This window comes from Myotis nattereri (assembly GCF_964212035.1).
Source record: "Myotis nattereri genome assembly, chromosome: 5".
NCBI lineage: Eukaryota > Metazoa > Chordata > Mammalia > Chiroptera > Vespertilionidae > Myotis > Myotis nattereri.
The window spans coordinates 96,015,103-96,159,281 of NC_138080.1; the positions used below are offsets into that span (position 1 = coordinate 96,015,103).

Below are 144,179 nucleotides of genomic sequence, written 5' to 3' on the forward strand. Positions count from 1 at the left end.
TGATTCAATGGTTCTGAAGTGGTGTTAAAAATGTGTACTTTTTTAAAAAAGTTCTCCAGATGCTCTGGTGCAGAGCTGAGTCTGCTATCACTGGTGTAGATTTCAAAGAACTGGCCCTTTTTCAAGCAAAAAACTTTGTCATCTACAGGTCATTTTAAACAGAGATCAAGATATAAACCCAGCTGGAGAGGGGGGGAAAAAAGTCTCCTAAAAACAAAACACTTTATAATAATAATCATCACAGGGGGAAAAAACATAGTTATCTTCAAATTTAAATTTATTAAGACATTCAGCTATGTCTGTCAGTCTACATCCAAATTTGCTACTAAAAATAAAATAAAGTCACAACCCACATTAGGAATACCAAGTCTGAAAAACATTCTGAACCAAGCCTATTGTATAAATAAATGACTAGTTTCTTTTCATATCAAAATTCCCATAAAAAATTGTATCCCCCCCCCCAGGTCTACCTGTAGCCATGATGAATGTAAAAATTTAAATATGACACATCCTTATCAAAGAAAAGGTGCAAAGTCTATTAACAGCTTTAAAAGTGGCATTTGCAGTGTGATCATACAGCTATGTACTCATTCCCAAGTGCAAATATTGCCATAACTTAACACTGTTGATTCAGTTGCAAGAACTAAACATTACACAGGATTGAAAAGTACACAAGGCCTCTATCAGTGCCCTAAAGCCCTTCCCACTTCGGTCTCCCACACTAACGTGGACTCCAAAGTGTTCATTAGAGTTTTAGATTACTTCACACAGCCAACAGTGTACGATATATTAACAAAAGTTTCATATACACAAAATATTGAGGACTCCATCAGAAAGTTCATGAGTCTCAGGTTACGTGAATGTACCTGAGGCCAAATGCCCACCCGCCCCTCCCCGAAAGCACATACAAAGTATGAGCATGTTTCAATCTCTGGATACAATTAATGCTTTTATATCTTTGATTTCAATCAGTGCTGTACAAAACTCAATAATTACCAGACTGAGTTCCAATGAGCTGAGGGAAAAGGGGGTGGAGAAAGGGGCTGGTCACTACTCATATTCTGTAACAAAAAGGATCCTGTCCCATAGAAAGTGAAACGTCGGTTCCATTCTGCCTGCCTCTTCCCAGACTGTCCTTATGTTGTCTTCCTTTCTTTAGCCCCTTTCAAACACTCAAATCTGATTTTATTTATCCCTTACAAATCAGGACAGTTTCTGAAGTTGCTGAGGTTAAATTTCCTTGGCAAACCTCTACAAACATCAGCATAGGATCTATAAGTACATTTTGATTAGCATACATTGCAAAATTTCTCCCACAATGTCAAGGGCATTGAAAGCAGGTGGTCTCCACTGAGAGTAAGTACTTCCTGGATTAGATCCTTGGAATGTCAAATTTCCCACCTAATCATCCCATATATTTGTTTCTCAAATCTGGGCACAAATTCCATCGGAGTTCGCCTCCCCGCCAGCACACACAGCGTTACTCCTGCTGCTTTTCTTCTGGGTTGACCTCAGCAGCACGTGCTTCATCTTTTGCACCAAGAAGCTATTCCATGGGCTCATAAGTCCCTTCCTGGCTACCTGATCTGCTGGCAATGCACTCATTATTGTCTCTGGAACCTTCTTCCATTCCGGTCCCTCGAGGATGCTCTTGGTCTGGGGGTGCAGTCCCTTCCTGACGCACAGCGTTATCCTCGGCTCCAGCACGCGGTTGTGGAGCCGGCTGGGTCCCTTCCTGACGCACAGCGTTTTCCTCGGCGCCAGCACGCGGTTGTGGAGCCGGCTGGGTCCCTTCCTGACACACAGCGTTTTCCTCGGCTCCAGCACGAGGTTGTGGAGCCGGCTGGGTCCCTTCCTGACGTACAGCGTTTTGCTCGGCTCCAGCACGAGGTTGTGGAGCCGGCTCAGTCCCTGACCCTGGGAACTGGGAAGAGTTTTTGAGGTGGCAGTGGCACAGGGGGCAGGTCTCCTGGACATACAGCCACTTCTTCAGACAGCCTGCGTGGAAGAAATGACTGCAAGGTGTGATCACAGCAGACTTCATGTCCTAATGGGGGATAAAGATACTTCATAAGTGTTTATTATCTACAATCTTTGATGATATCCCCAAAAGTTATAGTTGCCATTTTCCCCTACAATTCCCCAAAGAAAATTTGTAACACAGATCTTAGGTTAAAACTCATTTTATATTTTAGTAATAATCCTCTTGCCATCAGAGAACCCCCCCCCCCCCGCCCCCACATTACAAATAATTCAAGAACCACTGGCTAAATGATTTTTTAAAATAAGTAAAAGCCAAAAACGAGGAAGAAATGGCCTCTTTACTGGTTTCTGCCTTGTATGAAATGCGAGGATTACAGAACTGTAGAAAGCAGTAGAATTACTGGGTCTCCATCAGGTATGGCACAAGTATAATCAGAACCTCAGAAAATGTGATGAAGACAGGGCTTTTCCACAGTTGAACAGATTATTCCATGATGAGATTATTGGCAAGGAGACAAAATCAGCCACAAAATACCAGGGTACTGGCAAGGATATAACAATTTCCATTTCAACGTGTATATCCAATTTTTAAGATACGGTCGTATAAGCCGAGCCAGTGTTTCTCACCTTGCATCAGAACTGCCCAGAGCGCTGGTTAACCATGCATATGCGTGGGACAGAAGCTGACAACTGAAGATGGCGTTCACAAACCTAGTTACAACAAGCCACCTGCGTGACTTTTATGCACATTCAAGTTCAATAACCACTGGCATACGAAGTGGTAGACTTTGCATTAATATTCCTCGCTTAAGCTGTATTTGGGGAGGGAAGACTGAGGACATGAAGTTTAAATTTAAGATTGTAATTTGGTGAACTGACCATTAGGGTTATTTATAGTCCCAAAACGAGGAATTTCTAGAAATCCCTTGTCAAGAGCTGGTAACACCTGGGAGTCAACTATTAAGCAGAAAGCCATCCAAGGAAATGCAGCCAGCTTGGAAGTTAAGCAATTTGACTTCCATTTTCTGTGTGGCACCAGCAGGTAGTTCAAGCACCTCAAAAAAAGTGATGTGACATCAGGAAATAGAAAGAGGACTCAAATCCCAGCACTGGCATATTTATACACAGCCTGGCCACTGGAGCTGCTGTGCCCTGAATCTGTCACTGCTGGGCTCTGTCCTGCACATGACAAGGTGCTGAGCACCAAGGAGCCAGAACTAAAACAGAGACCACTTAACTCGGGGAACCTACACTATACGCCAAGTCCTCTCAAATGCAAAAACAACCCAAAAAACAGTATTTTGCTAGTACCCAAAAGTGTGTTCTAATAACAATAAAGCGTGGTACATAAATGCCTTTTACTCTTAAGAAAAAAATTCTATGTAGATGGTCTAGCAGCCGTGGAGGGAGGATGTTTTCTGTGTCCTCACTGACACTCTGCGGCTTTATCACGGGCCACACTCACCACACTCCAAGAGTGACTTTAGAGCAGGGTGGGGAGTCTTTTTCCTGCCAAGGGTCATTTGAATATTTATAGCATTACCTGGGGGCCATACAAAATTATCAACTTAAAAATTAGCCTGCTATATTTGGTCAAACATTTAATTAACTCACCCCTAAGGCCTTGGCAGGGCCAGACCAAATGATTTCACAGGCCTTATACGGCCCTCGGGCTGGATGTTCCCCACCCCTGCTTTACACGTACAGCTTCTGCTGCTGCCCATCATTGCTGTCCACACACCCAACAGTACCGCTGAGCTGTAAAAGCTGCTACTCAATCACCCCTTTGCACAGGTGACTGGTGACTAAACTCTAGGCCTGTTTTTTTGTTGTTATATTTTCAAGCTGATTTAAATAGCATCTTTAGATCTTTAATAGAAGGTAATCATCAGCAATACATGGCACATGTGCCAAAGGTAGGCCAATGCAATGGGACACCAACGGGTTGCCTCTACCATATGTGCCCACCCCACCCACACACACAGACTTGTAACCATCGCAAATATCCACCACAGGTAGCACATACTCTCTCCACCCATGGAAAGTAAAGGAACACTTCTTCCCCACCCTGGGAATACCAGAAGAGAAAGAGTTGATTCTTGGCACACCACTTTTCAGAAGTTGCTGACTCCTGAGTTACCGTATATATTTGATAGTGCATATATGTGTGTGTAAATGAACTGAGTAAAATACACCTGACCTGTTTTTCCTTTATTTATGGGTGAGCAATAATGTTGAAAATAACAATATATTAGAATTTGAGGAACTAAATTAAAAACTTAAATTTAAAAATAAAATGGAAATATTTTATCATGTCTAATCATTTCTGAGGCCCAGGTTCTTTGTACCCAGGAGATAATTCTGCCTGGGAATTGAACTTGAATCTGGATAATGTAGTTAATGTCCCAAGGGAAACACCAAAGGATACAGTATGACCCACCCATATGGATTCTTACTGTGTGACTTACCTGATAACAGATGGCACAAATATCATTGTGTTTCTCAAGCTGCTCTTTCGTTGCGAGAGGTAATGATTTAATCTTATTCACAGCATCCCTGCGGAGAAGAAAGCTCTTCCACCCCAGCTGGGCCCGAAGCCACACATTGTAGTAGGAATGGATGAAGATGATCATTGAGCCCATTACTGTCCACTCTCCAAAGATGGTCTCCGAGACGCCATAGGCCACCACACAAAGCGCCACAAGAAACTCCAGCAGGCGGTAAGTGCCATTCACATAGTAGATGACATCATCCATATTTTCTACTGGCTCTTTTCTGAATTCCTCAACCATAAATAAGACATAAATAAAAAGTGTTCCCAGAACCTGAAAGAAAAAGCATGTACATTAAAACAAAATCTGATCACTGTGAAAGGTTTTCCATAGACGTTAAACATTAACAAATTCCCAATACTTCTGGATGCCATATTAATATCTAGAGACAGTGGCATAATTAAAATGTGGGTGAGTGATCTCAGTAATCCAGGTATTAGATACCAAAAAGCCATACCCTGAGACACAACTTTCCTAAAACAGTTCTAATTAGTAATTAGTTTTCTCTGGCTCTTTCCTTCCTCCCTAGGTCACCAAAATCCATAAAAATTCTATCTAAATTTTCCTCAGTCTGTAGTCATACATGTTCCTCCACTTTGAAAGAACTGTTACTTCTACAAGGAACAGTGAATAAATCTTTATTGCCAGTGCTACCTTTCCTTTTACTTCCTATGGATCAGGCAGCAAAGATCCACCTTCGAGTTACAATAAGCTTACCATTTTCAGGGCAATACTGTGTGTGTGTGTGTGTGTGTGTGTGTGTGTGTGTGTGTGTGTAATACACACGTCATGTATTTATAAACATCATGAAACTGGGTATTTATTTCTGAATGGTATTTACCAAAAAAAAAAAAAAAGTGCTTCAAACAAGTGTTAAAATCTTTTAATATTTTGTAATTACTTCAATATATGATTTACATAACAGCTCTGTATCATATCATTTTGAAAAAGAGAAAGTACAAAGTTTAATTACCTTGATAAAACAGAATAGTGACAAGACAGCCTAGTATTTTAATAAGCTTACTTACCTTCAACTCCTATGCTCAAATAAATGTCACATATCTTAGTAAAGAAGGTGGGAAGTAATCACCTACATAGGCCACATATTATCATGAATTCTTAAAAAGTTTTAGTTATTATACAAAGTTAATAACTTTGGCTTACCTGAAGAGAGGTAAGAATGCTGCTAGAAATAATGATAAGAAGCCAAAAATCCATGTGGAAAAACTGGCAAATCATGTAGGCCATATAAGCGGGAAATATCAGTAAAAATAAACAAAGGCTCACAGCACGGAAGTGTTTCCATAAACTCCTAGAGAAAGAAAGGTATTCTTTTAAAGTGCCTGTTACCTAGTAACACAACCATTACATTCCCAGCTAACAGGTATTTGTCATGCTTCTCTTTACAAATACCGCCCTGAGCACCCTTCACCAGCCGGTCACTGCACTAAAGGTCAGGGCAGGACATGGCTTGGGCCCGGTGTCCACCTGACTCGTTTCTTTTCTCTTACTCTCCACACTCAGCCACTGCCAGGCATCATCAATTCTTTTTTTTCTCAACAGTTTGCTTTCATTTTCAGTCCCAGTCCTAGTTATCTGAAAGCAATTTCAGGCTTTCGTAGCATTAAACCTTAACAATTTTAACAGTAACTTGCATGAAGTTATATGCCATCACCATCCCCTCTCCCGGCCCACTCCACTGTGATGAAAATCTCGGCTCCCGTGAGTGCAGGGTTAGTGAGAGGAATGCTCTCTGATGACAGGTAGATTAATCCTCACATGTGCTGAGGTTGGAGGAAAAACTGATGCAAGACTACTAGCTGCTCTTCCTCCCCAGTGACCTATCTTGGACACCGCCAGCCAGACTAAGCTTCTTAAGGCTCTACTAGAATAATATGCAAAGAGCTTTAAATTTATATCTAATTTTTGTGTTTATACATATATACACAAACATATTATCTCCTTATTTAAGCAGTTAAAATTCAATAAAAATTTTATGGCAGTAGAATTATGTTTTTCTTTCTCTTGCCCAAACTTTCTATAGGATTATCTTAATCTTATTGACATAATGCTTCATTAATACTAAAGAATATTGCCAGACAAAATAGTACTTAAATCAAAAACAATCCAATTAAAGTGGCTATTAACTGAGTTCACTATTGAGTTAAACATCTTAAATGTTTCTAAGACACCTTAGAAGGGTTTCTTATCTGGGGATAAAAAGATAAACCTGATGAACAATAATTAAAATGCTAACTTGGAATGTTTTCAAAATCTGCTGTTGAAATTCTATCTCCCAAAACACTGCCTGCTCCCTTACTCATTAAACACTATCAAATAAGCAATAAAAGCAGGTATTTCAATAATCAATAATCAGTGTAGACTGATGCTGAAAAAAAAAGTGGCACTGAATTTTAAGCAATTCCTTATAGAATGTCCTTGTATAAACTACAGTAAGTCAAAATAGTATCTTACAGAGCTAAATTAATGACTTTTATTCCTTAAACTTTCTGTTATATGAGATGAACATGAATCCAGCCATCAATTTTATCTGGTACCATAAGATGCCGAGATTCCCCAATGCAACCTTAGTAAGTTGCAACTGTCTAAAAGGCCATCAGATGAGGTTGTTACTCCATAAATGCCTTTCTCTGATTGCCTCCAGTCTTTTTCTTTCGTTTACATTTCTCTCAATGCTTTCTCTCCTTCAGCATTACACGGAATAAAATAATGTATTAATTGCTGTATTTACTAAAATAAATTTTATGCTCTATGTTCATTTTAAAACTGGACAATTATAAAAGTATTAAATTTCTCTGAAGAAAAGTTTATTTGTAATAAATGGCCTTTGATATGACTTTTAATTTTAACTGTAGGAATCTTGAGAGAGAAAATAAACAACAGAAAAGTCAGCCATATTAAAACAATTAAAATGTAAGTTTCTTCACTTAAATTAATACCAATTATTCATCCATTTTCTGCCTGTAAACATTACCCAAATCTTCAGACAACAAACTCATGTAAAGCACACTACAAAAACTTCTCTTGGGAAGTTTCTTACTTGTCTCTAGATGCTCCCAGCGCCAAAACAATTGGATCTGCAATCTCCAGCATAGACTGTAGGATAGAAGCTACAACAATGAAAAGGATAATACTGAGCAGGAATGCCCGGTGCACCACCTGCAGCTCGATGAGACCCGTCTGCACCGCCAGGATTAACAGCGTAACTCCTTCTGTCATACCCCTAAAAAGCATACAATTTCAGAAAAATAATCAGAATCTCATTTAATTCCAACAGAAAATAATCTAAAGGCTCAGTCTGTTGTTACGTATCTGTGATCGTAAGACAAAAAAAACAACAAACATAATCAGAATATTTACTTATCATATAAAATCAATGTAATAATAGACAGTCATAATGAATCAGTATGAAACATAATAGCTATTTCTTGAACATACACTCAAGAGAAAACAAGCAACTTCTGGGATAAATAAATGTTCTAACTAGAGTTTGGTAATGATCAAAATACATCTACCATTCTTAGATATCCACAGAATTACACATATTTACAGCATGAGACATAAACAAATAAAACCTATCTGGAGAAAAATTTGCTAATAAATTTAAAATGAACATACCCTTCAACTCAATAAACTTAACGCAAATAATTTTTCCTACGAATGTATTATAAAAGTTATGTATCAAAGAAAATATAGTGAATGATGGAATATGTTATATGACATTATGGGAATACAATCAGCAAAATTGAGACTCTGAAAAATGAAGTAGGACTGCTGGTATCTTCAATAAATAAAATGAAAGAAAATAATACAGAGATAGTAGGGACCTAAATATTTAAAGACTTAAGAGACATATCAAACAATTGCAATATGGTCTTATTTGGATCTTGAGTTGACCAAACAAAATGTTTAAAACATTTTAGATTATTAGGAAAATCTGAACACCAACTGGGTATTTGATGTCAAGGAACTCTTTTGTTAGGAATAAACATTCTATTATAGTTATGTTTTTTTCAAAAGCTTAATAGACAAAAATATTTATGGGTGAAAGTATATTATATCTGGGATTTACTCCATACAAATGCAGCCAGGGTTTTATGGAGGAGGGGACGGGATGGGTGAAGTTGATAAGGACATGCGTGACACAAGACTGTACTTGAGAGTTTATTTCAACTCCTCTCTCAGCTTTGTTGGTTTGAAATTTGCCTAATTAAGGGTTTAAAAACAAGAGAGACATATATAAAGATACTCATAACAGCATTACTTTTTAACAGCAAAAAAAATAAGATAGGGGAGAAACCAAGATGGCGGCATAGGTAAACACCTGCAATTGCTGCCTCGCACAACCAGTTCAAAAATACTCCTAAAAGACAAAACGGACATCACCCAGAATCACAGGAAGGCTGGCTGAGTGGAAATTCTACAACTAGAAGGAAAGAGAAAAGCACACTGAGACTCAGAGGAAGTGCGGAAGTAAAGTGCAGAGGTATGGAGGCGCACGCGGAAAGGGCTGGCAACTGAGGACGTGGTTGTCTTTTTCAATCGGGAGGGAGACACACGCTCCAGACTGAACTAAAATCCAGTTCCGGGTGAGTCTCTGGGGACCCAGACTCATACGGGGAGAAACTGGACTGTCTGGCAGCAGGCAGACCTCGAGGGCGGCATTCTCTCAAGAGGTGCTTTCAGCGATTACCGGGACACTGAGACGGGGCCTCTTAAGGCAGGGCTGAGGATCAGCCATAGCTGTTTGCTCTGCCCTGTTGATTCCCTGAGACCCTGCCCTACCCAAGCTGTGTGCAGAGGCTTTTGCATATGAATGGCCTGGCCCTTTGCAATCTAAAATTACCTAACAAACTGCAGCTGGGTCAGAACATCCAAAAGAAGGCCCAAGGCCCCACAAGCAGCTTGCATTGGTTCACAGCTGGGCCTCATCTGGGCACCCACAAACCCCAAACAAGGAAAAGGAATCTGTAGATCTCTCCATAGCACCTGCTGGGTAGCTTCAGGCAGAGGCTAAATTAGCACCTCCTTAGATCCAAGAGCCAGTGTACCCAGTGGTCAGAGTGGGACCATCCAGATTACAACTCCTCAGATCCATAAGGGACACACTCAGGGGGCAGTCTCAGTGAGCACCAAAGCCCCACTGAAGCAAGTCTTGCCCCAGAAGGGTGTTTCCAGCACAGAAGTTCTCCCACCATAGACACAGCTGATTCTCACAGCCAATTGGCCTGGAGGTCAATTATTCCCAGTGATAACTACATCAAGGCTTAACTACAAGACTGTGCACACAGCCCACAAAGGGGTGCACCAAAAGTGTCCACCTCAGGTAATTGGGGAGGCTGAGCCACTGGGCCCAATAGGACACCTAGCACAGAAAGCCACTCTATCAACACAGGGAAGCAGCCAAAATGCGGAGACAGAGAAACAGGTCACAAGTGACAAAAATGGAGGAAGGCAAACTACTTGGATACAGAGTTCAAAACCACAGTTATAAGGTTTTCCAAGAATTTTCTAGAAACTGCCGATAAATTTAGTGAGACCCTCAAAAAATCTAGTGAGACCCTCAAGGTTTTGAAAAAGGATCAACTAGAAATTAAGCATACACTGACTGAAATAAAGAATATTATACAGAGATTCAACAGCAGACTACAGGATCGCAAGAATCAAGTCAAAGATTTGAAATACGAAGAAGCAAAAAACAACCAACTGAAAAAGCAAAAAGAAAAAAGAATCCAAAAATATGAAGATAGCATAAGGAGCCTCTGGGACAACTTCAAGCGTACCACCATCCGAATTATAGGGGTGCCAGAAGAAGAGAGAGAGCAAGATACTGAAAACCTATTTGAAGAAATAATGACAGAAAACTTCCCCTACCTGGTGAAAGAAATAGACGTACAAGTCCAGGAAGCACAGAGAACCCCAATCAAAAGGAATCCAAAGAGGACCACACCAAGACACATGACTGAGGGTGGCGCCGCAACCTCCCCATCGACCCTGCCTTGAGTGTGACAGGGGACGGTGTCCCAACTCCCCAATCGGCCCTGCTCTGAGCCCGACCAGGGGCTGCACCTAGGGATTGGGCCTGCCCTCTGCCACCCGGGAGCAGGCCTAAGCCAGCAGGTCGTTATCTCCTGAGGGGTCCCAGACTGCGGGAGGGCACAGGCCGGGCTGAGGGACCCCCCCTCCCCCCCAAGTGCACAAATTTTTGTGCACCGGGCCTCTAGTATTATAATAACTATGTATGGTATCAGATGGGTACTAGATTTATTGGGGTGCTTCATTCATAACACAGATAAATGTCTAATCACTATGTTGTACTCCTGAAACGAATATAATATTGTATGTCAACTGTAATTGAAAAATATATTTTTTTAAAAAGGGTAGAAGGGGAAAATATTTTTAAAAAAATTTTAAAGTAACCATCTATAGCTGTTATGCTTGGGGAGAGGAAATGGAAAGTAGGAGGAGGAAGGTATCACTTTCCATTTTGTACTTTTTGAATACTATAAATTGTCAATTTACACATGAGTTATTTTTCTTTCTTGTCCTCCCCCCTTTTTTCCCATCACAAAGGTGTTGGCTGGACCTGGCAGGAAGATTATGGAACACAGGTTTTTAAATTTTCTGTAATAAAAACATAATATATACTCCCCCCAAAATTTCCCCAAATTTACAAGGTATTCACTATCTACTAATTCTAAAATAATCCATAAAAATTTAGTTTAAGAAGAGATTATATAAACTTATATAAGTGAAACCACGAAACTCCTATATTTAAATATACATCATGACACGTTCTAGAAACAGGGTTTCCCAATACCTGATCTTAGTAATTTAATAACCACTAGATTAACTATTATGCATTCTCATTAATGTAAACTTTGATTAGTATCAAAATTATGTTCAAACATTAAAAAAACTTTATCAAATACAGGAATCCGATTTTAAAATAAGCAGGCAAAAATCTCTAAAACAAATTTAGAAAAGGAAGGCATCCAATATACATTATGTACACAGAATGAAAATCACCCTTTACACATAGAAATTTATTTTTTCATAGTATTTTAACCCAAATGGTGCAACCATTAAAAAAAAAACCTCAAAATTCCATTTCCTCTATAATGCATCAACAAATATTTATCATTACTTCTTCAAGTTATAGATAAGATTTAAATGACTAGAGATATTCAGAGTAGAGAACTTACCGATTCATGGCAGGATCATTCATGAAAGCTCGATAGCCCTGCAAGTAAAACTTGCAGAGTGTCAAGACACCCAAGGCAACAAAAGAAACCGTGAAGACCAAACCCAAAAGAGAATAAGGAGTGCTGCAGCATTCAGCAATACTAGAAGAAAAGGGGAAATAGTGGCAGATAAAAATTTTCTATTTGGAATAAAAACATCTTCAACTTTTAAATAACCACCAAACTTGACCTAATCCTCATTAATTAAAACACTCCAAACTAAAATTTCAGATGTCATCTCCTAAACACCTTATTAATCATTTAAATCTGTTCTTATTATCCTAATCTACATTTTCTTACCCATTTGGCAAATGCACATTTAGTACACAGCACCATATCTGAAACAGAGTCTTAATTTTTATTTACCTAAGATCTCCTTCAAATGCATCATCTCCTTAATACTCCCAGGACTTACAGCTTGTTCAAACTTTAAGAAACACATCATTAACATATTGGTGATATTCAAAAGAAACATGTATGGTTGTCCACTGTTCCTTCTGAAAAATGTTGGCTGTTCAAATTATTCTGACTGTACCGTGACTGTGGTTACTAGTCAAAACTCCTTATTTGGCCAAACTGCTACGGGGCAGGGTCTACGTTGGCTTTGACGTCCCTCGCCTCACTTCAACGTCTTCCATACTGTCGGTGCTTTAAAATAAACTTATTTAGGCTTAGTTTAATTTAATTTAGGTTTAGATCAATTCATTTTATTTTGGGTTATTTTTAAAGCAAGTCCAAGAATATAGCTCAAGACCATTTAACATACTTTTAATATTGATATTTAACATTAAAGTTTGCTATGAATATCACAAGGAAAACTGAAAAACCTTACAGTAAAGCTTGGAAACACTTTCATATTTTATGGAAATACACTCACTGCTTTCATTGAACATATTAGGTATTAACTTATAAGTATTTTGAAATATATGTATTATGTACCAATAATTTGGATTTAGCATTTACACAGCATCTGAGAAATGTTTAAAGCCCTGTATCTTCAGGTTTGCATTTCATTTGGATACATGAGGAGTTTATCCAGGAGAATCACATCTGTCCTTTATTAGGTAGCTCCATGCTTCTGCTACATAGGTATCCTTCCTACACTACTGCTTACTAGCTAATTTTTATAGGAAAATAGATCTAATTTTATGCAGACCAATGTACCTTCTAGTGAGAAAAAAATGTCTGGTTTTATGTTAGGAATAAAAATACCTATCAATTCTAGTGGCTGATAGCTAAAAGAATAAATGTTATATGGCATTCTTACAAATCTAATTTCTGAAATGTTTGACATTTTTCTTAGAGAAATTATTATATAACACATTTAAACAAATTGTCCAGTAATTTAAAACATAGGAAAATCATGGCTGAAAATAACACTAAAAGTTTTATCTTATTCTCACTAGAAAATCTGAAAATTTTAATGAAGGTCCATATTATTCCTATATCTACATTTAGAGTAATCTTTTACACCCAAAGAAGGGTGATTTAATTACATTTTCAGGAGGAGCACATTCGTCTTCCCTTACTTAAGAAAAGAATGTGGTACTATCTTTCAAAAGATACCAAAGAAAACAAGAGGTTTCAACCTTGCTTTGGGGAAGTGAAAGAGTTTGGGAAATTTATAAAATTTTTTCTTCCCCTCTCTCTTCAATGAGACATTTTATTAATTTTAGTTTCTATTTTTCTAGCTGCAAAAGAAGCCTCTGTTTGTTTTTCAGTTTGTGTATGCTTTTTGGTTGGTTTGTTTAGTCCGGGTGTTCTGATAAAGTTGCAACCCTCCTTTTTGTAAGTAAGTTTTGTGGTGTTTTTTGGCAAGGCAACACACAAATATAACTTGGCACACACTAGCATCAAGAAGGCCAAAAAATAATGCTTGCAGAGATATAAGTTGAGCAAATAACCATATGGGAACTTGTCTATTAAAAACCAAATAAAAGCATTCTTATTTTGAGGATCAATCTATCCTATGTATAAAAAAAAGAACAGAGAGAAAAATTAGTTTGGCAATATATCTAAAGCTCATCTAAAATCTCAGTGTTATTTTCTGACTTTGTAATTAAGTCCAAACTCATTCACAGCTTACTGATTGTTGAGCCTATTACACTATGCTATACTACATTTGATTGTGCTTTACAATGAACAGCAATCTAGTTTAAAACACAGTCATATTTAGGTTATTATTCTAACCACAGGATTTTAATCTCTCTCATTAAATCCAGTTACTTTTTACATTATTTTAAAATTCTGCATAAAATCTCCATTATTTTACACTGAAGATAACAGCAGTAAAACTTAGTTAATAATGGGCTATTAAAATGTGTTTGATACCAATTTATTGCATGTTTATAGAAGCCACTTATCAATTAAAAGTGTTATTTTCAGAAAGTACAAAATCTGACTTAGTACCAATAAGTTTACTTTACTTTTTTGTTAACATAGGTACTGCCCTATGACATTTTTATTAATACTTAACTTTGTGTAACATGTTCGATCTTAACAAGTAACATGCTCCTTAAGGACCGTAAATTTGTCTTAAACTTCTCATTCCTTGTACCACTTAGTACACAGTGTTCCATCATTTTGGATGGCTAGGAAACAATGGTTCTATCAACTAAAACTCAAGACTTTTATCCACCTGTATTTACTTTCCAGAAGGACAGTTTCATTCTTGCCTTTTAAGGCGACAGTGAGCCAGGGAACAAAGATGTGTACCCACGTGCTAGATTCTGAGCGCTCGAGATTCCAACTCCAAGTGGGAAAATGGCAAATGTGGATCTAGCATAAGCGCACAGCAAAGACTATGAAGTGAGAAAAGACCCTAAGGACTTTTTTTCATACTAAACCTTAAAAACCAAGTCTCGGTATTCTTTGGGGTTTAGTAGTAAAGTACTGTAATATACCCATTTCACTAATTATTTGACTCTATCTCAATAATGAAGCAAAACATTAAAAATAATGAGGCATAGGGCCCTAGCTGGTTTGGATCAGTGGATAGAGCATCAGCCTGTGGACTGAAGGGTCCCACGTTCGATTCCCAGTCAGGACACATGCCTGGGTTCCGGGCTCGATCGCCAGTAGGGGGCGTGCAGGAGGCAGCGGATCAATGATTCTCTCTCATCATTGATGTTTCTATTTCTCTCTCCCTCTCCCTACCTCTCTAAAATCAATACAAATATATTTAAAATGATAACAGTAAAAATAATGATGATAATGGGACATAGTGAAAGCGCATAGGTAAGCCACAGGGTTTGAAGTCAGATGGGGTTTCAGCGTCAGCACTGCTTCTTTCCACAGTACCACCTGGGTGACTTGGTACAGTGTCCTCAGCTATAAAATGATAATAAGAACAAAGGCACCAGCATCACCAGACCTGGACAGCCACTGAATGAAAATCCTATCTTAGTTAAATATGAAGTACTATAATATGAATGATAAAAGTTAATTTGCAAAACTTACTGCTCCTAGCTCAGTGTTCTCTCCCTAGGTATAGGCAGTATCAGACGCTCATATTAGTTACCTTGTCAAGAAAAGGAAAAGCAGCCTTTCCCGCGACGCAGGCTGATCTCGAGTACTAAAGTAGGAGTAAATCTGAAGAGCAAACAAGACGAGCCAGAAAACCATGAAAAGTACAGGGACCACCAGTTGATTCCACAGGGACATTCCCAAGGCTAGAAGGCCATATACCTCCACAACCTGAAAAAGAAAATAAATAGGAAAACATCTCACCTTGTATCACACATCAATAAACAATCCTATATAATAAAAACCTAATATGCTGAGTGTCCATTTGACCAGTCGCTGTGATGCACACTGACCACCATGGGGCAGACGCTCCGACCGGTAGGTTAGCTTGCTGCTGGGGTCCAGCTGACCCGACCTGGGCGAGACAGGCCAGACATGTCCTGGAGCCTTCCCACGACCCCTCCCCGGCCCTAACTGTGTCAGGCCAAGGGACCCCACTGGTGTATTTATCCATGCACCGGGCCTCTAGTTTTAAATGTAAGAGTTTATTCTAAAGTACTACAGATAAAAATTGAATCACTTTTATTGCAAGATGGTTTCAAATAAATTCCTTTAAAGTCACTCTACACATACAGTTAGCCAATAGCATGTTTTTAAAAATTTGTTGATTTCTGCATTATTAACACTTCACACACACTTATCAAATAGAAAAGTAAATTGCCCTGATAGTTCAGGGATAAAGTTATGTGCAGAGTAAAACTACATCAAGGGCAATACCAGGAGACTTGCTAAACGTACTCTTATCTAATCAAAATGATCAGGACTAGCACGATTAATGCAATATTGCTTGAAGGACTAGGGAAAAATGAAATATACAAGGAAGCATTTTTCAGGTTTTATTCAGGAATGTCAACAATGAGAAATAGTTCGATGGAAGACAGAATAATCACTGGAGAGATTTACTTTATCGTGAAGCAAAGGTAATTAGTGAGTTTGTCCCCCCAGGAAATCAGCAAGTTTTTTCCTTTGCTCCTACTGTGTATTTATCAAGCAACATTTCTCAATTTGGCTTGTTAAGTACATTAACATCAAGAAACAAGGTATACCTAAAAAAAAAACACAAAAAAAACCCCCAGGCAGGCAGGCTACATGCTCTAACCTAAGCAGTCAACTGTTCTTGCTGGAACTCTCAATGTGATTCTTCAATAAATTATAAAGATCTTAAAATACATGTGGTTGCAAGTTGTTCTGGTTTCTAATTAGTATCTCTTCAGGTAGGTAAAGATTTTTAAGTATTAAGTTAAAATACACTCACTTGCAGGGTATTCTAAATTTAACTTTTTTTCATCTGTACCAGTAAATCCAATGCTTTTTCTAAAAACTAGTAAAAAATTAACCTCTCTTTCCCCAATTTGAAAATATTGGAGGGAGGGAGCGGGAGGAGGAAATTGCTCAACTAGCTGTAAAATTATTATTAGCAGCAAACTGATCACTGAGAGAGGTAGAGTAATCTTTCTCCTTTCCATTCAAGGAACAGATCACTAAAAAACCTGCCAATTTTCACTTCTTGCCCATCAAATTCTTTCTAGGTCAGCCCAGCTGGTGTAGTTCAGTGGTTGAGCTTTGACCCACAAACCAAGAGGTCCAGGCTCAATCCCCAGTAGGGGGGTGTACAGGAGGCAGTCGATCAATGATGTTTCTCTATCACTGATGTTTCTCACTCTATCCCTCTCCCTTCCTCTCTCTCTAAAAATCAATAAAAACATATTTTTTTAAAAACCTTTAAAAAATTCCTTCCAGGTCATGAACTCCATACTTATAATGTGTTTTCAACTGCCACACTAAGTGATGCATGAATCTTATGGCAATCAACTCCTTGACACTGAAAATGTCATTGAAACATGACACTGAAAATGAAGACTTTGTCCTTATGGAGATTAATTAAAGTGTCCATTAATACTTACTCAATGTCTACTGTTTCTTACAAAATAAGACAGCTCCACGCGACTGAATTCAAAGAAGAAAATATAAAATTAAATTGGTCATTCTCTCTCTGAAGACAACAGCAACCCTTCCCCTTGAAGCAACTTTTCATGGAGAGACCGAAAATAACCTCATCTCTGGAAGATCTACTTTCAGGAATCACTCAACATTGTGTAAGATGAAGAAAGAAGGAAGTTCGGGCTAAAGTCAAGAGCATGGAAAATTTTTCTCTGGGAAATCTGCCCCTGGGCCACAACACAAAAGCCTGCTTCACTTAGTATGTTTGGATAATCTGAGAGCTTCCTGTACCTTAAGGTCATATACACACAGTCAAGAGAAGAGAATGCCCATTTCAACACTCTCTTTTTATACCAAGGTCAGTTTTAAGCTCTCTCTCTCTCTCTCTCTCTCTCTCTCTCTCTCTCTCTCTCTCTATATATATATATATATATATATACATATATATATATATATATATATATATATATATATATAGACTAGAGGCCCAGTGCACAGGTTCGTGCACCGGTGGGGTTCCTCGGCCTGGCTTGCGGGGATGGGGCTGAAACCAGCTCTCTGACATCTCCCGAGGGGGTCCCGGATTGTAAGAGGGTGGTTCTCAGGTGATGCACCCCGGAATCAGGTTCCCTCCTCTCTGGTTCCGGGTGTGTCACCAGAGAACCGGAGCTGCCAAGTCACCACAGCTAGGTAGCTCCTGCATTGAGCATCTGCCCCCTCGTGGTCAGTGTGCATCATAGCTACTAGTCAGAGTGTCTGCCCCCTGGTGGTCATTGCACATCATAGGTACTGGTTGAATGGTCAGACAGTCACTTAGGCTTTTATATATATAGATACTGCAATTTCTCAATGATATCAAATAGAAATATTTATCTCCTGCATATCTACTGTTTGTATCTAGGAATAATGTTTTAGAGCAAAGTCAGAAAAAAGTAGGAGACAGAAGCATGTTATATTAGCAAGTCAGTTCAAGTACTAAACGAAATCCATCATCATGTTACAGTCCAAAACTATTTAACTTCTCAATTTAAGCAAATTAGGCAAACATACAGGGAAAACTGCAGTTACAGTAGGACTATAATCAGGGGGAAAAACAGGATCTGACCTCCAGTATGTATTAACTGTCTTCATTACAACAATTAATACATACTAAACATTCTCTGCCTGGCACTGAACTCATTTGAATCTCATGGCAATCCTCTGAATTAAGTACAACTGCTATTATCAGCTCCATTTTACAGATAAGCAAAGTTAAGTGGCTATCCCCAGATTACACAGCTAGTCAACAGCAGCACCAGAGTAAAAACCCAGAGAAATCACTCTCCTTTAGTGCCTTTCAATGGCACATCCCAACAAAGAATCTCAGATGTTCCTAATTGGGTTGAAAATAGTTGCTATCTTGAAACCATCAAACAGGTTACCATGATCAGGACTGTGAAAAAAAAGTGAACTAAATCTTTAATATATATAATACTTATGTAGAGTTTTATCTACCTGTGTGGTTGTCAGTCTTACCTGAACCAATTCTCTGTATGCAGACTTAGCAAGGTTATAAGGTACCAAAAGATTAGACCCAAGAAAATAGAGAACTTCTAATCCAGTAAAAATCATAGCGAATTTGTTGATGATAACAATGGTCTCCAGAGGAACCAGGCAGAGTCGTGCTAGCAGAGGAAGCATGTGGGCGGAAAAGAGCCAAATCTGCTTCGTTTTCATGACACAGGAGCATAAAGTACACACCACCAACTGACCTAAAGGGGGAGAAGGCATTTAATTTTGAGATTTGGTGTCCACAAAGTAAAAACAAAATCCCCTGTCCATAAGGACGATGACACAGCTTTTGAAGAAGCCTAATTAAGATCACTTAGACCAAGCATGTCAAACTCAAACTCAAAGGCTAACATGGGCCAAATAAACAAGGTATGTGGCCTGCAGGTGCGAGTTTGACATGCTTGACTTAGACCAATTTTAACTTCATCTGACCGTAAATACATATTCACATGGTCCATGGATTTTGAGCAGCAATTCCCTAGGATTTGAAAAAAGCAGCACAAATATTCACTGGTCTTCATCCCATTCCAGATGGCATGTGTAATATGGAGAAAGTTTCTAAAATGTCTAATTCAATAGTATAATTCAGTTACTGCTATTATACATATAGCTCCTTTTACAAAGGTGCTCAATATTTAACTCTCCTGGTCTGCAGGGGGAAATATAAATCCAAGAGGAACAGTTACCTGTCCAAGATCATGCTGTGACAACATTTATTCTGAAGTTTTTGATCTTTAATTGCTTTTACAGGACCATAACAAAAGCCTTCTCAAATGACTCAATAATTAAAGTTAAAACTGAAAAGCTGAGGCAAGGAATTCTCAAAGAGGATTATGCATAATCATTATAGAAAATTTAGGAAATATAGAGAAGTGAAAAGGAAAAAAAATCCCAGTCTCTTATAATTTTATCACCCAAAAGTAGCACAGCTAATGTCTTGGTTCCATTAAATGAAGTACTATATATAAAGCCTTAGCATTGTATTTGAAAGCTAGTAAGTGCTCAACAAAAGTTAGTTATCTATATTGTTACCTTTTCAGATTTATGCCATGCATATGAATATACATGGATGTTTTATGTAAAGGAAATGTTTAGTGTACATAATCCTATGTAATAAAGAGGTGATATGCAAATTAGCCCTCACACCATCACAAGATGGCTGCACCCACAGTGGAGGCAGGGTTCCCATAACGAGCTGTAATGAGCAAGTGATCAGCAGGGACCTGAGGCTGCGCCCCCGCCCGGTGGGGCTTGATGGGGGTGGGGCCGACCGGGTCTGGATCTCGCCCAATGGGGGTGGGGCCAGCCAGGTCTGGGCCTCGCATGATTTAGAGGCACGTGTGGGTGGGTGGGGACTTGACTCTGAGTCCCGTGGCACACCCCAGACTGATAGAAGGAAGATTTTCATATACATTTTACTAATTTTCTTTCATCTCTGACATTTCTATTATTAAGGGCAAATAGCAATATTAAAAAATTTCCTCTAATTAATTCCCTGTTAATGTGCATGAATTTCATGCACCGGGCCACTAGTATTTTATAATCAGCTCCTGTTATTTAATACATATTCATATATCTCTCCACACTAATAAAAATATATACCTTTTGTTGTTGTTGCAGTATGGTATATTACATTGAATGTATATGACATAATATTAGCATTTGGCTGTTTTTAAATATTTCATAATTATAAAAAGTTTTGCATATTTATGAGATACTTGGTGCACATTTCCTAATATTTTCTTAGACTCAATTCCTAAAAGTGGGATTACAGAGCTACAAGAAACATTTTTAAGACTTTTGACATACACTACCCAATTGCCCTGCAAAAACAAAACACCCAGTATACAGAGTGCGCATTTTCCCACTGACTTGCCAAAGTGAAAGTAATTTAAGGAAGAGAAGAGCAAAGAATATTTTCTAAGTTTTTTAAAAATTCTATTTTGTTGATAACCAGTAGCACTGATATTACCAATAAGTATATAAAAATTTGCAATTATTTGTTGAAATTCTTATTCATGCTTTCTGCCCATTCATCTACTTGAATATGTAGTCTTCTATTGTTTGATTAAGATATTAATCTAGTTTGCCATATGAATGTATTTCCAAATGTGTCCCCTGTCTGACTATTTTAACACACTTCGTACCGCTCAGAATTTTCTCGTGTTTCGCGCACCATCTGTTAAGGCCCGCTCACGAGTGTTCTCGTTTTTCACGCCCATGGAAAAAGGAGCGAATCTAGATACTTATGTAAATTTTGTTTGGTCCCTCTTCATAGAGGAAAATGTTTTACGCAGTACCATACGTTAAAAAAGTACTAGGAACTTTAATTGTTTAATTGTTTTTGTAAATAAAAATGTTATAATTGTTGAAAAACAACACCTAAAGTGCATTATGATGATTTAAATAACATGCAGTTTGCCCAAAAACATGCGGTCCCTGGCGTATGTCTTAGAGATTTCTATGCGGTACACAATGTGTAAATAACATTTTGCTCCTATTAGTGTATGTTTTTATTGTAAAGAGTCAAACCTATCAGTCTTTTCTTTAATGGTTTCCATCTTTGCTGCCATGGTTAATTACATGGTTCCTCCCACTCAAGAGCATACAGAGCCCTGGACAATGTGGCTCAGTAGGTTGGAGCATTATCCCATATACCAAAAGGTTCAATTCCTGGTCAGGGCACATACCCAGGTTGTGCCCCGCCCCCCCTTCCAAAGCAATAAAAACATATCCTCAGGTAAGAATTTTTTTAAAAAGGTATCTAAAAGTCCCAGAGCACCCCCCCTCCAAAAAAATTATCATTTAATCAAATTATCTTCCTTCTTGCCAATGAAAAGCAAAACAATGCTCTGGGATTTTTGTTTGTGTTCCATTCATATTACTATTAGAAGAATACAAAAATGGCAAATTTTTACACAAAACCAAATGTTTATTATGAACCTACTTGCTATAAAACATGTGGTATTTTCTCCCACAGAGTATTAATTTTAGCCTTTAAAGAAGTGATATTCATATAATGTGAAAAACATTCATAAAGGCATAAAAAAAAAAGAGGAAAACCCGTAACAATAAAAAACCCAGAAGAGAGGCCACCAAGTGAGACAGGCCAACACTGTATTAGAGAGGAAACAGAGCTATGAGGCCGCATGGTTTCAGCCAGGCCACGACGCGTCCCCGCCCAGGAGGAAGGCTGAAGTTTGCTCTGGAGAGGCTGAACAGACTCCTAAACAGCCCAGGGCATGTGAGGTGCCCAAAAGAAAAGAGGGGATTAAAATAAAAATCTGCACCTCAAAAGGTGATCTCTCTCGATCTCCAAACACTGCCACCATGTTTGCTGCCACCCAGTTCTAGTCACAGAAGGGACAGAAAGACTCCCCTTTAGGGAAAATGACCAGACTTATGCCATGCACATGGATATACACAGATGTTTTACGTAAAGGAAATGTGTGAAGCTTACATATTTTACAATCAGCTCTAAGTAAGAAGACCTACAAATACACTTAAAGCAGCCAGTCCCACTTGAACACCTACTGTGTTCACACCAACTGCTAAGCCCTAAAGCAAGCATGTCAAGCTCTCAGCCGGCGGAGAGTTTAAGTCACCAACTTAATAACTCACTGTAAAACAAATGATCTGCCAAGAACTACAGGTATTTAAGTAAAAACGTATAACTTAATTAGCCTCAGCTGGGACCTAGCATCAGTATTCATAATTAAAAAAAAAATAACCAGGTGTTTCCAGTCCAGGTTTGAGAAACATTGATGTCTCGTGAAAGACAAAGACCAAAACAAACAGAAAAAAAGATTTCAGAGGAAATGGAACAAAAGAAAGCTTCAAAGAGATAACACATCCTATATAATAAAAGGGTGATATGCAAATTGACCCTAACAGCAGAACGACTGGGAATAAATGGTCACTATGACACACACTGACCACCAGGGGGCAGATGCTCAATGCAGGAGCTGTCCCCTGGTGGTCAGTGCGCCCCCACAGGGGAAGCTCTACTCAGCCACAAGCCAGGCTGATGGCTGCCAGTACAGCAGTGGTGGTGGGAGCCTCTCCCGCCTTCTCAGCAGCACTAAGGATGTCTGACTGCAGCTTAGGTGTGCTCCCCGCTGGCAAGTGGACATCCCCCGAGGGCTACCGGGCTGCCAGAGGGATGTCTGACTGCCAGCTTGGGCCCGATCCCCCAGAGAGTGGGCCTAAGCCAGCAGGTGGACATCCTCTGAGGGGTCCCAGACTGCAAGAGGGCAAAGGCCAGGCTGAGGGACCACCCCCCCGAGTGCACAAATTTTTGTGCAATGGGCCTCTAGTTTAAGAAATAAAAAAAACTGTCCTGCCTTAGCCCGGTGGTCAGCAAACTGCGGCTTGCCAGCCACATGCGGCTCTTTGGCCCCTTGAGTGTGGCCACAAAGTTTCAATCGCACTGTACGTGTGCGCCCGCACGTGGTATTTTGTGGAAGAGCCACACTCAAGGGGCCACAGTTTGCCAACCACTGCCCTAGCTGGTTTGGCTCAGTGCATAGAGCATTGTCCTGGGAGACTGAAGGGTCCCAGGTTTGATTCCAGTCAAGGGTTTGATCCCCAGTACCTCAATGATCCTCTCCTATCACTGATGTTCCCATCTCTCTCTCTCTCTCTCCTTTCCTCTCTGAAGTCAATAAAAATATATTTAAAAAGAAAAAAAGACTGTCATAGTACAAAGAAGTATTCATTAAAAACAAGCTCCTAGATATCAAAAATATGTAACAAGAAAATGCAATAAAAGTGTTGGAAGGTAAATTGAGAAATTTCAGAAAGACAAAAAGAAAGGAAAAAAAGAAAAACAGAACGATAAGAAAGTTATGGGCTCAATGTAGGATAAATCTTAGCCAATTAACAGAATTTCCAGAAAAGGATAAAAGAGAAAACAGCAGGAACAACACCTGATTGGAGAGAAGTACAGGACAGAGCTGATTTTCATCATAAAATTGTAGTATTTCCTCACTTTTAAGGAAATGCTTTAATACTAGGAAAGATTAGGAATTCTCTTTCTGGCAAAGCTTACTTCCACTGTGCTCATAGCTATGACCCTTAATTTCCTTGTTCAGAATGGTAACTTCCTTTAAGCTCTGAACATTCCCACAAGCCTACACGAGCACTCAGCGCTCAGCTCTGGACAACAGGCTTCACTTATCTTCTTTCATAGAAGAATATGACTCATGTGCTATGATTCTAAGAGCAGATTCCTCCCCCTACTTAGATGGAAGAAGGAGTCAATTCTTGGAAATCTCTTCAGTAGCTCCAAAAGAACAGGAAGTTGTTTATTAACACTGATAAGATTGAATAAATAAAAATCTCAACATACTTTTTAGATTTCTGAATTCCACTATTAGAAATATCTCCAAGAAATCTGCAACCCTAATAAATGATAGCACATTCAAATTACTTAGTTTTTCATTAAAAGCTCATTAATGAAATGGAAGGAAAGAAGTAGAGAGTTACTTTAAAATCAAAGTCAGAAGAAAACATGCTACTTATTAATAGTGTATGGATTTTGCTTTATTTCTAATTAATTGAATCTTATTTGAGTATACTGACTATTATAACCACTGAAAGGAACAATTTAAGAAAATGTTTCAGATTTATACTAAATTGTAGCTATCACAGAATAAGAGAGAATAATTTATAAGCTTTCTAACCTACCAAATATCCTCACACTTGAATGTTACCTTTACTGAATACACCAACTCAGGATATACTCATAAAGCAACATTATCTTTGTCTCCTACTGTCTTTTAAAACCCATTCTGAAGATTAGTGTACTCCTATCCCTAAAGTAAGTCCCATAACTTTTTATCTTAATTTTTGCAGTCTCAATCTGATAATAACTACAATGGAAACTGATTTAAAGTTGAGGCTTTCCCTTTACTCTGGCCCAGGCCTATGAGACTATAGGTAGAAAACCAGCTTTGTAAGAAGGTCCACAATGGAGCAGGTATGGCAAGATTCTACCCCTTTCTTTGCCAGCGCCATCTCCCTCTCTTCTGATTTACCCAGGATAGAAAAAAGGTAGGGAAAGAGAGGGAGGGAAGTAGGAAATTCTTACTCAAGTGTACTGGTGCTCCCTGGAATTGGGGGAATTTAAAACTGATTTTTCTCCTGGGCAATTACTTGGGTTCTTTTGAGATTGTCCCCATCACTATGGATCTCATCTGCAGTACCCCTGAGGGTTGCTATGTACCTTCTTCTGGCTGTTTTTTGGTTTTTTCCTCAACTCCTGGGAATCTTGGAAGTTCAATCCCTATTGGGGGTCTTATCATTCTTCTAGAGAGCCCTCCTGGAAGGACTAAGAAAACCCCTCCACCCAGGCCATAGGAAGCGAACATCCTTTGCCTAAACAGATTAGGAGATGCAGGGAACCCCACAGTCATTCTAACTCCACAGTCAGAAAACTCAACAGCCAGCCACTCCATTGTTGGCCTTTATATCAGATTAGAATTATAATATGAGGCATATATGTAATTTTTAATTTACATATGTGCCAACTCTATGGGAATTTAAGCCTCATTTTAGAAAGTTAAAAATAACAGGCAAAATTAACAATATATTTTATTTAACACTAGTGGCCCAGTGCACGAAATTTGTGCATGGGGGGAGGGTGTCCCTCAGCCCAGCCTGCAACCTCTCCAATCTGGAACCCCTTGGGGGGGGAAGGGGGAGGGGATAAACCAGCAGCCGGACATCCCCCTCGCAATCTGGGACCGCTGGCTCCTAACCGCTCACCTGCCTGCCTGCCTGATCGCCCCTAACCACTCTGCCAACCAGCCTGCTCTCCCCCAACTGACCCCCCACCGGCCTTCTCACCCTCAACTGCCCACCCTTGTTGGACTGATTGCCCCCAACTGCCCCCCCCCGCCAGCCTGCTTGCCCCAAACTGCACCCCCCTGCTGGCCTGCTCACCCCCAACTGCCCCCACTGCCAGCCTGCTTGCTGCCTACCGCCCCTCCTGCCGGCCTGCTCACCCTCTACTGCCCCCCTTGTCGGCCTGCTTGTCCCCAACTGGCTCCCCCCTGCTGGCCTGCTCACCCCCTACTGCCCCCCCCCCGCCAGCCTGCTTGGCCCAAACTGACACCCCCCCTGCTGGCCTGCTCACCTCCAACTGCCCCCCCTTGCTGGCTGATTGCCCCCAACTGTCCCCCTGCAGGCCTGGTCCCCCCCCAACTGGTCCCCCCCCGCCGGCCTACTCACCCCCAACTGGCCACCCCTGCTGACCTGCTCAGCCCCGCAACTTCCCCCACCGCTGGCCTGCTCACCCCCAACTTCCCCCACCGCTGGCCTGATCACCTCCAACTGCCCTCCCCTCCTGGCCTGATCACTCCTAGCCCCGCTCTCCAGCCAGGCTTGGCTTCCAGCCAGCTCTCTGGCTGGCTCCGTGGCTCCAGCCAGCGCTGCCATCTTTGTCACATCAATTTGCATATTCCCTCCTTACTGGCTGTGGGTGCCACCATATTTATCATGGTGTGATGGTTAATTTGCATATTACTCTTTTATTAGATAGGATAACATATCCCAAATATACAGATATTCAAATCTACATTAAAAAATTAAGGACACATTTTACATCCTTTCTGTACAAGGTCTTCGAAACTGGATGTGTGTTTTATACTTGTATATCTGAATGTGCACTAGCCACATTTCAAGTGCTCAGTGGCCACATGCAGCTAGTTTTGGATGACGCAGCTTTAGATTTTGCAGACTTGGGTCAGACACTAGTCCATAGTATCACATCCCCCTTCCCCCCAAGCCACTGAAGACATGTGACACTCTAAATCAGGGGTGGGGAACCTTTTTACTGCCAAGGGCCATTTGAATATTTATAACATCACTCTGGGGCCATACAAAATTATCAACTTAAAAATTAGCCTGCTTGCCCTAGCCGGTTTGGCTCAGGGGATAGAGCATTGACCTGCGGACTGAAGGGTCCTGAGTTCAGTTCTAGTCAAGGGCACATGCCAGGGTTGCAGGCTCGATCCCCTGTAGGGGGTGTGCAGGAGACAGCCAATCAATGATTCTCTCTGATCCTTGATGTTTCTCTCTCTCTCTCCCTCTCCCTTCCTCTCACAATTCAATACAAATATATTAATAATAATAGTTAAAAAAAGAAACCCTCCTTCAATCTCCAACAGTGGACTTTTAACACTTGCATGGGTGAGGTTAAGAGCCACAAACAGGTTTTCTCTCACTTCTTTTTATGCAACTCTGGTTCCTCACTTTACACAGTATCTATATTGTTTTGGGGCCTTAGCCAACACTTCTACTTTTACATTTTGTTACCTGAATTATTTCAATCATGTCTCAAGTTCTTAAAGTTTCTGGCAATTTATTTTTGGCTATAAGGTGATGGCTTTCAACAGTAATAAATAACTTTTAACACATTATACATTTCATTTTAATCTTACAAAGTCATAATTAGCTTTATTAATCTTCCCAAATACTCAAAATACCACTAAAAAGCACAAACAACTATAGGCAATGTATGATTATAAACACATAAAATAAAAAGCACTGATGCAAGGGGAGAAGGGACTAAGAAAAGAGAACATTTACCAATGGCTGTAGTTTGAAAGAGTCCCTGAGTTTTGTTTGTTTGTTTCTGGTAGTAATTTTTTTGTAGTAATTATAAGATAGCAAAACTGGTTGGTTCCTACCTACACTTTTAATTCTTTTATAGCACTTACCTATTAAGGCTGTGGTAAATCGATTCATGGAGAGAGGTTCTAAATACATTGGTCCTTCATAGGCAGACTCCAGTTCACTTCGAACATAGTCCCTATAAAAGTAAAATGGTAAGAATGGATTAGATATATCCAAAGTGCAGATGGTAGACAGAAGCAGCTAAAGCACAGAATTCTTATAAAAAGCATATTCTCCTCTTAATAACTCCTCTTTCCACTTCTAAGGAAAAAATTAGGTATAATGACTTATATAGGAATGGCCTTCATCTCCTTCTTCCAAGCGTTGAAACAGAATTTACAGAAACGGGAGTTTACTATGCAGAGGCGACAAGTGAAACTCCATCGTGTTTTATTAAATAATTTACACCCAGTAAAAAGCCAGTTGAGGCATCATTTCTTTACCCTACTACTTAATATCCAGCAATATTACATTAACTATTTCCTCTTTTGGTTCTCTTCCTCCATCCACCCTGTCTTATTTTCCCCAAAGTTTTGTCCCCAGTTATACTTAATTAATCACAGGTAAATCCTCAAACTAGTTAGGAAACTGTCTCATAAGAGGATAACCCTTTAAAAATGCCACTTTCAACTCTCTAGGGAATTTAAGTAGTCTATACATTTATTTTGAAACAAATCTTAAATCAAATCTAATATCCCTTTTTAAATTTAATTCATTTAACATGTGATTACTAAGAAACAACACGATTTAAGTAGTAGCCAAGAAGCCTTTATACTCTGAGAAAACAACTCTTAGGGCATAGGTGGGAAGCACAGAAGGGGATAATTTAATTTATTAATCAGTAAGTTAAATGGTAACACTAGAAAGTGGTTAAGTTTTATGACATCAAAGTGGGGAAATTTGTTTAAATATCCTTCCTCTTTTCTTCAATTGATGAATGCTTTATTCACTGTGTTTCAAAACAATCTGAATGTGGCAGGTATTTCTGAACAAACTCATATGGCTGTATTTACTTTTTCCATGAAATTACTTCCTATTAGGCAATCATGTTGAATTCCTTTAGCATACCACAGCCCAACAAGAAATGATCCTTACATAATCAGCAAGGAGAGTATTGCCCAAAATCAAATTTAAAAACTCAAATGACTTTGTTAAGAATAGGAGCAGTTTGGGGAACAAACCTAAGCTTCAATTCTCCTCTATCACTCTATGAAAACCACAGAACTGCCACCCACAGCAAAGAATGGCCCAGCTCAAAATGTTAATGGCCCCCAAATAGAGAAACCCTCATCTACAGCTTAGAATTATGTAAGCTTTCATAAGATGGAGAGCTAGCTGGTTACCTGTATTTTACACAGGTAACTCTTGGGAATTTTTTACATTTGAAACCATACTTATATACCCAAGACAGACCAGTATGATAAAAGTATACTTTCATCTTTTAAAAGCACAGCCTCTTAATTCAGGCCATACATGAAAACTGGTATGTTTTTTTCCCAAAAATCTAGCAATTAAGCAAGAAATTTTAAGAAAACTAGAATTTAAAAATTTTAGGAAAAAACAAAGAACTGTGGATCTGAACCATGAGCACACTGAATGGTGATGTCAACTGAAGTTTTCTTTTTCCCTTTTATCTCTGGATAGTCTCAATATTACAGTAGGATTGTTACTTGAAAATACATTCCATACATCACTCAAAATTAAGAGTATAGTTTAGTGATTCTAAGAATTTTATCAAATTCTAATGAGTTAAATTAGAATATTAATATTAAATGTTCATACTATACCACCTGAGCCCCTGGATCTTCTAGTTTAAATTTTCAGAACTATAAGCCATATCCATTCCACAGACATATTCTAAACAGATTTTTTTATTCACTTAAGGATAATCAGCTTCATTATGTGAATACATGTATTTAGGGAAAACAGAGATCCAGTTTTTCAAGAGTTTATGAAATTTTCAATTTAAGAAATTAATATTTGCAAATGTCTTTATGTATAACCAGTTTTTGAAGTACCAAATTAATTATTTAAATTATCCAAGTAGTGTGACTCTTCTTCTCAGGACTATATTATACTCTACCTTGATATAAGTAGACTGGAGTAATGGTCGAAATAAATCATATAATGAATAAGGAACTTGTACCTAGGACAAGGGAAAATATCCTAAAACTCAATTTTTAAAAAGATAATCCCATTCAATAATGGACAAAAGGATATCAATAAACATTTTTCCAAAGCAGATTCACATAAAAAGAGCTAAACCTCATTGGACATCAAGAAAATGCAAATCAAAACCCCAATGAAATATCACTTCATATTAACTACGATGTCTATACTAAAAAAAACAGCCACCAACAAGTGTTGGCAATGATATGGAGAAATTGGAATCCTCATACTAACTATGATGTCTATACTAAAAAAGACAGACATATCAACAAGTGTTGGCAACGATATGAGAAACTGAAACCCTCGTACACTGCTGGTGGAAACATAAAATAGTGCAGTCACTTCAGAAATAGTCTGACAGTGCCTCAAAAAGTTAAATTATCATATGATCTACAAATTCCACTCCAAGGAAAAAAAGTATGTCCACACAAACACCACAAATGTTTACAGCATTAGTCATAATAGCCAAATATCCATCAATGAATGAGTGGACAAACAAATTGTGGTCTATTCATAAAATAGAATATGATTTGGACAGAAAAATAAAGTGATACATGCTACACTATGGATGAACCTTGAAAATATGCTAAGTGCAAAAACCCAGGCACAGAGAACCACATACTGTACAATTCAATGCATATGAAACATCTAGAATTGGCCAATCCAAAGAGATAGAAAACAGACTTCACACAGTTGCCCTAGTGCTGGCAGGACGAGGGGGTTATGGGGAAGAGAATGGGAAGTGACTGCTGGGTACAGGGTTTCTTTCTGTAGTGATGAAAATGTTCTAAAATCAATTATGGTAATGGTTTGCAATTCTGTGAATGTTCTAAAATCCATGAAACCGTCTACTTTAAATAGGTATGTGAATTACATTTCAATAAAGCTGTTATTTTTTTTTAAAGACACTTGGTTATAAAACTGCCACATGAAATCTGAACCCGTTTTTTAAACAAACTAAAAACTTCAGCCTTAATGATTTATACATATGATACATTATGAATAGGAATAACACATCTTTGCAAATCTTTTGTGAGATAGCATCATGCAGGGTAAATTATACTGAGGATAAATACTAAAATATGTCATATCTTGAAATATGTTAATATCCAAACTAACTTTGTAAGATGGATGAGTCTTACTTTAGTTTCAAAGAAGCAACTTGCCAAGGTAACATAGTTTTCATTCAGTAGTAAGACTATTTCATACCCAGTCTGATTCTAAAACTAATTTCTTTGTACCAACCATCCTGTCTCCCTAAGAGAACTAAGAATCTGAAAACCTGAAGTCAAGTTAAAGTCTGAATCGTCCCTTCAGTTTTTTTTATGTGTAAATCTCAACGAATTATAATAAGGATCAAAATGAAATCAAGAGCAGGAAATATTTTTGTATACTGTAAAATTCTATTACAATTCTTTTATTGTTTAAAGTAAGTTTAAATTTTCTAATAATGAAACCAAACTTTAAAGATCAGAAAAAAGCATTACTTCAGAAACTAAAACTAAAAAGTTGAAATTGCCACAAAAATAATTAGAAAAAGGCTTTTCTTACAGCTGACCCTTTTATCTTTACATAACAGAATTGTGACCTCTCTAAAAGGCCAGGATGGCAATGCCGTAGATAAAAATAGAGCTACATGATTTCAGCACCACTATACCACAAACCACATGAAAACTGAAAAACCATGAGAGAAAGGGCAGGTTCATTGTTTTCTTTTTTTACCCAGAATTATAACTAGCAAAGCAGTAATTTTTTTAATATGTATTTTTATTGATTCAGAGAGAAAGGGAGAAATAGAAACATCAATGATGAGAGAGAATCATTGATTAGCTGCCTCCTGCACACCCGACATATGCCCTGACTGGGATCAAACCGTGACCTCCTGGTTCATAGGTCAATGCTCAATCACTGAGCCATGCCAGCCAGGGCAAAGCAATAATTTTAATAGCTCTACCTTCAACTTTGAGATTCCTCTGATTAATCATCAAAATCCTATTAACTTTCTTGTTCAATCCCTCCACCCCCACCAATATTCCCCCAACCAGTGCTATCTGCCTGTTTTTCTATGAGTCTATCTCTATTTTGTTTCATAGCTCAGTTTGTTCGTTAAATTCCATTAGTGAAATCATATGGTACTCTATAAATGGTCCTGGAATAAATAAAATAGAAAAGAAAAAGTCCTATTAACTTTTGAAAGCTATCATACCCTGCCTGGTGTGCTCAGTGGTTAGAGCATCGTCCTGTGCACCAAAGGGCCATAGGCTCGATTCCCAGTCAGGGCACATACTTAGATTACAGGTTAGGTCCCTGGTCCGGTTGGGGCACGTGGGTGACGCAACCCATTGATGTTTCTTTCTATCTCCCTCTCCCTTCTTCCTTTCTCTCTCTAGAATCAATGAAAAACATATCCTTGGGTGAAGATTTTTTTTAAAAGATAAAAAGCTATCATTAGGTATAGTATGAAATATTCTGCCATTTCGAAATCATTTCTTAAGAACTAACAACATAGAAAAATGCTCATAAAACAATGCTGTCTAATAAAAATACTTAAGAATTTCAGGTAAAATTCACTAAGCACTTATTATATGTCAGAAACTGGGCTAAGAGTTTTATGTGCTTTATCTTACATAAACTTTACAATAGTTCTTAAGATATTATCACCATTTTACAAGTGTGGAAAACTGAGACCTATCTTTCTGTTAAGTGACACTAAAGTTACAGATTAGTAAATAAGGACCGTGAAATCTGAACCTATGAAATCACCTATCCATTTATCCAAAAGATGTGGTGCTCTTAAGTGCCCGACACTCATTTATACCCTAAAAGGGTGACGTACTGCATTATACTCTACAGACACAACTACTGTTTACTTTCTGAGTGTGAGCTGAGATTCCGGTGTCTGGGTAAGGCCATAGGAAGAAACCGTGTCCAGGTTTGGGGGCAGGTATTGGAATGGGAAGGCCAGCATGTTGTGTGTGTCAGCACTGGCCCTTGGACCTATGGAGAAAACAACACTACAAGAGAAGGCCAAGTTATTCCCACGATGGAGCCTCAGACAGGGACATACTTGTGTGACACCAAATTAGAAAAGTCATCGTCTCTACTTGCGAGTAACACACAGCTTGACTTGAAACACTGTGAGGATGCAGCACTACTCTGGCAGCTCCAGATTTTGCAACGTTGACATGTGCGGACATACCCTGGGCAAGACAAGAGTAACTCCCCACCCTCCAGGTACCTTCTGGAGCAGAGGAAATCAATCAGACAGAAACAGAGGAGAGGAATGTGAGAAGACTGGTTTCTGAGAAACACTCTGGAGCCTCTGAGAATTAACTAGATGAAATATTAAGGAGGATGAAGCAGGAAAGGCCAAGAGTCAGTGACTTTTAATTATTTTCACTTTTTCGTATCCAATGCAGTGGTGAAAACCGAAAGGTATTAAAAAAAACGGAAGGACATACCAGAATTTTAACAGGTCTATCTCTGGGTGGCATAATTTCAGGTGTTTATTACTGTCTTTAAATGTTCTGTTTCTCAAAACTTGTCCAAAGTGAGCAGTACTATGTTATTTTATAATCGGGGGGATTATAAAATAACATAGTACCATTAAGTCAACCATTCGATTCTAGTCATATAAAAATGCTATTTCCAACATTAAATTTCAAGCATACATCAAAATGTTTCAGACCTCTAGACAATTATATCTTGTTATATATGCAAAGTAGCTGTCACTCTTCTTAGACTAGGAAGTATATTTTATACATTTCATTCAAAACAGAAAAAATAACACTCCAAAATATATTCTACCCTATTACATTTACTGTGTGGATTTTGGTTCACCTGTATTTCAACATTCTGTTCCAAAGTAGGACACTCATATTTATTGGTCTTAAGTTTTAGAGCTAGTAGACCTAGGCAAACAGACACTCTTGCTAAAGAGGTAGAGTTCTGAGCTATACAATTAACCCCATCAAATAATTTATATCAATCATCCACTATGTACATGGTTGCATCTTATACTGATTCTCATGCAACATAAACTGACTTCCTAAAATAATAAAAGTAATGAAGTCTGTAACTGTTAAAGTGGTCCTATAGCCTGTCTTTGGAAATTCTTTCCTCAGATAAGACAGAAAAGCTCATGGGTATCACTGTAAACATAAGCTTAAGGCCCATTTTATATAAGACTAGAGGCCCGGTGCACGATATTCGTGAAGCGGGGGTGGGGGTGGGGGGGGGGGGAATATCCCTCAGCCCAGCCTCTGTGGAGTGGGCCTAAGCTGGCAGTTGGACATCCACGGAGGGGTCCCTAGCGCTGCTGCGGAGGCAGGAGAGGCTCCCACCACCCCTGCTGCACTCGCCAGCCGTGAGCCCAGCTTTTCTGGCTGAGCAGCGCTCCCCCATGGGAGCGCACTGACCACCAGGGGGCAGCTCCTGCATTGAGCGTCTGGCCCCCGGTGGTCAGTGTGCGTCATGGCGACCAGTCATTCTGCCATTTGGTCAATTTGCATATTAGCCTTTTATTATATAGGATTGTTTTTAAAAGCAAAAATAAAATTTGAGACATAACCCCAGCTATTAATCCTGTATGCTAATATTTATTTAGAAAATAAATATTAAAAAAAAATGGTTTTGGATACCTACCAAAGCCTCAGCTTCTTAACTATGTTCATGAAAATAATTTTTTGGTAAAGAAAAACTTGAAATTCAGTCATTCATTTCAAAAATGGGGTCACATTCTTACCTGGAGATTTGATGTCCAGCATAGAGGAGAAGGGCAGTCAAAAAATATAGGTAAAGCTGAACCAGGTATTGCCTGGGCAAGGTTAGTAGCACAACACTTAAGATATAACCTGTAGTAAAAATTAGGAGAAATATAAATAAAATACAGTTCTAATTTAGTCTCCCAATTAATTACACCAATAAAGACAGATTGAATTTCTTTCCAATTAGGTTTCAACAACTTAAGGTTTTTTTTACTTCACTACCAAAGTAAGTTCAGCACAGTAAAATCACTACAGATTTTTTTGTTGAAGATGTAAAGCATTTTTCACTTCTTTTGTAGATGTTTGTACTTTATAACTGGACACATCACACACAGGCACAGCAGACTCCTCTCATCATCGACCCTTCCCGACGTCCACTCACTGATTCTGCAGAGGAAGAACTGGGCACCTCCCTGTCCCTCGAAGGCTTCCCCTTCCATTCCACTTACGGTCTTATTTTTCCAACTCCTGAAGACCTCTACCTTCTTCATCGCCAATCATCCCCCGATACCAGTCCTTACCTCTCTTTTCAAACAATGTGCAGGGCTCTTTCCCAAGTCCTGAGGAAAATTTCTCTTCACACTAATTTCTCCTTTTTCTATTGCCTATTTTTCTCATTCCACTGACAAATGTTATAAACTATGTGTATCAGTGTCTCTATTTTCTCTTTTTTTTAATGTTTTTTTATTAATTTTAGAGAAAGCAGAAGGGAGAGAGATAGAAACATTGATGAGAGAGAAACATGGTCAGCTGCCTCCTACATGCCCCCTACTGGGGATCGAGCCCACAAACTGGGCATATGCCCTGACCTGGATTCCAACTGGGGACCTGTAGATTCATGGGTTGATGCTAAACCACTGAGCCACACCAGCCAAGCAACTGTCTCTATTTTCTAACCATCTATTATTTCCTCTTTATATTCAACAATCTACACATCCTCTACCAAACCCCGCTTCCACTCTAAAGAAGAAAACCTGTGTATCTTTGTCCCAGCATCTAAGGTAACTACTCTCAAAATTGTTATTGACTCTGTGACATGAATTTCCTTTTACCCTCCCTCTAAATCCTCCCCTCCACTTTCTTTTCACCCTCTCAAATGAACATAGAAAATTTAGTCTCTGAACAACTGCTTTTCTCTGTATAAAACATGTAGCTCCAATAATCAATTTTGTTGCTTCAAATATACTATTCTAGATGTATGGTATCAATAGTTACTCGGAACCTATTATATAAGCAAGAAAACCTTAATCCTTTCTTTTCTAAGTAAAAAACTTAATCATTTCTTTTTTAAATGTATTTTTTATTGTTGATAGTATTACAGATATCTTCCATTTTCTCCCTCTTTACCCCCCTCCTCCAAAGCTTAATCATTTCTTATTCTAAGTAGACATCTCATAGCACATGATGGCTGGTCATATTCCAGTAAGATGTTCTCATATACAACAAGTACAAACTGAGCTCCTGCCTCCTTCCTCAACAAGCTAGCTCACCCTCTTTCCCTCTCCTAAATCCCATTCACGCTGACTCAAATCTGAGTCATCTTTTCTCCTGTTACCAAGTCCTGCTGAGTCTTTCTCAATAAGTCTGTCACATGTTATCCTTCCTTTCCAGTCCCTATGCATCCATCCTAATTCTCTCTGTAATATATAAGTATACGAATTACTATTCTTCTTTCAGTCTCCTTTCATCTTCATATATCCTATATTTCATTATCAGGGTAATATTCTCAAAACCATCACTTTCATCTAAGCAACTCTCTTGTTCTAAAACTTTAAAGTTCTAAACTTCTCAGTCTGATATTCTAGGTCTTGCAAAACCTGGTTAATTTACTCTCCTGTCACTATTTTCCACTTATTAATGAGTCTTTATTAGGGCACAAATATCCCTTCTTAACACCTAATGCTTCTCTCAGGCTGACTCAACCACCGTGCTTAAAGCAAGGAAAACAGGTGAGGTGTGCTAAGGGACTAAAGAGGCAGAATTCAGATTTCACATGCACCCTAGAATAATCCAGCAGAAGCCAGAGACAAGTATTTCCATTCGCTTTTCATTTCTGAAAATAATAGCCCAAATTTATCTTGTTAATCATTATCTCAAAGGACTTTAGAGTTATTTTAAAGGATATTTATGATATTTAACTAGCATTTTTAGTGTTTGTGGCTGAAGAATTTTTCTTATCAGTCTATGGCATAAAACTTCTCCTTAAATTCTTTTAATGAACTATCCTTTTCCTTTCCATATATTATCTTTCTCTTCCCCTGCGCATCTCATAAAATCAGCTGCCAAATCCTCTAGATTGAATATATTCATTTAATTCATTCTTTCAATTATCCAGTCACTCCACCAACATTATTACATGTAAAGTATGACCCATATGTATCCCTAGACATGGAAGATCCAAAGGAGAATAAAATAATAAGTCTAGTGAAATATAAACCTGGACAAAGGTATGATACAATATTGTTGCTGTAATAAGCAAACATTAGAAGGGCTATGGTTGATTAACTGATTAAGTTTGATCTGGACCTCAAAGGGTGAATAAATCTTTCTACCAGGCGAAAGAAAGGAAAAATATTCTAGGAAAAGAGAATAGCCGGAATGAAAACGATAAAATCACAAAGAGTGTTTTCAGGAAACAGTCAATTCTGTAAGCTAGATTAAAGTTCGGTGTTAATAGAAAGAACATTGGGAGAGTATTGGGGGATAGTGCTGACAGAACTGGTGGCAAAAGCCTCAATATAAAGCCTTGTATATGACAATAAGGAGTTTACACTGAACTAATGGTTCTCAAATCCTTTAGAGACCCATTAGGTTAGGCAAGAAAACAAACAAAACAAAAAAACAAACCAAAAAAAGAACAAACACCCCCATTTTCAAATTCCAGTGGAAAAATAGCTCTGTGATAACAACATACTGCACAAGATTTTTGAGAGATTATGAATACTTTTGCAAAAATGAGAGTAGTATGAATAAAACTTTTGAACTAAGACTAGATAATTTTAAAGTTCATATAGAAAACTAACAACAGAAAAACTCAGAGGGAGAAATAAAAAGCAATGAAGGGGCTAACTCTATCAGACAATGAAATATAGTCTAAACCCTCAATAATGAGATAGACAAACTAAAAGGAGAGGCTCAGTCGGTTGGAGCTTCGTCCCATACACCAAAAGGTTTCGGGTCTGATTCCCGGTCAGTGCATACAAGAGACAACTGATGAATGTTCCTCCTTCCCTCCCTCCCCCCCTCCCTTCTCTCTTCTCTCTTTCTTCTCTCTCTCTCTCTCTCTCTCTCTCACTTTATCCTTTCCTCTCTTTTTCTAAAATCAATAAACATATCCTTGGATGAGGCTTAAAAAGAAAAAAAAAAGGAAAAAAGTTCAGAAACAGAATAAAATGTATTTGATAATACAGTATATTAGTATGCTATGTAAGTATATATAATTTACTATATAATAATCAGGAAAACTGTTTAATGAATACATGGAGACTACCAGACAGTTATCTGTAACACACTATGCATGCATATAAACTTGGAAAAGCTTTTCTAATTGATTCAAAATTGTAAAGTTACAAAAGAAGAAACAATAAATTCAATCACACTAAAAACAAATTCTGCATGTCAAAAAATATCAAGCATAATTAAGAGAACTGAAACTGGGAAAAATAATTTCAAAGGGTAAATATCTCCCACAAATTGTTTAAAAAAAAAAAAAAAAAGGCTAACAATATCATAGAAAAGTGGGCAAAGGACATTAACTGACAACTCTCCCAAGAGGAAATAACACTTTTTTCTTAAATGTAAATATATTAAATCTCACTCATAATAAGAGAAAAATTAAAACTACATTTAAAAACATCAATTTTTCACATACTGAAATAGCTAAATATGAAAGTTTGATAACAATGTTTTGAAAAGGATGTAGGACTGCAGGAACTCTCAACCATTGCTCCTGGAGGTACAAAATAGTAAAACCCTATGGAGAGTGCTATCGCTCAATATTACAAACATAATATGGTGAGTGCATACGGGAGATAAACGTATGCTCTCTTTAATCCAGCAATTTCACTTCTAGTAATTTATCCCAACAATATATTTGTACCCGATGAAATTATGGTTATACCAAATTATTTAGTACAATACTTAATGGAATAGAAGACAGGATCTACCTAAAATATCCACTAATAGAGCAGTTAGTTCAATAGATTATGGTATAGCCATATAAGGACACTGTGCTAGTATGAAACAGTTATTCGACTGGGGCGAGAGTGAGGACTCAACATTATCTCAGAATCTTTTGATTTGGCAGAACAGAATACAAAGTTTATCTCATGAATATCTAAAAGCAGTAGCTATGGTTCTGATTTGTCATTAAGTTAAAACAAACAAAAGGTTCAGAACAGTGTGCAATATACTATCAGTACAAAAAAAGGGAAATACATACACTTAAATTTTTATATTTACACTTACATATCAACACATTTTTATACATATATATATATATATATATATATATACACACACACACACACACACACACACACACAAATATCTCTAGGATTATACACAAAGAAATAAAAATAGCTGCTTGTGCCCTAACCGGTTTGGCTCAGTGGATAGAGCATCGACCTTTGGACTGAAGGATCCAGGTTCGATTCCGGTCAAGGGCATGTACCTTGGTTGTGGGCACATCCCCAGTAGGGGGTGTGCAGGAGGCAGCTGATCAATGTTTCTCTCTCATCGATGTTTCTAACTCTCTATCCCTCTCCCTTCCTCTCTGTAAAATTTCAGTAAAATATATATATTTTTTAAAAAATAGCTGCTTGTTCGGGCTCAGAGTGAGAACTTAATGAATGAGGAACAGATATAGGGGGTGATACTTTTCACTGTATACTTTTTATGCTTGTTGATTTTTGAACATAAATACATTACAGTGTGTTTAAGGAGAAAATTTCTATAATCAAGAACATTACATAAGCACTACATAATACTCTGACACAGAGGTTTCTACAACCAAAAAACTATTCAAGCTGAAATGATCTACTATGTAATCACTGAGCGTACTCTACCATAGCATACACTAAGTGTGTTTAAGAAGGCTGAGTTACATTCGCAAAGTTATGTCAGTGGTCATGAATGGCAACTGTACCAGAACACATTCAATTTCTAAAATTAATGTTTCTGGTTACTAGGTGGCTATTTTTATAATAAATGTTTAAATCTATTAAGAAATAATATACATGATAAGCACATTTTTTTAAACCACCCTGTAAATTATTTGCTGATTAAGCTAAACATCTAAGCCAAGTACTCAATTGTTCTACTAAAACAGACTGGAATTATTTTCTATAAATTGGCTAACATACAAAGCCTTTAATAAAGGGCTGAGAATTATAGTATTTTACAGCATAAAAGAATCTTCTCATGTCACAGACTTTCCCAATGTAGTGCTACCTAAGAGAGACAGTTTATTGTATTCAGATGTTCTGATTCTAGTACACACTGTCTTTTCTGCTAGATCTTATTTCTTCCCACAATGACTTACTTGGTAATAATCTCTTAGAGCTGGAAGGGGTTCTCAGGGCTAGGCTTTGGAACCCAAGAAGTCTTTCAATAGATAAAAATAAATCTCACAGAGAAAGGACAATCCCTCACAATTTTATAAAAGATAAACTTGTTGATGGGCAATTCTAATAAAAAATATTAATAAAACTACTATAGTACACCATTCAAACCATGTATTGAGTTGTGCAATACCAATGTTAAATAAAATATATTGTTGCTATCATTTCATGTAAACCAAAAATTAACCAAAAAATTGAGACTCATGACCTTTAATGTAGATGAATTTTATGTTTCCTGAAAGTATTTCTTGACTTTAATTTCTTCAACCCCCTCAACATAACTTTCATAACTAACTCTAAATCATATCAATTATATTTCAAGGAGTATTTTAAAAGAAAATATTATTATATCATTTCCCGCCTTTCATTTAACTGAAATGAAGGCTTTTATTTTCAACTGATATTAATCTTTTGGAACAAGAAAGAATAATGCATTTTAAGAAGCTTACTTTCTGAATTACTACCAAAACCACAAATAATCACAAATTAAAACAAGCTAAATGTCTAGAAAAGTATTCTTCATTATTTATATTTTATCATATTAAAATCTAAAATGTTTTCTTCTGCCTTCTACTTTCATCCAGTAAAATAAATGCAACTGTTTTCCTCTACCCCTAATAATACATATGCAATAGTCAGACTATAAACAAGATTCATAAACGTTTATCATGGCTCACTAAAAGATGACAAAAGGTAATGCAGATACTTACCTACATAATGCATATTAAGAGCCAAATACTTATATTGGAAAAGAGGGTTGTTATTGAGGCTACTTCTTTGGATCTGCTGGAAGAAGGAGCTGACATCCCATCTGTACAGGACATCCAACAGCATGATGCTTGGCACCCTCAGGGCCACATTTAACACTGCCTCCATTTTCTCCTTTGCAGCCATGTTTTTTCTTGGAGCAGACCTAAAATTCAAGAGACACATTATATAAAAACAAGTCCCCTCAAATAGCTTTTAGATATCTTCTTGTGACTCTAACGGATTTTCACTATATTGGAATGTATGAAACTTCTAGGCACATTAAGATTCTGATGAAATGTTCATAAGGCCTCCATATTTATTTTTAAAAAGCCCCTAATTCCAAATCTAGGCACTTAGCAACAAAATACCCTAAAAGAATATTGCAGCTTTTGTCCAATTAATTTGCAATGAAAAATCCACTATGTAATTACTTGAGATGTATATAGCTCTTAAATGAGGGAAAACATTAAATATTAATAAATGTTAAAAACCTAAGCAATTAAATAAAAATTTGATAATTATATAGTTTGCAGCATCTCATAGTCTATCCTTTTCCTTATCACTTACAATCAAAACAGAAGTACTGAATTTATATGCTATAGATAAAATCCAGAGAACTGGTGATATGTACTTGTAAAGGAACCACTGTTCGCAATACTTATCCCTGAATTATTAAACTCTTAATCTGAAATTTCCATCATTTGCCTTCAAGGTAGGAAAATAATTTAGATTCTTTCTATGATACACAGACATGCTGGCACATGAAAAAAGTCAGGCACCATGTGAGTCTGCAGCCCCTGACTTGACTGAATTGTGATGAGTAGTAGGGTGAAGGGGGGAAAAAAGAAGGAAATTAAGGATCTCCTGGACAAATCTATTTAAAAGTACAATTCAGTGGAATACTGCTTTATATAACTGAGCTGCAAATTAATCCAAGGAATTATAAGAAAGAGAATAGGACAAACAAAGGTGGGTAAAGGACAATTTTAAGATAATTCTGAATTGTTGGCTCTGACAATACCCTTTTAAGAATTTTGCTGAGAAAGCTAAACACATGTCTAGCTTTGGCAGTGATTTCAGGCAAAGGAAAACATTTATTTCTGAAGAAAATTATAGTGACAGATTGCTATGCTATAGTTAAATATTTGTCAGTATTTCCATTTTACCCTCTAATTTTCATTGCTTCCAAGCTCAGATAGTTGTTTTTTGTGTTGTTTTGTTTTAAAAGGGGGGGGCAGCTCAACTTGGCACACTGTTATTATAAGTTTTTCAAGCATGGAAAAAATGATAATTTTATTGATTGTTGGCTAGTCACATATCATTCCTATTGCCCACATGTTATGTATCAGTGATGGCGAACCTATGACACGCGTGTCAGAGGTGACACGCAAAGTCACTTTTTTGGTTGATTTTTCTTTGTTAAATGGCATTTAAATATGTAAAATAAATATCAAAAATATAAGTCTTTGTTTTACTATAGTTGCAAATATCAAAAAATTTCTATATGTGACACGGCACCAGAGTTAAGTTAGGGTTTTTCAAAATGCTGACACGCCGAGCTCAAAAGGTTCACCATCACTGTTATATATACATATATCCTATCAATAATGCATAATTAACATTTTTATAAATACTGAAATTCTGATTACTTTAAATGAACAAGACTACTTTAATAATTTTCCTACTAAGAAAAAATAATATTGTGAGAGAATTCAAATCAAATAGGTGGGCCTAAGGGGAAAAAAGCACTGAAAAATAAAATCTCAAATCAACATTTATTGCAAATAACACCATTCAGGATCCTAAGTTTCTCAAAGCTTATATTTAAGCAAGAAAAAAAAAGCCTGGGAAGAAATATACCAAAATATTCACATTAACATCCTTTCGACAGTGGGGCTGGGGTAATTTTTATTCTCTTCTTTCTACCTTTTCCTGTTTGCGAAATGTTTTAGACTATCCTTGTGTTATTTGGAAGGTGAGGAGATGCACTTAAAAAAAGAACAATTCTTGGTAAAAAGTATAATGTGCTTGTGCCATCTACTTAAGAATATATACAGGAACCCTGCCAGTGTGGCTCAGTTGGTTGGAGCGTGGTCCCAAGGACCCAAAGGGTCTTGGGTTTGATTCCCAGTCAGGGCACATCCTGAGAGATCTGCCATGGTTGGGCAGGAGGCAACCCATCAATGTTACTCTCTCTCTCTCTCTCTCAAATCAATGTAAGCCTATCCTCAGGTGAGGATTTCAAACACAAACACACACACACACACACACACACACACAGGAAATAACAGTTCATTCTGGTGGTTAAACTGATAACTCAATGTGCTCTTGGGAGTTTAGCTGTTTTTCCATATTCTAAAATCCAATATAAATCACTACTCCTTTTTTAAGGAACAACAATATAAAAGAAAATATTTACTGAGTTAATATTTGTGGTCCATATTTACTTCATCTGATTTGGAGCCTTCCTCTTTCTAATGTTATTTTTAAATGCACCCACTTTCATCCTTCACTGTAGCTCTTAAGGGGTAGAGAAAAAACTTGAAACAAATAACCAGTCCTGCATTAGAAATCAAGATCTGAACTGTTTGGTGGGGAAAAATTCCCTAATTCTGACAAAGAATCATCTCTATTACAAAAGACTATTAGCACAATGGTACACGTTTCCTTTATTTACCTCTACTCCTGTCTCACAAACAGAACAAGAATAAAAAGGAAATCATGGATCCCTAAAGCTGTCAGTACAGAAGGATATTCAAGGCAGCGCCCCAAACTCTATATATAGTAAACTCAAGAGTCTAAATTAAGAAGGACCTTGGATAGAATGAAATATGTCCATTTAATAACAAATCTATTGCTTATTAAACTTTTCATTTATTTCTGTATGTGAATGCTATGTGTAGGGATGTGGAGGAAACAAAGTTAATACATGAAAAGTCAAATCTAAAATGTTACCCACAAAAGATATGGAAGGAAAAAAAACATTTTCTCTAAATATTAATAATTTCTAATTTTTCTAATGTAGAAATGCCATATGATAAGAGTGGTGATCTGCACAAATACCATACACTACACTATAGCACCATAAACTAAATCAACACCTAAACAAAATGTTGAAATATTTATTTGATTTGCAGATACCTGAAATCACTCACAACTGCCAGATCAGTGATTACAAGCATGCAGTAAAAATAGACCTTCTCTCCTAGAGTAAAGAGATTATTATACCTTTATGATGTTTGGTTCAGTCTAATTTATCTTTTTCCTTAGACTTGTCGGATAGATCTAATGAGCATATACTAAGTCAGAGTGCCTCAAAATTCTCTTAAAACCAAAACAAGACCAAATAATTCTCAAAAATAAGGAGGAAAACTAAAGGCAAAGAAAATTGAATGGCTCGAGACTCCTAAAGCCAAACATATAAGCTACTTCCAGCCCAGTTCAGTTACATACATTTTACTTTCAATGAAAGATTTTAAAATTTCCTCCTGGAACTATGAAAAGAATTGAAAAAGTAATACTCCAACACACTGTCTCTGCAAGTAACATAAACTAACTGTGACTAAAATTTAAAGATGCTTTACCCAGTAAAATAGCTTCAAACAAATAATTCAAAAAAACACACAAAAAACCTCTCTGTCCAATAATGGGGAAAAAAGGTTCAACAAATGTTAACCAAAAACAGGACCACAACGATTTCATTAAATGACTTTCCCAGGCTTGGAAGCAGTAATCACTACTTACAAACACAGTAATGTCTGTACAAGTATAACGCTGCATGGTTCACCATTCATATTTGTGGGTTAGGAAACACAGGGAGCCTCATTCTACACTTTCCTGAAAACAGTGCATTGGTTTTAATTATAAAGAAATCAAACAAATTATCATGAACAATATGATAAACATAAAATTTTAAAGTCATAGCTCATCTCAGTTGAAGAATTGTGGTAAATAATAGAAATGGAAAATAATCTGATGTTACCAAAAAAAATGAATAGTATTCACATCTGGATAAACCTCCCTTTTAAAAAAAGAGCAAAAATAAGAATACTATAATAACCCAATTTAAAATTACTCAGTACAATACTCAGGATAATTTAAGGCTGAAAGTTTCTACACCTTTTTCCATCAAAAGAAGAAAAAAAAAACTATCACTCATCATTAATCTCCTTTGTCCCATTCAATTAAAAAATATTCTACCATCAGCTAAAACCAATCTTAAAAATGACAGATTTTCTAGCTGTCCATATGTTAGTATGATAAGCTCTAAAAAATGCAAAAGGATAAAACTAGAGCCTAAAACCATAAGTAAACTCTGCCAAAAACACCCGGGAGGAGAATTCACTTCTTACATAAGCATTGGCACATGTTTTAAATATAGCTGGTCCTCCCCACTCCTACTCATTGGTAGCTAACTTTGTATGTACCTGATTTCCACATAAACTACTAACAGTCCCGTAGTTTTTCAGCATCTCCAAATCGGCAAAGATACAGAGTCCACTCTGAATAGAAGGGCCATCTTTCAACTTAAGGAGCCAGACAGTGGAAATAAAAACTGCTACTTCTGCCATTCAGGCTCAACCGGGGTCACGACTGCAGCACCGACAGCTCATCCTTTGGGCGTGATTCAAGATTCAGAGCTGCACACTCCGTATTTTAAAACACAAAAAGACACAGTCCTCTCCTTTCCTTTCACACTAGTTTCCTGTTTCCTGTAAACTGCGATGCAAAGCCATCCATTAATCTTTGATGCCTTCACACTGCAAAGCCCCCTTCCTCGTCCCTGCATCTCCTCCCCCACCGCCACGCCTGCGGATCTCAGACGCGTTTGAACTATAGTAACCCCAACTCAGCTCGCTGCAAAGCAGGCGGCAGCGCAAGCAGCAGCGCAAGCAGCAGCAGCAGCAGCAGCAGCGGGGCCGCTGCCGCCGCGGGGCAGGGGATTACGTTCACAAAAACTCTGCCAGGAGAGAGGCCCGTGCCAGGGGGGCTCCCCTCCTTGTCTAGCAAAGGGTGCTGGCTCCTCCGCGCCAAACACCAGAAAGGTTCTAAAGAAAGATGCGGGGGAAGTTCTTCATTCCCGAACGGGAAGGGATCTCGTTCCTTAAAGAAGGGCCTGGGTCTCGGGGTCCCTGGGTGGGAAAAACAGAACTGCGCGGGGTGGAGGTGGGGGGGGGGGGTGTGCAGAAGGAATGGCAAGCGAGGAGGAGGAAGCGATAGGGACAAAAAGGAAGGGGTCGAGGAGTGCTCTTACTGTAAAAAAGGACTCACAGACGGGATGCACAGCAGATGGGTCCCCATTCGAAGAATGGCTTGGCAGGCCTTTCTGCAACCCCCAAACCACCTCGAAGCGCAAGAGAGGAGGAGGCTGTTTGGGGCTGCGCAGACCGGAGATGGGTAAGGCGAGAGGAAAGAGGGGGGCAAGCCTGGACGCAAAGTGGACAAAGACGCCGAAGAGGGAAAGTTGGAAGTAGGAACTAGAGAAAGGGGGCAACTAGGAAAGGGGCTTACAAAAGGCCTTGAAACGGGATGCTGCGGAGGCGATGGGGGAAAGCGCAGAGTGAGGGTACCTTAGGAATGACGGGGGAGGCGAGGGATGGCTCCAGGAGGGCGGGGAGGTGGTGGAGGGGCGGCCGACCCGGCGCGGGAAGGGGCCCTGTGCGGGGCTCCGGGAGGGAAGGGCCGGTGAGGGGCCAGGAGGACCGCGGGAGGGGCTGGCGAGGGAGTAGGAGCCGCCGAAGAAGAAGGGACGCGGACGCCGCCGGAGAGGAGAGAGCAGAATGGGAGAAGGGGCGCAGGCAGAGAAAGGGCAGGCGCGGCGACGGAATGGGGGAAGGGAGAGAAGGGAAGGGAGGATGCCGGCAGCGGATGGGGGGCACCGGATGGGAAGGGGCCGGCCGGTGCGGTCACCTCGGGCTGCAGCGTCCCCGCCTGCGAGGCGGCGCCGCCGAGGGCTGGAGACTCCGCAAATGCCTGGCTCTCTCGCCCGCCCTCCCGTTCTCCTCGAGCGGCGGCGGCGGGGGCCGGGGCGGCGAGGTTCACAGCGGCGGCTCCTCCGCGCCGGGCCTTGGTTGCTGTGTCTCGGGAGGCGGCGGCAGCGGCGGCGGCAACGGCCCGACGCGTACGGTCACCATCGTCCGCGGCAGCGTGCGCTCGCGGGCAGAGCCCATCAGCAGCCGGCGGCGGCCATGGCCTCCAGTGCTCTCTCTGCTCCGCCCCCGGGCATCTGCGGCGGCCGCGGTCCGCTCTCCGCTCTGCGCCTGCGCGCGGCGCCGCCAGCGCGGCGCGCCCCTCCCTGCCCCCGCGCGCGCGCCCGCGCTCACTCACAATCGCGCGGTCCGGGGGTTCCCGCGCCGCCTCCGGGACGTGGGTGGGAGAGACTAGCCCACTGCGGCCGGCCCAGCCAGGTTCCGGCGGTTATGAAAACGCGTACCACGCCGCCTCCTGCCCGCGCACTGTGACACGCGCCATTCTGACACACGTGCGCTCACACTCCCCACTCACGCGCTCACACCCACATTCACCTGCCGGGACCACGTGGGGGAGTTGGAGGGGCCGATCCTCACCGGGTGCAAACGCAGTAGCAATGATGCCAGAATGTGTTCTAAGTCCCTCAGTGACTGGACTAGACTGTCATCGCCTCGGCGTTAGGGACCACGTCTGGGACGACTCCGCGGTGCCCAGCGCGGAACGGGTGTTGAGTGGGTGGATGAATAAATGAATTGGAACTGTTCACGGAGTGAGTATCCTTAACTGAAAAATTCCGACCCCTCGATTTAAAGAATTTGCTCAAAGAATATTACCGTAATATTAAATTAAGTGGTTATTTTGTGTGTTTGTTTTGTCTTTTGGTCTAAGGTTCAAAACAGATCTGAGTACACACACACACACACCCTCCCCAAGGTCGAAGTTCTGCTGGAATCTCTAGCACTGACCAGCATTACTGTCCTAATTTAGATGTCAACACAGTTTTTAGGGCAGAAACTGTGCCCACTTCCCCACAATACAAAGCCTGCAGCACGTTGTGTATGCACAGAATGCATCTAGGATGTCGTTAGTCTTCCCTGCTTTGGCAGGACTGTTAGGTTGCTATTAGAAACCAGTATAGCCTTTGATGTTGCCAGTGCCTATTACATAAATATATATCCGTAGGTAAAATGTTGCAACTATACTGGATCGTCCAGAAATTGTGAAGCCTCAACTTCTGCATGTTACAAGATAAGTTAATGTGTTTCAATCAAGATTTCTGTGTTGGGGGCCCTCGGAAATTCAGCTCTCTGGCCTCTGGGGGTTAAATGCTAAACCCCCAATTCTGAGCAATTTTTTTTGTGTCTTGCTAAAATTGTAAAAGGAAGCTCTACAACTTAAAAAATGTAATTACTAGAGGTATCAGTCAACCAAATTCAGAGTAACTTCCCCCTTCATCGAGTTTGATTTCTATAGAAATCAAGTTTTTAAATTTTCTGGGAATTGTGTTCATAACTACAGCCACCTTTCATCGGGGTGCCTTAAACTACTTTAGAATAATCATGAAGCCGGCTACATCCCAGGGAGGCCGTTTTATGAGTCTCTTTATATAGCCTGGTAAGTATGAAATTACAGAGACCACATGACGAATGACTGGAATAGGAAATGGCCCAAGATAGCAAGGTCTTATCCCTTGGTTTCCTCCCCGTTTGAACAACTTTATTACTGACTCATTCAAGAAAATAAAAGACCACAGACATTACAAAAAAGTCAAAATCTACATAATGCTAAATTCTAACTAGTTTTATTTACTCCTCTAGGGTGAATTGCAGAAATCTTGAAAATATTACCTTAGTTTTGTTACCAGGTGGTGTGTTTTGTTTAAATGGAGGAAAGGCCTACCTCAGCTCCAGAGGGGGTTTTGGGGGGGCGGGGGGGGGGGTAAGAGATTAACCAAAGAATATACTGTATATGCATGTATGCATAACCCATGGACACAGACAATATTACAGTGAAGGCCTGGGGGGAAGGCAGGAGAAGGGTGGAGGAGGTCAATGGGGGAAATAAGGGAGGGACAACTGTAATACTTTCAACAATAAAGATAAATTTAAAATAAAATAAAATGATAATAAATCTGGAAAAAAAAAAAAAGGAAAAAAATGGCTTCAAAGCCCTATAACCCTGACTGTAACTACTCTGGACTTCTAAAAGTAGAAAAAAGCCACATGTCTTTTTTCGCCTTTGAATTTTATAGCAGCTGCCAATAAATGCTGAAGTTCAAAACAAGTGAAGAAAATTACTGTGGTAATGAAAGGGTTACTGCTATTACATTGCTGCAGATCCAGTTTTGGGAAAGCTCCACATTGCCAGAAGCAGGTAACCAAATCAAAAGAAAAAGAAACTCATAGAAAAAAAAAACAGGCAAGGAGCAGTAGAGAGGACCACTCAAATGAAAGACAGCAATCACAGTGCAGAGTACTTTTTAGAGGCACCCAAACCCACCGAAATCAGGAAAGGTCAGGTGCAAAATTTAGGGTACTTAAACTGGTACCAAGTTTAAGGAATTACCCAAATGCCACAGCTTGGTCATAAAAGGAATTAGCTTCGGTTGCTAGAAAGGAGTAGAGTGTTTATGACTGGAATGGCAAGTCATTCAGGATCATAAAGGTTATTTTCCTGTTCACTAAATGTATTTAACATTGAGGATGAAGGCAGCACAAAGTTTGGAAGAGTGCATATTTAGTTACAGCTCTAGCCATTCTAAAAGGCTGGTCTCTGAATTCCTTATAAAACCGACTATTGCTAGTAACCACATAGAAATAGTCCTTTGTTGAATATCTTCAGATAACTGATGGTCAGTTTGTTATGCTTTACCTTCTAGATCCAGAGAGAAGATCTCATATAATAGGTTTCACAAAACGGGACCCAAATCCAAAGAACTTGGCTAGTCAACATTGAAAACGTAGAGAAAGGAGAATGTTCATGTACTCATTTATTCACTCATTTTCCTAATGAGTTCCTAATATTTTCTGGGTACTTTGAGGTTTTCCCTATCCAGTTCAAAAGTAGTTAATTTTATTGAATAGAAAAGTTTAAATGATATATTAAATCTAGCTACCCCCATGGTTTGATTTTGAAGGCCAATTTCAAGAGGAAAACTATACAGTCATGCCAGACTTTTCCAAAGTGGCTGCTCCATTTTACATTCCCATCAGCAGTGTATGAGGGGAGATTTACCCCTAGATTCAGATGGCCCCTTGTTAGATGTGGGACCCTGTATCAAGTGGACATAATTTATAAACACCTCCATTTGTCTTCTGTGAAACAGGAATAATGGTAATATGTACTTCACAGATTATAATGAAAATTAAATGAAACATGTTAATATTCCTAGTACAAAGTACACCCTCAATACATGTTATTAGTTCCCTTCCTTCTGTCTTTGATATTTGGTTGGCAACATTTATTCTGTAGTAAAGTCAGATAGAGATACAATTATAACTCCCTATTAACAATAAGAGCTGCTGCCTGACCTGTGTGGCTCAGTTGTTGAGTGTCAATACAAAATAAATTCATCTTTTTCTACCTTCTGTGGAATGAATACTCAAGTCTATAGGAGGAAAAAAACATAGAAACAAATCAGTTTTTATTTGGTTTGGATTTTTCAAATCCCCCCCAAACAGTTTTTATTTCCCCAACTTTTCATTTGGAAGAGTTTAAAATTTACAGAAGATTTAAAAGAATATTACAGTCATCACTCATATACCCACCAACAATAGTTAAGGTTCTGAATATTTGCTTTATGTATGTGTATGGTTTGGTAAGCTATTTGAGAGTAAGCCACAGACAACACCATGCACCCCTAAATATTTTAGTCTTCCTCTTCTAAAAATAAGAGATTTCTTCAGTATTGCCAAATAACATTACCACACCTAAGAAAATGAATTATAATTCTCTAAATCTTTTACTGTACAACCAATATTCAAATTTTCGCAATTCTCCCTGAATTATCTTTTACTGATAAAAATTTTTTCCAACCAAGATCGAAACAAGTGGTTACATCTTACAAGCCAGCTTTGCTTTTAATCAACTTGCATGCTTCTGTCTGTTTTGAGTCTCTAACATCAGCAGGGAGAAGAAAAAAAAAAGTACTGTTGTTGTTTTCAAATTTAAGATCAACTGGTGTACCTCCATTCTACCCAGCTATTTTCTTTGTTTTGATTCTGATTAAGCCTGAAATGGGCAATAACACAAAATTATGTGTTGCTTTTTAAGCATGATATTCAACGTGATAGAATGGATATTGATTATCATAGACATGTGTTAAGTTGCCTCCCCAATATCACCTTGAATGTTCTAGCTATGTAGTCTATTGGTAATTGATCATGGATGCATCAGTGACTTTTTCCTATTTCTCACAGTGATGAGTCCAGGGAAAACCCCATGACCCAGGTCAAGCCTTAACGATCAGAGCAAGGCTCAACACCAGGGCTTTTGGCTGAACTATGAGGGACAGCAAAGTTCCTCTTTCCTGCTAGACCTGAATAAGGAATCCTGTAAATTCGGGGACTACAGGCTGCCATCTTAGATCCAAAAGGGAACAGCCAACTTAAAAATATGCCAAAACATGTAAAAGAACCCAACACATAAAAAGAACCACAGTGTATGAGCCCTAATCAAAGCCCCATCTGAAACCAGCATGTCCACCCCCTATTCTGTAATTATATCAGCTAAGAAATTACCCTTTTTTTTTTTTTAGCATTATTTATTTATTTATTTATTTATTTTTTAGAAATTACTTTTTTTGCTTAAGCCAGTTTGGGTTATGTTTTCTATTATTTGCAATTAAAAGAGTTCCTAGGCATCAATTCTTTTAATTTGCTAGTCAGTGTAATATGCTGCTATGAAGATAAGGGAGTAACTAAAAAAACGATGGTAGGTGCATAGAAACAAAATTGTACAACTTAACAAATTGTTATTTTAAAAACCCATTTAACCACTATCTAGAAATAGAAGCTTGCTAACACCCCAGAAGTCCCCCCACACACATACATACACACTCTTCTCACAAATGTCTAACCTAACTTTAATATAGTAACTTCCTTTTCTCTGTGTGACCACCTGAGTCCCTACATATGGTAGTTTAGTTTTGCCTGTTCTTGATTTGTATATAAATGGAATCATATAGTGTGCATTCTTGGTGACTAGCTTAACATTGTGTTTGAGATTCAATTATGTTCTTGTGTAGACCTGCAGTTTCATTCATTTTCATTAAAATTCCAAATGTAATGACCTCATCTGAATATAACATTATTTTTTGTATTCATTCTGCTGTTAATGAACATTTGGGTTAATGAACACCTAAATTTCAGCCTGAGACTACTACAAATTATGCTGCTCTCAGCATTTTGGAACTTGTCTCCTGGTGCTCAAGTGCAAACATTTCTCTTGAAGATAAATGCTGGGCCACAGTGTCTGTTAGATTCAACTTCCTTAGATAACTCCAGCTGTCTTCCAAGGTGTATGCACCAATGTGCACCCTCAACAGCAATTGGTCAGAGTTTCTATTGCTCTATATTCTAGCCTACCATTAGTATTGCCATCTTTTTCATTGTAGCCATTCTATTGGGGGTTGTTTTGTTTTGTTAATCCTACTTGAGGATATCTTTGCATTGATTTTTAGATAGAGGGAGAGACGCAGAGAGAGAAACATCAATGTGAGAAAAACACATCAATTGGTTGCCTCCCCGATGGGTCCCAACCAGGGCCAGGGATGGAGCCTGCAACAGAGGTATTTGACCTTGACCCGAATCAAACCTGGGACACTTCAGTCAGCGGGCCAACGCTCTATCCACTGAGCCAAACCAGTTAGGGCTCTAGTGGGGTTTTTAATTTGCATTTTTGTAATGGCTAAGGAGGCTGAGTATCTTTTCGTGTTTATTGGACTTTTGGACTTCCTCTTTTGTGAATTGTCTAAGTCTCCTCCCCAATTTTCTCCTGGGTTGTTTGTCTTTTGCTTTTTGTTTTCTAATCCTTTGTATATTCTGGAAGCAAGTCCCTTGTCAATCATATATACTGCAAACACCTTCTGTTGCTCTGGAGCTTCCCTTTTCATTCTCTAAATAATAAACATAAATTTAAATTTAATGTTTTTATATGTAATGATTCTTTTAAGCCTGTTTCTCCTGTGCTTTACAAAGCCATTGTGTCTTGAATCCAGTGTGCATATCTGTGTAGATCTGTTTCTTTTTTTTTTTTTTTTATAAAAAAACATTTTATTGATTTTTTTTACAGAGAGTAAGGGAGAGGGATAGAGAGGTAGAAACATTGATGAGAGAGAAACATTGATCAGCTGCCTCCCACACACTTCCCACTGGGGATGTGCCCGCAACCAAGGTACATGCCCGTGACCGGAATCGAACCTGGAACCCTTCAGTCCGCAGGCCAACGCTCTATCCACTGAGCCAAACCAGTCAGGGCTAGATCTGTTTCTTTTTTTTTTTTTTTTAAATATATTTTATTGATTTTTTACAGAGAGGAAGGGAGAGAGATAGAGAGCTAGAAACATCGATGAGAGAGAAACATCGATCAGCTGCCTCCTGCACATCCCCCACTGGGGATATGCCCGCAACCCACGTACATGCCCTTGACCGGAATCGAACCTGGGACCTTTCAGTCTGCAGGCTGACGCTCTATCCACTGAGCCAAACCGGTTTTGGCTAGATCTGTTTCTTGAACTCACTATAATATTACACAGGTTTGCCTGTCTATCCTGTGCCGATACCAAACTCTTTCAATTACTCTAGCTAAATAAGAAGTCCCCATATGTGGTAGAGCAGGTTCTCCCAATTCTTTGTCTTTGTTTTATTTTCTTCAAAAGGATCTTGGCTCATTGCATTTCCTTATCAATTTTGGAATTAAATTTGGAATTTTAGCTTGTTGAGTTCCTCAAGGTCTTATTGAGACATTTCATTTTTGACATAGAGGTCTTGCATGTATTTTATTACATTAATTCCTAGATATTTTATGTTTTTATGCTGTTGTTAGTGTTAATTTAAATTTTCTGTTAGTCTTTGAATATGTTAACAGTAAATTCCAAGAGTTCCTGTCCCCAAGAACTTCCAATCCCATAGGATTGGGGATAGACACATAAGTGGTTTTGATACAAAGTGGAATGGATTAGTTATGATTAAGGTGGGCCAAGTTTGCCATGGAAATACAAATGGGAGGAATTAACCCATTCTGTGGGGTCATGGGATGGACAGAAGGCAGAAGCATTCTAAGTGTTGAAACATTGATAGGAGTCAGCTAGGTGAGTCAAGGATGAGGCAAAGAGGGGCAGAACGAGCACACATTTTATATACACATTTCAGGGGAAGTTGACGTGGGACATTTTCTGCCTCAGTGTCAAGTGAGGTACCAAAACAGTAAATTCAGATGCCAGCATGAAGGTGACACAGACTCTCCCATGGGCATAATTGGCGAAAGGAATGTGAACACACTAGTTCTAAGACTCCTGGAGCCCTGTGGGCAGATGAGGTCACCAAATGGTGCAAAACGGGAGCAGAGAAAGGATTTGGGAAAGGTTTCTTTGGAGGGAGGTGTTGCTGTCAGTATTGCTGAGCAAAGACGTCATCATGGGAGGTGCTAATCCCTTCTGCTCTAGTCTGGTGGCTGTGAGACCTTCCAAGAGATAGGATGGGGCAATCCATTCTGCTGTCCCTGCACCATGCTGAGCTATGGAAAACTCTCTGGGGCCTTCTGACACCCAATGTGTGCTACTATATATATATATGTGTGTATATATATATATGGTGTCCTCCCAAAAATGTATACCATACATTATTGATAGCTCAATTCTTTTCAGATTAAACCCTTTGGAATTAATAATTATTAATTATTAATAATTTATACATTTTTTGGGACAACATACATTTGGTCGTTGTTCCTGATTTCCAGTACAGAGCTTTTAAAACCCTAGGATTTTCCTGATAGGAGTAACAAGCCCCTTTTCACCTTACCTGAATTTATGCTGATAAGCCAATAGATAGCTTCAGGATGGGGTCAGTCATCATAGTGTATTACTTTGTAACCTCTTTGAAAGCAACTTAACTATATTGTGAACGTCTTTCTCTTCCTACTATACCAGTGATGGCAAACCTTTTGAGCTCGGCGTGTCAGCATTTTGAAAAACCCTAACTTAACTCTGGTGCTATGTCACATATAGAAATTTTTTGATATTTGCAACCATAGTAAAACAGACTTATATTTTTGATATTTATTTTATATATTTAAATGCCATTTAACAAAGAAAAATCAACCAAAAAAATGAGTTCACGTGTCACCTCTGACACATGTGTCATAGGTTCACCATCACTGTACTATACAAACATGTTTTTAAAGCTACATGACATTCCACTATTTGGATATACCATAATTTATGAATTTTATCTTCCACTGTAAAACATTTAATGTTGTTTCTCTTATCTATATATATAAAAACCTAAGCAACTGTTACAGCAGAACGACTGGAGCAACAAAAACAACCGCTTGCTATTATGCACACTGAGCAGGCAGGCAGGTGAGTGGTTAGGGGCAAGCAGGCAGGCAGGCAGGCAGGCGAGCGGTCCCAGATTGCAAGAGATATATCCGACTGCCAGATGTCCAACTGCAGGGATCGGGCCTAAACTGGCAGTCAGATACCCCCCGAGGAGTCTTGGATTGCGAGAGGGTGCAGGCCGGGCTGAGGGACCCCTTCCCTATGTACCAATTTCGTGCACTGGGCCTCTAGTATAATTATAAATGCCAGTGTTGTCAACATCCCTATATGAACTCTTTTGTTCACTTGTACAATTATTTCTGTAGGATTAATGACTAGGTGTGAAAATTCTGGTTAAAGAGTACATATATTTGTTTTCTAGGGCTGCTAAAACAAAGTGGCTGGCTTACACAAGTACAGAAACTTACTGTCTTACAGTTCTGGAGGCCAGAAATCCAAGGTCAAGCTGTTGGCAGGTTGACGACTTCTGGGGGCTCTGAGGGAGAATCTGGTCAGTTCCTCTCTCCTAGCGTCTGGTAGTTTGCTGGCAATCTTTAGCATTCCTTGGTGTCTGCTGTGTCACTCCTATGTCTTAATCTTCACATGGCTTTCTCCTGTGTTCCTATGCCCAAATTGCCCCTTTTTTTTTTTTTAATATATTTTATTGATTTTTTTACAGAGAGGAAGGGAGGGAGACAGAGAGTTAGAAACATCGATGAGAGAGAAACATCGATCAGCTGCCTCCTGCACATCTCCCACTGGGGATGTGCCCGCAACCCAGGCACATGCCCCTGACCGGAACCGAACCTGGGACCTTTCAGTCCGCAGGCCGACGCTCTATCCACTGAGCCAAACCGGTTCCGGCCCAAATTGCCCCTTTTTATAAGGACACTGGTCATAATGGATTAGGGGTCCACCCTACTCCAGTATGACCTCAGTTATAATGACTCTATTTCCAAATAAGGTGACATTCTGACATTCTAGGCATTAGGACTCCCGCATGTGAATTTGGGGGGACACAATTCAACCTACAACATATCTGTAAGACTTTTAACATATGCTGCCAAATTTTTAGAGTGCATCTTTTAGAGTTGTAAATGAGGTGGCATCTGACAGGACTCAGGATGACTAATTGGGGAAGGGATCAGAGAGGAAAGGAGAACTGGGGATTTCTAATGATTGGCTATGAGCAACTGAGTAAAATACAGGAGGATTATACTGGGAGGGGGAGTGTGGTCGGTGATGAAGTTAGGTTTTAGAGTCTGAGGCATTAAAGAACAAGCAAGTGGAAATGTCTAGTCAGGAACTATATATATTGGTCTGGAGTTTAGGAAAGACACATTTGTGAATCATCACTACTTAAGTGGAAGTTGAAAGTCATGGGGATACATAAAATCACCCACTAAAATAGCCAAGTAATACAAGATAAAAAGAGGATGAAGGACAGCATTCGAGAAACCTCAATATTAAGAGGATGTTTGGGGAGAAATGCTTCAAGGATGAGGACATAAAGTGATATCTGAAGGATGTGTGACTTCAAAGAAGATAAGAAAGCATTCCAAGCTGAGGATATGGTCTGAACAAAGGGCTAGAAACTGTGAATGCGCATGGCATAGCCTGAAAATATGATAATCTGATATGGCTGGAGATAACAGTAGGAGTGGACAGGAAGTGGTGGAAATGAAAAGAGGAAGGTGAATTAGGGCTACCTGTTGTTGGTCTAGTAGCTCTCAGATCCACACCCTGTCCTCTCCTGCTTACCTCTGTATTACAGGGCACTGAGCCCTGTACCCGCATTGCAATCAGGTTTCAGGTTCAGTCTCCAGTTGAGGTGCGGGTGGAGGCAACCGATTGATGTTTCTCTCTGACATGGATGTTTCCCTCTCTCTCTCTTCTCCCCTCTCTCTCTACTCCCTTCCTCTCTTTCTAAAATCAATAAAAACATATTTTAAAAATTAAATTAATGTTCATCCAAAGAACTGAGATATAGATGGAGAAGAAGAAAATGATTAGCTTACTGATAAAAGGTGACTGCCATTAAGGAATAGAGTGTATAAATGAGTACTGAATTAACTAAAATGTTAAGGAAAAAAATCAGTAATATTGAAACCTGTCAGGAAGAGAACACCATTAATTACCAGTATAGAACACTTCAGGAGAGGCTGTGTGACCTACAGGGAGGTCTTCTTCCCTGAGAACTGTCCCTAGGAGACAGGGACAGGCTTAGGCAAAACCTGATGCCCTTGGAAGAGTTGGATGATCCAGAGAGAGACATATGACCTAAGTTAGACAAATTAAGATTTGATCCCAGAATTTTGGGATTTGGAGCTAAGTGACACAGAGACTGGGAGTCAAAGGCATATTAATGACAGTACTCTAGGGATAAAATTTGTGAATTTATTGTTAAAGGCCTTGGTTTCTGGTTCAAGAACATTCAACTAGTACTCTATGTCAGGTACTGTGCCCTCCAATACTGCCTCTTCCTTTCCACCTTTTTTGGCTCAAGCCAGCCTCATTAAGTTTCTGTTATTTAAAACCAGAAATAATATTTCAACACAAATCACTTGAGGTAATATTTACTCAGCATGAAGGAAAAAATGTACCACTTTAATGTTATCAATGAAGTTCTAAATACTAAATGAAAATTATGAGTTTATTTCAGTATGAATAATGAGGCTCTGGAAATTCTAGGTAAGAAGTAATCATAGCTATCAATAAAAAGAAAACACAGTCCTTCTATTTGGCTTTATGAACAACACTAGAGGCCCAGAACATGGAATTTTTGCACGGGGGCGCGGGGGGTCCCTCAGCCTGGCCTGTGCCCTCTCACAATCCGGGACCCCTCGGTGGGTGTCCGATTGCTGGTTTAGGCTCGACCCCTGCAGTCAGACATCCCTCTTGCAATCCGGGACCACTAGCCCCTAACTGCTTGCCTGCCAGCCTGCCTGCCTGCCTGCCTGCCTGCCCACCTGCCCACCCCTAACCACTCGCCTGCCTGCCCACCCCTAACCGCTCACCTGCCTGCCTGCTCAGTGCGTGTCATAGCGACTGGTCGTTCAGGTCATTCCAGTCATTCAGCATTAATGGTCACTTAGGCTTTTATATATATATAGATACTATATGGTCCTTATACTTCCCATTTTGCAAGTGGAAGATTGATGGAAACTATGTCATCATCTAGCACAGGCCCATAGGATGTTGTTGAAGAACTACTGAATTAAACCCTAGACTCTGAAATACAGAATTAAAAAAATCTTTAGTTATTCAATAAATTCATTTTGATTAACAAGGATTGAGCTCAGGGGAAACTGGTTACCTTAAGGTCAGGAAGATAATTTTCAGCAAGGCTGCTTCCAGAACCCTGACTAATGCTCTATGGACATAAACACATTGCTAAAGAAATGTTTCCTGCTGATGTGATGTATAATACATAAAACAATGCTAGCCTATTCCTTACAGATAGCCTCTTGGTGATCAAAGCTTGCTTTGTCATGCTGTATTTGTTTACATTATAACAGTCTAGACATTTCATTAATATTTATGGAAGCATGGGAGATATTAATTTATCCACTTATGAGTCACCGTGGATATAAAAAAACAAATAAACGAAAATTGCCCTCATAATGTGAAATACTGCAACATAATTACAATTTGATGTTCTTGTTTAAGATTTCAAATTGAGTGTTGATTAGGCAGCAATATATTATACTAAAATTTCATCTCAGAAATAGTTCTTTAGTCTAGAATTTGTGGGTAGGGACATTTGTAATTACTTCTCCCATGACTGAGAAGATATTATCTCCTAAGCACATGACTTTGGATATAAACAAGCAGTACAGGTTTTACCGTTAACACTGTGCATGGAAGACTGCTGCCGGGCCATATATGGGGGCCTGTTTTAGTTCTGTATTACAGGAAATTTCCCCCTCTTTTCTCGATATTTCCCCATAAAATGATGGCAAAATTAAATGAATATGGATCTTTTGCCACCTGTAATTTATATTGTTTGAAATTTTCACTCTACTTACTACATAAAAAGGTAAAATCAATTTTCTATAATATTTTTATTATTTGGAGAAATGGACTTTACTATTAGAATAAGTAGTCATTTTTTCCTCTTGCCGGTAATTTTTAGATCCTATGTTTAAATTAAGCTTGCTATTTTCAGGCTTAAAATTAAGTTTCAAAGATCTAGTGTGCAACTTTGTGCCTATACTTAACAATACTGTATTGTACACTTAAACTATTTTTTAACAGATCTCATGTCGTGTTCTAATCCAATAAAAAATTAATCTTATGTCATATTCATGTTTTGTTTTCAAAATAGAAAAATTTAAATCACTTTATTCTTAATTGTAAAAATAATACAGACTTCCAATTATGGGAGAACACGGAATAGTTGCACTTCTCCCCATTCCTTGTGTTAAATATAGCTAAATACCCTTCATAGTATTATAAAACCAATATAAGATGATTCTGAAAGGGGGAGAGAAGGCAGATTGGTTAGTTACTCGGGTTTTCTTTTTGCTTCAAATTTCTCAGAGTGGGTACTGAAGATGTAGGCAGCCAGAAACATCAGCGGGTAGAGACAAGAGAAAGCAGCACCCCGCCTCCCGCCTCCCCCGCTCCCCCCCCCCCCTCGCCAAAGCCTGTTCTCTCTAGACAAAGGATCAGGAAAGGTGTAGCCTAGCAAGGGAGAAAACACTCAGTTAATAGCCACATGTGTAGAAGACTTAACATGGGAGTCCTGGGCCTGCTGTCCATACAAGTCCGGCTTGCAAGGTTGGCATCTGGGAACCTCTCCGATAAACAGTGCCCTACACTGATATATTACACCAGTGGCCCGGTGCATGGATTCGTGCACATTGAAATGAAATTAATTAGAAATATTTTAATATCGCTACTCTCCCTTTCTCTATAAGTGTCAACCAACTTCATGATCGACAATGACAGATCAAAACACACACGAGTGATTGGCACCAGTGAGAGCTTTATATGTGTTGCACATGCGTGAATCAACTTAGCCATATATATATGTACATATATATATATAATAAATTTGCTTGTTTAGACCTGCTTTCTGATGTAGCTAAACTTTTTCCAGCCCAGTGAAACATCCCAACTTCTCTTTCAGGTAATTGTCAGCAACACAGCCCTAAATATCAACACGAAGCAGATTATTATTGTAGATCACACAGGGAGAATAAAGGGTAAAATATTTAACTGCAGCAGTGTTTGACTACATTCTGCACAGTGAGAAAATCTTAAGTCATTTTCAACGTCCACCATTTCTTACTTCTTTTCAGTTGGGTCAAGTTTCTAAGCTTTCTACATTTCCATTTTCCAGCTAATGAAAACAGGATTCCACCAAGTCTCCCATCTACCTATTCCAGGACTTCTGTGAGGATCAAATGAGACGAGGCACAGGAAAATGCTTCACCGACATTTGATTAAAGTGTAAAATGTTTGCACCTGGCTATAAAGCAAATCGTGTTCCTGGGGTGAAGAAACTCCAAGGAGGCTAGTCGCTAGGGGGAGGAAGCTAGGCGTTGCTACATGATGTCATTACCCGGCACCCACAGCGACCATTTCTGGGCTGGGCTGTGGGCCCCATTTTGTGCCATGGGGTCTCGGCAGCATGGCTGCGATTTGGTGGGTTGTCGCTCTGGGGTGGTGGTGGGACCTGTGTCCACTTGGGGGAAGACAAGTGTTGCTTTGTGGGCGCCAGGTCCTTGGTGCCATTTCTCTGTAAATGGCCAATGCGCGTCACAGCAGCTCCTGCGTTGAGGGTCTGCCCCCTGGTGGTCAGTGTGCATCATAGCGACCGGTCAGATGGTCAGACACTTAGCATATTAGCCTTTAATTTATAGATTTTCCTAAATGATGAGTGTTTTAGTGTGCCTACACTGTTCATGCAAAGGACATGGTTTATGCTGCATACCTGTTTTCCTTCTGGGAGTCTGGAACTGGTGGTAGGCAGTGGGTACCTATCTGACTAGCCTTCCACAAAACAGCAACAAAACCCTTGGGCAGTAAGTCTCCAATGAGCTTCCCTGGAAGATGACACTTCATACCTGTCGTCACAATTCACTGATGGAAAAATTAAGTGTATCCTGGGTGATTCCCCTGGAGAGAACTCTTAGAATCATGTGCCTGGTTTCCTCTGGACTTAACGCCATGAAGCTTTTCCATTTGGAGATTTTGCTTTGTAACCTTTTGCTGTAAATCTCATTTGTGAATACAACTATATTCTGAGTCCTTTGAGTCCTCCTAGTAAACCTTTGAACATGGGAGTGTTAAGACCAACACATTGCCATATACAGAAGTCATAGTCCCATCCTGACCTATGTCAGCCCAGTGGGAAGCCAGAACTTCACCATCTCCCAGTGGTAATGAGCTGCCTTTGCCACTTTCCATAATTCATTTGGAGGCCAAGTGGGGAGCAGTGAAAAGGCACCCCTCTACCTCCCAACCAAGGTGGTATCAGTGGAGGCCTGGTGAACCTGACCTCCTGCCCCTGCACAGTACTGGTGTCCTTTCCTGCCCACGTGGGGTGTCAAAGGAGGCTTAATGGGAAGCCTGGACTTCTATCCCAACCAGGTAATTACAAGGTGACACCTCCCTTCCCTAACCAATAGTGTCAGAGAAGGTCTGCTGAAACAGATTTATTTTTATTTGCTTTTATTTTTTAAAATTATTTTTAAAAATCTTTATTATTAAAACTATTACATATGTCCCCTTTTTGCCCCCATTGACCCTCTCCAGCCCGCCCCAGGCCTCCACCACCCTACTGTGTCCACGAGTTATGCATATATGCATACAAGGTCTTTGGTTGATTACTTCCCACCCACTCACCCTCCCTCTGAGATTCTGCACTCTTGAAACAGAAGATTTAAATAAGATTTGAGCCTTATAATGTAATAATGCCCCAAATAGTCAGGATATAATAGAAAAGTACTCACCGTATGACAACTAGGAAAATCTCAATTAAAATGCGGAAAGTCAACTAACGGATGCCAACACAAGGATAAGATGTGGAATTATCTGACAAGGATTTTCTGTAAGCCAGCGATTTTCAACTTTTTTCATCTTATGACACACCACACATACACTAATTACTAAAATTCTGTGGTACACCAATAAGTGTGTTTTTTGCAGATCTGACACGCAAAAAAAGGTATAGTTTTGATTCATTCACACGGGATGGCAATTGTGTTGGCTATTGGCATTTTAAAAATGTTTTTATTGATTTGAGAGAGGAAGGGAGAGGAATTGAGAGATAAACTTCAATGAGAAAGAAACATTGATCGGCTGCCTCCTACATGTTCCCTACTGGGAATTAAGCCTACAACCCTGGCATGTGCCCTAACTGGGAATCAAACCTTCTGGTTCCTGGATCAATTCTCAACCACTGAGCAACACTGGCTGGGCATGTTGTCATTTTTTAAATTTGACAATCTAAGGGAAAAGAGATCGGTGCCCCTGACTGAATAGTGAAGTACTGAATGTTTTAAAAATTCTTGCGGCACACCAGTGTGTATGGCACACTGGTTGAGAATCACTGATGTAAGCTTTGTAAGAAAAAAGACCATGTCTGGTATATTCACCATTATAGTCTCAGAGCCTAGAATGATGTTGGCTGAAGCAGGTACTTAATAGCTGCTGAATGGATGAATGGAATGTCAGGTAATGAGAGCATGTCACAATACATGTTATACATATAGTATGTACATATCAGTAAATGATTATAATTTGTATGTGGCTGGATGCACAGAAAAATTTTGAAATACACACCAAAATGCTCATAGCACTATAGGATGCACTCAGTATTTGTGAAATGAATGAATGAAATCAGTGAGAAACTGTCAGTAAACAAATTTTCTGAAATAGGTATAGACTGTATCAAGTTTAGACATTTGTTTGAAATACACAATGCAAAAGGGAAGTATAACAAGATACCATATCTATCATTGATGAGAATGAACCAGTAGAAGGAAAAGAGGTTAAAAATACAAAAAGAGAGAGGGATGCTGGATTTATAGAAAGCTTCCTGAAAAGGAGCCAGAGCACGAAAATGCAGGTTGACTTCAGGTAGAAGGAAACTGCCCCCTGCAACAGAAGCAAAAGAAGTGAGGACAAGTGCAGATACAACTGTAGATTTAGAGGTCTGAAGTTGAGGTAAGTCCTCTTTGAGACCTACTTTCTTAGCAAAAACATAAGATAATATTATCTGCCAAGAGCAAGGTTGTAAATTGGAAGATCTGAAATTTGAAGAGTTGAGGTTTTTAAAGTAGTCAGTTTGGAAAGGAAGTTGAATAGAAAAGGTAGTAAACTTGCCAGGTGGAATAAAGGGCCTGTACAATCTGTCCTGTGAGACAGATTCTGTCCATTTTCAGCTCACTGATTGCCATCAGGGAAAAGGCAAGGTAATAGATATTAGAACAGAGGAACAAAGTGCTCCAGTGAAGTTAAAAAAAAAAAAAAAGGATTGTTTTTCAGCTGAAGAAGAGGAAGACAATGGTTTGAGAAAACGAAAGAAACAGGTCAGGGAAGATGGAGATAAAAGCAGGGTGGTGTGGATTTCTGGCTGGGGTACAGGAATGTCCTTTTGTCTTACAGTCCAAACATGGTCACAGTGAGAGTAGTTTATCACCTGCTTTTTAAAAAAAGTATTTTTGTTGATTTCAGAGAGGAAGGGAGAGGGAGAGATAGAAACATCAATGATAAGAATCATTGATTGGCTGCCTCCTGTACGCCAATCCCTATTAGGGATTGATCCCACAACTTAGGCATGTGCCGTTGACCAGAATCAAACCCAGGACCCTTCAGTCCCCAGGCCAACGCTCTAACCGCTGAGCCAAACCAGCCAGGGCTATCATCTGATTTTGTGACATCGGTTCCATATTTCTTTTAGTCTCTTAGACCTGACAATCTATCAAAACCCTATGAAGGAATTCCCAGGCATCTTTAGTTGCTTCAGAGAAGTATGAAGGTACAAGGATATCATCCTCCATGCATTAGAAGGAGGCTTTAATGAGCAACAGGAGGCAGAAGCTTAATTTTTCTCCTTTTATTGGTCGTTGAGTTACTGTAAGCCCTTTCTTAGTCACCTTTGTGTTCTTCCCTAGTTACCAAGAGTTCAGTTCCTATATTCAAGAGACATCTTGCAATCTACTCCAAGTGTTTTGTTAACATTACTTTTGAATTCATGAATGTTCAGCTAAATAGAAGTGGACTTGGGAGGAACTGAGATCTGGGCAAAAGATAACTTAAAAATCATCTGTTAAACGGACCATTTGTCCAAAATACTCAGTTACCATTATTCTCCGAGAAATACTACTTACTGTTCAACACTTGATAATTATTAAATTATCTACACTCTAGTAATACCAAACTTATCAGACCTTTTGGACAATGGCTATTCCATTATTGAAAAGAATCTCTTTATGAATCGTGTTCCTTAGAATTAGTGAAACGTCAAAGTTTTAGTTGAACTTGATGATTAACAAAAACAAACCTCTTTAATCAGAACAGCAAAAAACATAAAGTGGCTAAGCAGCTGGTTAGCACGTGAACAAGGCAAGGAACAGATTGGGTTGAAAGAAAATTATAATTCATTCTAGGGTCCAGTCCCTTGTCTTTTGTTCATTTCTTTGGCTGGATTGCTAATGCATGATTTTTGTACAAATTCTTTTAATTTGGGGCTTTCCTTTCTTTTTTTTTTTTTTTTTTGGAAAGACGGCATATTATTTTCTGAGAATATGCTTTGTTTTTTAAAAGGAGCAGATATTCATGCATTATTAGTGCAATAAAAATTACCAAAAGAGAGCGGGAAAGAGAATATAAAACAGTGTATATCTTAACTAAACCATTGTTAAGAAACAAAACTTGTCTCTTTGCTTCCCTTCCATAACATCGCTGTCAAGTAGAAGGCAAAATATAGGTAATTCTAGGACTGGTGCATATTTGGAGGCCAAGATTACTTTCGCGTTTTCCCTTCCTTTCCAAAACTAGGTTTTGTTTGGTACTATATGCAACAACCTAGCAGGGTTCCCCCCCCCCCCCCATTTACTGGCTAACAGCAGGTAATGCACGTTGGGAGTTCGCTGTATGGACCAGATGGGGACCGCTCTGAATTTCCATTAAAATCTGGATCTCTTTCGTCAGGGTTTGTCATTGGCTTTCCTCGCTTTCAGAGGGAATGGAGGTGGGAATGGGCGGATGGTGGTACAATTTGACACAATGTTATAGAAATCTCCAGGGCAGCTCTTCTATTGGGATTTGCTTCCTTGGTTCTGAGTCACTTAGGCCTGCACCTTCCTTTTCCAAACAATCTTGTCTCCCCCGCCACCCCCCCCCCCCCGCCTCTCCCCGCCCCCTGTCCTGGACTGCGTAAAATGGGGAGACTTCTAAGCTGAAATTACTTATGTTGCTGGCTCCCGGTGCCAGGGAAGAATCTCAAGTCTTCAGTCCTCAAAGGTCACCTTTCAGGCCTCATTTCGGAACATGGGCACTAGTCCCGAGTCCCAGCACACCTGGGCAAGCCGCGCGCCGCCCCCGGCCCACTCAGACTGGGCGAAACCATCCCCGAGACCTCACACCCGCCCGAAAACACCCTCCTAGCTCAGACCCCACTAACTGGCGCATGCGCAGCACAGGCGAAGCCCGTCAGCCATCCAGAGGTCCTAGCATCTGCACAGCGGTCAGTCTCGGAAAGGCCTGGCTCCACCGTCACCGGGAGGAAATCCCGGCAGCAGCCTACCCAGCACGACTACTCGCAGAAAAACAAGGGAAACCGCGGTCCCGTCTCCAGCGCGTTTCCGGTTTAAATCTAACTTCCGGTTCGTCAGCCGGTTCCTGTTTCTACCTTTCACTTCCGGTGCCTTCTGTGGCGCTGCGGCAGGTTCCTGCGTCCGCCGCCGACGGCCCCACCGCTCTCCAGGTGAGGGACTCGGGCACCCCGGAGTGCTCCCCGCCGAGATGCCGCGGGGCTGGGCCACCGCAGCTTTGCCGACCTGGGGACCCCAATGCCGCCGGCCGCGGCGGGCTAGGGGCTGCCGGTGGGCTCCGCGGGCCGTGCTGGCCCTGGTCTGGCGCCCAGGCCTCCGGCCCTGGGCCGCGCGGGTCGCCGGGGCCGCCGCCCTCCCTTCCGGCCTCCTCGCCCAGGGTTAGGGCTTCCCGCGCCCCAGTGTGGACTTTGCGTCCCTAAACGTCATTCCTTCCTCTTCTGGGGTTTGAGCATCTCTCCCCCTCGCTGTCCCTATAGACACCCCGGCCCACCTGGACATAGGGGTCTCCGCCTGCTTTTCTAGGCGATTCCGTACCTGCCCCTTCCCACAGCGCTCGGCTCCGCGCTGCCTCTCGGTTGCTGCTGTGGTGCTGCCCTGGCTAGGAGCTGACAGCAGTACTTGCTGTGCCTTTTACTAGGCTGGTTACCGTCCCCGAAGTCCCCAAGATGCTAACTGTTGCTGCTGTCACTTTCAAATTCACGCCCTCGCAGAATCCTTGTAGCCGTGTGGTCTTAGGCAAGTTGTGTTACTCCTTTGGGTTTTCTAGTCTGTCCAGGAATATTAAAACTACTTCAATTTGATTCATTTGACTTTTTATTGAGGATCATAACATGTATGAGAGCAACTTCTCGCTAAAATGAAGTCCATTGCCGTAAAGTAACACACTTTATTGAAATTCTTTAGTAGAGCAGGTTGTAAACATAAGAGTAAATGAAGCGAATCTGTGGCATTCTCCTTTTACCAGCCGTATTGAAGACACCTGACACCTTACGGTTTACAGACTGTTTTTGCATATGAAGAATTTGCCTCCCTTCGTGCAGTTGGTTGTAATGCATGCAGAGTACATTCACAGGTTTCAATGAATACGTGATAGCTTTTGGAAGTAGCAATACGTTGATATTAGAAAACCCAGTGGTCTGACTCACATTAGCTTGTGGGGAGAACAAGCCGATGAAAACTGGTCGGCAGCTGTATGGGGGAGGAGACCCACATGCTGTCTGTGCGCATGGCAGCTGCTGCCTCATCCTTGTGTGCTTGTATATGCACCGCTGGGTTTTGTGTTTGTTGATCTTGGATGTCTGTAGGTTCAGTTCAAGCGAGACACTTGGTGGTGTAGGGAAAAAACATGAAATTTAGTCAGAAGACCCGTTGTTACCGGCTATATACCCATGAGCAGATTACTTAACCTCTCTGAACTCCCGTTTCCGTTTATTGTAAAAGTGGGACAGTTCTTATCAAACAGTCTTGTTAAATGAGATAGTCTCCATAAAAACTGTCCAATGTATTAAATATGAAACAAATAATGGCCGTTTACTATTTATTTAGCACAGTGCCTGGAACACTTGAGTTACACTTTAAAAAAAAAAATTTGCCCAGCCAATACTTATATAATGCTTACTTTGTGCAGGTACTGTATGACATAAATATGAACTAACTAAATCTTCATAAAAACCCTAAGGTGTAGGTAGTGTTATCATCTCTATTTTGCAGACGAGGAAGCCTACGCACTAAGATTCAAGTAACCTCTCGTAGTCAAATAGTAAGTGGAAGAGCGGGGACCTGAACCCAGATAATCTGGCTCTAGAGTTTGTGCTCTTACCCACTCTCTTTGCTACCTCTCAAATGTTAAATGAGCAATGGTCCATCATGGAGAAACTTGCCTGTAGCATAAATCTGATCAAGCAGAGGGAGGGATAGGTGCTGGGGTCCAACCCCAGCAGGTCCAGGGGTCCCCAAAGGTGTGGACTGAGTCGGCGAAGAAGGAATGACTCGGAGGCAGCGTTCAGTTGATCAGCAGCCTTGCCAGGATCTCTAGCCACAATCTCCAGCCAAGTTCTGTGTCCATGGTCTCTTGCTAGGTTCTCCAGCCAAGTTCTCTGTCCATGGTCTCTTGCTAGGTTCTCCAGCCAGGTTCTCCAGGTTCTCCAGCCAGGTTCGGTCGCCATGTTCTAGTCAGGTTCTCTTGCCATGTTCCAGGATCTGTAGCCAGGTTCTGTCTCTAGGTTCTTCAGCCATGTTCTCTCGCTAGGTTCTGTCTCTAGGTTCTGTGTCTAGGTTCTGTGTCTCTAGGTTCTGTCTCCAGTTTCTGTCCAGGATCATTTGCCATGTTCTCTCCAGCGAAGTTCTTCTGTCTCTAGGTTCTGTGTAGGTTCTGTGTCTAGGTTCTGTGTCCTGTTGTCTTGTTACATCTGTATTTATACCAGTTGATTCCAATCCTATCTCTATTCCAAAGGTTAGGGCGTTTCTTATCTCCATTCCAGGGAGTAAAGATTATGTAGCTTAAGCATGATTGTTCGTAGTTAAAGTGATTAATTACCTGCCTGGCACTTAGTTAAGGGGTTTTATTCCCTCCCTAACTTCAGGGGAAAATCCCTACCTGGGGAAACCACTTTTCTCAGAGAGGTGACCTTGGTTGAAACACATAGTGCCAAGAAGGTGAGCAAACATATTAAGAACAGTATGCCATATATGCCAGGTCCCTTGAAACAGCAAGGATGGACCGGCTCCAGGCAGATAGGTAGCTCATTATTACAACTTTCCAGGTGAACAGAGAGAATCAGATAGAATATGAGGAAGTAGTAACTCTAAGCCCAAAATTGGGAGGTTGGGGGAATTTTAACTTTGAGTCCTGGTAACCTTTGGCATTCTGGTAAGAAAGTCCTGCTTCTCTACCATCAAGTTGTAAAATAGAACCCAAACTGCACAACTTATAAAACTTAAAGCCTGGCCTGTGTGGTTCTCAGTGGTTGAGTGTCAACCTATGAACCAGGTGGTCGAGTTTTAATTCCCTGTCAGGGCACATTCTGGGTTGTGGGCTCAATACCCAGTGCGGGGCGTGCAGGAGGCAGCCAATCAATGATTCTCATTATTGATGTTTCTCTCTCTCTCCCTCTTTGAAGTCAAAATATATTTTAAAACAACAAGGAAAACGTAAAGTTACAGGTTTGGATACATCTTTGATATATTTATCTTAACTTGTGTGTTTGTATATGCCTTTCTTCTAGGTGTATTTTTCTGAACAAAAGTTGCCTCAACTTATGTTTTAAGGATGGCTCTCCCTATCATAGTAAAATGGGGTGGGCAGGAATATTCAGTGACCACACTTTCAGAAGATGATACTGTGCTGGATCTCAAACAGTTTCTCAAGACCCTTACAGGAGTGCTACCAGAACGACAGAAATTACTTGGACTTAAAGTTAAAGGTAATTCTCTCCTCAAGTCAGATTTTTTGCATTGATATGAATTTTTATATTAGTTATTATCTATTCTCTTTAATAAGTCCCCTTGGAAGATTTATTTGATAGGGTTATTCCTAAAATTTTTATATGATATAAGAAAGAATATTAAATGTTACTTGAAAGTACCACCAGGATTAAGATCAATGGACACAGACACCAGGGGGTGAGGGCATGAGTGGGGAGGGTGGGGGGGAGAATGAGGGGATAGGGATACATATGTAATACCTTAATCAATAAAGAAAAAAAAATATATAATAAAAAAGAATTACTTTTGATTCCTTTGATAGTTGGTGTTTGCATATTAAATATTTGTCACAGAAGACACTGGTAAAACTAAGTTTTGACATTTGCCCTTTAGCATAACCTTTTCATTATAGCTTGGGCCTTGTACTCTCTCCAAATTATCTTTTCTGATTTGAAAATAATGATGATTTAAAATGATGATTAGCAATTAAATGCATTGTTCATATCCAGTCTAAAAGGGATGTTCATGTTGTCTGTGTTTGTCATATCATTGAAAGGTGTGTTTTGAGTAGCATTAAATCTATAGTGATCTTAGGTGTGCAATGTTCAAGACTTTTTGGAAAACAGTTATCTTCATTTTTAACAATAAAACCACGAATTTATTTGGGTTAGTGAGTTGAATAAGGATGTTCCTTAAGACAGAGTTGGGGAAAAATCAAACCTTGTATTAGTTGGTACTTCTTAGAGTATTAGAAATTCTGAATTCAGCAGTAATAGTTTGTTAATTTAAGGGGAAAAAATACTGCTGTGGGATCTGTACCGAACCTTTTATCATTAGAGTTTTGTATAATAGGATAGTGAAACCAGCACCTGAACTTTAGTGAGAAAACAGTCATTTGCTTCTATTGTAGGCAAACCTGCAGAAAATGATGTTAAGCTTGGAACTCTCAAACTGAAACCAAATACTAAAATCATGATGATGGGAACTCGTGAAGAGAGCTTGGTAAATATTTACTTTTGTTACCATTTGTCCCTGTGAAGATAATATGATTTATATTACACTTCTGTATCACAGTTTAAATTGTAAAATTGTCAGTTTAGTAGTAAATGAAAAATAAAAGCTGCTCGGTGAATGTGGTATTAACTCTGCAGAAAAATACTGGGGAACTTGTTAGTATATGGATAGCTGTAAGTATTGTAGTGCAAATGATCATATTTAACATGGCAGATCAGCCCAGTGAATGTCTATAACAAATTATAAAATGTGAAAAATTTCCCACAGTGTGTGCTTGAAAAGCTCTTGAACTCAATTTCTCATTTGCGTTTTATACTATGCATGTATTTATGTGTTAAAGATAACATGGTAAAAGAAAACATTTTCATCTTAATAGGAAGATGTCTTAGGTCCACCTCCTGACAATGATGATGTTGTCAATGACTTTGATATTGAAGATGAAGTAGTCGAAGTAGAAAATAGGTAAGTGCTTTTCACTGTCAAAGAAAATTGGTTGTAATATAAGAAAAAAAAAATGAATGTTTCATCTGATTTTATTTTTCCATTAGGGAAGAAAACCTACTGAAAATTTCTCGTAGAGTGAAAGAGTACAAAGTGGAAATTTTGAATCCACCCAGGGAAGGGAAAAAGCTTTTGGTACTAGACGTTGATTATACGTTATTTGGTAAGTCGGCTAAAATTGTGTTTCATCTTCTGTTATCCACAACGTTTTTTCCTTTATTTATTTTTTCCTTGCAATATGAAATATTTGAAAGCTTCTCTTATTACAAAAGAAAATCATTCATTGTAGAAAACACATATAAGAATTAAAAATAAGTCATCTATAATCCAGAGACCCAAAGATGACCACTTTTATACTTTTGTGTATCTTCAAGGAGTGTTTGTATGTATATTTTAATTACTTTTGCTTAATGATATATTGAATATTTTCTCATTTAATATTTATTGTGAATTAAATATATATATTTTTTGTTACATAGAATTCTAGTTTTTGGGTGCATCATAATGTGACCAAGTCATTCCCTACTGGTTAACATTTAAATTTTTATGAGGGTTTAAAAAAAAGCATTTTTGATATTAACCCTGGTTTTTTGTTTAGTTATGTTCAGGGCTGATTCTTGAGTTTAAAATTTAAATTATGTTCAGGGCTGATTCTTTAAAATTAGAAAGATGTTCATTTCATCCTCTAATATTGTCAAGAAATGACTAGTTAAATCCTGATATTAGAACGAATTTACTTAACCACTATCCTAAACTTTAAGTACATGATATAAGTTAATGTATACTTATTTTAAAATTTGATTATAAGTTAATTGGACCTATTGTTTGGTGAAATGTGAGTATATGTGGAAGGTGAATGACTCAAAGTAAGAATAAGTAGCCCTAGTTTGTTTTTCATATTCTAAAGTAACATCTACACTTGAGAGACTAGATGAAAAAGAAATTCTGTACTTTACTCTATAAGCCCGAGCTCTGGCTGTTGCTCTTCTTCACGAATTGAACAGAATTGACTAATTAAAATTGGATCGCAAAGATATTGAATTGTGTGCTTTGGAGGCATTTCTTTGTCAGCCAATGTATGTCAGTCTGAAGTAGCTTGCGTTTGAGTGTTCATATTACACTAGAGACCCAGTGCATGAATCTGGGTCACTTGGCCTGGCCTGTGGGAATTGGGCTGAAACCGGCTCTCGGACATCTCCTGAGTGGTCCCAGATTGCAAGAGGGTGGTTCTCGGGTGATGCACCCCAGAATCAGGCTCCTGCCTCTCTGGTTCCGGGTGCGTCACCGAAGAACCACAGCTGCCAAGTCACCGCAGCTTGGCAGCTCCTGTGTTGAGCATCTGCCTCGAGTTGGTTAGTGCATGTCATAGCTACCGGTCGGAGCGTCTGCCCCCTGGTGGTCATTATGCATCATAGCTACCAGTCGGATGGTCACTTAGGCTTTTATATATATAGATTTCCTAAGTTTAATTGATATTATGTACTTATCCACATAATAAACTAATAATCATCTATGACTGATTTTCTTTTAGACCATAGGTCTTGTGCAGAGACTGGGGTAGAATTAATGCGGCCATATCTTCATGAATTCCTAACATCTGCATATGAGGATTATGACATTGTTATTTGGTGTAAGTTATATATATATATATATATGCATATATATATATATGTTTTGTTTGTTTGTTTGTCTTTGTTTAGCTTTCCATGGAAATAAGGTTGTTCCTTATATTCTGGTTTATAAAGTATCACTTAAAATGACCTATGTTTAAATATGATACATTTTTTCATTTGATTTAGCAAATTTTTTTTTAATATATTTTATTGATTTTTTACAGAGAGGAAGGGAGAGAGATAGAGAGTTAGAAACATCGATGAGAGAGAAACATCGATCAGCTGCCTCCTGCACATCTCCCACTGGGGATGTGCCCGCAACCCAGGTACATGCCCCTGACCAGAATCGAACCTGGGACCCCTCAGTCCGCAGGCCGACACTCTATCCACTGAGCCAAACCGGTTTCGGCTGATTTAGCAAATTTTTAATAATCATGTTTAACTTTCTTGCATCACATAGTTGCCAAGTACTACTGAAATAGTTAAATATAGGAAGAGAGTGGATTTTGGTGTTAGATACAAATGGCTTTATTTTCATAAGATTCCCCCCACCCCCTTGATTAGGAACTTTTCTTTCTGATCTTTAATGTAGATTCTTTGATGCTTCAGGATATTGTTGCTTTCTTTCTTCATCACTCTAGTTTCAAAATACTTGGAGAAATATATGTATTTTAAAAATCATAGTGATGTGGTTCTTCAGAAATAAAGAAAGGCAATGTGAACTTACTTAAGGAAAATGAATGAATGGACTAAAGCGGTATAACAAATTGTGGTCTATGGACCATTCCAGGAACTTACAGGTTTGTGATAAGATAAAGGTAATGAGTTTGCTTTAAAAAGTAAATTTAGTACATTACTGAGCACACTGTTTAGTTGAATTGACAATTGTTTTGTGGCGAGACACTCTTGATAAGGGAAGCAGTGTACTGATTTACATCTCACCTTCCCACAAACATGTAAAGTTGCCTCTGGCAATATCATAAGCACAGAGGACCTATCCTGATTGTGAATTAAATAAAATCTAATCAATTAAAGATACTACATTTAATTGTACTAGGTTTTTGATGAGAGGCCACATAATTGTATTTTAGTCTGTAAATTTCCTTTGTACTTTTCCTTGTAATCTGCAACTCTCCATTGTTTAGAGGTAATACATGTTCACAGCCATTAAAATTAAATATTGAAATACATAATTTTCTGGTTTATAAGACAGAAGAAAGCTAAATAGAGTAGGGTTTGAATTCTGGCTCTGTCTTTACTATGTGATGCTGGGTAGGTCAGTTCATCTATCTGAGCCTCAGTTTTCTCATCTGAGAAATGAAGGTAAATAAGCTGATGTTACAGAGTAGTTGTAAAAATAAAAATATTGGTATATTACGTAATAATATGGCACTTAGTATATAAAGGTTACTTAGTAATTAGAACCCCTTTTCATTAGCTGTGAGTCTTTGTTTCTCATCTAAAAACTAGAAACCTGAAATGTATACTGAATTAAAAATTATTTTTTCTCTCTCATGATTGTTGTCATTGTAGATATACCAGTCTCTAATAGTTTAGTTCAGCTGGCCAGTTGTGCATGGAAGGTGATTCTTTTGGTTGTGTGTGTGTGCTAAAGATACTTGTTTTGAGAATACCTCTCTGTACCTCTATTGCCCTAAAACAATACACATACACATACTTAAATAATTGAACTTCTTTTTCCCTTTATAAACATTTTGCTTGGTAATACCTATTTGGTTTAGTCCAGTATCTTGAGACCAGGAGGGTACATAAAGGTGAGGGCTTATATTTTAATATCATTGATCTCAAAACTGGTTGGTGTTGGACAATAAGCAGATATGTAACATAGATTGGTTTATGAATGTAGTTGTCTCAGTCTGTTAAAAGTTGTTAGACTCAGTGAGCATTGAGTTTGGTGAGCCTGGTAAAATTCATTGAACCTGGCTAATCTTTGATGTTAACTTTTTAAAAAAAATATTTGTTATTGATTTCAGAGAGGAAAGGAAAGGGAGAGAGAGATAGAAACATCAATGATAAGAGAGAATCATTGATCGGCTGCCTGTTGCACTCCCCCCTCTGGGGATTGAGCCCACAACCCGGGCGTGAGCCATGACTGGGAATTGAACCGTGACCTGGTTCATAGGTCAACACTCAACTACTGAGCCGCTGAGGCCAGGCTGATGTTAACTTTTGACACATAATATTAATCTGCTTATATTGATGTATATACTTGTGCATTGCCTGGGTAGAAAAAAATGGGCATCCAGACACCCTAAACTTAAGTTTGGAACTGATAGAGAATAGTATTGAGCTATTTTTAAAGAGAATTTAAGTCTTGACTTACACATTTCATAGGTTCACAGTTCTTTTGAACATTGGTTACCTGTGTCTTTTAGATCAGGGGTGGGTAACCTTTTTCTGCCAAGGGCCAGTTGGATATTTATAACATCATTCATGAGCCAAACAAAATTATCAACTTAAAAATTAGCCTGCTATATTTGGGTTAAACATTTAATTAACTCACCCTAATGCCTTGGCAGGGCCAGACCTAATGATTTCGTAGGCCTTGTGTGGCCATGGGCTGGACATTCCCCACCCTTGTTATGTAAAAGTAGTTGTTTAAAATTTTATTCTGTCTTAAAGACACACACTAAGTTTATTTTTATAAATACCTAAAGGGAAATTACCACAATATGTAATTGATTGAACTTTTAGCCTTGCTTAGAAAACTATTTATACAGAAGAAAGGTTTTTAAAAATGAAATTCATGCTTTTCATGTGTCTTATATTATTCCTCATGTTTTAGCTGCAACAAATATGAAGTGGATTGAAGCTAAAATGAAAGTAAGTATCAAAAATCCATTTAAGAATGTCTTGAAACTATATTTGTCTTTTTTAAAGTTTCTAATTGAATTAATTTCATTCTCACTAGAGGACATTTAGTGGGTAAACAGTACAGGAGTTAGAAGTGTGTTTAGTCCGATGGTGGATTGTATTAAATACCTATGTCTTTTTCAAGAAAAAGCAGAGCTCCCCTTTCTCTTCCCTCCCAATTTACTATAATGCTTTCTTTTCCTCTTTTTGTTCTTGTGTGTGATACTTAAAGGAGTGATGCTCTTTTAAAATAATGAATTGGGAAGTAATCTGTCTCTAGTTTCTTTCTTTTGAACTGCTATTTATTGACTTAGTTAAGTGAAACTAAAATTCTTGCCAGTTGTTAAGCAAGAGGTGGTGGTCAGGAGGGTAGAAAGTTGGCATTATGGGAAGTTGTAGCTGGAATATTCAGAAAACCTTGAATTTCCACATTATTATATTTTAACCACAAGAGTATTGTGTATTTCTAGGAGCTGGGAGTGAGCACAAATGCAAATTATAAGATTACCTTCATGTTGGACAGTGCCGCTATGATAACAGTGCATACGCCAAGGAGAGGATTAATAGATGTAAGGAATCATTTTACTTTTATTTAAAGACTTGCTTCTTTTCGAATGTATTTTTATATTTATATTGCTGGAATAAACTACCTAAAGAGTTTAGATACATCTGAGTGGATAGTAAAGTATCAGTTGAGTTTAGACTTAGGAAGATGAATTTAAGGTTAATATTTTTGAATTTTATTTTTCATATTTGAATTTTAATGATAAAATTCAGGGTTTTGATACAGGAAAGGTCATGGATAATTGTCCCATGATAATGGCAGCATAGTGTTGGTAAAGACAGAGTGTGAGAAAAAATACTGACATCAAGGGAGGCACTAGAAACAAACCAAAACAGACTCGCCATGCCCTGTGTGAAACTGTTAAATTGGGGTAATGTCTGTGAAGCCCCAGAGAAGAGCAACAAGAGCCATTAGAGAAAAGTCCATGTTTGGGAACCAAGTGGTGGGTTGACCTAACTACAAAATGACAACACTATTTAAGAGGATGTAGGATTCCTAACCCTGGTTGTCTTAAAGCTCTTGTCATATTTCTTAAGACTTTTTTAGCCAGGAAAACCAAGAATATGGCTTATTGTGACAGCTCATGTATATTTGTCTTCAAATATTTGAGGGGTTTATACAAACAAATTGAGGCAAGTAAAGTTTTAGTAAACTTAAGGAAAAATATATGTATATATATTATTAATCCTCACCGGAGGATATTTTTCCATTGATTTTGAGAGAGAGAGAAAGAGAGAAAGAGAGGGAGAAACATTGATGTGAGAGAGACACATCAGTTGGTTGTCTCCCACACCATATGAACCCTGATAGGGTCAGGGATCAAAGCTGCAGTCCAGGTATGTGTCCTTGACTAGGAATTGAATCGTGACCATTTGGTCTGTAGGCCAGCACTCTAACCACTGAGAAAAACTGGCCAGGGCAAAATTAAAATATTTTAATAATATTCTTTGCTGTAGCTAGGGCACAAAGAAGAAAATAGGCTTCTTACATTAAATGATAGAAGGAGAAAAAGAAAACTTAACTTTTTTTTTAAATTCTCACTTGAGAATATGTTTATTGATTTGAGAGAGAGAAAGAAACATTGATGTAAGAGAAACATTGATCTGTTGCCTCTAGTATATGCCCAACCGGGGATCAAACCTGCAACCTAGTTATGTGCCCTGATCTGGAATTGAATCCACAACCTTTTGGTGTACAGGACAACGCTCCAGCCAACTAAGCCACTGGCCAGGGCAAAACTTAACTTTTTTTTAATTTTATTTTTTATTATTTTTTTTAATATATATTTTGTTGATTTTTTACAGAGAGGAAGGGAGAGGGATAGAGAGTTAGAAACATCGATGAGAGAGAAACATCGATCAGCTGCCTCCTGCACACTCCCTACTGGGGATGTGCCCGCAACCAAGGTACATGCCCTTGACCGGAATCAAACCTGGGACCCTTCAGTCCACAGGCCGATGCTCTATCCACTGAGCCAAACCGGTCAGGGCAAAACTTAACATTTTAAAATTTCAACCATCATCACCATTTACTTACTACTATTTAATGTCAGAATTACTGTTATGATATAATCTCATCTATATATATAAAAGCCTAAGCGACCAAACAATGGAAAGACTGGTCAGCCAGTCGGTATAACGTGCACTAACCACCAGCGGGGCAGACACTCAATGCAGGAGCTGCCCCACGGTGGTCAGTGCGCTGCCACAGCCAACCTGCGGTCCCTCCCCCCGGCCGGCCGGCCCAGATTGGCCCCGATTGGGACTGGGCAAGACAGCCCTGAATGTCTCCCATTGCTGGCCAGACCAAGGGACCCCACCTGTGCACGAAGTCTTGTATTGGGCCTCTAGTATTATTATAAATGAGACCCTTGCCTTCATCAAAATGTATTTTTGCCATTAAAAATTAATTTATTTAAAAAATATTTTTCTAAATGTGTAAAATACATTCACATGATTCAAAATATAATGTACATAAGAGAAATCTTCCTCCCACTTGGGCCCTGCTTCTCTTTAACGCTCTTTACCATGGGAAATCACTTATTTCTTGTGTGGTCTTACAGACCTAATGCAAGTACCAACAGATATGAATGTATAAGGAATTAATCTTTTTGAAGGCTCATTTTAATAATTCAGAAATAAAATTAAGAACTTACAAATTATTGTGCTTTTGAAGTTAAGCAATCAAATGCCCTAGAAATTATGCACCTGTGCCACTGAATTAAAGACAAGTCAGTTTTTTCTGTAATATTTAAATTCTGTATGAAAATATTTAAATTTTGTATTAAAAGATCCAGGTACAGCCCTAACCGGTTTGGCTCAGTGGATAGAGCGTCGGCCTGCGGATTGAAGGGTCCCCGGTTCCATTCCGGTCAAAGTGCATGTACCTTGGTTGTGGGCACATCCCTGGTGGAGGAGGTGCAGGAGGCAGCTGATCGATGTTTCTAACTCTCTATCCCTCTTCCTTCCTTTCTGTAAAAATATCAATAAAAAAATTAAAAAATATATATATATAAATAAAAAGATCCAGGTACATTGTCCATCACTAAGGTTTTCTAGTTCTGAGGGGTAGTATTAGCCCAGGAAGTCATGTGACTGCTTAGCAGCCATCTAAACCATTACTTTAGATTTTTTAAAAATTAAACTGTTATTCTTCCTTTGACCCCAAATCTTCATGTTGAAATTATGGGAAGTCTTATAATGGGGTTTAGTTGAGTTCAGTTTGAACAGATCTTTCAGAAGTTAACATTTCGAGATACATCGTGCTTTCAGGCGTGTTGTATCTCAGTTCTGGTCTGGTCACACAGCCAGCTGTGCCTGCTTACAGAGGAACACCCGGGGTAGTTGTGCAGGGCATTTTGCGTTGTTGCTGCTTTTTAAGTAAGGGTGAACTATTGGAAAATTTGAGTTAAATCTAAACTTTTATTCTAAGGTAAAGCCTCTTGGCGTTATATGGGGGAAGTTTTCAGAATTTTACAGCAAAAAGAACACCATTATGTTTGATGACATCGGAAGAAATTTTCTAATGAACCCACAGAATGGACTAAAGGTAAGACAGTTTTACTTGCTATGCTCACATAACCTGGAATATGTGTTAGCACTTGAATACTGTTAAATTTCATACATTTTTGGAAATACTCTCTATTATTATGGTCATGCAAGAAAAGCTTAATTATTTAGAAAATTTTATATAACATTGAACATTGTCTCCTTGGTTAGCCAACTCATTCAGGTGTTTTATTTTTAATTAAATTTGGGGGACAACATGAGCTTATTGACCATTGACTTTTAGCATCAAAAGTGAAAGCATCAACCCTGGCCAGTTTGGCTCAGTGGATAGAGCATCAGCCTGGGGACCAAAAGGTCCCAGGTTCGATTCCAGTCAAGGGCATGTACCTTTGTTGCAGGCTCCTCCCCGGCCTGGGCCCTGGTTGGGGTTCGTGCAGGAGTTGACCAATTGGTGTGTTCTCTCACATTGATGTTTCTCTCTGTCTTTCCCTCCCTCTTCCACTCTCCTTAAAAAAAAATCAATGGAAAAATATCCTTGTGTGAGAATTTAAAAAAAAAAAGTGAAAGCATCAGACATTTTATTAATAACGGATGCAAATCTTGGAATTTCTTATATTCTAGTTATCTGGAAAGCTGGCAGTAAGGGTCTTTTTCAAAATATATTTTTATTGATTTCAGAGAGGAAGGGAGAAGGAGAGAAAGTCAGAAACACCACCCACAACCCGGGCATGTGCCCTGACCTGGAATTGAACTGTGACCTCCTTGTTCATAGGTCAATGCTCAGTCTCTGAGCCATGCTCAATGTTGTTGTTGTTGTTTTAATTAGAAATGAAACAGGTTGTAAAAATGTATGCTCTCGTAGCTATATAAAAGTTTAATAGAAAAATATTGAAATGAAAATCATCAATGTTAAAATTTATCTCCCTTGTTACATAAAACTTGTATTTGGGTTAACTTTTTATGAATGAAGTGATATGAATGAAATTATTCAATTAGTAAGAAGGGGAAAAGTCTAAGCAGATATGCAAAGAAGAGATGCCATATAGGATTTAAGTGCTATAAGAAAGTGTTTCAGGTTCAGACTGAAAAGATAACAAGGTAAAATTAGGTGGAAGAGCTCTTAACTTGTATTATAAACATTATACCATGACTATCAGTTTGTTAAACTGAGGTAATATAAAAGTAATTTTGAATATTGATATCCTTGGTGATATTTTAATATCATTAACTCTAAATGATAGATGAGTGTAAATTTGTACCAGTTTCCATAGTGCAGTGTGAAATATTGGGTAATGTTTGTTTCCTGATAGATAAGGCCTTTTATGAAAGCTCACCTAAATCGAGATAAAGACAAAGAACTTTTAAAATTAACTCAGTACCTCAAGGAAATAGCAAAATTAGATGACTTTTTGGACCTAAATCACAAATATTGGGAAAGGTAAGTGCTAATTATTTTCTCTTTCCATTAATGAATGAAAAAATTGGCGACTCTGGTTTTACACATAACTCTTAATTTTTATTTTAAAATGCGTGAATCTAAGAATATATTCTAATCCCATGACATCTGCCCTGAGAGTATTTTTCCCTTTTGTCTTAACCTCTAATTAGTCGATAAACCCACGTTTTAAGATCTCTAGTACTTCTAATAGAGAGGAATTGAGAGTCTGGTACATGTTTGTGATGCTATCTGTAAATTATTTTGTGACATGAGGTAGGTCACTATTAATGAATTACCTGGGCTTGTAATCTCTGTTCTGATATTATAAAATAATGTCTGCATAAAATAAAATACACTAAAAATTTATCTACAAATCTCTCTGTGTAGCAGAAATGTTAGCGAACTTTATTCCACTAGAAAAACAAATTGTAGATGACTTAACTAAGTGGTAGGTATAAATGCCCCAATGCCAGGAAGTGAGCAAGTTCTGCATCATCAAAACTTGTCTAGGTGTTATGATTTTAAGAACTCTTTGCTCATTCCCCATTACCACTGAGTATGGTAACTCATAAATGTGATAGAGATATGAAACTTTTAATTTAGTGGTAGATTCCTGTAAAATAATATGAAGGAAAGTTTGTTTGATTAGTAAAATTAATTCATTTGCATCTTTACCCTCTTGATCAGAGACCCTTAGCATCTTTGGCCCACTATCTTTGTGCAAGAAAAATAAGATTTTTAAATGGAGTTTGAGGTTTTTTGGGGAGAAATTATAATATTAATTATAGGCAAGGCAGTGTAGAGTGATTGAGGGCCTTATTTTTAATCTGAGCTCTGACACTTTCTGGCTGTGTGAACTTGGGTGAATTGCTTAACCTCTTTGTTTCTGTAAAATTGGAATAAGTTCTAATAGAAAACTTTTCATAGAGCTGTTGTGAGGACCAAATGAACCTAGAGTATGTGTTTAGAATAGTGCTTGGCACATAGTCCAAAACTGTTAGTGATTATTAACAGTTACTACTCATCTTTAAAAGTTTTGGTACTAAAACAACTATTTTCCTTTGGGGAGAGAGTTAGATTGTTATTGTGAGTTTAGCATGGTACAGCTTAGACGTCTTTTATTTCTTGCAGATATCTCTCAAAGAAGCAAGGACAGTAGTTCCAAGTTATGCTGGCAGTTATTGAAGATACTTGAGATCCACGAACTCTTGCTTTTATGCTAGAAATCATTATAGTAGTGCTGGACACTGAAGCAAATACCAGACTGCTTATACTTGGTCTTCCAGTTTTTTGTAAATTTAATTTTATATTTTTTGAAGATCACAGCAATATGCTAAAAATATTCTTTTTTCCCTATGTGAATATATTGTTACTCGTGAAAAATATCTTCTCCAGGATTGAGTACAGAGGTGTACCCCTCACTCCCCACTCACACAAAAAAAGTGGACAGAAATGTATACTCAACAATATCATTTTGAGATTTTGGAAACTATGTTTTACGTTCCTGCCTTATTTGTGTTGTTGTTGGACTAAATCTAAGACCAATTCCATCTTGAAACTACTGCTTTTTCTTTTAAAACAAACAAAATACATACATTTTCAGTAAGGAACCTAGTTTGGTATGATTAAAAGCACCAATTTTTTTAAATTTTTTTGTCATAGACACAATTTCTCTTCTTATCCACTATTGACATCTCTAAATTGTGAGCTGTCTGGTTGTATGTGTGTCAGTGTTTGAGTAAAACTGGAAAATGTCAGCTGCAATACCAATATGTCATAGTATGAAAAATAGAAAACATAAGATTGAAATATAAAACTAAGAAACAAGAATGTTTCTTTTTGGTGGCTAAGTAGAAACATTTCTGCCTAAAACCATTGTCATAAAAGCAGAGGCAATACATTTTAAAATGGGACATATCACTGATTCAGCCCTAAAAAGCATGAACAAAGTGTTTGTTCTGTTCTAGCTATATCTTGTCTAAGTGCAACACTGTTTCAGTGAAAATATCTAGCCATAAGCTTTAAAAAAATTGAAATGCTTAAGCCTGCAGATAAGTAATGTGACCACTGTTTTGTGTTGACAGTATTGGTTTATACAGTTCTTGTATTTGAAAGGAATTTGATCCTTTCAAATGAACCTGGTGTATATTGTTCTTACGGGACTATTTCAGTGGTGTAAATAATAAATACCTTTTCTTAAAACACTGGTTGTGTGCTCTGTTATCCCAAATACTTTTTAATCACAAAACAAACATTAGGACCAGGCAAGGCTCTCTTGAATAAAATTAAATGTGTGTGATTTTAAAAGGGTGTATTTCACTTCATGCATTCAGAATTGGTTTTTAATAGCTACTTAGATATGTTAAATTACTTAATTCTAATAAGCACCATGTTTTCAAAAGATAAGCTATTTTCTTTTTTTGGGCTCAAATAAACTTTACACAAATTATTATTTTTGCTAAACCCAGACCTCTTTCTCCTCTAGAGGCATTCAATTGCATCACCATCATAAAGGTAGAACAAGATGTAGCCATAGGGTCAAACAGAGAAATACATATTTCACATGCATGCTCATCCCACCAGGTTTCCCTTAACCCTTAATACTGCTTTAGGTTAAGTGTGTTCTGCTGCCAAGGTTGGGGTAGGAGGGTGAGGTTTTGGATCTGAGCCGACCCAGAGTGTGATTAGGAACTCCAGTGATGGACATATTAGAGGTCCTTAGGCACCTCAAGCCCTGAATGGGTCAGTAATTCTCTGTCCCAAAGGGCAAAGGCAGGTACCACTGGACCCTGGGAATCTATCTCTAGCGTGTGGACCACAGCAACCCAGCTCACATCCACCAACCTCAGTTTCTAGGCCTCATACTCCAGCAGCAGCCCCGCCTTCTCTGGATGCCCAATCCCCTCAATAGAGGCTTTCTTGTTGGCCAACATAGTGTGTCACTTGCACTGGGCATAGGTGAACACCCGAGAACAATCATCAACACTGATGCAGCTATCCCGAGAAATGTCCACACCTGCCACTCCTACCTGGAATTGCTGGGAGCGCTTCACTGTCCCCCCCCCCCCCCCCGCCCCCCAATAGTGTCTGCCACTGGTGATGGCTGTGTCTGCCAGCACCACTGCTCACTCCCAGAAACGCTCCACATTCAGGGAGCGTTTGGTGGGCTCCAATCCATATTTGACCCTGTGTCTTCTCTGAAGAGTGCCAGGCTGCTGTGGGCGGTTTTCTCTTCCAGTTTGAAACTGACACCTCTGTGGGCTTCAGCAGCAGCCTCCAATCCTTTGGCTCCCCAGCGGCACAGTCACTGAGAACATGCGAAGGGCAGCGCCATCTTGTGTCCCATCTTTTCTCTTTTTAAAGCTTTTAAAAAATAAATTTTTATTGGTTTCAGAGAGAAAGGGAGAAATAGAATCATCAATGATGAGAGGGAATAATTGATCAGCCGCCTCCTGAATGCTCCCAACTGGGGATTGAGCCCTCAACCTGGGCATGTGCCCTGACCGGAAATTGAACCATGACTCCTGGTTCATAGGTCAATGCTCAACCCCCGAGCCACACCCGCCGAGCAAACTGTTTTATGACAGGTGATTATAAGGATATATGGTGCAGAAGATCAAGACGTGTTTCTTTTTAAAAAATTTTAAATGTATGGGTTTTAGAGAGAGAAACATAGATTTGTTGTTCTACTTATTGATGCATTCACTGGTCGATTTCTTGAATGTACTCTGATGTGGGATTGAACCCACAACCTTAGCTTTATTGGGATGATACTTTAACCAACTGAGCTACCTGGCCAGGACCTAAAGTGTGTTTCTTAATTCTGAAGCTAAGTTTAAATATTTAAGGATGGAATAGAATGTTCATTTCATTGGTACATTTCTCACTATAAAAGGCAGCTTATTTCAAAGTAGGCATGGAAAAGACAATCTTTTTAAGAGAAGTGAACATTTAAAACTATTCAAATGGCTCAAAAAGAGTAGATATATTTTTTAAGCAGATATTTTCTAAATCAATATAAACTAAAATACAAAACTTAGCAAGTGTCAGGGAGCAAAGTAGGATTTTTTTCTTTTTAAATGTTTTTATTGATTTGATAGAGGGATAGAAACATGGATTGGCTGCGTCCTGCACGACCCCCCACTGGGGATCAAGCCTGCAACCCAGGCATGTGCCCTGACAGGGAATCGAACTAATGATTTCTTCGTGCATTGGTTGAGTCTCCACCATTGAGTCACACCAGCTGGGCACAAAGTAGGATTTTTAAAAACACTTTTTCCATTAGGTGGTGCCCAAACCAAACATTGCAAGCCAGTGTGCTAAATGAAACAATTCCGAGAGAACATCATCATTGTCAGCTGATTGAGATCACATGTGCTTGTTATTAATACATTCATAGAGGATGGAAGTTTGGCTTGTCCTTGCGCCTCATGATTGATTGGACGCATACTGGTCTTATATATAGCTTCCTATGTGTGGCACACACAGCAGAGCCAAGAGATGACAACTTAGATGCACATTCTGGCGAAATAGCAAGTTATTTTTATGATACAGTAGTCGCCCTTACCCATGGTTTCACTTGCTCTGGTTTCAGTTGCCCACTCTCAATTGTGGTCTAGAAATATTACATGGAACATTCCAGAGGTAGTAAGTTTTAAATTGCATGGCGTTCGGAGTTAGGGTGAAATCTCGCGATAATCACCCCTCGGTCCCGTGTCTTCGCGCTGTAGCCGAGCCGCTCATTAGAGGCTTAGTCGCCATTTTGGTTGTCAGATCCACGGTCAAGGTATCGCCGTGCTTGTGCCCACGTAACCCTGATTTTTAGTTTATCGTTGCCCCAAAGCTCAAATATAGTGATGCTGGCAACTTAGGTACGCCAGAGAGCAGCCGTAAAGTACTTCCTTTAAGCGAAAAGGTAAAGTTCTCGACTTAAGGAAAGAAAAAAATCCCGTAACCCGAGGTTGCTGATCTACGGTAAGGACGACTCTTATATTCGTGAACCTGAAGAAGGAAAACGAAATTGTGCTAGTTCTGCTGTCGTCCCTCAAACGGCAAACAGTAGGACCGTGGTGCTTAATAAGTGCGTAGTTATGGAAAAGGCATTAAATGTGGGGGTGGGAAACATGACATCATCATGGCTCGAGGCTCCTGATTATCGTCAGAAGGTCAGTAGTCGCCTAGCGCTTCGTCACAACCTACGTCATTCACCTCGTCTCACGTCACTCATCTCGTGCGGTCGGCCTGGAGTCAGCGTCCGAGGAGGGTGAGTACAGTATAATTAGGTATTTTGAGAGGAGAGAGAGCAAGCGCGTTCCCTTAAGTTTTATTGTAGTATATTGTTACAATTGTCCTAACTTATTACCAGTTGTTAATCTCTAACTGTGCCTCATTTATAAGTTAAGCTTTATCGTCATTATGTATGTTTAGGGAAAAAACACAGCGTATTGATAGAGGGTTCCGTCCTGTTCGTGGTTTCAGGCCTCCACGGGGTGGGGTCTCGGAACGTGTCCCTCGCAGACAGGGAGGGATGAGTGAAGAATTGTTCCACACCTTCAAACAGCTTGTACCTCATCAAGTATGTGCAACCTAAAACCTGCAAAACATTGTTTCATCTTTGATGTAGAGGGCAGTTTGATATCTAGTAGCCTGTCCTGTCCTTTTTGAAAATCAGTTATTGGGTAATAATACCCATAGGAGACGTAGGTATTATTACCTACATCTTTTTCTGTTTTGTTTTTTTTTTTTTTTTTTTTTTAAACAACTGGAAGGTTTTACTTATAATTACTAAGAGGGCAGTATTAAGAGGAAAACTTTTCTTGATGAAGTCTATATTTTACAAATACTACCTTGGCTTTTTAAAAGTTTTATAAAGCAAGGAAAATGAATGAGGAAATACTTCTTATGGTCCAGGCGGTCGCCAACCTTTCGGATCTCAGGGGCCTCTGGACTGGAATACCTGTCACCTCCTCCCCTGCCCCCCACCCTCAACTCCCCTCCCAAAGTGCATATGTTTGAAATATAGTGGAATATTAACATTATTTTAATCTTCTAACTTTGGAAATTAGCTGTTCCCAGGTAGAAGGGTGCTAATTTTGCCATGCCATGTAAGAAATAAAAAATCATTCCAAAGCAATGAGTTTTTTAAAACATTTTTTAAATTGTTAAGATAAAGTAAGCTAAATGTTATTTCTTTTTCTGATGGACTTGGCAGAATAAATTGTCTATGCAGGAAGCAGGCAGTCAGCATTAGATTTGTTAGTACCTATTATATATCTCAAGGCACCGTTCTTCATAGATAAACACAATGAGATTTTTCTACCCTCACAGAGTTTATACTGTATTCAAGGAAGGGAAACGAGAAAGAAAAAAAAACCTAATAAGGTAATTTTCAAAGAATGAGAAGTGCTATGAAAATATGATAGGAAGTGATTGGGGTGACAGGAGTAGTAGGGTGGTGATTCACAATGGCATGAGATAAGTAGGAGGACCTGAATGATAAGAGACATCATTCAGAATATTATGGAGAAGATTGTTGGGAGTAGAGCTAGGAACAAGTGCAAGACCTGAAGGCAGGAACAAGTAGGCAGATGTAGGGACTAGTGGGAGGTAATTGGTGCCTGGTGGGAGCTGAGCATGGAGAGGATGGTAGAGCCCAGGGGGTAGGTAGGATTTTGCAGGTAACAATAAGTAACCTAGTGAATTCTAAATGAAATGGGGGGGAACCAGTAGGGGAATAACTAATTTTTTAACAGACTTAGTGAGATAAAATTTACACACTATATGATTAACCCACTTGCATTTCAATAGTTTTTAGTATATTTACAGTTCAGCAACCATCACTATGATCTAATTTTAGAACCTGATTTTTTTTTTTAAAGATCACTTTGGTTCTTTTGTGGAGAATGGATTTAGAGGGGCAAAAGTAGAAAGGACGGGAACAGTTAGGAGGGTATTGATTTTATCGAGGTGAGAGGTTTTCAAAGTGAAGTTTTCATTTTTTCATTGCATCATTTCCCAACTACCTGCTGAGCCCCTGTGATGTGCCAGACACTTTGTGAGGTGCCAGGTGTTGATCCCTGCCCTATAGAGCATGCAGCTGTGGGACTGTGCATGACAAACTCAGCTCTCTGTGCCTCACCACTTGGTAAGAGTTTTAATTTGAAGAATAGAAAATTCAGCACGTCAAAGTCAACATATAAAGAGTCTTTCTCACCCCACCTTCACCCAAAGTGAACAAGCCCTCTGATTCCAGTTAACCCTCCTGTCCAGTGGCTGCAGGCAGGATGAAGTGTCCAGTGTGAGCATGCATGGATGACAGCATGGGGAAGAGCTCTAGATTTGTGCACTCAGGAAGACACATCAAATGCCTCTTTCATTTATCTTCCGGGGGGCGGCGTGTGCTGCAGTGAGAACATCCCCGTCTAGCTATTTCATATATGGGCAGCTGAAAACACTTATGGAATATTTTGCATTTGTGTTCTCTCAGTATATTGCCACTCCTCCCCCAATATCTAATGGGCCTGCAATGTATGCCCTAGGTTTGTGGTTAAATTCTGTCAGAGTTTCCTCAACTCAGTCTATTGAACTCATTCCTCCAGCGTTCTGGGGGCTCATCTCATGCAAACGGATTTAAAGGTGCTGCATTATAGTTAGATCTTTCAGAACATGCACTGCTATAATGTTTGTGAAATAGTTGAAGCAAAAACAAAAAATAAGCGGAATTTATACTGAGGGCTAAATAATGAAGGGGCACTCAAGAACTTGTGCAGATACTACTAAATTTTGAGAGGAAATATATTTACAGTCCATATTCTGTAAACATTCTTTTATCTGATTAGTTGTTAGACTTAATGATTTAAAAGATCTGTAATAGCTATGCATGATTATTTTTATTTTTTTCTTTCTTATTTATTTATTTGTTTATCTTCCTTCTGTCAAACCCTGAGCCAACCACTTTCCCCAGGCTTCCTAGGGAGGTATAGGAAAAGGACCATACAAGGCAGACAAGACACGGGAAAAAGAACAATGGGAGGTGGAGACAGTTCCTTCACATGGCGAAGAGGATGAGAAAGGTCACCATCAGGCAAAAGAGCCACGTGGCCTCTAAGAGGGCAAAGCCCAGAATGGTGTAGGAGAAGAGCTGTTGCTTCAGAGAAGGGGTCCTGGCATAACCAATGATGAGGCTCCCAAGCACAGTCCCAGTTCCAGCCCCAGAGCCTGCCACCCCTGCTGTGGCAGCCCCAGCCCCAATGAACTTGGCTGCGATGTCAGTGTCCCTTGAAATGGTACTGGTTTGGAAGCTGCGGTTAGAAATAAGCGAGGTCAGGGGACGTGGGGCTGCCAAGCTGCTGAGGCTCTCATCTGTCAGGTGCCTTTGGTCCTTTCAGCATTGATGGGCTCAGCTGAGAGGTGCTCCTGACCAAGGAGGGGGTGGAGACAAACTTGGTGCAGGCATACATTTCAGGGGATGAGGGGAACTGCTCCCAGTGCAGAGAAGACAGAGAGGGGCCGATTCTTTTTATTTTTAAAGGCTATTTCTATTAGTTAGGAAAGACAAATAACTTTTAAGAATCGCAATCTCACCGCCTAGAGGTTAACATTATGATGTACTTCCTGTCAGGCATTTGTCCATGTCCATGTGTACTGATGAAATATATGTACAGGAATGGCTAGATCTCAATGGCTCTTTGTGCTTGAATTGGCCCATATGGTTATTTTTATTTTTATTATTTTTTATTTTTATTTTTTTTCCATATGGTTATTTTTAGATATAGTTGAAAGCTTCTGGAAGCAGAGACCAAATTTCTATTTTGTATTCCAGGTCCAAAGTAAACTTCTGAACTTGGTATAGATCTGACAGATGTGAATTTATAAACAAACAAGCCATAAAACATGCACTGATTTAATGTCTTTATTTTTAACACTTGCTTCATTAAATGCTTCCAACTGTAATGAGATTCATGCCAGCGGAGTCTGAAACATATATTTGACTGCACCACTTGGGAGTAGCAGGGCAGGGTGTGGCCTTTATGGACATAGACTTGGGAGTTGGCAGACCTGGGCTAGATACCCAGTTCCACAACTTCTGTGGCTGTGAGGTTAGAAATTTAACCCCTATATTGGTGTTCTATTCCTGCATAACAGAGTCCCACAAATTTAATGGCTTAAAGCAATACCTGTTTATTATCACATGGTTTCTATGGTAAGAGTCTGAACATGGCTTAGTTGGAGCCTCTGGTCAGGGTCTCCCAAGGTTGTTGGTCAGACTAGGTTTCATCTGGAAGCTTGACTGGGGAAGAATTTGCTTCTAAACTCATTTAGGTTGTTGGCAGAATTCCTTTCCTTAAGGCTGTATGATTGTATGAAGACCTCCTACTTTTTGGTGGCTGTCAGCTGTCCTCGGATTTTTAGAAGCTTTTCACAATTCCATTCACTGAGCTGCTCTAGTATGGATGCTTACCTCCTCAAACCGGCAGGCGAGTCTCCTACTCCAGGTAGCTAAAGCAGACTGTCTTATATAACAGGAAGCAAACGTGGAAGTGACATCCCATCACATTTGCCTTATTCCGTTAGAAGCAAGTGACAGGTCCTTCCCACAGTCAGGGGAGGGGATTACACAAAGGTGAGCACCAGGAGGTAGAATTACTGAGATTTATTTTATGATCTCTCTGCCCCAATTCCTGAGCCTAATCTGTAAAGCTGGTATAACAATGAAATAATATATATCAAATGTTTGCATATATCAAATGTTTGCATGGTGCCTTCATAAATGTCAGTGACGATGATGGTGATGCTTTTTTGGTGATAACCAATGGATATCCTGATAAATGCTTATAATTCTGAATTGTGGAGACCCTTGTAAGAACTCACTGGAATATAAAGAAGTTTAAGTTTTGAACTTGAGTCTGTCAAAGGATAGTATCAAGTCAGTTATCTATGTGATATGGAAGAACGGCAGTGTCATTGATTTTTAAGGCAGGACATAATTCATGAGTAATAGCTAATGACTTTGAAATGAATTGCAAGAGATTTTCTTTGATTGTTTTGCTTAGGCACATTATTCCACATTACAGAGATACTTTAATGTACTCAGCTCTTTCCCTATTGGTGGACATTTAATTTTTACCAATAATAACAATTACCAATAATAAGCTTCCTTCTACCGATATTAAATGTACTTGTATGTTTCTGTAGGAAAAAGTTATTCAGCCATTTATTGAGGTCATAGGTATCAGACATTGTGTTAAGTGCTGAGTGAACAAGACAGATATGGTCTATTTCTTTATGGAGCTTACAGCTAAAGATTAAGCAAATTCAAGATTAAAGGCATTAAACAAATAATGCCTTTATCTGTGAGGGGTGCATTATAGGAGGGCCTAATATAGTAAGGAATAGGGTGAGGTGAAGTCAGATCCAAGGACAGGAAGATAGCAGAGTTTTGGGGTAGGCCTCTCTCAAAAAGGAATAAAATGTTATAATTGAGGGAAAGTCATTCCCTCCAAAGCTTACAGAGATGTTGCCTGTCCCTCACAGGGCATGAGAGAATGGACTTTAGTTTTAGAAATACGATTGATTGGAAAATATTTTCATTTTCTGAACTTTTTGATCAGGGCCAGTCTCTTCTTTTCCAACCCCCAAACTGGCTTTCCCACCTCCACTGACAGCAACTGCATGAAAATGTCTTTTTATTTTTAAATACATTTTCAAAATATATAGAGATGCCAAAAGAAAGGTAGTTAGAGAAAAACACCCTAAGATATACCCATTGCTAGTACCTTGGTATATATTAGTGCTGCCCAACAGAAAGATAAGGTGAAGCATAAATGTGAGCCACACATGTAATTTAAATATTTCTAGTGCCCACATTAAAAAAGGTTAAAAGAAATGGGAAAATTAATTTTAATAGTTCTTTAACTTAATATATGCAAAATACCATTTCAACATATAACTGACATAAATATGAATGGGACATTTTACATTCTTTCATACTGTCTTTGAAACCCAGTTTGTATTAGCAACTCTCACCACATTTCAAGTGCTTAGTAGCCAACGTGCTAGTTCTTATAGTATTGAACAGTGCAAAGGTGTGTGTGTGTGTGTGTGTGTGTGTGTGTGTGTGTGTATATTATTAACCTTTATTCAGAATTTGGTTCTTAAAAAATATATTTTTTTTAATTTTAGAGACAGAAGAAGGGAGGGGGAGAGAGAGAAACATTGATGTGAGAGTGGAACATCAATCAGCTGCCTTGCCTCCTACACACTCCTTATTGGGGATTGAGTTGCAAACTGGGCATGTGCCCTGACTGGGAATCGAACCTTTTGGTGCACAGGACGATACCCAAACAACTGAGCCACACTGACCAGGGCTCAAATTTGTTTCTAATGTACCAAAGGAGGGAGTAGCCACATTTTCTATGTGGATGAGACAGAAAGTAAAAGGAAAGGTTGAGGCTTAAAAACTGTCAGCTGCCACTCATCAAAAGAAGAGTCTCAGTCTCTCAATCTCATATATGTGTGTGTGTGTGTGTGCTTCCAGGTAAGGAAAGATATTCAGAACTACACATAAATAATGTTGTAACATATTAAAAAAATAATATTGTAATAATTATATATGGTGTCTGATGGGTACTAGATTTATCGAGGTGATCACTTCCGAAGGTATATAAATGTCTAGTCACTGTGTTGTACACCTGAAACTAATATAATATTATATGTTGATTGTAATAGAAAAAACTAAAAAAAATTAAGTGGGGTGGGGAGATAAACTGGCAAGCCTAAGAGTTAGCAAGAGAAGGCTATGTGTATATAGTAAAGAGGGCCAGTTTGGGGACAAACATACAGCAGCCCCTCTCCCTAGCACATGTGACCCAATTATGGCCCCTAAAATAGAAGTTGGCACTTGCTGTTCCTTTTCCTGGAATGTTCTCCCTCATGTCTTTCAGCTGTCTGCCAACTCTTACCTCATCTTCCTCACGTGAGGTCTTCCCTGCACATGCCATCTGAATGAGAGGCTTCCCTCCTCGAGAATCTCTCTTCCCTTCCTCTGCCTCATGTTTCTTCAGAGCAGCCCCCACTGACAGCATTTGTCATTTTGTGTGTAGTTGACGTCCCCCCATGAAACTGGGTGCTCAATAGGGCAGAGGTTCAGGTTTGTTTTGTTCACTGCTTTGGCCCCAGCACTTAGAGAAGAGGCAGGTGCATAGTAGGTTCTCAGGAAGTGGTTGTTGAATGAATGCCTGATGGATGAAGATAAGGAAAGGGAGGAGGAGGGTAGCTGGGAAAGAGGAGCGAGAAGGCCCCACCATTAGTGGGAATAAGTGTTTGCATAAAAGACAAAGTCATACTTTTCTTTCTTAAGAAAGCAATTTGGTTTTCAAGTGCCTGGAATAACATTAGGCTAAGGACTTCTGGAATGCTTGGGATTTGTTTTAATGAATAGATGGAAATTATATCCAATTAGCATTAATTTTTATGTGTAAGCGAGTACAGCCAAATTGTATAAAAGCAGTTCTCTTGAATAATTTAAATGTTCTCTCTACCCCGCAAAGCGTTTAGCATACTCTTCCCTCAAAGATTCTATTAATGGGAACTAAAATCACAAGGTTTAAATGCAAAATGAAGGTGGTTTTTTTTCGTTATGCAGGCACATAAGTGAATACCTCAGAACTGGACAGACCCAAGTATCAGATACCAAGGACTTAACTTAAAATTTAGGGATTTTTAAAAGAAGAATATAGAAATAAGGGAAAGGCTTCTTTTTGGTAGAATTCAAATTAATGAGCATAGAAAGAATGATGAAAATTTTAAAAAATCACCATTATGCAAAATGTTTCAGGCAAGTATCATCAATACTGATGATAAAACATGTATAAAAGTATGATGGCTGAAACCGGTTTGGCTCAGTGGATAGAGCGTCGGCCTGCGGACTGAAGGGTCCTAGGTTCGATTCCGGTCAAGGGCATGTACCTGGGTTGCAGGCACATCCCCAGTGGGAGATGTGCAGGAGGTGGCTGATCGATGTTTCTCTCTCATCGATGTTTCTGACTCTATCTCTCTCCCTTCCTCTCTGTAAAAAATCAATAAAATATATTAAAAAAAAAAAGTATGATGAAGAGGATATGAACATAGTCTCAAAGTATCTCTCCAGCAAGATATAATAGTTCTTTTTTATGGGCCCAGCACGCTTCCGCTGCGCCACTCTGCTCCCCTTATAATAGTTCTTTTTTAAAAACAAAATTCATATTTTATTTATACTGAAATAAACTTTATGTAACTAGAGGCCCGGTGCATGAAATTCATGCACTGGGGGTTCTCTCAGCCCGGCCTGTGCCCTCTCACAGTCCAGGAGCCCCCATCGGGAGCGGGCCTAAGCTGTCAGTCGCACATCCTTAGCACTGCCACGGAGGCAGGAGGGGCTCCCGCCACTGCCACTGAACTGTGCTTGCCAGCCGTGAGCCCAGCTCCTGGCTGAGTGGTGCTCCCCTTGTGGGAGCGCACTGACCACCAGGGGGCAGCTTCTGTGTTGAGCGTCTGCCCTCAGGTGGTCAGTGCGCATCATAGCAACCGGTTGTTCCGCTGTTCAGTTGGTTTGCATATTACCCTTTTATTTTATAGGATTGGCTTTCTTCACCAAAAATAATGGCAATATTTTCTGTATTATTCCTAGATAACACAAAACGTATTTTTGTAGGTTTTCCAAGTTTTTTTTTTTAAAATATATTTTATTGATTTTTTACAGAGAGGAAGGGAGAGAGATAGTTAGAAACATCGATCAGCTGCCTCCTGCACATCTCCCACCGGGGATGTGCCCGCAACCCAGGTACATGCCCTTGACCGGAATCGAACCTGGGACCCTTCAGTCCGCAGGCCGACGCTCTATCCACTGAGCCAAACCGGTTTTGGTGGTTTTCCAAGTTTTGCTTATAAATCAAGATTAGGCAGTAGATATAGTCATGGAAAAAGACAGAATAAACAGACAAACTGGTTGTCATTATCTGTTGTCTCTGACTCTGTCTTGAACCATGAAGGAGAAGTGTTTGACATATACCTGCTAAAAAGCTTCTGAAGATATAAGTTCAAAAATAAAGGAATACAAAGAGCAACATCCAGATGTGGAACAACAATGGTAGGTTCTTCCATTCAATCTTTAACTGCAACTTGTTCCTTTAAGATCTTTGAATAAAGACAAAATTGACACTGAAATCCTTGTTTGGCAAACTCACATGTTTCTTTCACTGTCTGGTAATTCCCTTAACTGCCCATTACAGATTTTTCACAGCATACTCAATACTCCTGCTAGTCAAAGGTTAGTCGTGAGCTTCACGATAAGATTTTATAATATGTATTCCTTCTTCCCACACCTCCTCAAAATTTATTTCTACAAAGAACTGATAACTCAGTCCATGACAACTGGATCCAGTAATAAATGTTATGTCTAAAATGACTTTTCTAAAACAATTGCAAAGTGCCATTAGCAGAGATCACACAGAAATGTGACATGGCACTTTCAGTGCTGTTTTCTAGAAGAACAGTTAGTTCTCCAAAGCATGAAAGTTCAAATGGGCGCCATTTAAACAGGCAGATTATCAATGGCTAATCTACTCAGCATATTCAGTGGTTCAGTGGTTTACATATACCTTACAAGTTTTCTATAAGATGTTTTCAAATTTCTCACAGATTTTTTTCAATATCAAATAGAAAACCTATTTTAAAAGTCTCCCATGTATTTTTGATGATTTCTGAATTATCTGTAGAAGTTCTAACTTAGTTGTATAGAGTTTGATATATGTGTCCACCATTGAATCCAAATCATGTTTTATATCAACATTTCTGTTAAGCAAAGCTAAGTTACTTGACCTTTGGCCTGTCAAAGTGTTCCTCAGGTATGCTTTGAGACGATTCGCCCATTTTCATAATGTTCCTTCTCAACCTTCATCATAGGAAGAATACATAGGACTTTCAGCAATGCATAAACATTGGCAAAAAAATTGATGTCTGGCAGGTTGGGGGCTTCATAAATGGTGGGTGGAAGTGCTCTGTCTTTCCCTCTGTGTTTTTCCACTTGTTTCTCCAACAATGAAGCTCAGCTGAGAGTGTACCAGGATAAGGTGGGTTGCTTCTGTAAATGTCAGCATGGTGCTCGTCTGATGTATAGAATTTGAGCTGTACCATGACAGAGGGTACCAGAGATCAGCATTGAAGAGCTCTGAGATGCTGTTCTGAGAACCTGTCTTTCAGTTCCTGAATGATGTGCTCCACTGTTGGAACACTTAGAGCTTCTTTAGAGTAACCCTCAGAGGTCAGTTGAGATTCCAGGTTCCTTTGCTGAGCTCTGCAAAATTTCCCCAGGGAGCTTCATCTGAATATCAAGTTTGGTTGCCAAATTAGTGGCTTCCTGAAACTAAAATTCATGATAAATTTCAATGTTTTGCATCACTTCATTTAAAGAATGCAGCACTGCAGTCAAGCTACTGGCTGCAAAGAAGACATCAGAAGTCTGCCCCTGGAGATTTTCCCCAAAGGCTCTTATAAAAGATAGAACATTTTTAAGAATGACAATGATAACAATGTCATCAAAATCAGTTACTGCACTATAGAGTACAAATTCTCAGCCTGCTATACAGTTAATCCATCTTATAGTTGTGTCACTATTTATATCATCTAAACATAAAACAAATGCTTGTAGGAGGCCCACTAAAATTTCAAAAGCACCATGCATGCCTGCCTGTCCACCAAGAATGGCAAATTTCCTTCAGTTCTTGACCCCTTTCTTCATTGTTCTGAAAGAGGACAGAAATTACACTGTAAATCTCTAAAAGCAGTTTGTGGTGATTGATGGAAAAAAGAACCAACTTCCTGAATTGTTCCTAATTCAACAGATACTCCCATGATAGACACCAGTTTTGCCAACCACATATTTAAGGCACAGGAAGGGGCGAGTGTGTAGACAGCTTAGGGATATTTCTCTAAAAATCAAGAAGCAACAACTCTCATGTTAGAAGAAAATCCACTGGACACAATGTAAACCTGGCCACAATAATGCTCCATGTATAATCCTCTCTTCTCAGTTATCATGGTTTGAAATTTCATAGTTAAAATTTCGGCATCGCCGAGACTGGTTTGGCTCAGTGGATGGAGCGTCGGCCTGTGGACTGAGGGGTCCCAGGTTCGATTCCGGTCAAGGGCATGTGCCTGGGTTGCGGGCATATCCCCAGTGGGAGATGTGCAGGAGGCGGCTGATCGATGTTTCTCTCTCATTGATGTTTCTAACTCTCTATCTCTCTCCCTTCCTCTCTGTAAAAAATCAATAAAATATATTTAAAAAAAAATTTCGGCATCAGCATCTTAAGGCAGGAAGTCCACAAATTCCTCTCCCAGGTTATGAGATTCGTCAACAAACCTCACCATAGTGGGCAGGTGCTCTGTCTTTGTAATAAACGAAAATAAGTGAGTCTCTCACTTGCCTGAGGGTTTCCTCCCGAATGCAGCTGTCACAGATCTCGAGCATCTATTTCTGTCATGTTTTTTAACAGAACAGTGTGTTGACTGCTGTTGTCTCAAAGCACTTTCTCAGAATCTCAGTGCTTGAAATTTATCAGGAGTAAAGAAACCTCGGATTTCAACAGCTTCATGTCCATCCAGACATGTTTTGTTTTCCCCATAAGAATCAAAATTTCAAATAAAGATCTTAAGTATTCTTTTTTCCTTCTCTTCAAGAATTAAAGGTAAAATATCCTCATCCTCTTCTTCACCACCTTCTTCTGCATTGGGGTTCTGAGCATTGCTGTTGTTAATCTCTGTATGTTTTTAGTTGCTGCTCAGAAATTTTGTCAAATTTTTTCCATTTCAGTATCCTGATTTCATTCAGTTCTTTTACTCGTTTTCTGTGTCTACTATATAGATTGTACAAGTGACTGGTAAGATCAAATATCGTTGGTATTGCATTATCTCCAACAACTGTCCTATAAGGATTAGTTGTACAGATCATAGAGGTCTCAAAGTGTTTGGTACATAATCGATAATGTTTATGTACTTGATTAGGTGTTTTATTTTCTAAGTCTGCTCTCCTACAATTTTTCACCCACTTGTGGGATCTCTCTGGCTGGATTCTGAGGGAATCTGAAGCAGGCCAAGTCCCATTTGGTGCTTGTGGAGTTGGGGGCAATGCAGAAGTTCAGATTGGTCCTCTCCCATGGGCTGTCCAGTGTTCTCCCTGCCTCCATTAGAGCGAGAAAGGGGAAGGGAGCCAGGTCGGCCAGCCGCCTCATCAGGGTTGGTGTGCCAAGATAGATCAACTGATCAAAGGGAAAAATAGTAGCTTTACGGTGGGGAAACCTGTGGATACCGCCTGAACTAAGTGATCCAAGTTAATACCATCAGTCTTGGGACACAGAATCTATAAACCTCCCGATATGATTCACTGAGGAGGGCACAATATCACTTGTGTGGGATTTTTGCCAAAAATGCAGAACCTGAATTTAATCAGGAAACATCAGACAAACCCAAATTGAAGGACATTTCACAAAAGAACTGACTGCTGCTCTTTAAAAAATGTCAAGATAAAAACAAAATGTCAAGATAATGAATGATTAAGGAAGACCAAGGACCTGTCTTAGATTGGAGGGATGTTTCCTGGGACATGAAACCAAAAGCAATATTGGATCCTGGATTGGCCAAAAACCAAAAACACACACACAAAAGCATTGGTGGGACCATTGGCAAAATTTGAATAAGGTCTATGGATTAGCTAATGTTTTGTACCAATGTTAATTTCCTGGTTCAGATAATTGCACTATGATGATGGATGATTTTTACATTAGGAAGCTGGGTAATAGTTATAAGGGAACTTTGTGTACTACTTAGGAACTTTGTGTTAGCCCTAGGAAACTAATACATTAGTTAACATTTATTGAGAACTTACAACATGTAAGGCCCTATGTTGAGCTCTCCACATGCATTATCTCATTTCATCTTCACTTCAATCTTTTGCAATAGGTACTATTAGTGCTTCCAATTTATAGCTGAGAGAATCGATGCACAGAATGGGTAAGTAACTTGCCCTAGGTCACACAGCTAGTAAATGGAAGAGTGAGTTACTTCCTCTGCAGTCTGTCACTGGCATATTTCTGTACATCTCACTATACATCTTTTCCTGGCTTCCAGTACCATATGTTTCTTATGGGATGTGAAGTGGCTGCCTTCGATTAATTTCTCTCTATACCTCATATATAAATTCCAGGGATGAAAAATAGTCAAGTACAATGTGACTATCACATCCTGTTTCCTTACCACCCATGACTTCACAACCCACCCCAGCCTGGTGATATCAAATGTCTGTTTATTTAGAAGCACCAAATGTCTTAATCCTCTCAAGACAGGAGTGCTAATCATCCAAGGAGAGATTCCATTTTGAAAGTGAGCAAGTAATTTAAGCGAAAATTTGGGATTAATCTTGGGCATCTGAATCATGGGAGACTTCATTCTGGGGCAGTGGAGCTGCTTAAGAAAAGGAGGGAACAAATGTTTTCTCCATTTTATAGCAAATAATCTGAGAGATAATTACCCCCTGGGCTTCATTTCCTTGCCTTCTTGAGTCATTCCTTCATTCAATTAACCTTTATTGAGCACCTCTGGGCTTCTTGGTGCCAGGCTCAGCCAGTTTGACTTGAACAAGAAGACAGTCCGTCCCAGTTTTTAGTCTCGTATTCAGGGTTTGTCCCCAGACAAAAAGATGGAGGGAATCCCAATTCTTAACCTCTCTTCTCATAGGCATTGTTCTGAGTGAAGGTAATTTTTTTTTAAATTAAATCTTTATTCTTCAGATTATTACATTTGTTCCTCTTTTTTCCCCCCATAACTCCCCTCCTCCCAGTTCCCACCCCACCCTCCGCCCTCACTCCCCACCCACTGTCCTCATCCATAGGTGCACGATTTTTGTCCAGTCTCTTCCCGCATCTCCCACACCCTTTCCCCCCCCCAAGAATAGTCAGTCCATTCCCTTTCTATGTCCCTGATTCTATTATAATCACCAGTTCATTCTGTTCATCAGATTATTTATTCACTTGATTCTTAGATTCACTTGTTGATAGATGCATATTTGTTGTTCATAATTTGTATCTTTACCTTTTTCTTCCTCTTCCTCTTCTTAAAGGATACCTTTCAGCATTTCATATAATACTGGTTTGGTGGTGATGAACTCCTTTAGTTTTTCCGTATCTGTGAAGCTCTTTATCTGACCTTCAATTCTGAATGATAGCTTTTCTGGATAAAGTAATCTTGGTTGTAGGTTCTTGGCATTCATCACTTTGTGTGTTTTTTTGTTGTTGTTTTTTTTTAATTAAATCTTTATTGTTCAGGTTATTACATTTGTTCCTCTTTTTTCCCCCCCATAACTCCCCTCCTCCCAGTTCCCACCCCACCCTCCGCCCTCACTCCCCACCCACTGTCCTCTTCCATAGGTGCACGATTTTTGTCCAGTCTCTTCCCGCATCTCCCACACCCCTTTCCCCCCCAAGAATAGTCAGTCCATTCCCTTTTATGTCCCTGATTCTATTATAATCACCAGTTCATTCTGTTCATCAGATTATTTATTCACTTGATTCTTAGATTCACTTGTTGATAGATGCATATTTGTTGTTCATAATTTGTATCTTTACCTTTTTCTTCTTCTTCCTCTTCTTAAAGGATACCTTTCAGCATTTCATATAATACTGGTTTGGTGGTGATGAACTCCTTTAGCTTTTCCGTATCTGTGAAGCTCTTTATCTGACCTTCAATTCTGAATGACAGCTTTTCTGGATAAAGTAATCTTGGTTGTAGGTTCTTGGTATTCATCACTTTGAATATTTCTTGCCACTCCCTTCTGGCCTGCAAAGTTTCTGTTGAGAAATCAGCTGACAGTCGTATGCGTATTCCCTTGTAGGTAACTGGGTTTCTTTCTCTTGCTGTTTTTAAGATTCTCTCTTTGTCTTTTGCTCTTGGCATTTTAATTATGACGTGTCTTGGTGTGGTCCTCTTTGGATTCCTTTTGTTTGGGGTTCTCTGTGCTTCCTGGACTTGTAAGTCTATTTCTTTCACCAGGTGGGGGAAGTTTTCTGTCATTATTTCTTCAAATAGGTTTTCAATATCTTGCTCTCTCTCATCTTCTGGCACCCCTATAATTCTGATGTTGGTACGCTTGAAGCTGTCCCAGAGGCTCCTTACACTATCTTCGTATTTTCGGATTCTTTTTTCATTTTGCTTTTCCAGTTGGGTGTTTTTTGCTTCTTCGCGTTTCGAATCTTTGACTTGATTCTTGCGCTCCTCTGGTCTGCTGTTGGGAGTCTGTATAATATTCTTTATTTCAGTCAGTGTATGCTTAATTTCTAGTTGGTTCTTTATCACAACATCAAGGGTCTCATTAGATTTCTTGAGGATCTCACTACATTTATCGGCAGTTTTTAGAAAATTATTGAAAGACCTTAAAAGTGTGGTTTTGAGCTCTATATCTTCCATTTCTGACATCTGCGTCCTGTTTCTTTGTCTCCGCATTTTTTATGCTTTCTTGGTGCAACCCCTAGTGGTCTTTATGCGCAGTCTTGTTGTAGTTAAGCCTAGATTGTTGTAGGTATCACTGGCAGGGATTTGACCTCCAGGCCAGCTGGCTGTGAGAATCAGCTGTGTCTGCAGTGAGAGAACTTCTGTCCTCTAGGGAGGTGCTAATCTAGCCTTTGCCTGAGGCTATCCGGCAAATGCCTTTGTGCAGGGCTTGGGCGGGGTGGGTCGCACAGGATCAACAGGGTGGACTGGAGCGAGCAGTTATGGCTGCTCTCAGTCCTGTCCCCAGGGGCTCTGCCTCTCTGAGTCCCAGCAACCGCTGCAAACCTCGGAGAGAAAGCTGCCTTCAAGTTCCGACCGAAGCCAGACAGTCCCGCTTCTCCTGTTTGAGTCTGGGTCCCTAAAGACTCGTCCGGATCTGGAGCTCAGAGTCTGCGACTCCCTCCCGATTGAAAACGCCAACTGCGCCCTCAGCCACCAGCCCGCTCTGCATGCACTCTGCACCTTAGTATTTGACTTCAGCACTGTGCCTCCTCTGAGTCTTGGAATGCATTTCTCTTTCCTCCTAGTTGTAGCACTTCCACTCAGCCAGCATTCCTGTGGTTCTGGGTGATGTCCATTCCGTCTTTTAGTTGTATTTTTGAAGTGGTTGTCCGAGGCAGCATTCTCCGGCGTTAACCTATGCCGCCATCTTGGTTCTCAATTTTCTTATATATACTAGTCATCACCAGCTCCTTATCTCCAGCCCAAATTTCACTCATGGGTTCTAGAGCCATACATCCAATCTCCATTGGCTGTTTCATATGGATGTCCACAGATACAAAGTGGAACTCAACTTTATTTTTCTCTCATCTTTGTTTTTCTCCATTTAAGCCTGCTCCTCCTCTCTTAGTGAATGGTACCACCAGTGATCAAGTTGATCAAGTCAGAACCCTCTGAGTTCCATGTAAGTAGGGACCATGTCCATTTTTGCTGAGGTAATATCCTGTGTCTAGCTCAGTCCTTGGACCATGTACTATGAAAGGTGCTAATAAAGATGTGTTGAATGAATGAATGAATGAAAATGAATAGGCTTCATCCTTGATTCTTCTCTCTCTCATCACTCATGTTCATTCAGTAAGTCCTGTCAATTTTCCAGTCCAAACTCATAGTCTTTCATCTGGACCATTACTGTGCCCTTTACCTGATCAACTTGCCACTTCTCAGTCAGTTCTCCATGTTGCAGCTTGAGTGATCTGGTAAAAACAGAAATCTGACCTCATTACTTCTCTCCTTAAAACCCTTCCATGGCTTCCAGTTGCCATCATAATGAAGCCCAAAGCTTGACATTTGAGGACCCACCTGATTTAGTTCCTACTTATCTCTCCGTCATTTTCATTCTCTTTTCCTTCTCCTTCCCCCACACTGCTTCAGCTGAAAGGAGCTTTTTACTGGTTCCAAACACGTCTTTCTCTCTTCCAGATTTGTGCTAATGTTATTCCCCTTACCTGGTAATTCCTCCTAATTCTTAAAGTCACAGCATGGATATAGTTTCATTTGGGATCCTGTTTTGGTTTCTACTGCTGCTGTAACAAATTACCATATATTTAGCTGTTTACAGCCATGTCTATTTATGATCTTGCAGCACTGAAGGTCAGAGGTCCAGGTAGGCTTCGCTGGATTCTCTGCTTAGTATCTCATGGGGGCAGGGCTGCATTCCTTTCTGGAGGCTCTGGGGATTAATCTGCTTCCAGATTCATTCAGGTTATTGGCAGAATTCAGTTCCTCATGTTTATAGGATTGAGGTCCTCATTTCCTTGATATATGACACCTCCAATATGCAAGTCAGCAATGGCATGTCAAATCCTTCTCATGCTTCAAAGTCTCTGACTTCCTCTCCACTGCCTTTCTTGGACTTTTAAGGGCTTATGTGATTACACGCATTCTACCAGCATAAGCCAGGATTATCTCATATTCACCGGTTCTTAGTATTAGGGCATCTTTGGGGGCCATTATTTTGCCTACCATAGGTGCCCACCTTCAAATCTAGGTTCTTTGTCACTCCCTTGTGCTTCTGTGGCAGGCACTGTTGGTGGCCTAACCAACAACGATTTCCTACTGCTGTCAGAACCTCCCTCAGACTTTAGAGGATGAAAATACTAGATTCTTGCATTCCCAGCCTCCCTTACAGGTAGGGCTGGAGGACTCTGGGAAAGGTTGTCTTCCCTGGTTAAAAAAATTTTACAGAAGAACGGCTTTTCTAATCCCCACACATAGTGATATAAGGGCATGATATTGGGAGCTACAGTAGCAACCTTGAAGGGAATCCTATATAATAAATAGCTAATATGCTAATTAGACTGAACAGCAGAATGACTGTCCGGATGACCTTACGAATGAATGTCCAGACGACCTTTTATATGAAGCCAGGGCTGTGAGGGGCCCAGGCAGCCATGGCTGTGAGGGCTGAGCCCCTTGCACAAATTTTATGCATCGGGCATCTAGTCCTATCTAATAAAAGCTTAATATGCAAATTGTCCCCTCAACCAGGAGTTCTACTGGTAGTTCGACTGCTTGCTATGACATGCACTGACCACCAGAGGGTGGCGCAGAACATGGCCAGCTTCAGCGACTTGGTGCTGACAGCAGGTGGCAGTGGAGGCACTGCCAGCCCCAATGGGCCCCGAAGAGAGCGGGACTGCGGCTGGATGGTGGAGCATGTGAGTGGGCGGTGCCAGGCCAAGGCTGATTCGAGCAGGGGCTCAATCGCCCTGCCAATTGCCCCGCAGACCGTGACCAGTGGCTGGCAGGCCCTGATTGCTGATCAGGGTTGAGCCCTGGGCTGGGACGGGGAACTGGGGGTGGGTGGTAGTAACCAACCTCCTGTGGCGCCTGGGTGGGGGGCTGTGATCTCTAGCAGGCTACCTGGGGGCAGGAGTGAGAGGGATGGAGGTGTGGTGAGAATGCGGGGTGTCTGCTGAGCTTGCTCCCACTCTCCCTGCTACCCTTCCCCAGGATGTCAGAGTTTGTGCACTCAGTTGCTGGGCGCCCGTAAGAAGCCCGCCCCTCACCTGCGGCCTCTTCCCGGTAAGTTGGGCTGCAGCCACCGGGACCACAGGGGCCAGTCAGGCTCCTTGTGGATTCGCACAGGAGCTGGTCTGCAAGGCCGGCCAGGAGAGAGAGCGCTACTCTCCCAGCTTCCGTGCATTGCTGCTGGGCGGCCCAGAGGCCCATGCTGTGCCCTGGCCTGTTTTGTCTGGCTGCGCTCACCTCCTCTCCGCATGAAGACTCAGGTACCATGACTCAGGTGGAGGGGGTGGTGCACGGGGCCTAAGAGGGGGTGCACGGGTGCCTAAGGGCCCAGGTGCTGCCCAGAGCCCAGAGATCAGCTGGGACCTGCCCTTCCATGCCAGACGCTCCCACTTCAATTGCCGGCCAGGCCTAGGGACTGCACCTGTGCACAAATTTCATGCACCAGCCCTCTAGTATGTATATAATGAAAAAAGTCACACACTGAGGCTGGTGGAGAAGAAAGCTGAGAAGTGTCTGAGTTCTTGATGACATCATTCTTGATTACCTCCTGCCACACTTCACCTCCAGACCTCTGGTTAGGTTCTTTATTGTACCTTATTGTTCAACCACTTTTTAGTAGGGTCTTCCTTACTTGCAGCCTGAAGCATCCTATTTGATAACTCTGTAGAGCTCTTTTCCTCACCTGTGCTAATACTTAACACATTGTACTATTATTGTCTGTGACCTTGTCTTCAGCCCTCTTGAAGTGTAAGACTTTGACTTGCAGACAACCTGCCTACCTTACTCATGCACTCTCTCTTGCATTTATATGCCTGGCACAGTAAACAATTATTTGCTGAATGAGTGAATGAATGAAAGTTCTCCTCTCCTTCAATTTCCTCTACTCCAAGCAACTACTACTCTCACTATGACCAGGGCTTCCCTGTATGGCTGGGCAGGTTGTGTCCTGCACAAGGGAACCTGGTCAAGGGGGCAAGTGGGAACAGATATCTAGCCTGCTCTTCACTCAGTAAGAGTATCCTGGCAGGGAGCTGTGTCTATCCAGAGAAAGGAACACTTTTTTTTTTCTTATTGGCATTAAGGTTCTCTGGGACTAGTAGCAGCACTATGACCGTCCAAATTCTGACTCTAATGTCTGATAGGGGACATTCCCTTGCCCTTTCTTTTCCACCCTCACATGGAATGGAGCTAGGTCCTCTTTAGATTCTGAATACAGTATGACTGGGCAACTGTTTGTGAAGCTGATTAGTACAAAAGCGTTTGTGAAAGCTCCTAGGTTATCATGAGCTGCCCCTCTCTGGTGACAAGCTGATCATGTTAATCCCAGTCTTTTATGAATTATGGTACTGTATCAAGAATGGCCATAATGGGAGTCAGGATTCAGTTCCAGGTTTAACTGTGAGCCCTGGCATTAGCCCAGCTCTGGATGCTTGGGCTAGGCAACAGACTTCTCTGACCTTCCATTTCCTTGTCTATAAAACTAGAGGTTCTCAAATTGTGCTCTGCAGAATTTAGGGGTGTTGAGGTGGCCCCAGGGCTCTCAGAGGTGACTAGGGTAGCGTGGGACTGAGTGGTGGGAGGCTTCAGCCAGAGCAACTCTACTTTTGTCTGTTTTACATATAGAATTTTATAAAAATTAATTTTTAATTATGCAGGAAATACACTAATATATTCTTCTTGTAAGAAATTAGAAATTTGGCCTCTATCCTCCCCAGTCCCTGTGTATGTTGGGAATTCCTTTAAGATTTCCATTTGGGCTCTAGCCAATATGCTCAGCGGTTAGAGCGTCGGCCCGTAGACTGGCGCGTCATGGTTTCAATTCTGGTCAAGGGCACGTACCTCGGCTGCAGGTTTTATCCCTGGTCCTGGTCAGGGCACGTGTGGGAGGCAACCAATTGATGTGTCTCTCTCACATCAATGTTTCTCTCTCTGTCTCTCCACTTCCTTCCACTCTCTCTCTCTCTAAAAATAAATAAATAAATAAATAAATAAATAAATAAATAAAAAATAAATAGGAATAAACAGAGAGGAGAAACCAAGATGGCAGCATAGGTAAACACCGGAGTTAGCTGCCTCGAACAACCACTTCAAAAATACAACTAAAAGACGGAATGGACATCGCCCAGAACCACAGGAAGACTGGCTGAGGGGAAATTCTTCAACTAGAAGGAAAGAGAACAGCATATGAGACTCAGATGAGGCGCAGTGCGGAAAATACAAAGGTGCAGAGGTACGTGCGGAGCGGGCTGGTGGCTGAGGGTGCGGTTGTCTGTTTCAATTGGGAGGGAGTCTCAGGCTCTGAGCTCCAGTTCTGGGCGGGTCTCTAGGGACCCAGACTCAAACGGGAGAAGCGGGACTGTCTGGCATTGGTCGGAACGCGAGGGCAGCTTTCTCTCTGAGGTTTGCAGCGGTTGCTGGGACTCTGAGAGGCAGAGCCTCTGGGGACAGGACTGAGAGCAGCCATAACTGCTCCCTCCACCCACTCTGTTGATCCAGTGCGACCCGCCCTGCCCAAGCCCTGCGCAGAGCCATTTGCCAGATAGCCTCAGGCAAAGGCTAGATTAGCACCTCCCTAGAGGACAGAAGTTTTCCCACTGTAGACACAGCTGATTCTCACAGCCAGCTGGCCTGGAGGTCAAATCCCCCTAGTATTAACTACAACAGTCAAGGCTTAACTACAACAAGACTGCGCACAAAGACCACTAGGGGTTGCACCAAGAAAGCATAAAAAATGCGGAGACAAAGAAACAGGACAAAACTGTCAATGGAGGATATTGAGTTCAGAACCACGCTTTATTAAGGTCTCTCAAGAACTGTCTAGAAGCCGCCGATAAAGTTATTGAGATCTACAAGAAATCTAATGAAACCCTCGATGTTATGATAAAGAACATACATGGACTGAAATAAAGAATATTATACAGACTCCCAACAGCAGACCAGAGGAGCGCAAGAATCAAGTCAAAGATTCGAAACGCGAAGAAGCAAAAAATACCCAACCAGAAAAGCAAAATGAAAAAAGAATCCGAAAATACGAAGATAGTGTAAGGAGCCTCTGGGACAGCTTCAAGCGTACCAACATCAGAATTATAGGGGTGCCAGAAGATGAGAGAGAGCAAGATATTGAAAACCTATTTGAAGAAATAATGACAGAAAACTTCCCCTACCTGGTGAAAGAAATAGACTTACAGGTCCAGGAAGCACAGAGAACCCCAAACAAAAGGAATCCAAAGAGGACCACACCAAGACACGTCATAATTAAAATGCCAAGAGCAAAAGACAAAGAGAGAAACTTAAAAGCAACAAGAGAAAGAAACCCAGTTACCTACAAGGGAATACGCATACGACTGTCAGCTGATTTCTCAACAGAAACTTTGCAGGCCAGAAGGAAGTGGCAAGAAATATTCAAAGTGATGAATGCCAAAAATGTACAACCAAGATTACTTTATCCAGCAAAGCTGTCATTCAGAATTGAAGGTCAGATAAAGAGCTTCACAGATAAGGAAAAACTAAAGGAGTTTACCACCACCAAACCAGTATTATATGAAATGCTGAAAGGTATCCTTTAAGACGAGGAAGAAGAAGAAAAAGGTAAAGATACAAATTATGAACAACAAATATGCATCTATCATCAAGTGAATCTAAGAATCAAGTGAATAAATAATCTGATGAACAGAATGAACTGGTGATTATAATAGAATCAGGGACATAGAAAGGGAATAGACTGACTATTCTTGGGGGAGAAAGGGGTGTGGGAGATGCGGGAAGAGACTGGACAAAAATAGTGCACCTATTGATGAGGACAGTGGGGGGGGGGTAAGGGCAGAGGGTGGGGGGGGGGGAACCTGGTGGAGGGTAGCTAGGGGGGGAAAAAAGAGGAACAAATGTAATAATCTGAACAATAAAGATTTAATAAAATTAAAAAAAGAATAAACAAAAAATATCCTAAAATAAATAAATAAGTAAGTAAATGGAAAAAAGTATCCCAGGTGAGGAGAAATAAAAAAAGATTTCCATTTGAGCAAAGGGATCCTGGCACAAACAAGTTGGGGACCACTGGTCTGGTTAGCCTGTAAGGACCCCCAAAACACAAAAAAGATTTCAGAGAAAGGGGACAGCAATGGCTGGAGAATGTCCTGTAGGGTTAAGCAGAAACCCATGCCATGGTTTGCTGAAATAGAGCATTACCCTGGGTGTGGAGATTTGGGGTACTGTCACTGTTGTGTGTTTACAGTGTAGCTAGGAGAGGGATGGCGGGTAGGAGAACACAGATTTCTGAGTTGTAACTGGAAGGCTTTGTATATGTCCTCAAACAGCCTCATCTTCAAGGGGAGGTAGGATGAAGTGGGATTGCCTCTCCTTTTTGCTTTGACTTTAGAAAAAACAGCAACTGCAATTAGCATTTGCAGTGCACTTGCTAGGTGCTGGGTACTGTACTGTGAGCCTCTTTAAACCCTCCCTTTCCTAGGAGGTGATGGCACTGTCTGCCTGCTTGTTTTAGAAGTGAGGAAACTGAGGCATAAAAAAATTAAGGAATTTCCTTAAGGGCCTGTAGCTGGTTAAGTGGGGAGGAGGGTTTGAGCCAGGTCTCCTTGCTGCAGGCCTGGTGTATCCCTGTGTTCTGGACTCCTCACAGGCATTGCTTGCTGCCATTTGAGCTCCAGTCCACCTATATGGGTGGTAGGTGTGGGAAGGAGGAAGCTGACTGAACACTGTGGTTTGTCTAAAATTTGTCCCCCAACTTTCCCTCTCCTCCGAACCCCAGGGCTACCGGCAGAATGCTCAGTTTTCTGGAATCCTCATGCTCAGGTTAGCAATGGTCCTTTTGCAAACAGGCAGGGAAGATGCCAGGTGGGCTGCGAGAAGGACAGGGAAAAGACTGCTCCTCTGAAAGGAGGCGGAGGTGAGGGAGCAGAGCAGCTGCATTGCCCTGCAGCCCATCACACACTGGCATCCACGAGGAGGGCGGGGAGGCTGCAGCGGTGGCAGGCTGCCAGGACACCCTGTGCCTTCCTCCTTCCCTCCGGAACCCAGGCCTGTGTGAAGGTAAATGTAAATCAACTCCTTGGAGCATGCTTTCTGCAGAGGGAGGGTCGTCACTCTGTGAGCCTGATTCCCTCCCCTCCTGTCTGGCAGAATGCTGATTTTATTTTTGCATTTTATGAGCTTGAGAGGGGGAATTCATTTCCTTGGTATAATATGACCCTCTGGAGAAAGTCTTGTCTAAATACATTTCGCTCACAAATTCTGCCCTGGACTGTACTGAAATGAAATAGAGATGATTAAAGTCTGATTTATAGGTAAGGTGAATTGGTAGGTTTATGACAAATTATTGCACCCAGGAAGGTGAATGGGAATAAAAGGGCTCTCTCTTTCGGGAGCTGCAAACCTTTGTGAAAAGAAATATTCAGGTTGTATGTACCCCTATCACAGCCAGGCTATATTTCAGTATATTCACCCCATTGTGTACCTTCTCTCTCTTACCAGACGGTACATCCCCTGAGGCAGGAACTGGGTTCATTGCATCTTGATATTCCCCACATGGGGATGTTTTTGCAATTTTATTTATAAGAAAGGGATTCTACATGAAGGAGACTTTTAAATCTCAATGGACTAAGCCATCCTTTTCCTCCCCATCTCAACCCAGTCATTAGAGATATTAAGACCTCCTAACAATGACCCCTCCAACCTCCCAACCCTAAAAGAACAGGGTTCAGAATTATGTTTCTTTCTGGTTATAAGTCATGTAATAAGAATATTAATAACTAGAGGCCTGTTGCACGAAAAGATTCATGCAATAGGCCTTCCCTTTTCTGGCTGCCGGCGCCAGTTTTCCTCCGGCACCCAGGACCCAGGACTTCGCTCCGGCCAGAGCCACCTTCAGTCTTTGCTTTGCGCATACGTAGGCAAATTAACCACCATCTTTGTTGGTGGTTAATTTGCATATCTCGCCGATTAGCCAATGGGAGGCGTAGCGAAGGTATGGTCAATTACCATGTTTGTCTGTTATTAGATAGGATAATCTTTGATTGAGCGCTTAGTATGGATCAGGTATTTGTACATTTTTAAGCACTTTCTAAGTGTTATTCCATTTAATCCTCACACGTACCCTATGAGATAGGTACTGCTATCATACCATCTTACAGATGGGAAAACTGAGGCTTGAGGTGCTTAAGTAACTTACTCAAGATCACAGAACTAACATTTGAAACAGCTACTATTTATTGGGTGCTTGCTTGTAGGCCAGGCACTGTACCAGTCACATTAAACCAACGATTTCATTTCATAATGTCCATAATCCTCAAAAAGTGGCCTCCATTGCTTAGAATTTCAAGCATTTAGTTTGAAGACTGAAAACCATATGAAGGCAAGGGCTTGTTCCCCCCTCTATCCAGAAGGATGAGGATGGAGCTAGGGATAGAGCAGTAAATTAAAAAAAAAAAATGTTTGTTGAGGGAATGAAGGCACAGCAGAGGTGACTTTCCCATAGAAGCTGCTTGCCTAGACTCCTTTTCCCACCAGGTGAGTCCTGCTGATGCTCAGGCTGCCCTTGGAGCAGGCTTCCTGGCCCTGGTTCTTCTCTGCTAGGGCGTCAGGCTATCTCCAGGACCCCACCTGGCATCATGGGGGATACAGGGCTTCCCCAGAGTCCTGATGCTGATTCCTTCCTGGGATGGGCTCCTTTTTCTGACTTGGTCAGCAGCCTCTCATAGATGGGGATCTGGTTGTGTAGGATAATGTCTTTATTTAATTTTTGGCTTATTCGTTCTCTATCTTAAAAACAAGCATGGGGAGAGTTATTGTTTAATGGGTTCAGAGTTTGTTTGGGAAGAAAAGTTCTGGAGAGGGATGGTGGTGATAGTTGCACAATAATGTGAATATAGTTAATGCCACTGAATTTGACACCTCAATCTGGTTAAAATGGCAAATTTTGTTATGTGTATTACCACAATTAAGAAAACCCTGCAAATATGGGCTTGTCTTTCTAACATAGCAAGAAGTTTGGGGTAGGTAGTTACAGGGGTTGGTGTAGCTCCTTGATGATGTCACTAGAGTTCCTGAGTCTTTCTGTCTTTACAGTCTTAGCGTGGTGGTTTTCATCCTGGTCACCAGATATCCTCTGAGTCTTAAATGTTATCTGCTCAAGAGAGAAAGAGGAGGGAAAGGGCCATGCTAGTCATGGCTCTGTCTTTTGTCTAGAAAGCCCCCATTACATCTCAATGGGCAGAACTGGGTCTTGTGGCCTTGTTGGGCAGCAAGGGTGCTGGAAAAGTGATCACTTAGCTTCCCAACCTTAGAGCTGAGGAGGGCTCTCGCCTCAGGGGAGAAGGACATTGGGAGTGAGAACTGATTGGACCACCAGTAGGCTGTGTCCAGGGCACTGCCAAAGGTCACATGGTCACATAGCAGGGCTGACCAGGCCCATGGCCCAGTCTCCTGGTTTCCAGTCCTGAGCTCTTTTGTTAGGACATTTGATATATTTTGTAGATTCCCAATAAAAAGGACCATCTTGGAGAATATCTTTCAAAGAAACAAAATACTAAGAGGTGTCAGGAAAGCACTGGGCATGTTGGGAGCCAGAACATCTGAGCTCTGCCCCAGGCTGGCTGGGAGTTTTGGGGAAAGTCCCCAGGTCACTGTGCTCATGAAATGTGATTCATTATTGTTTTTCTTGGTTAAAGTGTTGTTCATTAAATCCCCAATAATCCCTTGATATCTCTAGGTGAAAGGCCCAGTAGGAGACAGACAATGATTAACCAATCACATGCTATCAAGTGTGAGCTTACACACCATGATGTGTTTCAAATGTTGGATTAGGATGACAGAAACTTCTACTATTCCTCTAGGCCAGGAGCAGAGTATAATAATGGTTTTAGGGACACTTAAAATAAGGAATGTGAACAGACATCTCTGTTATAGTTACCTTGCCATTGCAAGGAAGCCCGGATGTGCACTCCTGGCTTTTGAAGACGCAGAGAATGGATTCCATTCTTTCTAATCCAGCACTTACTTTTTCCATGGGAGGCACCAAAGGGGAATGAGCAGGCCCTGCCCATTGAGCCCAAAGTGGGCACCTCCTCTTCTCTGTGGAGCCTTCTTGGGTGACTCTGGGTCACACTGATCCTTCTCCTTTGTTCTCACCTCAGGACACCACATATACAAAACATTTTTAGCATTTACTGGTATTAAAGATAACTTTTCATCCCTGTCTTATAAGCTGTGCCAGGGGTGGGCACTGTTTGGGGAGGTAGCCTGAGGTTTTTGAAACTCCTCAACCCCAGGGGCGAGCACATGTCTAGACACATGGCAAACCCTCTGTAAACAGAAGCTGGACCTATGGGGTGGAATGCTCATAGCTTTACCAGGTTGGAGTTTTATTTCCTGATGCTTGGGAAATGAGGAGAGTTGATTCCAGGACAGGAGATGGAAGAAGCCAGAGCATCCAGCCCCCAAAGAGGGCATGGCACAGTTCAGTGTCCTTGCATTGTCCCTCACAGTCAGATGACAGGGACAGACCCTGAGCTCAGCAAGACATTGACTGGGAATCCTATAAAGGGAAAGGACAACTCTGCAAAACTGGAAGTGAAGCTGCTGGAAGGAGGGGCCATTCTCCAATGGTAGGGGGAAAAAATTGCAGCCCTGGTAAATGTTGGAACAGGATACCCAAGGCAGCTGAGCAAGCCCAAAATAATATTGTAAAGAAAAGTTACATTTTTATTCACAGTTGGAATATAAAAATAAATAAGTAAACAGAAAACAAATGGACTCACTTTACGGAAAGCACATTCATTACTTAAAAGTAGCACCTTAATGGTTCGGCACTCGTTCACATCCGTGTGTCAGGGTCACTCATGTTGACCATTGAGCGGTTCTTGATCGTTTTTTTGCATCTGTCTGCTTTTCTTACATGGCTACTGAGGAGCAACTGGCAATTCTGACACTTTTATGGCCTTATCTATAACCACACTATTCTTCCTCTTCAATCATAAGATCTTTTTACTTTTCAGACACTTGTGATGTCTGTGTCACTCTCCTATACTTTACTGATAGATGGGTGGGGATTGCCACAGAGGCGGAATGAAGCTCAGTTTCTTTTCTTTTCTTTTTCTTTTTTGAATTTTAGCCCTTTCTAAATTCAGGCATCCAAAGATTTAACTTGCTTAGGTGGCCGTGAATTGTAACTCTTCCTGGACATGAGAACTAACATCTTCCCAGGACCTTCTCAAGTGGCTTCTCGTCTCCAGGTCTCCATTTAATTACCCATCCATCACAAGTATATTATGGTTCTGGCATCAGAACTCTGCATTCTTACTGGCTGCCATAACACGGAGGCACTTGCAGACTCGATGGAAAAGTTGTCAGTATAAATGACGCATAAATTCACATTTTACATAATAGGACCCGTTCCTTATGGATCAGGTCATGAGAGTGTGAAACATATAAATCTTGGCACAAAAATGTTAAATACCATAATAAATTAATAAATACATAAATTACTTAAATATCTAAATAGCAGTTGCAGCCTGCTAGCTGGCAACTCTATGAATAAATTACCGGATTGTTTCATTGGGCAGTTAGCATTGCAATAAAATAAATACAACAAAACACTTAAAAAAACACAAATTAGGTAGAAAATATCTTTTTGGGTCTAGTGCACCGTGCCTCTTAAAAGCTTTGCACGGCTTCCTTTATTCCTCCAAGGTTTCATCCTGGGAGTAGAACCTGAAAAAGAATGCCCAAAGTCGATGAGGAATAAGAAGGCAGCAGCAGATCTTTCATATTTCATAAATCACATTATCTGGGCAATTGGGTTGTGGGGTTCCATGTCAGAAAGGTCCAACCCTTCCTTATGTGGCCTGGGATTTGGCTGGTATCTTGCTCACGAGAGACTCTCTTCAAAGTTTTCTTAAAAGGGTATCTGATCATGTCATTTCCTTGCTATAAGCCCTCCAGTGGTCCCCCAGGTTCTCCTTTGGATGAGGTTCTAATTCCTGGATACAGCTTGCAACCATCCTACTCTGACTCTTAGCTGCCTCTCTTTCTTCTTTGCCTTTCCCTCCAGAAGGGCAGGACCTATGCCTGTTCTGTTTACTGCAGTATCCCGGAGCCTAGCATAGTGCCTGAACAACATGAACATCAAATAAACATCTCTTAATGAGCAACTGTATGTTTTTGACTCTGGTGACATTGCTGGGGATCCTCTATTTCCTCTCCTGAATCTCCCCTCCCCAGTTCCCTGAACCTGGTACACTGAGTGTGCAGGTCTGGGCTAGGCTTGCTCACCTAACTGCAGGAGACAGATGCCCACTCGCTCCAGGATGAGCTATAGTAGCGGTCTCGGGCTTGCACACGGATCAAGGCATCCTTGTGGCACGTGACCTTGGCTGAGGTCTTGTCTTCCAAGAGTCTATCTTTCTGCAAAAGAGAGGAAAACCTTTGGTAATACAGTCACAAGGTAGGCTGGGCATATTTCTCAAAGCAAGCAGATCTTGGTTGTAGGGTAATTCACAGAGGAGTGTGTAGTACTTGCGCCACCTACTGACAGAAGCTCTAAACACAGATGCAGTTTTTCTACTTCGCAAGTCCTGAGGATGAAAATGGTCCAGCTTTCCTCTTTCTAGCACAGCTGCTTTGTTTGAAGGCCCATGTGCACTCACCCCAGTACAAGGCCGATGTTGGGACTGGGACAGATTTGCTCTAATTGTCCTGTGGATATTCAGAAATACCATACTCTCGATCCTTTCATCAGACAAACTTGTGGTTCGAAGTCAGACGTTGCTACTTGTTAGCTGTGTGACCACTGAATAATGTCTTATGCTCTCTGTGTCTCAGTTTCCTCATTTACAAAAGGGGGATAGTAAAAATGCCTATCTCACAGAGCTGTAAAAGTTAAATGGTGATAATTGTGTAAAACTTTTAGCAAAATCCTAACCATATAGAAAGCACTCAGTAAATCTTGCCCATTAATGATACAGATCTTAAGTAGGGAAGATACATGTGAAGATTTTAAATAATATTTATTGAAATTGACTCCAGAATAGCCCTTTTCCCTGCAAAAAAAATTCTTAGGGAGCAACTGAATCACTGAGTTTCTATCAGATGCTAAATGCTATGCTGAATAAGGCCTTTATCTGGTGATGTTACTAGTAAAACGGATCCAAGGAGGCTAAAGCTCTATAAAAGTGCCTCTAGGATCCTGGGGTTATTGATGCCAAGGCAAGAAAATTGGAAAGCCATCATTTAGCCTGTGTACATATTGACATTCTGTTTAATAAAATAATTTCACAATATGTAGAACAGCCAAGAGTTAGACATTTTGGGTGAGACATAGCATGAATGTGATATCATCCATTATATTCACTGAGTTGAAATAGTATTTCGGTTCCCAGAGTCCAGCTCTCCTATATCAGGATCAATTGAGTGCAAGAATTAATGGTTAACCATATAGAAAGTGTATGGCTTTGGTGTCCAGCAGTCTGAGTTTGTGTCCTGGTTCTGTCACTTCCTAACTGGGTGACGTTGGGCAAGTCACTTAACCTTTCTGAGCTTTAGTGTTGTCACTAGTGAAGTGGTGATAATACTACTGCCCGTCTTTGTAGAGTTACTGTGATGATTAAGTGAGATAAATGTGTACACAAAAAGGCACAGAAAAAGTGCTGAATAAACATTAGCTGCTGTCATCATCATTCATCCCCTTCCTGTTGTGGGCCTGCATAAACCTGATCACAGCATGTCTGGCACCGGAATCACATCTTACCCTTTCTCTCTTGTTCTTGCCCTGGATCTGAAGAGAAAATGTCAAGGAGAAGTAGGAATGTGGGGTGCTCCAAGTGTCGGGGTACTCCCAGCTGACCTCCACATGCCGGGAATCCTTTAACGGCTTCAGTTTCAGATTCTTGGGTGGGTCTGGTTTGACTGTGGAAGAAGATACACACCTTTTATTTCCCTGGTGGGGCTTTCGAGCAAGGTAGTTCTGGCTTCTGATCCCACTTTCACCTTTGACCAGTTGTGAGTCCATAGCGTAGTTACTTAACTTCTCTGAGCACTTGGTTGGCAGACGTGACACTCCCTTACTCTTGGTACTCACTCTGGTGCCTGTGGAAGGCAGCCACATCCTTTATGGCTGACCCTGAGAGAGGCTCAGAATCCTTGTTACCATGGACAATCAGATGGGCTTTGGTAGGGGAACCACTTCTGCGTAGTGCTCAGACGAAAGTTAGAGACAATAAGACTCTCTTGTCTAGGGTATCAGTGAAGGACCACCCTCTCTGAGGTCAAGCCCTCTCTTTGCACCCAACTCAGAACTGAGCTGAGTCTCTTGCTGGGGATGAGGTAAGAGATTTCCCACTTAGTGTCTTTTATCTTTTCATGGCATCTGGCACTGATTTGTCCTATAGCAGTTACAATCACATTATCTCTATGCTCATTTGTTCATTCATCCAATCTTTCTTTCTTTTTTTAAAATATATTTTATTGATTTTTTACAGAGAGAAAGGAGAGAGATAGAGAGCCAGAAACATCGATGAGAGAGAAACATCGATCAGCTGCCTCCTGCACATCTCCTACTGGGGATGTGCTCGCAACCCAGGTACATGCCCTTGACCGGAATCGAACCTGGGACCTTTCAGTCCGCAGGCCGACGCTCTATCCACTGAGCCAAACCGGTTTCGGCCCAATCTTTCTATAAATAATAACTGAGCAACCATTGTATCCCAGCCACTGGACTACACATGGGAAGTACAGCAGTGAGTGTCCCAAAGACTGTCCCCAAGTAGTGTACCTTCTTCTCATGAGGTGAGGAAGACATTCTATGGAATGTGCTTGGGCTCCTAGATCCAGCACCACTCCAAGACCACAGCTCCTAGCAGATGCTTCACAAATATTCTTCCCTCTGTTCTTAACACACTGACATCTCCCTTCCTTTAGGACTCAGCTAAATGTTACCTCCTCAGTGAGACCTTCCCTGGTCAACCTCTGTGAACTAGACCCCACCTTCCCCCAACCGGCCAAGGTCAGTCTCTCTACCAATGCTACTGTACGTTCTGTGGTTCTCTCACACTTTCTCAATGGAGAAATGGTAAAGGAAATGAAAAATCTCCATCTGCCAATTTAAAAAACTGATGTACATTTTGGAGCAGTTTTTATTTCAATAAAGAAGTCTCTTTTAAGATTCTAGAGAAAGGTGGGTGGGGAATAATTGCAGCTGGTAGGAAAGTGCTGGTTCTGAATAGGACTACCATGCCAAAGGGGCTGCTCTTGGATTCCTCATGGAAGCTCCCTGGGAGCAGAACAGAAGTTTAGCCAAGAGCCTGCTTTTACTTTCATTTTTCAAATATGTTTTTACTGATTGTTAGGAAGAAGGGGGGGGAGAGAGAGAGAGAGAGAGAGAGAGAGATGAGAGAGGAGAGAGAGAAAGGGAGGGAGGGAGGAGGGAGGGAGAGAAAAAACAAAAACAAAAAGAAAAAAACAAAAAACCCATCAATGAGAAAGAACCATCAATTGGCTGCTCCTGCACACCCCCTATAGGGATTGAGTCTGGCATGTGCCCTCAACCAAATGAGCCAGGGTGAGCCTGCTTTTTCTAGTGGGGCAGATGTGGGTCTGAATTGCTAGCTGTGAGATCTAAGACAAGTTGTTTAACTTTTTGAAGACTCATTTTCCCCTTCCTTAAAATGCAGATAGATAATAGTAACTCATTGTACTTTTTGGGGGGTGTCGAATAAAAGAGATAATGCATGTAAACCCCTTACTCCAGTGAATGAATGGCATCTGTCTCTATTAAGCATATATATTCAAGTACACTCACTGATGTCCCTGATGAAGAAGCTGCTGGTGTAGTTTTCATACTTGTGCCTGTGAACAGCATCCAGCACGACCTCAATGGGCAGCCTCTCTTCAGCAGCTGGGCAGGCACTGCCCTCCTCACACTCCACCGTGTACTTCCAATACTCCCTGTGGTCCACTCTGATCTTCTCTGCTGAGCGTGTCGCTGCTCCACAGGTCACTCCCCGGGGGTCAGAGGAGCTGAAGTCAAAGACAGACATATCCTGTGTCTCACAGGTGTGGGCGAGTTCCTGTGGTTGTAACTTTCTGAGGTCACAGTTTCTCTAACTGTTTTGATTTATCCCCAGGCAGTGAGGAACTGCCCTCCCATGACAGCAAATGTTTCAGAGGTAGTACAAATGTTCTATTATTATAGTTTTACAGATGAGGAAATGGAGGTTCATGGCCAACATGAATTCAGAAAATTTTAGATCCAGAGCCCCTGGTTACAACTCCTTATTAACATTTTTATTTTATTTTTCCCATTTTAATTATAAAATCAACATGCAATTATAAAATAGTAAAATGATAAAGATGCATATAAAGGAAATGTGGTACCTCTTTTAAACCCAATCCCCCTTTTAACACTAATATAAATATTATTTATATCTTGTTGTATCCCACCAGAACCTTTTCTGTGAATATTCAAAGCAGTTATATAGCCATATGTTTTTATGCATATACACACATTTCTTCTATATAAATGCACATAGATTTAAATTTTTTAATTTTTAAAAATATATTTTTATTAATTTCAGAGAGGAAGGAAGAGGGAGAGATAGATAGAAACGTCCACGATGAGCGAGAATCATGGATCGGCTACCTCCTGCAAGTCCCCCACTGGGGATCGAGCCCACAACCCAGGCATGTGCTTTTGATTGGAATCAAACCTGGGATCTTTCAGTTCACAGGCCGATGCTCTATCCATTGAGTCAAACCAGCTAGGGCTAGATTTTATTTTTTATGAGGATCAAATTATATATATATATATGGTTTTGTAACCATCTTTTTCATATCTGAACATATGAGGAATGATCCACAACAGACCATATATGTTGGGTTATTTTGATGACTGCACATTAAGCCGAAGACTATAATAAACCACACTTTATTTCACCTTTCCCCTGCTGAAAACATCCCAATGAATATTTGCATCTACGTCTTTGTGCACTTGTGTAAACATTTCTTTAGTAAGCATTTTCATTTTAAAGATGAAAAGTGAGACCCCAAGGTTCCTCAGGTACATAGTGGCCAGGCCAGGTTGATCAGCTAGGTTTGGCTCCATTCTCCTACATTGTTTGGGAACTTAGATTATGAGTGAAGTCACATGTTGGGCTAACACAGTGCTACATCCTTGGGAATTGGTTTCTTAGGAAAAGTCCAAGTGTATAAGACAAAGAGTGAACTTAAGATGAGCAGTGTTGGCAGAAGAAGAAGTTGTTCAGGTTGCCTGGGGAAAATGTCTAGAGGCCTCAGAGTTTTGGAGTCAACTCCAGGGCTTGCAAGGTTTATGCTCTAGAGATCTTGTTTCTATTTTTGATTCAAGGTGCAATTTTGGCAAGTCATCTGTAGCTTTGATTTCTCCTTTTATCCCTCCCCGTGGTGCTATGAGCCTCAATGAGGCATCATCAGACCATTTGGATGAGTGAGTTCAAACACAGCAGAGGCTATGCCCAGGCCCAGATAGTATTCTGTTCTAATGCATACATTTGTTCAGGCAATTACCTTAAATATCCATGTTCTTTCCCCAACTTAGGCAAGGGAGGGAGGAGTCATTGAAAAAATATGGGTTTGACTTGTTTTCTCTCTTATCATTAACTGAAAGGCATTACTAAGTCATTCTTATTTTCTTAATGAAATGGTAGTTCTAGCAAAACACTGAGAAAACAGAGTGGTTTACTTACCCTCTGCCACTTTTGACACTGAATTTCACATCAGTGATTTCTGTCAGCCACCAGCAGGTGAAACGTCCAGAATAATTCTTTGCTTCACATTTTAGAAAGGTCTTATTTTTGGGTTCTGGATTGAAAAAGAACAAGTATTTAGGTTTTTGTTTTTTGTTGTTTTGTGTGTGTGTGTTTCCCAGAAAGATTTTGTTTGTGCTTAATCACAGGCCACCAAATGGTATAAGAGTAAAAAATCTTCCATTGAATTCATTGGAAAATGATGCTGCTCCCCTGGCAGGCAATTCAGTGAGGACTGGTAGCTGACTCTGCAGAGCATAACAACTTACATATTGAGGGGGTATTCATTATTTTAAGGCTATCACTCCAGTGCTGAGTTATGTATTGTTCATGTTGGTTTATTTCCATTACCCTCTCTATAAAAGCGCCATTGTTTAAAGAGAACCTACGGAAAAGCATCTAGACCAGTGGTTCTCAACCTTCTGGCCCTTTAAATACAGTTCCTCGTGTTGTGACCCAATCATAAAATTCTTTTCGTTGCTACTTCATAACTGTAATGTTGCTACTGTTATGAATTGTAATGTAAATATCTGATATGCAGGATGGTCTTAGGCGACCCATGTGAAAGGGTCGTTTGACCGCCAAAGGGGTCGCGATGCACAGGTTGAGAACTGCTGATCTAGACTCACCATGAAACTCTTTCAACATGAAATTACCCAAAGTGTCTAGCAAAGAAAAACCAAAGCAAAGGACAATGCAGGTTCTGAGTGGTTTCTGTAAGGGACTTGATTGCTGCATTAACTATACTGATCATGTCTTGCCTTTAAAATTTTTAATTTTTGTATTTCTTATGGAGAAAACTGATGCTAGCCAAGGGAATGGAATTACCTTTCTGGTCTTTTAAAATATCAGTGGACCAAAATCCATCTTCCTTTTTGTGAAGCAGAAGGAGAGAATGGCGGAGAACCTCGCCTCCCTTGTGACAGGTGTACTGGCCAGCATCTCCAAACTCTTTGACTTGGATGGTCAAGGTTTTGCCAGAGCCTAAGACCTCATTGCTCTGGTCCGAGGTCCACGAGATTCCGTCTTCTTCAGGGGTGTTGCAGGTGAGGACCACCACTTCTCCAGGGGCGTCAGGATACCAGTCTAACTCTACAACATAAACTGGAGAGCACAGATCGTGGAAGACCATACTGTAAGCCACACAGACTTTGGGACTGTGTCTTTGGAACTTCCTGGGCATCTGCACTGCTGAAGTACAACCTAACTTAGAGCAGCAAAGGCCTGCTGAGAGGATCTCAGGGTACCGGGCTCCCCTTGGGCTCAAGGTCATGGAAGAGAGAAGCAAAGAGTTGTATAGATGCCATCAACTTGTTAACTGGCAGGCTGCTGTTAGTGATTAACCTCTGATGAGCTGACAGATGAAGAAGGCCTTGATACACGGAAGAATGCAAACAGCACAAGACTCTTTGCTGAATTGCTGGTAGAGAGATAAACAACTTCCAGCACAATTTTAGTCTCAGAGGGAATAAGACTGACCAGGACTGAGATCCTACTCCCACTAGCTGGCTGGAGGATTTGGAGGAAGATACTTAATCACTATGCCCCTCAGTTTCCTCTTCTGTAAAATGTTAATAATAATAGTACCTACATCATAGATTCATTCGGCTGTGAGGATTAAATGAAAGAAGCCTGCCTCAGTAAACTCAGTGTTAGTTGTTATTCTAGTCACAGACCAAAGGGTCAGACAACTGCACAGACTGTCTTAAAATTTTCTGTGGGGATTTTGGGACTTAGTTTATACGGCATGAAATTCACCAATGGAAAATTTTATTCTCTTTGTATTTTTTTAAAGCTATTTTACAGTCTTATGAGGCAGTTAAGTAGGTGTTAGTCTTCCCATTTTATAGAGGAGGGTGTTGAGACCAAGAGGCTAAGCAAGGTTACAACAAGTTAGAAATACAAGAGCTATATTTCAGACTGTCTGTCTCCTTGGCTTTGCCTTTGGTCTCTAATACCAGCATCTAAATTGACACTTGAGGAATGGCTTAGGATACAGTATTTCAAAGATGATGTCACATCAAAGCTTCATTCGGGCATCAATTATTAATTAAATAGAATCACTTAATGCAGTGGTTCTCAAACCACAATCATGGAACCCCCCATCAGCAGCAGCACCTGGGAATCTGTTAGAAATGCAAATTCTCAGTTGCTGACCAGGGAACTGTGTGATGGGCCCAGTGACCTATTTTTTTTATGCTCTCCAGATGATTTTGATGCCTGCTGTGAGAGTCACAGGGGTAAAGAGCCTGGTTTTTAGAGTCACATTGGTCCGGGTTTAGAGAAAGGGTGATGAATCTTTTTTTCTGCCAAGGGCTATTTGGAAATTATAACATCATTCACAGGCCATACAAAATTATCAACTTAAAAATTAGCCTGCTATATTTGGTCAAACATTGAATTAACTCACTCCTAATGCCTTGGAAGGGTCAGACCAAATGACTTCACAGGCCTTATACAGCCTGCAGGCTGGAAGTTCCCCACCACTGGTTTATAGTCAGTTCCATCTCTTGTACTAGCCTGTGGCCTTAGGCAAGACATTCAATTACTCTAAGCTCTGGCATCATCATCTTCAAAGTGAGATATTTAGGAGAGTCTAGTTACCATCTTTCTTCAGTTCCCATATGGCCATAAGGGGCGATGCCAGCAAAACCAGGGAAAAACAGAAGAGGACCAACTGCTGCTGATGCATCTGTAGAAGGGAAAGAGAGAGAGGAGAAGGAGGAGGAAAAGAGAAAGAAGAAGGAAAGAGGAGAGAGAATATCAATCATTATTCAGTTACCTTTGGAAACCATATTCACAATCTATGCATATTGTTTCTAATCTTTATTTTCTTCTTCTCTACATTGTCATGGTAACACTAAATGAATTGTAGGAGCCCTTATGTCAGTTACTGGGCGAGCACATCTCCAAACAGAGAACCATAGATGATCTGAAGCTGAAAGAGATGTAAGACTAGCCTTCTTATACAATCCTCTTTTTTTTTTTTTTTAAATATATTTTATTGATTTTTTACAGAGAGGAAGGGAGAGAGATAGAGACTTAGAAACATCGATGAGAGAGAAACATCGATCAGCTGCCTCCTGCACACTCCCCACTGGGGATGCGCCCGCAACCCAGGTACATGCCCTTGACCGGAATCGAACCTGGGACCCTTCAGTCTGCAAGCCGACGCTCTATCCACTGAGCCAAACCAGTTTCGGCTCAATCCTCTTATTTTAAAGACAAGAAACCCAAGGCTCAGATAAAGAACATGATTTGTCCAGATCAACATTCAGTGATTTTATTTTTTACTTGGTGCTTACTGTGTAAAGGGCACTGAGCTAGAGCAGTTGGAGAGAAAAAAAGTTTTTACCTGGATCCTGCCTTTTAGGAGCAAATGCTTTCATTCAACAAATATTTATTAAGTCAGTTGGAGAGACAAGCTACGTGTGTATGTCATTGAAGCACAAGGCAGTATCTGCAGTGACAGCCAAGGCTAAAGGGCTTAGGTTGGGGAGGAAAAGGTAACATAGAGACAATCTTTCAAATTCTGGCAATGGCCTGGTCACCAGCCCTTGTTGTAGGGATTTAGTTTCTCTTTTAGTTTAGACCAGGGGTGGGCAAACTTTTTGACACGAGGGCCACAAGGGGTTCTTAAACTGGACTCAGAAGAAGGAGCTGCGGCTGTGTTTCCCGACGTTGCCATGTTAACACTGCTGCTGGTGAAGGAGCGGAGGGGAGAGCAAGAGAACCCTCCGCTCTTTTGGCTCTGCGGGCCGGATAGAACAGCCGAACGGGCCGGATCCGGCCCGCGGGCCATAGTTTGCCCACGGCTGATTTAGACTGTAATTGCTCCAAACTCAAAGATGACTCCCTCCCACATGATGTAGTCCAGTGGTTCTCAAAATAACCCAGAAGCCTTGTTAAACCAATGATTTCTGAGTTCTACCCCCAGACTGTCTGATTCAGCAGTTCTGGGGGCGGGGCCCGAGAACCTGCATTCCTAAAGGAGTTTCCAGGCGAGGCTAATGTTGCTGGTCCGGGGACCACATGTGAGAACCACTGCTTTAACCCGTTTTCAGGTTCCAAAGCCCCTGAAAATCAAGCTGTTCTTTGGGAGAAGACCGTGACATAGAGACATATCTGCCATGAAATAACGACATGCGTCATTTGATGCTAAATCAGGCACCACCTTATATTGAAACCCAGTCTAGATTAGTATCTAGGATTTATGAAAATCTTCAGACTGTGAAAATTACACCCCCTCTGTAAATTAGGGATGATTATAATTTAATTTCAGTCTGAAACACCTCCATCCATCTCGGCGAGCACCCGTGTTTTGCAGCAGCATTGTTTCAGAAACGACTGTTTAAATTATATGAAGAACAAGACTCAAAATTTCCAGCAAAATACTTTAAAAAGGAGCATCCCTTGATTGATGTGACTGAATACTGACAAATCATAGCTGTGTCAGAACTGCTGCTGATCCTGGGGAACCCTGCCATTCACTTTACTTCCTTAGATTATAGAAGCTTTGATGACCAAGACAGGACTAGAAGGCAGGCCTTCCTGTACACTGCCAGTGTTCTCGTCAGGGCAGCATAGGGCTTACAGGGGCACGTCTGTCAGTTCAGGAAGCTTTGACTGTAGCAAAGTACTACTTGCCACAGAGCATCAGTTAGTACATTTGTAGGCTTGGAGTCAAGCAGCTATGGGTTTCAGTTCTAGTTCCCCCACTCACTAGTTGCGTGATGCTGGCCAAATTACTCTCTGCATCTCAGTCTCCTCATCTATAAAATGGACACAATACCCATCTCCAAGGAATGTTGGGGAGAATGCAATAAGATGACATATTACAGAAGACAGCCAATAAGAGGTTAGGAGAAGGAAGAGGTAAAGGAAAAAGTTGACATCTCACTTTTCCATACATAATGGATAGACTGAGAGTTGTATCTGGCTCTAGGGAAATGCCATAGAGGTATTACAAGTACACAGACCTGTAAAACCCAGATGTCAGCACTCTGGGGAGGGAAACGACAGAGATTCCTGGCACCTCCTGGAATACTCTCTTGAAGCTGGGGTTTTCCCTTCTGCTTTGTGCCCAGCACTTCCTCTCTGGACCTCAGATGCATTTGAGAATTTCAGGTGGTGAATTGTACTTTAGGATTAAGGGAGAGCTGGTGATGGTTCTAAGACACAACTTTCATTTTAAATCTTAGAACACTGGCAGGGGTTGGGACCTAGGGGAAACCCAAAAGGGGGCAACAGATAGTTATCCAGTGGGTCTCTAAACCAGCTGATAGCAGGGGCTGCATCCCACAGCCCACACTTCTTGGCATGCTAAGTTTGAGAGTCTCAAGGATCAAAACATTTCTTTACATGTAATTTCATAGGTTTTACAAACTGTTGAAATCAAAAATGAAGGATGCAGGGAGTCTAGAGGCATCACGCAACTAGTGAGTGGGGGAACTATTACTGAAACCCATAGCTGCTTGACTCCAAGTATGTTAAGGCTCCCTAATGCTTGTGCCAATGTGGGCATGATAACGGCACTTTTTCAAGTTTTACTTTGTTACATTTTAATTAGAAGAGAGAATTATTAAAAAAAATAAAAAGATATAGTCACACAAGGCACGGGTAGCACTCGCAAAGGGCCCCAGTTCTAGAGCCAGGCAGGACCTGCACTGGCATTCCAGCTCTGCCACTCACTAGTTGTGTGATTCTGGGAAAGCTGCTTGTTAAGTCACACTCTTTTTTTCAAAATATATTTTATTGATTTTTTTACAGAGAGGAAGGGAGAGGGATAGAGAGTTATTAACATCGATGAGAGAGAAACATCGATCAGCTGCCTCCTGCACACCCCCTACTGGGGATGTGCCCGCAACCAAGGTACATGCCCTTTACCGGAATCGAACCTGGGACCCTTCAGTCTGCAGACCAACGCTCTATCCACTGAGCCAAACTGGTTAGGGTGAGCCTCACACTCTTAAATCTGTAAAATGGGTGTCCTATTGTGGTGAGGAGTTAATGAAATAATTCATGTAAAGTGTCCAGCATAGTGCCCAGATGAGGTCTGGGTTCCCGATTATTTGTTCTCACAGAGCCCCCATTCCTTGTTTCATAGCACTTCTTACAATAATAGAGTTACTTAGTTAATGTATAATTACTTCCCTGCCACTCTGAGTTCTCTGATGGCAGGGACCATGTCTCTTCTATTCTATACTATATCCCAGACTTCAGTATGTAGGGATTTCATTAACTATTAGAAAAATGAGTGAATGCACAGAAATCACAAAATTTCAAATCCCAGTAAAATGAACTCTAAGAGGCAGCTTTCTAACATCTTGAAATTCCTTATTTGAAAAAAGTGTACCATCAGCTGGGGTTTGGCAGTCTCTTCGTTAAAATGTAATTTTAACCTGATCATTACTTATTTTTTCTGATCATTACTTCTTTAAACTGAAAATTATTGCACACAATTTACGTGGGCAAGTATAAGATACCAGTGCAGTAAAGATTATCCTTTTTTTCCCTTCTTACAGATTTTTAAATTCTTCAGAAAGTAGTTTTAAGCATAGTAGTTGCTTTTTATTTTTTAAGTGAGCCCAAGTTAGTTAATCTAAAAAAACTGGACCTCAGCTATCAATCTGATTGACTGTCACAACTGACTAGTAAACCCTTCACAAATATGGGAGCAAGTATGTGCTGTAACATTCAATTATGAGGTAAGAAAATGAAATAAATTATTTATTAAATTCATTATTACTTAACGAATGGAAGGCTTTAAAAATGTTTACCATACTAAAGCGATACTCACTTTAACTCTATACAATCCTTTAATGGATGGGCATTAAATGCTGAGGGACACACTGTTATATACATAGCACTTTTAAACAAGATAAAACAGACCTTTCTATAAAACATGGATTAGTTCACAGACCTTGGTAGACAATTATTATTAGTTTACTCTCTAAATTAATACTTTATGCATAAGCCCCCAAAGTGTTCCAGTAGACGAGTCACCAGGAATGCTCCCAAGAACCCACCCTATCCGTGATGTCAGGTTCAGGTCCAGCACAGGCATGGTGGGGGCCATGGCAGGGACTAGGGAAGTGCTTACCTTGCTTCTCGCTGAGCCTCAGAGTTCGCTGGATCTGAAACCGTTGTTTCTGCTGCTGCTGCTGTTGCGACGGCAGCTTATATACCCTGCTCCTACCAAGCTTTCTAATGGAAACTTAAACTAGAAACTGACTTGTTCCAAGTTGCAACACTGAAAACAACTCTCAAAACCTTCTGGGGGAATTTCAAGAAGTTCCTTTTTTTTTTTTTTTTCCTGTGTGTATTAATAACACGGAGGGAACATAACATCAAAATCCCAGGTAATGAACTAAGAGGAAATGACTTTTTGGGTGGGGAAAAAGGAAGGAGAAGGGATGCTGTCTTCTTTGGGTTGACATCATGGCAGTGTGCTTAGAGACAGCAGTAGGCAGCTTCCCTGGACTCCACAGATTTGAGAAGAAGGAAGGACAAGGATTGGACATGAAGAAGGATGAGGTCACTCAGGAAACTGAGTTCAAGTTAGAATGATGCAATTGTATTCTAGAGGGCCCCAGAGCAAAATCTGTGGTTCTCTTGAAGTCAGAGTTGAGATGAAAGGTAAAGGGTTGAGTATATTTGGGGCACCCTCCCCTACACTATTCCTTTAACATCTGGATTTAAGAGACATACTATTACCACTGGTTGTTGGCCCATGCACCACACACACACACTCTTTTACACTCATTCCTGTACATTTATACTGACACAGGCACAGCCCTGGGGAGATGATAAAAATGTATGTACTGCTAATAAGACTCAGAGAGAGACTCAGCCTGTGCTCAAAGATTCTCTCGCTCATAGCCAGATAGAAACAGAAACTGAAATATCCACAGGCAGGTACAGAGACAACCCATGCATGCCACATTCAAGACATACCCCCTTTGGCACCCAGAGGGGGGTACACTCAATGCTCATTTGCACACAAATCTATGGACCTAGGAGCTTTATGCATAAAATTAGCTGAATTATGCACAGAATTAGCCGAGTTAGCTAGATATCTTTAGCGGAATTTAACAGTACTAAGAGGGGTTCAAAGGTGTACACAGGTCTTTGATACCATCTCCCTCCTGTCTTTACTAGTACACCATCATGAGCACTAAGTACAGGCCAACAGACGCGGGCTGTACCCATAGCCGCCGACAGAGGGCGCTGCTGTAAGGCAGTCCAGTCCCCACGTGGTGAACCGGCTCAGGGAGCTCACCCCGAGCGGGCCACTTCTCCATCCTGGCGCCTGGACCCCAGTTTCCACCGCGGGGAAGTTCCTGGGGCCGGGCCGGGTTTCAGGTGGGCGCAGATTTCTGTGCTACTTGCTTCTCAGTCTCAGTGGTGAGAAAACGGGAAACCCTGAGGAGAGCAGCGGAGCTTCTCAGGCGCACTCTTCCTCCCGCCCTTTGCCCCGGCTGTGGGAGGGCGGGGCCGCTTAGCTGGTAGTACCACTTGCCTGAGAGCCGCCCTGTGCTCTGGCTTGGGTGGAGATGTTACCTCCGGGTCAGAGCGCCTTCTCCCGTCCCCTTTGTCCCCTAGGCCTTCCAAAATTTTGCCTCTTAGGCTTCAAGTGAAAGGGAAGTTCTCAAGTTACACAACAAAGCAAAAGGACTTGTATCCAAATCACATTCAGGGGTGGGGAACTTTTTTTTTTTTTTTTGCCAAGGGGGTTTTTCATATTTATAACATTCGTGGGCCATACAGAATTATCAAAGTAAAAATTAGCCTGCTGTATTTGCTCAAACATTAACTCACCCCTAATGCCTTGGCAGGGCCAGACCAAATGATTTTGGAGGCCCTAGGGCTGGATGTTCCCCACCCTTGGACGTGAATGAAGTAGGTTGCATTGTTTGTTGGTAATATGATATCGTATGTGTGTGTGTGTGTGTGTGTGTGTGTGTGTGTGTGTGTGTGTCACAGTCGGCCCTTTGAATCTGAGAATTCCCAACTACTGCTGATGGAAAATATTGTTTTGGATCAGAAAGGGCAGATTCACAGGGCTGACTATATTGATTGAAAAATAAAAATCTGTATGTATAAGTGGATTTGCGCAAGTCAATCCTGTGTTGTTCAGTGGTCAATTCTATATGATATGCACATTTATTAAAGTACATATCAATTTGGGGAAGGGTTCTCTCTGTAAAAATACCTTAATTTCCCCTAACAATCATCAAAGATTGCAGAACAGGAAACATAGGAAATTGACATGAAATAGTTTTATTAATTCATTTATAGTGGCTGCACCACTACAGATGAGCCCTTCTGTAACCCCCCATAAATACATACATATACATAAAATAAGACAAGACAAAAACATATTAGATATGTGTTCATAAAAGCACCGTCAAAATTTAAAAAATTGATTTGGAACATAAAATCTAAGTAAAAATAGTATGTTAATTATGCAAAAGAAGCTTCAAGGTTAGCCCCGGCTCCCCTTGTCACTCACATTGTAGCCCAGGACCAGTCCTATAGAAAAGTATGGGGCTACCAGTGCTCACCTATGCCAAGGACAAGTAGTAGATATTTAAGAGTATGGGATCTGGAGTTAGTGACCTGGATTCTAGCACCTGCTGTGCAAGTTACTTGACTTCTCTAAGCCTCAGTTTCCAAATCTATAAAACGGGATTCATAATAGTACCTGGTCATAGGTTTGTTGTGAAGATTAAGCGAGATATGATGTAATGCACTTAGCATCCTTGCTAAGTGCTTAATAAATAACTGATTTTATTCATTTACTTATTTACCCTGCTTGTCCAGGGAGCCTTAGCTCACCTAGGGGACATTGAAGATGACAAAAGACCACATGGCTAGGGCTGAGGCACTAATTTGGCTCTGAGCATACAGGTCACCAAAATGAGAAAAAAGAACCAGCACCTGTCCCATCAGACTGACTATTTTTTTTTAATATATTTTATTGATTTTTTTACAGAGAAGGGAGAGGGATAGAGAGAAACATTGATCAGCTGCCTCCTGCACACCCCCTACTGGGGATGTGCCTGCAACCAAGGTACATGCCCTTGACCGGAATCGAACCTGGGACTCTTCAGTCCACAGGCCGACGCTCTATCCACCGAGCCAAACCGGTTAGGGCCAGACTGACTATTTTGATGAGTCTAGTTCACCTACCGAGAAAGTAGTTCTCAAACTTCATGTGCATATATAAAAAAAAAATCAGGCTCTTGGAATTGCGATTCAGATCTGAAATATGGCTCCAGAACCTGGGTTCGATTCCAGTCAAGGGCATGTACCTCGGACAAAGCCATGGTGGCAGGGCCGAGGCAGAGGCCGTTAGGGGCAATCAGGCTGGCAGGGGAGAGCAGTTAGGGGGATCAGACCAGCAGGGGAGAGCAGTTAGGGGGATCAGGTTGGCAGGGGAGAGCACTTAGGGGGATCAGGCTGGCAGGCAGGTGAGGACTGCGAGAGGGCAGTTGGACATCCCCCGAGGGGTCCCAGATTAGAGAGGGTGCAGGCTAAGCTGAGGGACTCCCCCTATCCTGTGCATGAATTTTGTGCACCAGGCCTCTAGTGTGTAAATAATGAGCACCCCGACAGTCAGTTGTTTTTGCAGGAATACTTCTAGTTAAGGGAATGAGCAGTAGATCCCACCTGCCATCTCAGAGATGTTTATTTTTACAGGGGAAAAAAACCCAAACCCAAACCTGAAGTGATCTCATTCAGTTTTTCAAGTGTCCTTCAAGTACATACTTTTTGTTTTAATGCTTTGTAAAAGATCCCTAAAGTCACCTTCATTTTTCAAGGGACTAAGAATTCTTCACCAGTCTCCTCTTCAACAATGACTAATCACATTGCTACACTGTCATCCTTCCATCCTGGGCCCAAGCTAGGAAGGCAGGGGATTTCAGATGCAGTCACTGCTGAAGTTCTTCATCCAAATGAGCATCTTTGATCTAGGACTGGACTGATTGCAGAGTACAAAAAATGCTCCATTTTAATATTGATTTTTCCATTTGCATATGGAAATATTTTTCTCTTCCTCTTTAAATCCAATTTTATGTTAATCCCAGTGAAAGGAATGGGCGTGTGGGAAACCAGAAGGAAGTGGGTGTGCTTTAGGTTGTAGAATTGCTGAGGCATTTAAATGCATATGTTAGAAAGGTGTGGAAATAGGGGCTGGCCTTGATGTGAATAGTAGAACAATGCAAAGTAGGACAAGATGGAGAGGGTGGGTATCTGGGGTTATCTGCTGCCTGATGGTCCCTTTCCACATCAACTCAAATCAACAATTACTGCATATTATTGGGCCACCCCATATGTGGATGAATTGTTAAACCACATTCAATAAAGCATATTCCTGCTACTACTCCCCTTGGAGCACATAAAACTCTCTAGGCAAGAAATAGCTTGACCCAAAATCAGGGCCCGAGCTTTGAAGCATCTTCCATTGTGACTGTCGGTTTGGGACTCACATTTGAGGCTACATTCATTTTTCTCTTCTTAGAGATTTACATTCATCCAGGCTTTTATTGTATCTCTTTATAGAAATTTGTGGAAGATAATTATTGACCTCAGGTCTCATGACCTATCATTTTCTCTTAAATTTTTGGCTTTAAAATTTCTCTCTCTCTCTCTCTTATTTATTTTTAAACATATTTTTTATTGATTTCAGAGAGGAAGGGAGAGGGAAAGGGAGAGAGAGAAACATCAATGATGAGAGAGCATCATTGATCAGCTGCCTCCTGCACGCCCCACACTGGGGATGGAGCCTGCAATTGGGGAACGTGCCCTGACCGGGAATCAAACCATGAACTCCTGGTTCATAGGTCAGTGCTCAACCACTGAGCCACGCTGGCAAGACTATTTTTATTTTTGATGGCACATTTAAAAATAACTCATGTCCCTGGTTAAAATAAAATAAATAGTACAAAGATTGTTAAATGTGTCTATTTTCTTGAGGTGCCTCCCAGATTCCTCAGCATGAAAATCATTTATACCATAGATCCTTACAAAGTCAGGCTGTCCTAAACTTACTCTTCAAATCTGGTAATGATCCTCCAGTCTTTTTACTTAGCTATGTAACAACCAAATAGACAAAAACTTTATTTATTTATTTTACTTGGTGAAAGATGTTTCTTTAGACCTTGGAGGATAGAATCATAAGACTTAGGCACTGTCACCATTAAGTTACACTCAGGTTGGGAAGACGTGACAAGGCATGGAAGTTAAATTATGCCAAGACAAAAAAAAAAAATGTGGCAAGGTAGTGGGTGATTAGTAACCAAATGAATTTATGCATGAGACATTATCATGTTTAGGGTGTAAGCACCAATGATGAACCAAATGAATTTATGCATGAGGCATTATCATGTTTAGGGTGTAAGCACCAATGATGATGAAACACCTCTCTTATCGTGTTTGGGAGGCCAGAGAAATTTAGCCAAAAGGAAAAGCAGCATCCTCATTGATATCAAGAAGCATCTGAGCAAACAGACTCTGGAGTTGAGCAGTGTTGGGGTTAGGTCTGAGCTCTATTCTGATAGCTGGATGATCTTGGGAAAACTCCTTCATCTCTCTGAGCTCAGAGGCCTCACCTGAGGAAGATGGGACCTACTGATAGGGCCTACCTAAGGGAGTAGATATAAGAATCAAGGTACATTTTTGCATAGAAGGTAAATAGTAACTGTTATTAAAATCAAATCCTATATAATAAAAGCCCAATATGCTAAGTGTCTGGTTGACTATTCAACCAGTCAAAGCATAATATGCTAATGATATGCTAAGGCTGCTCAGCTGCTTGCTATGACGTGCACTGACCACCAGGGGGCACACAGTCAACCAGTCGACCAGTTGCTATGACGTGCACTGACCACCAGGGCCAGACGCTCAGACTGGTAGATTAGCTTGTTGCTGGGGTCCGGCCGATCAGAACTGAGCAAGACGAGCTGAACACACACTAGAGCCCTCCCATGGTCCCTCCCCTGCTGGCCAACCTCCCTCGTCCCTCCCTGGCCCTGACTGTGCACTGGTGGAGTCCCTCGGCTTGGCCTGCGCCCTCCCGCAATTTGGGACCCCTCAGGGGATGTCAGAGAGCTGGTTTCAGCCCAATTCTGCAGGCCAGGCCGAGGGACTCCACTGGTGCACGAAGTTTTGCACTATGTCTCTAGTGATATAATGAAAGGAATGTGGTTGGTTGCCAAATGAGTCTCTGATCTTACAATGGTGTGATTACTAGGTCAATATAACACAGCAAAGTTTTATCAATTATTTGTCTTTACTTGGTAGTTTGTTTAATTAATTAATTACTTTTCATTTGACTAAGTATTTCCTGAGCCTCTACTTTGTGCCAGGTTCTGTGGCAGTGTAGAAGGAACACTGTCCCCATCAGTGATGCTCTCAGCTTCCAGGGAGCAATCAAAGGCCAAGAGGCTATGACACTGCAGTGTGACATGTCTTACAATGATGATCAGGGCAGGTGCTTTAGAAGTCTGTGTCTTTGAGGTGGTGGTCAAGGAAGGCTTCCCAGAAGAGGTGATGTCTAAGCTGAGATCCAAAGAATGAGGAGTTTGTATGAGGAAGGATAATAGCTATCTTTTTTTTTTAGTGTGGTTCTGTCTACCAGGTACCATGTTTCATGTGTGTTTTTTCATCTCCTAGTAGTACTCACCACAAAAATGAAGGTAGATACTGTCTTGCTCACTTTACAAATGAGGAAACGGAGGCTCATAGATCTAAAGTTAACTTGCCATAGAAAATGTAGCTAGTAATTATAGAAGTTGGGAATGAAACACATCGCATGCTTAACTCCATCAGTGCCATCTGTCACGAAAAGCCACCTATGTTATATTTACTAGTATAAAGTGAGGACAACTCAGAATAGTAGATAGGCATTATCCTTACAAAGCCATATGTAGGAGGCCAAATGGTTATGTGGTTTTCTGAGATGTGGGTACACATGAAATGGGAGGTGCAGATATCTTTTGGGGAGGAGAATGATGTGATTCCCCTGGTTTTTGAGAATGATGCATCCAGACACGAGGGTCAGGTGGGGAAAGACTGGGGGCAGAAGGCTCAGGAAATGCGTCATGAATGGATGAAGATAGCACTCATGTTTTCTCCCACTGCAAGGAGGGGAGCCATATGGTATCTCCCCTCTGTAACTGTGAGCTCCCCAGTCACGACTGGACAGACACCAGGGTTAAAAGGGAGCAAGCAAATGGTTGGGAGGTTCAAGGAAACACACATTCAGCCATGTGCCATTTATGTAACCTATTGTGTAATCAAAGTTCCATTCTCATTCTTTTCGGTTCCAATTATGAGTCCAGCCAAGGACACCAACAGGTCTCGGAATTCATTGCCTATGTGTCACTGTTTGCAGCGATCCATGTATTTCTATAGCAAATGAGACTCAGTTTCTGAGGCAGAACTTCCCCCCAAGAATGATATGTGGGCATTAATGGGGAGTCCTTGAATACTCTTCTTATAATAGCAGTTAACTTTTATCTAGACTGCTAATTTATTGTCAGGCATTATTTAAGAGCTTTACAGTTCAGTTACAGCCCTTCACAGGCAAAAACACTGGGGTAGAGACAGAATGAGTAACTTGCCCAAGGTCTGCCAGCAAGGAAACGGCAGAGCTGGCATTTATGATCTCATACATTGCCCTTGATCCCCTCTGTCCAGGGCTAGTGATACATCTGGCCCACATTTTTATCTGTAGGGTCGTTAGCTAGAAAAGCCTTCTGAATGCTTTGTGCTTGACAAGGCCGCAATCAAAATACCTTCGCATGATTTAAACTGGCATTCGTGTATTTGACAGTTATTTATGGGATGGCAGTTGTGTACCAGGCTTTTTGCTAAGTTCTGAGGATGCAGCTGTGAGCAGAACAGAGACGCTTCCCCCATGGAGGTAAATATTTCTGTGCAGAGGATAAGAAGTATGAAGGAAATGTAGGGGGTGAGACAGAGAATAACAGAAATTGAGCTACAGTAGAATCAGGGGAGACCTTCCTGATGAGCTGGCATTTCAGATGGGACCTGAAAGTGAGGCAGGAGAAGAGCAGGCCAGAAGTCCCCACTATGGGAAAGGGCATGATGTGTTTGTGGGGCTGAAAGGAGGCCAGTGTGGGCAGAGTGTGGAGAACCGAGGGGAGATGCCCAGTGAGGCTGAGGCAGGCATGGTGGTTAGAAAGGCCCCATGTAGTGGGGCCCCATTAGCACTGAAAGGTAGAAAAGTCACTGAGCTAAAACAGCCATGACACCCAAACAAAACCCAAGTATGCTCTGTAAAAAGATCAGGCACAAATGGGGTCCCTAGGAACTGTAAAACACTCAAAACCAGACGTTTGAAACCATCTTCGTTTACTGAGCCCTGAATGCCTTAGTGACTTTTTTCTCATGGTGCCTTTAGTGGAAAGAAATACTTAACAGTTCCACTTATTAAGTAGTTAGGTCCAAACAACTTAATACATCTTTATGTGATAACATCTTTTTAGTAGGCATTTGAAAAAAATAATACACATACATTGAAAAAACAGTTGTTTTTTAAATCACATTCATAAATTATTTAGTTACTAATGGGATGTATGCACCTGTTGGGTACTGTATAACTCCTCAATCTTTGGAATCAGTTTGGGCATTAGAACCTTCATTTCCTGTCCCACACTGATATCCTTATCACAGTAACTACTGAAAACATGGCTTTGCAAAGATGTGCCATCATTGAAAAGAACGTGGCATGACCTAATTTGATACCAAGAACAGCACTGAGTTGGGCACTCACTATTCACCAGATGTTGAGTATCCTGTGCTTCCCTTGGAGAATTTCAATATCTCCACGGTACCTCTATGAATTTACAAGGTATCCTTGGGTGATTTGGTATACAGTTTAGGGACCACAGGACTAGACATACTGGTTTCAGATTACGGAACCAAGATATTCCTTTGCAAGTAATTCCTTTCCCAGAGCCATATTTGAGCACATAGTTACGTTTTGTGTGAGGATTCCAGGAAGGCAAGTTGCCACTCTTTCTGAAAAATGTATTCTAGTTGCCCATAAATCAATAGGGACTGTCCCAGAGTACTAACCCAGCCAGGCAACCTTGGATGGAGGAAAAGAGGGAAAGGGTGAGAAATGCGTACAGATGTTCAGCAATAGCATAAAAGCATGTGCTATTGTACAATGAGGAAGTCAGTATGCGATGTGCAATAGTGATTCAGGGGCCCTTGATGAAGAAATTAATCTTGAGATTCTGAAGGGTTGTTTGGTTATTGTCAGAAGCTGCAGTTAAGCTGGCTAAGCCTTGGGGCATTGCCCTTTGTAATCAGGAACATCCTACCAGAGGCGATTATAGAACATGTAGAGAAGGCATTTAACTCCCAGCTCTACCAGCACATTCCTTTGGTTGCTCTCATTTGTTTCCTTAGCTAGATGCCATCCTTGGTGAGTGAGAGAAACTATGCGGATTAGTAAGCAAGACCTGTCTTTGAAATGCTCCAGAACCTTGATGCAATATAAATACTATGTTGTCTCAAAGAACACTAGTCTGTAGAACCAGTTGACTTTAAGGTGGCTTAACTTTCTCTCTCTGCATGACATCATGTAAGCAAAATTTCCAGGCTGGTTGAGACATTGATGAAACCAGTTCTCAGGGCAACTGGGAGATCTCCTTATATCATTCCTGTGATGGATCCATCCAGGAAATTAGCCAGAGAACCCACAATATCACTCAGAGGTAGTGAGTGTCCTTATTGGTCTATACTTTAGGCATCAAAAAATACACTCTGAATGAGGAAGAGCTCTTTGGTTGGCTTATGCTGTCTGCTTTTATCTTGGTGATGACCAGAGAGAGGGATATACTTCCTTGGGGGAAACTCTACCTCAGAAATTTTTTACACTTGTAGTCATTACATTGAACAGTCCAAGTTCTCTCTGCAAGGTGTAGTCATTGAGTTCCCTCCTGGATCCACTGACTTGTCATGGTAAGCCACAGAGAGAGTGGTGGTTCTAGTGGTTGATTTATGCAGAAAAAGTATGGCTTTATTGGGGCTGGGGGTGGGGATGAGAAACATTGATATATCCTTTGAAACTTGGATGATCTGAATTGGAGCTACTTTTCTTCTCTATGTACATTTAAAGTAAACTTATGCTACCTTTTAAGGTATAATATAGAGCATAAACAGAATAGTCTCTAAGAGCCCAGATGCTTAAATACAGACTTTAGCACTTATTGTTTAGATTGTGTTGTGAAAGGTATTCAATCTTCTGTGCTGCAATTTCCTTATGTTAAAATGAGGATTATTTTTTCTGTTATCTACCAGAAAGGGCTGTTGTGAAGAGTGAAGGAGGTATTGCATTAAATAGATTGTAAGTTTCTTTGAATCAAGATGCCAGTTTTTTTTTTTCTTTATCTTCCAAGTCAGTCTTTAGAGTAATATTGGGCAGAAAATTGGTGCTGTTGATTAATAAATTATAAAAATATTGCCTAATACTGATTTCTGAAAGGCCAAAAATTATTAGGACACTTAGTCATGAAACTGACACGTGAAGTTAGTCCTCAATTATGGTTTTATATGTTCATACCTCATTCTGCTATATCCACTTGGAATTATTGTATTTGAATTGAATAGGTCTTTATTTAGATTATCTCATTATTCCATTGCAAAGTTCTGCAGCTAAGGCTTGACATAAAGACCCCTTATTATGCTAAACTTGCAGGGTTGATAAAATCTGGGGCTTTTCAGGTAGGAAAGGTAAACAAGAAAAGAATGCCATGTGTATGATTCTGGATAGCATTGGAGACATTAGAATACTAGGGCTGTCATGTTTCATCCCAAATGCATTCAAGTTCAATTTTTGAAAATGAAGACTTTATTTTTTGGCCCTGGCTGGGTAGCTCAGTTGTTAGAGCGTTGTCCCAATACCCCAAGGTTGATGGTTTGATCCCTGGTCAGGACACATACAAGTATCAACCAATGAATGGGTAAATAAATGGAACAAAAAAAATCAATGTTTTTCTCTCTTTGTCTCCCTCTACCTCCCTCTCTCAAATCAATAAATAAAAAACACTTTTTTATTTTTAGCATTTTAAGTTTCACAGCAAAATTAAGAGGAAGGAAGGTACAGAGATTTCCCTTATACTTCCTTCCCCCACAAATGCAGTCTCTCCCATTATCAGCACCCCCCACCAGAGTGGTACATTTGTTACAACTGATGAACCTACTTGGGCACATCATTATCACTCAGTGCACAATTTACACTAGGGCTCCCTCTTGGTGGTATACGTTCTGTGGGTTTGGACAAATGTATAGTGACATGTATCCATCATTATGCTATCATACAGAGTACTCTCACTGCCCTAAACATCCTCTGTGCTCTGCCTATTTATTCCTCCCCTCTTCCTATCCCCAGCCCCTGGCAACCACTGATCTTTTTACTGTCTCCATAATTTTGCCTTTTTCTGAATGTCATATAGTTGGAATAATACAGTTTGTAGCCGTTTTCAGATTGGCTTCTTTCACTTAGTAATATCCTTTCAAGTTTCTTTGTGTCTTTTCATGGCTTGGTAGCTCATTTTATTTTTACAGTTCAGTAATATTCCATTATCTGAATATAGTAAAATTTATTCACCTCCTAAACGATAACTTAATTGCTGCCAAGTTTTGGCAATTATGAGCTGCTGTAAACATCCATGTGTAGGTTTTTGTGTGGACATAAGTTTTCAGCTTCTTTGGGTAAATACTAAGGAGCATGATTGCTGTATTGTATGGTAAGTATGTTTAGTTATATAAGAAACTCAAACTGTCTTCTAAATGTCAGACTCTCTTCTATACCTCAGATTTGATTTTAAAAAAACCCAGTATTATAATCACTACAACAAACATGCTTGAGAGTTGAATTTGACCATAATGATTGATAGCAACTTCTAGAAGGGGTGCATAAAGCTTGCCAAGGTATAATATAGCTCAGACTTCTACAGTAAGAGTCATGAATATGACTTCTCTCGATAGCTCCTTGATCCACATGAAAAATATGACGAATGAACAGTTACCTCCTCTGCAAAGAGCTCAGGACAAAAGTGCTGACAGATACCAAACACCTCCAGGAAACCAGGGATCCTCTCCAAAGAACTAAGTGCTTTCATTCACCCATCACACTTTTATGGAGCATTATTTGGTTGAGGAAATACCTTTTCATTAGGAATTTACAGTTTTGCAGAGGAATTAACTCAAATGCTCAGATGGCTGTTAAACAGGACAGGTTAAGAGCAGTGCTCGAAGGGATAAATAGGCAGAGCACAAGTGAAGCTCGGGGAGCTTGAGGGACAGAGAGTCCACACCCTCTTGGGAGGAGGAAAGCAGGTTACAGGAAGGAGGAGACAGGCAAAGTAGATGTGAAGGAAGGGGCTTTAAATTGTGATAAGGAGAAGAAGCTGTCCAGGAGCCAGCAATGAGGTAAGAAGATGCAGGGGCCGAGTGTTCAGGATACACCATTGAATCCTGCTCCCCTAGAGTTGTGTCCATCAAAGAAAAAGTGGAGAAGGATGCCAGAAAGATACACAAATAATCAACAATAGTTGAACACTGTGAGCAAAGCCTCGTTAAAACTAGAGAGCATTTCTTCACTGAGAAATGGGACTGTTCCTTGGTTTCCTCACCTATAAAATGAGGAAAATTACTAACACATTATTAAGAAATACTACTGCTTACTGAGCAAAACCCAAGTGTCAGGTACTATGCTACATGCTTTACATGCTTTAACTTATTTTATACTTGCAACAACCTTAGGAGGAAGTATATTATAAATTTCCACTGATGTCTGAGAAAATCGAGGTACAGAGAGAAAAAGTAACTTGACCCATGTCAGAGATATAGCAAATGGCAGAGCAGGGATAATGAGATACTGTTTAGTATATTATTTGGTTGAGATCATGCTTGTGAGCTCTTAGCTTGGTGCACTTGATAAATGCTAGCTATTAATATTAAATATATTACTATTAATTCCATTATTATTTGTCTAGAGCAGCGGTTCTCAACCTGTAGGTCACGACCCCTTTGGTGGTCGAACGACCCTTTCACAAGGGTCGCCTAAGACCATCCTGCAAATCAGATATTTACATGACGATTCATAACAGTAGCAACATTAGAGTTATGAAGTAGCAACCAAAATAATTTTATGGTTGGGTCACAACATGAGGAACTGTATTTAAAGGGCCAGAAGGTTGAGAACCTCTGGTCTAGAGTAATCACCTTAGGTTTCGTGGAGGAGGTGACCTTTGCAGTCAGCCTTGAGGGTGGTTAGGCTTTGGGCAGGTGGGGATGGGACAGAGGACTTTTTAGACTGTGGGCACAGCAGAAGCTGTGCAGCTTTGGGGAGGTGCATAGGGAGGAGGCCTTGAGGCTGGATCTCAGGCTCTAAAGGAAACAGGAGAGAAGGGCTCAGCTGACAAGACAGAAGCATGGCCGGGCTGTCTGGCCATAGGCAGTGTGTCAGCATTCCAGGTTTTAAATATAGGAAGTGAGGAGATTAGAGCTTTGCTCAGCTTTATGTTTAGTGAGCCAAACTGCCTGCTCTTGAGGCCATGTAGTCCTCTGGGAGAGCCCTTCAAGCCTATGCTGGCAGGTGCCCAGTCTGGTGATGATGCCCCAGGCCTGAAGAGGAAGTGAGGCCTTTGCAATCAGTAGTCTGTCCTCAGAAGTCCATCTTTCATTCTACACTCCTTCCTCCATTGGGAAAGGCTGTCACTGGGCACTGTGTGTGCTCAGTGGTGAGATGAGAAAGAGAAACCAAATAGCAGAAGCCCCTCTGCAAGTCATGTGGCTTTCTGCACTCTCTCTCCTGATTCTCCTTCCCTGGTAACACTTCCTTTTAAGATGCAAAGGCTGCATCACTGACTTAAACTACCTCCCAGATCAGACATTTCTGGGTGAAAATAAGGGGCTTCTCGAGCGGAAATGAAAGGAGATGGAGATGTGGTTTTCCCTTAAGATTTTTTGAATACGAACCACAGGATGGATTCATTTGGAAATAGAAAGATGGGCCTAAAACTGATGTAAGTGTAAGTATTTGGAGTCCCTGAGGGAGAACAGAGGTGAGTAAGGATTTTCCAGAATTACCTCGGTGGAGTCTTTGGTTGGGAGGAGGGCTGTTGGAGTGGAAAATGCACAGAAAGAGAAACCAGACCACTTGGTCCCAGTGTTTTCCAAAGGGCAAGTGCCATGTGAGGTGATTTTAGCTGGCAAAGGAACAACACATTCAACAGAAATTAAAAATGAAAACCTTTCCTCGTTTCAAAATTTTTTTTCCAGTTCTTCTGATGCCAGCAAAGGGAAAACCTCATGAGATTTAATTTTGATAAGTTAAAATTGAGAATACTTCCAGGCACACATTTTTGTATTCTAGGCTAAGGCTGCCACAGGGGAAAGAAAACTAGGGATTCCCTTTTAGATTTTCGAGGTATCTGTGATTTGCAGAAGAGTCAAACTTGTCTTCCTTTGGTATGTTTTGGGCTAGTGCAGCCGTGGGCAAACTACGGCCCGCAGGCCTCGTTTGAAATGAATAAAACTATTGAAAAAAAAGACCGTATCCTTTTATGTAATGATGTTTATTTTGAATTTATATTAGTTCACACAAACACTCCATCCATGCTTTTGTTCCGGCCCTCCAGTCCAGTTTAAGAACCCATTGTGGTTTGCCCACCCCTGGGCTAGTGTGTCTTTAACACCTGCCCATCACTTGTTGATCGCTCTTTTTCAGAGAGCCCGCCTCAGGTGCAGAGCCTCTGGCGGGCAGTGGCACCAATGCTAGAGGGCCTCACCTTTGGCTCACACTGCTCCTTCCTGGGGAGCTTTAAACACTTACTTATGCCTGGTCTCTCCCTCCTCTGAGGAATTGGGATCTAGTAGATCTGGGGTATGGGCTGGGCATTGGGACTTCTTTGTTTTTATCCTCACCCGAGGATATGTTTATTGATATTTTTAGAGAAGGGAAGGGGGAGGGGAGGAAGAGAGAGAGAGAGAGAGAGAGAGAGAGAGAACACTGATGTGAGAAACAATCGGTTACCTCCCATATGTGCCACAGTTGGGATCAAACCCACAACTATTTTGGTGTACAGGATGACACTTCAACCAACTGAGCCACTGTTAGCTAGGTTTAGCAGAAAAACAGTGAGAAGACTCAAATACATGAAATTAGAAGTAAGCCCTAGCTGGTTTTACTCAGTGGGTATAGCGTTGGCCTGTGGACTGAAGGGTCCTGGGTTTGATTCTAGTCAAGGGAACATGCCCAGGTTATGGGCTCAATCCCCAGTGGGGGGCGTGGAGGAGGTAGCCAATCAATGATTCTCTCTCATTATTGATGTTTCTATCTTTCTCTCCCTCTCCCTTACTCTCTGAAATCAATAAAAATATATTTTAAAAGAAGAAGAGGAAACATTACAACAGATATCACATGAACAATATGATGAATGAGTAATTATCTCCTCTTTGAAGCACTAAATTTTTTTCTTCATTTTTTGAGAAAATCAGATGATTTTTCTCCTTACTGTTTTAATGTGGTAAATTACATGTATAAGTTTATAAACGTTAACTCAATTCTACATTTCTGTACTGACTCGACTTGGTTGTGAGATATTGTCCTTTATATATTATTGGCTTTAATGCATCAATGTTCATGAGTGAGATTAGTCTATAATTTTCCTTCCTCAAAATACCCTTGCCTATTTTTTATATCAAGGTTATAGTGGCCTCAAAACCATGGTGAGTGTTCCATTTTATTTACCATGGAATCTGACATTTCTTCTTTAAATGCTTAGTAAAACTCACAAGTAATGCTATCTGGGCCTATGGTTTTCTTTTGGGGAAGATTTTAAATTATGTATTAAATTTATGATTACAGTATTAATTTTATTATAATCTTGTAAGTTATATTGTTCTAGGATATATCTATTTCCTCTAAACTTAGAAATTTAGAAGTAATATTTTTAATAATATCCTTTATGATTATTTATTTGCTAATCCTCACCCAAGGCTATTTTTTTGCATTGATTTTTATTTTTAGAGAGTGGAAGGGAGAGGGGGATGGGGTAAGGAGAGAGAGAGAGAGAGAGAGAGAGAGAGAGAGAGAGAGAGAGAGGAGAAAAAGAGAGGAGAGAGAGAGAGAGAGAGAGGAGAGAGAAACACCCATGTGAGAGACAATTGATCGGTTGCCTACCACACATGTCTTGATGGGAGCTGGGGATTGAACCTGCAACCCATGTATGTGTCCTTGACTGGGAATTCAACCTGTGACCTTCAGTGCCTGAGGGCTGACACACTAATCACTGAACATACTGGCCAGGTCCCTATGGTTTTTCAGTGTCTAAAATATCTCTCTATTGGGCTGGGTAACTCAGTCCCATATGCCAAGGTTACTGATTTGGGTCAGGGCACGTACAAGAGGCAACCAATGAATTCATAAGTGCAACAACATATCAATGTTTCTTTCTCTCTAAAATCAATAAATTAAAAAAAATCTATGTATAATGATGCCCCTTTTCATTTCTGATATTGGTTATTTGTGCCTTCTCTTTGATTTTGATTTGTCTCACTAGGGATTAATTTTTTATTTAATTACTTTCTTTGGATTTAATGTGTTATTTCATGTCTAACTTTTTGAGATGAAAACATAGATCACTGTTTTTATTTCAGCCTTTCTTCTCTGTAAATATGTGGGTTGTAAGATTATAAATTTCCCTAAAGGCATGATCTTTATTGGAGCCCCAAAATTAATGAATTATTGGTTATTCATTGTTACAGCAATGGCTCCTATTAGAATTCCAGTCTCCCCTATGCTTGAAGTGTTCCAAAGGCTGAAATCCTTGCATTGGCACACCTGCCCCTTCATGAGCTGCCCTTATTCCCTCATTGGTTTCATCTCCTACTGCCCACTCATCTTGCTCTAGTCACTTTGGCCCCCTTGCTATTATTCAGAAACTTCATACACACTCTCATCTCAGGACTCTTGCACTTTCTATCACATTTACTAGGAAAGTTTATAGTTCAAGAGACACCATGGCTTACTCCTTTCATTCAGGTGTCTATTGAAATGCACCTTTTCATAAAGGCCTTCTATGACTACCCTATATAAAATAGCAACTTCTAGCATACTCTGTCCCCCTTTACCCTGGTTTATTTTTCTTCGTTATGCTTCTTGCCAACTGACACAAAATAAATTTACCTGTTTATTTACCATTTGGCCCTCACTTCTTACCTCTCTAGAATGTAATCTCCAATGAAAGCAAAAGAAATGTTT

General features: G+C 40.4%; 3 protein-coding genes and 2 pseudogenes across 5 annotated transcripts; 1 reads left to right on the forward strand and 4 right to left on the reverse strand.

Annotated features, from left to right (window-relative positions):
* Positions 1-258: 258 nt before the first annotated feature.
* RNF145 (ring finger protein 145) lies at positions 259-47,008 on the reverse strand. Its single transcript, XM_081093143.1, has 11 exons — positions 46,713-47,008; positions 40,763-40,965; positions 34,410-34,518; positions 27,541-27,632; positions 18,782-19,017; positions 15,321-15,496; positions 11,762-11,902; positions 7,597-7,779; positions 5,700-5,847; positions 4,452-4,808; positions 259-2,047 (listed from the first exon to the last, which is right to left on the reverse strand). Exons 2-11 carry the CDS (start codon positions 40,944-40,946, stop codon positions 1,547-1,549), a joined length of 2,127 nt encoding a protein of 708 aa, XP_080949269.1. The 5' UTR covers positions 40,947-40,965; positions 46,713-47,008; the 3' UTR covers positions 259-1,546.
* Positions 47,009-65,955: 18,947 nt separating this feature from the next.
* On the forward strand, positions 65,956-82,736 carry UBLCP1 (ubiquitin like domain containing CTD phosphatase 1). The gene is made up of 11 exons (XM_081090671.1): positions 65,956-66,250; positions 69,323-69,520; positions 70,432-70,523; positions 70,912-70,997; positions 71,084-71,199; positions 72,568-72,666; positions 75,456-75,493; positions 75,994-76,092; positions 79,020-79,136; positions 80,407-80,534; positions 81,666-82,736. The coding sequence occupies exons 2-11, from the start codon at positions 69,367-69,369 to the stop codon at positions 81,691-81,693; spliced, it is 957 nt and encodes a 318-aa protein (XP_080946797.1). The 5' UTR covers positions 65,956-66,250; positions 69,323-69,366; the 3' UTR covers positions 81,694-82,736.
* A 506-nt stretch (positions 82,737-83,242) lies between these two features.
* Positions 83,243-83,868, reverse strand: LOC308520359 (SPRY domain-containing protein 4-like; annotated as a pseudogene). The gene has a single exon. The product of its transcript is annotated as an SPRY domain-containing protein 4-like (transcript).
* Positions 83,869-88,581: 4,713 nt separating this feature from the next.
* LOC308520531 (ATP synthase F(0) complex subunit C2, mitochondrial-like) lies at positions 88,582-88,993 on the reverse strand (annotated as a pseudogene). The gene has a single exon. The product of its transcript is annotated as an ATP synthase F(0) complex subunit C2, mitochondrial-like (transcript).
* Positions 88,994-114,362: 25,369 nt separating this feature from the next.
* Positions 114,363-122,558, reverse strand: IL12B (interleukin 12B; the record flags this gene model as incomplete). Its single annotated transcript, XM_081091892.1, has 6 exons — positions 114,363-114,494; positions 115,837-115,994; positions 117,886-118,103; positions 119,807-119,921; positions 120,695-120,970; positions 122,471-122,558. The coding sequence occupies 6 exons, from the start codon at positions 122,556-122,558 to the stop codon at positions 114,363-114,365; spliced, it is 987 nt and encodes a 328-aa protein (XP_080948018.1).
* Positions 122,559-144,179: the final 21,621 nt, after the last annotated feature.

Bases quoted from the DNA above. Each gene is read 5' to 3' on its own strand.
- RNF145 (XM_081093143.1), bottom strand. From the start codon at position 40,946: ATGGCTGCAAAGGAGAAAATGGAGGCAGTGTTAAATGTGGCCCTGAGG. The intron at 27,633-34,409 runs GTAAGAATGTGA...TTACTTTTATAG, and splicing joins GCTGGACATCAAATCTCCAG to GGACTATGTTCGAAGTGAAC. The intron at 11,903-15,320 runs GTAACTAATATG...CTTTTCTTCTAG, and splicing joins CTTTTCCTTTTCTTGACAAG to TATTGCTGAATGCTGCAGCA.
- UBLCP1 (XM_081090671.1), top strand. From the start codon at position 69,367: ATGGCTCTCCCTATCATAGTAAAATGGGGTGGGCAGGAATATTCAGTG. The intron at 70,998-71,083 runs GTAAGTGCTTTT...TTTTTCCATTAG, and splicing joins GTAGTCGAAGTAGAAAATAG to GGAAGAAAACCTACTGAAAA. The intron at 76,093-79,019 runs GTAAGGAATCAT...TTTTATTCTAAG, and splicing joins CAAGGAGAGGATTAATAGAT to GTAAAGCCTCTTGGCGTTAT.